General features: G+C 37.1%; 3 protein-coding genes and 1 pseudogene across 7 annotated transcripts; 1 reads left to right on the top strand and 3 right to left on the bottom strand.

The window, feature by feature from the left end:
- Positions 1-26,449: 26,449 nt before the first annotated feature.
- On the bottom strand, positions 26,450-42,856 carry LOC137398477 (asparagine synthetase [glutamine-hydrolyzing]-like). Its single transcript, XM_068084595.1, has 11 exons — positions 42,809-42,856; positions 39,208-39,460; positions 37,768-37,840; positions 35,302-35,419; positions 34,171-34,397; positions 32,800-33,020; positions 32,360-32,486; positions 30,321-30,528; positions 29,856-30,093; positions 27,421-27,530; positions 26,450-26,707 (listed from the first exon to the last, which is right to left on the bottom strand). The coding sequence occupies exons 2-11, from the start codon at positions 39,454-39,456 to the stop codon at positions 26,593-26,595; spliced, it is 1,686 nt and encodes a 561-aa protein (XP_067940696.1). The 5' UTR covers positions 39,457-39,460; positions 42,809-42,856; the 3' UTR covers positions 26,450-26,592.
- Positions 42,857-47,748: 4,892 nt separating this feature from the next.
- LOC137398877 (endoplasmic reticulum chaperone BiP-like) lies at positions 47,749-55,433 on the bottom strand. 3 transcript variants are annotated; one of them, XM_068085049.1, is made up of 11 exons: positions 55,384-55,433; positions 54,800-55,059; positions 54,485-54,716; positions 54,061-54,195; positions 53,727-53,963; positions 52,855-53,073; positions 52,474-52,653; positions 51,651-51,837; positions 51,281-51,495; positions 50,683-50,952; positions 47,749-48,161 (listed from the first exon to the last, which is right to left on the bottom strand). In XM_068085049.1, the coding sequence occupies exons 2-11, from the start codon at positions 54,925-54,927 to the stop codon at positions 47,997-47,999; spliced, it is 1,968 nt and encodes a 655-aa protein (XP_067941150.1). In that variant the 5' UTR covers positions 54,928-55,059; positions 55,384-55,433; the 3' UTR covers positions 47,749-47,996. The 3 variants fall into 3 exon arrangements, with proteins under 3 accessions (XP_067941150.1, XP_067941148.1, XP_067941149.1); XM_068085047.1 differs by lacking the exon at positions 55,384-55,433 and adding an exon at positions 55,302-55,382; XM_068085048.1 differs by lacking the exon at positions 55,384-55,433 and adding an exon at positions 55,306-55,366.
- A 2,218-nt stretch (positions 55,434-57,651) lies between these two features.
- LOC137398871 (uncharacterized) lies at positions 57,652-61,692 on the bottom strand (annotated as a pseudogene).
- A 3,750-nt stretch (positions 61,693-65,442) lies between these two features.
- Positions 65,443-99,041, top strand: LOC137398717 (transmembrane protein 26-like). 3 transcript variants are annotated; one of them, XM_068084901.1, is made up of 9 exons: positions 65,443-65,566; positions 65,950-66,091; positions 68,690-68,831; positions 72,160-72,291; positions 73,671-73,883; positions 79,065-79,140; positions 84,002-84,109; positions 93,201-93,325; positions 98,700-99,041. In XM_068084901.1, the coding sequence occupies exons 1-9, from the start codon at positions 65,479-65,481 to the stop codon at positions 98,856-98,858; spliced, it is 1,185 nt and encodes a 394-aa protein (XP_067941002.1). In that variant the 5' UTR covers positions 65,443-65,478; the 3' UTR covers positions 98,859-99,041. The 3 variants fall into 3 exon arrangements, with proteins under 3 accessions (XP_067941002.1, XP_067941005.1, XP_067941003.1); XM_068084904.1 differs by lacking the exon at positions 73,671-73,883; XM_068084902.1 differs by lacking the exon at positions 84,002-84,109.
- The last annotated feature ends 6,491 nt before the right edge of the window (positions 99,042-105,532 follow it).

Raw genomic sequence — 105,532 nt, 5'->3', positions numbered from 1 at the left:
GTTCTCTTGTAAAAGTAGATAACTCCTAAATTGAATTTGACATCGAAAGGCTGGAAAGCTGGTTCAATTATTTAGAGATGGCATGCTTACCACATACTTACACTGACATACTTATCACTGACTAGTTTTTAGCGTTTCTAGTTAAATATCAACATGTTTTCCATTTTTCCAGCTACTCTATGTTGTTGCGTGATTGGCTGCTTCAAACATGTCATATACCAAGATCTAATGCCAGTAATTGCTGGCAAGCAAGCACAGTTGCCTAGATACTGACATCTAATGCTAGTCGTTGCTGGCAAGCAACACATGCGCCTAGATACTGACATCTAGTGCTAGTCATTGCTGACAAGCAACACACGTGCCTAGATGCTGACACCTAATGCTAGTGGTTGCTGGCAAGCAAACACTAGTACTTGCAGACATAGGTGTCCAAAAAGCAAAAATGATACTTTCTGAATCATTAGAGAAGGTTACTACATGTACACTGTACATTGTACAGTACTACTACCGGCACATTGGAACTCTGTCTCCTAGCAACATGACATGGCTCTTTTGAATTCTCTATGTATGTATAATTGTGTTGCACCGTGTTGCTTAGAAACAGACAAAGAGGAGGCGCTTATGAACTGGCCAATAAGAACCCATATCGAGACAAGTAGGATCGGCGTAGGGATTGCGCAATAGATTTCGTAATCGAAATGATGGCAAGCCAGTCCTTACTAAGTGAGGACTGCTGAAGGCTGCCCCAGCATCACGGTGACAGCTAGAATAATTAAAATGCTATAAAGAGTAAGTGTCGGGTTATGAGTCAGAGTAACCAGCAGATGAGTACATGTAGAACAATAACTTGTCATCTGTCTGTTGTTTGTAGCTGAACTCTAACTCATACCTTGCCTCCCTTATTACTCTGAATCTCAATCACTTTAGACTGTCTTCTTAGTTCTAATCCTCTAGTCTATGACTTGCTGATCCTATACAAAGCAATGCTGGTTCGTGTCTTTTTACTTACCTGTCTCTCTCCTATAATGAATGCCTCTGCCATTGCCTGCCCTGCCTCTCTCACTCGTTCTGCGTCTACCCTACCTTCTTTATCTGCCTCTCGAATGAAACTGATTGGAAGCTGGACGTTTGAGGGTGTCACGTGACGTAACAATGAGTATTGTGCACTTCCAAATCTATCAGTTGCTTTTCATCTTGGAAATTCCAGTTACAACAAATTTGGGAAAACTGTGGTTTTCAAGCATTAGCCATGTATCCTCTAGTGAGCACCTACTAGATTCATATGACTGGCTGCCAAGGAGTGAAAGGTTTATCGTGAAATATTATATCAAGCTTGTTGATTGGGTTTAAAAGAAGCCTCCTCTCCGCTCATTATCAGCCCTTCCAGGTATGAAACCATTTTGTTATAATGTGAACTCTCAGTATTCCTGCAGCCTGTTGAAATCATTTTGGTAAGCTCTATCTGGTAAGCTCTATCTCTATCTCTATTTTGGTAAGCTATCAGTCTTGATACTGTATTCTATTCAGCAAGATAATAAAGTACTGATAAAAATATAATAATACTTGAAATAAGGTGTAATAGAATATTGTATTAACAGTAATTTTAAAATAACTATGGGTTTTAGCTTATGCTAAAGCCTGAGTGTGTTTGCACTTTAGTTGCAGACCAGTGACAATTATAGAAAAATTTTGGTAGTTGAGAGAGTAGATGAGAATACTGTAGAGGTCTTGTTGATGGTGGGTCTGCATAGACTTTTACAAGTCATAATAGAGAAATATAACCTGAGATTTAAATCAATGCTTTATGTTTGCAGGCGATAAGCAACCGCGCGGGCTATAAGTTATAAGGCTATAATAAGTTAGTTTAGTGAATGCTAAAATGATTAAGTAGATCTGTAAGAGGGTCTTCCCCTGCTCAAGATTATTACTGTGTAGACCATGTATCGCTGAAAGTTGCATGGGGAGGACAACTCCAGGTACAAATAGGGGTCCATGACTCATCATGAGCCCGCCATACTTTCAATCAATAACAGACACTTTTCACTAAGAGGATATATGTGGTAATTCAACAGCGCTTTACCAGCTGCGCATAGCCGAGTGACTTACTAGCCACACATAGCCAAGTGTTGGGCTATCTAATAACAGCTCTCTATTCGCACTGTGAAACTCTAAGGCTAGCCGAACTATGCTGATTTAGTAACGCTGATTTAGTAGATGAAAATGGATCTCGCAGGTATAAAACAAATCACTATACAGAGAACAGTAAACATCAAACAATAGTGACATTTAGAAAATTAACATGCAGAACAATAATATTACTATAATAATAATTCTCCATAATGCTGAGTTGTTGGTGACCTTAGCATGTGTACTTGAAAGTCTTCCTTAAAAGGTATTCAATAATTTTTTCTTCTTAACATAATCTCTCTTCAGCTTTTCCTATTTGAGGTCATTTAGGGGTCACCGCCGCAAATGGTATACATGTATCCTGGTATGGAATAGATTGTGACTATTTGATCATCATGAATTTGGCACAGAAGCAACTGTAGCTGGACGCCCTTCCTTACATTACTTGTGTGACTCAATCACTGGTCTATTGATTATAGCTCAATGCCACTGATCATAACCACTAGTGAAATTTATAAACAATAGATTTCGGCATCCAATCACAGGGCGTTGTCAATTTCAATGTCATTTGTCATCCTAACAACAAACGACCCGACCTCATGGGCTGTAGGGCAAAAAGTCTGACATTACCGTTACTAATGATAATCAATAATATGATAATATATAATAATAATAATAATATGTGGATTAATCAGTAAACATGATCAAACATTTAATTTACGATATTGCATTTTAGTATTACTTGATACAAAAATCAACACCGCTTTTCATTATTTCAGTTATATTATCCTTTCTGTCACTTTTCATTTCACAACACCAAAGGAATGAAGAGTAATTAAATCACTTGCCACCAGTAACAAGCTTAAAACATGACTGTTTTGGTTTAACAATAGGTGGTCCAAACGTCATTTATGTCGAAGTCTATTATTTATAAATTTCACCATAATCACTGAGCCATGGTTGCTTTCCTTGTAGTTATGTTAAAGGCACGAGCATCTGAAGCACTCATTGACCTAATAAAGTTGCACTACTAAACAACCTGCATATGGAGAGTTTGAAGGCCCTCAAACTCTCATCAATGCCTAAAGGCTGGTTCACACTATATCACCATATGACGGCGTTTTCCTGTCGGCGTTCATCGTCAAGTATGAGGTTAATTCTGTCCTGATGAAGTTAATTCAGGTTGAAAATACATAAAACAAAGGGAATTGCGAGAAAAGTCAAATTTGATTATGTCACGTGATATTTCAATACTGACTCTGGGCTTAGACCGTTGTCAGTTGCTGAATCAGTGAGGCTGGTAGATTTGGCTTGTTTGAGCCTCGAACGGCTGCGATGTCTCCAGCGGATACAACTTCAAATAAGGACAACATTAACGTTGTCACATTGACACTCTGTATTAACTTTAGCTGTTGCATCAACTCTGTCAGATACCTGCAGCAATTATGACTAAACAAAAGTATTATCTACTATAAGACTTTCATCTTCTGTGATAATAAAACTAATAACACCGTAAAGAACAAGAAAAGTTATTCATAAGTCGCAATCTGCGCTATAATAGAAAATCTTAAGGAGAGAGTACAGACTCACAAATCAACAATTGCAAATTGTAGATTGTTGATGGTGACAGTGTATTTGTCATCAACACTGTCTATAAGATGACTTGTGAGTATTTGTTTCTGCTACAAATCTAGCAAAGTTTCTAAACTGTTCAAATGTTACAATGTTGATTGTGTATGGCAATCAACATACCAGGTAGTTACATTTGCTCATCTCATGGTAGTTGCTAGTTTTGGTGTCAAATCTATATTTCTCAAAGTTTGTCATATGTTTTTGGTATGTCCAGCCATAACTATTATTAGAATCTTGGAATAAAGAAACTGCAGCGAAGAGGATTTTATCTCGGACCCTCCGTTCACCAGTCCAACGCTGCACCAAATAGGCCACAGAGACAGATATGTTTGCTAGCCAATATATGTTGCTATATGGGAGCAAATACCCAATGGCTTAGCAGACTATGCAGTGTGATTGTGTAACATCACTGAGATGAATAGCTCTCATTAGTAAGCTTACTCAAAATTTTTCAACGGCAATGTGCCAGGCTAATAGCACGTGGCAGGCAACTCTCATTATTTCTCATTGTTTCTAAGCTGATTTTTAATACCCGGGCAACACCGCGAAGCGCAGCTAATAATAGTATATAAAGGAGTTCATCAATTGACGTTATTGTAATTGTAATCTGATCACATCTGCTGTTGTAATACTGCTTATTGTATCTTGTCAAATAAAATTGGGCAGGTCTCTCATATCAAGTATAAATATTTATTCTTTTCAGGGTGGTAAACTAGCATCACTATCCCACATACCTATTATCAGCCTTAAGATGCAAGCACACTAGGCGGTATTTAGTACGATATCGCGCTGCATGGCGCTAATCTGCGCTAGAACTCGCTCAGCGAGCGATAACGCTAGACATTCTCTATCACAACTTTATCACCCGCAAGATGCATCTCAATTGGTTGATATTTCCCAGAATGCACTTTTATGGCTGGTAATTTTTTCATATTGATGTTCACCAATATACAACAACATTTTGATAGTTATTTACGATTGAAACGTCATCAAAACGAACACTGAATTGTTTATAGGTTTAATAAAAGCACACCCAATCCTGTATGACACACAAAAATTACAAAAAACCCAGTTGAAAACCGACATTTGGGAGTCAATTCTTGCGCAGGTTGACCATCATGAGAATAATAAATATCTATAATATTAAAAATAAAAAACTGCTATAAAGTAAACTTCTTGTTTTATGTCTTCTTGTAGTGTACAATACAAATACATGAAAGTGAGATAAGCCTAATAACAAAAGCGGAAGTTGTTTACGACGTTGTCTAGACAGCGCCATATTGACTTAAATTTATTAACAACTCCGAAGAAACTAATGCTACGAAATTTTATTGGCAGTTTATGAGCGTGTCCGTGCGTTATCGCTTGCTGGTGAATTGCTCAAGTGTGTTTAGGCACACACCAGCGATATCTTCGCTCTCCTCATTACGCACGTGATGAAATCGCCTAGTGTGTTTGCACCTTGTCATGCCTCATGCTCACTATCTACAATATCGCTACCTAATTAGTGTTTCTGAAACAACAGATGTGTGTTGTAAACTGAAACTGCATTGGTTATACAGTCTTTATGTTTTATAATTCCTACCTCTGTTCTTTTCCCCTACCTCAGTGTTTTCCCTACACAAAAAATCTCCCTTTTTTTCCCACCTTTTACTGTTTTTTTCCTCACCTTCAGCTGTTTTTCCCACCTCTCAATGTTTTTCCCATATATTCTCATCTCTGCTACTTTATTACAGTTGAAAAACTTCCGAGATAAAAAGTTTCCAATTTTGTTAAAAATAATAACTATTCCGTTGACTTCTTTACCGTTCAAATCAGATTTGAGAACTTGCCTAACTTGACACTGTTATATGGAATTTTTTAAGTAGTAGGAAGCAAAAACTTACTATAAATTTGTTACGTATTCTGGAGTTTATGTTATAGGAGGTACACATTATAGGACATCTACTGTATTGATATTTTTCAATTAGTTACCAACAATGACAGCGCAAGATCTCCCCAAGTTCTCAGGATGCCGTGCTTCCTAAAAACTGCTACAAATGGGTTTTCGTATTAATAATATCCATTTTCACACAGTCATGTTCTTTTGTACATATTTTAAATTGGGGAGCATTAAATTAGTGTCCTGTCCACAATATGATGCATTTAATACAGAGTGCTTAGCCTCGGGACCACTCAAAAGCTTCCCTACAGAGTCTTCTTTGATGAAATCACTGATCGATTGATGACTAACGGCTTCTGTTCCTATGAACAAAGAAATTGAGATAGTTGACCTTCTGTTGACCTTCTGTTGACCTTCCCTAGCTGTTAGTAAAAGGTTAATCACAGTATAAACTAAAGGATATCAGAGTCATAAGTAATATTTGTTAGTACAATCTCGTAGAACTCTTTGTGAAAATGCTTTTAGTTTGTGGTAATAGTTAAAAGGAAAGTTTTACTAAAAATGGAAATTTCATTAGACTTTGACTAAAATTGAAAACTGACTAAATTATAAGTTTTTGCTTGAATTAAATTTTCTTCCTTTGGCATCAAATTCGCTGTCTTCGCAAGTTTTTTTTAACTTTGCAAGCAGCAAAGTAAAATACAACTGACATCTAGTTCAGGGGCAAGTTCTATGCATAATTAATATTTACTGGTATTGATAATTACTGGGTTTCCATGCTTTGAATGAAAATCGTTTTAACCGTTTTAGTAATATGAGTTGGAGCCCTGATTATGTGCAAGCAAATTTTTATTGGAAACATTCTATGAATCCAGTATTGGGTTAGCTCTATAAATTATATCTATTACTTTAGAGAGGTAGAAAGTTCAAATGATTTGACAACATTTTTTAAGGAAACATTGAATGTGACTGACAGCTAACAAATTGGCACTGCTGATTGGTATTTTCACTGGTGCTTTTTTCTGGTTTTTTTATGGTGAGAGAAAGGTTTTTCCCTGATGAAGTTCTTTGATTATTAACAATTACTGAGTCTTAACTAATTGAGTAATAAATCAATTAGTTACGCAGATCAATTATTAGATCAATCAATTACTGATCTGTGCTTATTTAATTTATGGGTACATAGTTCATATTTCCTGGAATCTTCCAGAAACTGAAAAGGGATTATCGTCTCATCTAAACTGCTATGAATAATTAGGCAAGGGAAACACAAACCAGTCTTATTTCCTCTTGGAATATACATTAATAAATTCCGGAAACTGCTTAGGTAAGTGGGTTTATTGAACTCAACTCAAAGAAACAATCGTTCTAATATAGTTGATGGGCTTAACTAGCCTTTCATATACTGCAATGTTTGAATATTTAGGGTAACTGTTTGAATAGATTATTATAGAAAGTAGAAAAATTTTAGAACAATACATAACATGGCTATTAAGGCTAAATACAGTAGAATAAGTAATATGATCTTTGGCTATGGTTCGGTCATTGGTTAAAGTCAAGGAGATCTCTTTAGCTGAGGTCCACCACAGTACAACATGCAGAAATAAAGATGCCTGTTGTAATTCACTTTCATTGGTCATTAATCATCGTCAAGGAAATCTCATTGGCAAGCCAAACGCCCCACATATTTCTTTGTTTGTCTTTTCGCGCCAATAAATTTGATTGCTGTGGGAATAGGTATACAGTAGACACCCCTACAGTACAGTACAGTAAACACCTCTACAATGTAAACAATCCTGTCCGAGAGCATCGACATATTAGGCGTTTACATTATATGAACAGCAACATCGCTTAATTTATGCTAAGACATTTTCAAACTCACCCTTTTGGCTCTTCAACTTGGAAAAGCTAAACTAAACCTTTTTAATTTAATGACTACAATAACTGTAGTTTTAATGGTTCAATTTGTAACTTTTCTCTTTTTTCTTATTATTTGCACTTTAGTTTATTTAGCTTAAGTAAGCTTTAGCTCACATGTATTATTTAGTTTAGGGTGCCATGGTTACCGTAATCTTTTGTCAAGTTAATTTGAGCTCACGTCTTCAATGTTAATTTAAATCTAGTTTTTTTTAATTTTTCTCTCCGCAAGGTCAAGGTCTGTGCTACAAATAAAAAGAAAAATACTGCCTAGGCTTATAATAAAGTAAAACAATATCTTTACTATAATAAGCGCGGTGTCTGTCTGTCTGTTCGTCTGTCCGAAACAGGATTTTTAGAGGTTGGTTTAAAAAGTTCGTGTTCTTTCCCAAGCGCAGAGAGAAAGAGAAAAAACGATACTTTTAAGGCTAACTATGGACTGCTTGTTAATCAAAATGAATTTGAATATTTGCCATGAATTGACACTTTGACACTTTCCTTATATGGAGTTTCTGACATAACTTGACGCAAAACCTCATGTAACTATTTTAAACTTGCAAGAATATACTTTAACAGATGTTTCCATCAGAGAGGAGTCGTTTACTGTAGATATCTAGGAGTATTATTTCCATTGGAAGTTTGATATGTTAACAAAATAATGAATACTTGGTTTGATGGAAGCAGACATGCCTGAGCTTGTAACCATACACATTATTCTCTAATAGTCTCCAATAGTCTTGGGTCTTCAGAAGGCGCATAAGGAAAAGAATTTTTCGCTCGATCGATTTCTTATGGTTCGATCAATCAGGCATCAGTCACAAGACCAGACACATTGCCTGGTATCAATGTGACGCCTGAGTTCATATTATAGCAGGGATTACTGAACCCTTGCACAAGTTTTGCTTCATCAAAGGCTTTTACCAAAGCCCATAAACTCCTGAGTTATACATGTAGAATATTCAGTTAATGATCCAAAAAGAAGACGATTCCAAGCGGTGATATCCAGCATAAATCATTTGCTATGGGAATTAGAGATTAAAACAGTGTAGCTAGTATCCACACCCAAGTATTATGTAGTCATAGTTGACTCATCGAACAACTCATTGGAGTGGATGGTATTGGAAGTGTCTCACGTATTCACTATATTTCCATGACACGCATGATGCGCAAATTTGAGCCAATCCGCAAGTTAACCTCATCATGGAATCTCACAAGTTAATTCACTCGCACAAATTCACAAGCTAATTTAAAGTAATTTTAAGGTTAGCGTGACAAGACTGCGTAGCTATTTATAGAGTCTTTAATTATAAATCTTAAACTAGAAATTCAACTGTCATACAGCCCACGACCAAAGAGATGGCCAGAGATATTGGCAAAAAAATAAAGGGTACTAATGGTTGAGAAATGCAATATTAGCAATCAAATGGCTCTGCAGTGCAATAGGATAACTTCAATGGTAGCTGTAATGTACTGGGTGTGGGTGTTATTATATACAACAATAAGCAATAATGAATGGAAAAGATGTTTATATTTTCCCCCTGCAACAGGAGAAATGCAATATTGGCCAATATTAGAAGTAAAATGCACTGATATTCTTAGAATAATCAATTTTATTAATATAGTAATAATAGAAAACCAATACACAATTTTGTTTACATTTCAAAACGTCATAGGTAGCAATATCAAGAAGTTGTGGTATTTATATAGGTTTTTAGAAAATTTATTTAAAAAGTGTTTGGTCATGACAAACAACAACAATGAAAGGAAAATATTACGTTTATATCTCTCTCTTGCAATAGGAGAAATGCAATGTTGGCCAATATTATAAGTAAAATGCACTGATATTATTAAAATAACCAATATTGTTAATATAGTAATACAGCAATAATAGAAAACCTATGAGCGTTAATGCGTCTCGAAGATTTCTGCAAACTGCAGCAAAATAAAAGCTGTTATAAAAGTGTTATAAAGCTGTAGGCCTAATTTACTGTAATGTATGTAATTCAACAACGATAAAGAAACATGTTTATTATAACTCTGAAATGCAAAATTAGAAGTAAAATGGCAAGCTACTGTGTACTATACACAGTTTGAAAATTGGTTGCGTTGAATGGTTTTGAAAAAGCGATCTTTAACAGAAAGCGGGTAGGAGCATTCACTCGTATAAAAATGTAGCAAAATAAAAAATGTTCTCGTCATGAAGGGGCGTTGTAGTTTGGCCCTAGCTTGTACGTAAGTTGTAAAGAATTTCGGCTAACGTTTTAAATAATGAAACCTTCGGTGATTGGACAAAAAACATAGGCTGATAAACTGTGTACCACAATTTCGTACCTGTAAATCGGTCTACGCCTCGAACGGTCTACGTTTATTACAAAAACCTTCGAATAAATTCGATTACAAGTAAACAGTACCATAGACTGATGAAATGAGCACGGTTTTATCGTGAAATGCGCACTGCTAAATAGTTCTACAATCGGTCGCACGGCTTTATTGGCGTTTCAATTTTCGGTCTTAACTTTTATTAAACCGAGCTTTTCAAGCTTTTTGTGGCAATTTACGTTCAAATTAATCTGTCTATTTGTGTATAATCCGATCAGATGGGTAAGTTTTAAGATATTATCGTTGGTTTACAAAGACTTGGTAACATATTTAAATAGGTTTAAATGTGTTTTGTATCGTTATTATACTTTAACGACTTTAAATTCCGATGCTTAAATTTTTTGATGAAATTTCTTGACGAGGGTTCGTCTCATTGTTGATGAATAATTTTCGTAAGTTGTGTGCGCATACATTTATCATAAAACTCCCACACTTCCGCTCCGCTCGTGTGGTCGTGGGACTATATATATGTTTCTCAAAGCATGTCCGTATGTCTGTCTGCATTCCGGCTATAGCTATTATTAGACTAGCCTAGCTGGGCAACAATGCTGATGCAATGTCATTGCCTACCGGCATTTGAAGCTTTACTAACTAGGTTAGTGGAATTTTCCAATAGCAATGTGCCAGGCCACTTGGCAATGGTCTGTAACTTGGTGGAGAGTTGCCTGCCAGCAAGTGGTAAGCAAATCTCATCACTTCTCATTGTTTATAAGCCGATTTTTAATACCCGGACAACGCCGGCAGGCACAGCTAGTACATATATATTTATAGCGCATCGCGCAGATGTTCTGGATTCCAAAATAACTGAACTTGGTCATAGTTCCAAATGCGCATCATGCGAGTCATAAGAACATTGTGATAGTGCGTCCAGGAAGTCCAGGAAGTCCACGGCCAAGCAGTTTTTTCTGACTCACTAGTTGAAGCTTCCAAAAAGTTTCGTTATCGAATGAGTCTTCCATGCAGATTATTTATACATATTTTCCGTTTCTGCGAAACATTTACAAGAAAACTGGAGATTACTATTCTTGTGAAAATTTATCACAGCTATAGCATTCAAACTGTAAGCGTGATGACAAAACCAGGAAGAGATTTAAATTACCTTGTGCCATAAACCGTAACAAACTCAACAGTGACCTACTAAATTTCTTCAACAACCTCTGCATTTGTTTAAAATCTCTTTCTCTGCAATATTTTAAAACAAGACTCAAACTAAACCTACTATCCTTTGACTAATAATACCATTCACCATTCTACCTATTTTAGAATGCCTGTATTATATTTTTGTTTTCATAACTAGAAATCTATGCAGAACTATTATGGAAGAATTATTGTTATTATTATAATTGTATATTATTGTTTTCCGAACTATATAGAAGATATGCAGAATTATTTTCATAGAATTTAGGCTTTACCATTTGTTTAAACCAAACTTATATCTTGCAGTTTACATATTTTGTGCTTTTAATTCTCACATTTTAGTTAGACCAATCATGAGTCTTTAGTACACTGATATTTAGTTTACCTGCTGTGGTACTTCCTGGAAACATGTTGTAAAATATGACTATTGACCACAATAAAGATTGTGGTAATGACCACAATAAAGATTGCTCATATACATGTATGTTAATTTACATTAGTTTCTCTTTTATAGGGCGGAGTTACTGCAAACATCAATATTAGCTGAGATAATCATCTTGTCAGTAATTTCTTTATTCTCTCTCTGAATACCAGCTGGCTAGACAAAGACACAAAGGTTTAAAATGGACAAAGACACACACTAATTACGCATTACATAAAGACACTGGGAGCCACACCCTCATGTATCACTGCAATGCTATCATGGAAACAGTCTTGTCACTCTCACTCTGTTGGGACTCAGTGTCCTTTGATGGAAGTGAAAGACCCGTGCGTTGCGTCATTTTTGTGCTATGTGAACGGCCTTAGCGACCAATGGCGTCGCACTTGTATGCGAGCATAGGTCTCACTCTCCTCTTGCTTCATATGCGAAACATTTTCTCTTCTGATTAGCCAAGGTTTTATTTGTTCTTGACCTCTTAAAGACACAGCTTTGGCATAAGGCGTCGCTCTACTGTAGCACTCTATGGAAATGTGATCTGCTCATCATCCCATCGTAGCGGTTCAGGAGTGGCCCACCCAGATGTTGCTATGCTATCTCTGTTTGAATACTTACCATGTATCATTCAAATCCATCCTGCAATAATATTTCAGTCATACACCCATAGACTCGTCTCCTGATTTCCAAATCAATAATAAAATGAATTGTACTAAACCACTATAAAATGAAAAACACAAGAAAAATGCGATCAAACAAGGAAAAACAGACCTAACCATTGTAAAACAAATTACTATACGGAGACCAGTAAAAGTCATCAGTGATATTCCCAAAATAAAACTGCCATACTCGTCATCCACAATTTTTTTTTGAGATTTCATCAGAGTGTCAGTATTGTTGCGATCATTTGTGATTGTTTTTGATGTTTCAGATGATCAGCTTGCCAGAATGTTTTTAGATTAAAATCGATAAAGCGTGATCGCAATTATAAATAAATATGGATACTTTCTGTTGAAATAATTACACGGATGTTTTGTGTAAGTCCTCTTTAACTCCTACTGTATTTCTACTAAAGCGAAGGGCCCACCAACTTCTGTTCATTGTTACCCCATCAAGTTTTACTCTAGTGGTGTTACTGTCCATCAGTATTGTTACTGTCCGTTAGTAGTGTTACTGTGTTAGTAGTGTTACTGTCTGTTAGTAGTGTTACTGTCCGTTAGTAGTGTTACTGTGCGTTAGTAGTGTTACTGTCTGTTAGCAGTGTTACTGTCCGTTAGTAGTGTTACTGTCCGTTAGTAGTGTTACTGTCCGTTAGTAGTATTACTGTCCGTTAGTAGTGTTACTGTCCGTTAGTAGTGTTACTGTCCGTTAGTAGTGTTACTGTGCGTTAGTAGTGTTACTGTGCATTAGTAGTGTTACTGTCTGTTAGCAGTGTTACTGTCCGTTAGTAGTGTTACTGTCCGTTAGTAGTGTTACTGTCCGTTAGTAGTATTACTGTCCGTTAGTAGTGTTACTGTCCGTTAGTAGTGTTACTGTCCGTTAGTAGTGTTACTGTCCGTTAGTAGTGTTACTGTGCGTTAGTAGTGTTACTGTGCGTTAGTAGTGTTACTGTCCGTTAGTAGTGTTACTGTCCGTTAATAGTGTTACTGTCCGTTAGTAGTGTGACTGTCTGTTAGCAGTGTTACTGTCTGTTAGTAGTGTTACTGTCCGTTAGTAGTGTTACTGTCCGTTAGTAGTGTTACTGTCCGTTAGTAGTGTTATTGTCCGTTAGCAGGGTTACTGTCTGTTAGTAGTGTTACTGTACATTCAGGCCAGTGTTGTTTATTGGTTACACATACGCTATGTTTCCATGACGCGCATGATGCACAGTTTTGAGTCAATCCGCAAGAGATCCAAATCATGGAAACAGCATAAATGCGCAAGTTAAGTGAGTTTTGCTACTTGCAAATCCTTATCGAGTGTTTTATGCTTACAAATGTTAGCCTGTGAATGATGGCATTAAAATATCACACAGGCTATTCCATTCTAAACATCTTCACGTTTCAGTAGTTTTTATTTCGGTTCCAATAGCTAATGTACCGAATCATTAGCCATTAGACGGTCACAAACAGTCTTGTCAGCTAAGCTGACATGACTGTTTGTGACCTGTGGGGGTCAATAAGTAGCAAACCAGTTTAGTCTTGTTACGAAAGCCTGGCTCCCATATCGAATGCGAGACCCCAGGAATATTCTTGCACAGCAAAACGCGATGCTCAGTGGCTTCTGTTCACATAAAGCTGCATCGCTAACAGTTGCAAAAAAAATGGCCGCTAGTCATGCCGTTTTGAAAATGCTGGCTTTCACCTGTGCAGTACATTTTGGGAAGGTTTTGCCTGCGGCTCGTTACAAAAGTGGAACAGCTCTGAAATCTTACATTGACCGCTGGAAACTACCAGCGGTACTCGGTGCGTAGGATCACATTTTACAGCTGATAGCCCTGCTGTGCTTTCGTCGACATCTACAGGCTTTAAGCCTTTAATGCTATAATGAAAACAAGGCGATACCCTAGGACACTTATATTTCGCTAGTATTTAGTTTCGTGAGTAGCACACAGAGTAAAATTTCGCTGCAACTTAATTTCGCAGCTCTGATGAGTGCGAAAATATAGTGATGTAAAAATAAATACAGTGGAACAAACAAATTAGATTCCTCAGGTCCGGTCCTCTAGTAAAAAAAGTTTTTATATTTGCGACTAGTTTGTATTTGTAACCCGCAGGTATAAATGTATGGCAGAAATCGATAATTCAACGTGATCGCTTGCTGCCATTTGTTTCTTGGACTATCAATGACCACTCGGTCCTTTCCGTCGTGACCGATATGGTACCAATATTAGATCTCAAGTATTTATAGCAAGCGATGGCCATGGCACGTTTTGAGTTCACAATATTTCAAATTTAAAAAAATCAAATACAGTACATGTCTCATAAAAAAGAAAATAGATAACAACCAACATCACAACCAGAACTGTATAACATGGTTGGACCTGGTGAGGGTTGTTATCGTTTTTGGTTGGCAGTAAAATTCATCACTACAATAAGTATTATTTAATTGTATGACTTCACCTACCAGACTTTCATCCTCATCAGTTACAAATTCGGTGACTAAACTGATATCATCATCTTCTTCGTTTGTCTTGGCTTTTCCAAAAAAAACTTGTTATCTTAATTTGCTTTGCCATGCTGCTCATTCGGTGTATTAACGAATTTACTAGAAATTTCCCAATGAGCTCAATCACACACAAAATTATCTGCATTTCTAATATCACGATTTTGTTGTGGATATCAATGAACTACAGGGCCGTATTCCCTTGGACAGCTGGCCGGCTAAGACGCCCCAACTTTTTAGGAATTTCATAGTCCAACGGCTATAGAAAGGTTTTTATCGCTGTAGAATATCACTTTATTCGAAGCCATAGATACAAACATCAACTTTTAGTAGTTCTTAGGCGTCATTATTATCTTCATCAGCGGCAAAATATTCTTGTTAACGACTTTTATAAAGGTTTGCAAAATATCAAGTTTTAGCAAACATCTGCTTGCCCATATCCTACTTAATGAACTTGAAATAAAATCGGCAAAAATGATCTTTGTTAAAACGCTTAAAAGAAAAATATGTCTTCTTTCTGAGCTTTTTAACTGCATACAAGTTTTGCCTGTTTTAATTTTAAAACGTTTTGTCAGTCACATCAGCTAAAACAAAGCAAATCTCAAAAAATAGAAAAATGTTGATACTTGCCAATAAAATTTTTTAAAACTTCACGTGAGAGGCCCGGCTGAGGCCCTACATAAGAGAAACCTGTTGGGAGCTTACAGCACCCCCCCCCCCTCCTTCTCCACACCCCAGATGTTCATAACTAGTCGTCTAACATTAGCCCCCCAACTTGCAACCAGTGAATACAGGCCTGTGTAGAACATAGCTATTTAATTTCGAATTTTCGCTAGTTCGTTATGATAGTTTAGTTTCGCGCATGAATTTTTCGCGTGATGATGACTCCGCGAAAACGCGAAAGTTAGATGCTGCGAATACTTAAGTGTCCTAGGGTAAGCCCTATCAGACACTTGCTACGCTGTGTCACCAATCTAAATTTAATTGCTGTGACTTGCATCAACTCTTATGCCATGTATGTCATAAGTACACAGTAGATTAGATAGTATCATTTCTTCACTATATTGCGAGCTTTATTTTACTCCGATAAAACACTTTACTCCTCGGAGTTTCTAGAATGAGCAGCCATTTTTTGCTACCTCGTGACTGTGTTTAATAACCTAGACACAACTCTGATAAGTGCAGCTAGGTAGTTGGATAATAGTGTAAGATGGTTACGCCTGAAACACGGCCCGGCCCATTATTAGATAAAAATTGTTGATGATACTCGGCTTAACATTTTGCGATCAGCTCAATTCAGGTCGAGACTGTAGATATTCGAGACATAGAGACATAAAACGTTTGCTTTATAGCACCAAATTTTATAAACAAACTAGATGAATTTCCGGCATTGCATGAGTATTAAAAATCAGCATATTAACAGTAGCAGTTAATGTAGTTGCCTGCCACTTGCTATTAGCCTGGCCCATTGCCAATGGTTGATTTGAGTAAACTAGTATCCGTATTGGTAAACATACTAATAAAAGCTGTGAGAACAAACTTTAGTGACGTTGCATAACCCAGAGTGCTATGCGTATTTTAATCCAGATATCAACTCATATCGCCTAATAAATCCATTGCATCTCGCGTAGCTTAATCGTTTAGGTTATCGCCTGGTGAACGAGATCAAATCTTCTGCGATACGGATTTGTAATTGCTAGATACTATATGCTATAGCTGGACAGACGAATGATAAACTTTGAGATTTATATGTATAGATTCGGTTTTACATAAAAACGTACATGGTGCTCATTTTGCCATCTGCTCAGCTTTTTCCAACGTACTCACTCTATGCATTAAACATGCATAGAGTTAAACATGCATAGAGTTAAAGATGCATAGAGTTGAACACTCGTACAACATTTAACTATCTTCACTTCAAAATTGGCCAAAAGGTTGGGCTGAATAAGGACGAGGCATGTCAAGTCTGAAAGATAAAAATATATATTCAGACATTGTATATAGCTTGGAGGTGGGATCACAGAGGTTGAAATGGTGTAGTAGATTCGAGTACCCAAGAATCTATACACGAATTTTGAATGCGGAGTTAAAACTTGTCTAGATATGTCAACCTCAAAGATGGTAAGTCAAGGTTCATCAAAGTTGTAGGTTAACTTCGCTTGAATATAGCAGTTTGAGATCTACCGTAAAACCTTTTATAGAACTTTTATGGTGCTCCATAAAACTGTAATTCAAGTAAAGTAGAGATGGCGTTCAATAAAAGATTTTACGGTAAGTTATGTTTTTAGAGTAGTGGCCAAATATGTGTGTAAATTTTAGACAGTAACACAAAAAACATGCGTGTACATTTTAAACAGTAACACAAAAGACTGATTCATCAAATGACGTCAGATTTTGTGGTGATACACAACAGACGCTTCGTCACAACGCAGTGTTAGCTCAACATTACCTGATAGGATCTTCAAAAGTTGCGTCAACTATCTTAAGGTTTCAAGGTGAGGATGTTCAAATATTTCCTTCTAACAAATGCGTTTGTTAGAAGAAAATAAGAAAGAATCTAGGAATCTATAGGAAAGAATCTTGTTGGACTCGCTGATAGAGTAACTACTGTGACGGTCACATGTCTAAAAGGGACCATTAGCAGACAACTCCGAGTTCTTGGGTACTGTAGGACTAAACGAATGACTAGCGCTTGTTCATTATAGTTTATCAGGGGTGCCGTCTAGGGTACTCGTACTGAATTTGAAGACACTCTGAAACACAGCACAATACCTCGTGCTAAATCTTTTTGACTAAAGTTTGCTATTGTAGGATCATTTTGGCAGCAGTGAGGGGTCACACGACTATCATGTTTACAATTAAAATGCTCTCATATCTTTGGTGACACAAAGTCCTACCTTATTCGGTAATTTAATCTGACAAAACTGTTTTTTTCAACTTTGAACAATATCAACTGTAGCCTTAGCGCATGACAAAGGTCAAACATATATGCAAAGGTCAGAGGTCACATACTTTGCCGACAGACAGATCTCAAAGTTCAATGTAGAAGATTTCTAGGAGTAAAGGCTTTGAGAGATGATAGCAAGCAACCGGGTCTTATAAGTACACGATCACAAAGCGGCAGCCCAAATAAATCGACTTTACCAAAAGTGGAGAAGAGGAAGTGAGCTCACTCACAAGGAAGTGTAGCCATTTCCGATCACACCAAGGCTCACAGCTTATCCAATCATGCCGATGCTCACAGCTTGTCCAATCAAGTCGCCCTATTATGCATCTTGGTCAGCGATTCCTTTCTACCTTTACATCTATTAAAATGAGGAAGAAGGAAAATGGTTTGCACATTTATAGAGTAAATTTATATGAGTGGATGACCTTATTGAATGCTGCTGCCTGTCATTAGCTTATAAAAATGTCATCAACAGCGATGTTAAACAGTTCCTCAATTGTCTCACCTGTTTTTCTTACCCAGAAGGAAAAACCGATGAGTCAGCTTTCTCCAGTTATGCTTTATCTATATACACAAATCTCAATGTTTGTCCGTCTGTGCTTCTGTCTGTCTGTCCAACGATAGCGATAAAGTTTTAAGAACGAACAATCCGCTGGGACCTGGATTTGAACTCACAACCTCTAGTACATTAGTAAGATATAATATAGTAATCTTTACTGTAATAAAAGCCGTGTGTGTTATAGGTTATAGCCACACTTATAGGTTAGCAAAAAAGATTGCTTCACCCAGAAATCCAATTCCAACATTCTGATTAGCAGCCAGGGGCACTACCAACTAGCCATATTGTTGAATAATTATACACATGGTTATTACAGCTGATGATGTCTGCCTATACTCTTTGTAAGAGTTGCCTTTGTCTGGCCAAAGCTACGGTAACAACGTTTGCGAAAAAAAGTTGCCTCAAACGATACTTGAGCTCGCACTTCCGCATTACAGACCGGCATGCTAACCACTAGATTACTCGGCAGCTTAGGATAATTATGCACCTACTAATTACTCATGATGATCTCTCACAGTGCGTGGGATTGCCGAGGATACTAGTTATTATATCGCCTGTAGAAGACCAGTTTGTAGTGGTTGTATTCTGGTGTAGCAGTAGCACATAAAGTAACATAAAATACATACCATATATGTATTCATATATGAATTCAGAGTACATACGTATTTCAAACGTCAGAGAAGCAATTCTAGAAATTCCACTGTCATACAGCCCACGACCAAAGTGATATTGGAAAAAAGAAAGGGTACTGATGGTTGAGAAATGCAATATTAGCAGTCAAATAGGATAACTGCAATGGTAGCTGTAATGTACTGGGTGTTATTATATACAACAAATAGCAATAATGAAAGGAAAAGGTAATATGTTTATATCTCTCTACCTGCAAAAAAAGAAATGCAATATTGGCCAATATTAGAAGTAAAATGCACTGATATTATTAGAATAACCAATATTATTTATATAATAATAATAAAAAACCAATGCACAATTTTGTTTACATTTCAAAACGGCATAGCTAACAATATCACGAAGTTGTGATATTTATATAGATTTTTAGAAAATCTGTACTACGTAGTCATTGTCCTGTAGTCATCCAAACTTATAATTAATTATTGCAATAGTCTCATTAGAACCGTTAGAAAAAATATCATCGTCATGCCTTTACTTACACTGCGTTAGATTTTTAGAAAGTCTGTACTACGTAGTCATTGTTCTGTAGTCATCCAAACTTATAATTAATTATTGTAAGAATTTCATAAGAAACGTTAAAAAATATCATCGTCATTTGCTTTACTTATACTGCGTTGGACATCAGTTAGAACCGTTAGAAAAAATATCATCGTCATGCCTTTACTTACACTGCGTTAGATTTTTAGAAAGTCTGTACTACGAAGTCATTGTTCTGTAGTCATCCAAACTTATAATTAATTATTGTAATAATCTCATAAGAAACGTTAAAAAATATCATCGTCATTTGCTTTACTTATACTGCGTTGGACATCAGTTAGAATGGGAAAGTATTCAAATGAGTCGGCAAATGAAAATGAAAAAATTGAAATCGGCAAAAGTGAAACGATTTCTGTACTCCTATGTTAATTGCCAAACCTTCGGCAATTCGACAATGCTATAGACTGGTGAAAAGCGCACGTTATGTTTTCGTAAAATACGCAAGACTTCATCGTTCTATTATCTGTCGCTCGGCGTTTCAATTTCCGGTCTTAACTTTTATTAAACCGAGCTTTTCAAGCTTTTTGTGGCAATTTTCGTTCAAATTAATCTGTCTATTTGTGTAGAATCCGATCAGATGGGTAAGTTTTAAGATATTATCGTAGGTTTACAAAGACTTGGTAACATATTCAAATAGGTTTAAATGTGTTTTGTATCGTTTTTATACTTTAACGACTTTAAATTCCGATGCTTAAATTTTTTGATGAAATTTCTTGACGAGGGTTCGTCTCATTGTTGATGAATAATTTTCGTAAGTTGTGTGCACATGCATTTATCATAAAAACTCCCACACTTCCGCTCCGCTCGTGTGGTCTAGAGAAGCAAAAAAATGCCGTGCAAGCTAGGTATTCCATTTTAAACATTTTCCACACTTCAGTCGATCCTATTCTAATTTGAGCCGTTAGTATGATCTCTGGAGTAGATTTCCTTATATTCTTAACAAAGCACTCGCATGAGCTGCCACATGTGAATGTCGATTGAAACAATTATCACACGGCAACTCAGCGTGCACACAACTCCAAATTTGCATTCGTACAATAGAAACATAGTGACTGTCAGCTTGGGTAACCTTGACATCTTCACCTTCACCCACAATGAACACATATGCTATCATATTAGTATATAAATAGTTTCATTTCAAACAGCTGTTTTTTAAGTTGTATAAGATTTTTTTAAAAAGGCTTATTTAGTCAATCCGTAGTTCTAAAGGCCCGTACACACTATCACTCAAATCAACGATCAGCTGTGCGATGGACCGCAATGATGGGCTGCTATGACACCATTTTGCGGTGAGCGTCCAACGTAATCATTGCTAGCGGCGATACGATGAATTTTCATCGTGTTGAACTTTGAAACCAATGATCGCAATTGTTAGCTTCCTGATTGGTTGTTTGTGGCATCATATCCGGTTTCAACAGTTGTGAAGATCTATGTCAACAACGTTCAGCAAGTAGGCTATTATGTAATCAGATAATTAGAATACTGCACATGTATAACAAAATGATCGGCAATATCAGGAATGCAGCTTCATAAATTCTATTGGCTGATGGCCACCGACAATTTATCACTCATAGGGTGCGCACTAGAGATGCTCCGATTCTAATTTCACCAGCCGATTCAGATACCGATCCGATATACCGATTCTTATTAAAAAATAATCCGATTCAGATATTTTGTGTTGCATAGATAATTAATTGCTCATTTCATTAGAAAAAATACAAACATTATTGTATTTATTTGTTTGTGTTTATTTATGAAAAAAGAGTTATATACGTATACATATTCACATACTGACATACCGTGCATGCAGTAACAAAACGGACCATGTTTCTTTAATAATAGTAATTACTGTTAGTAGTATGGGATATTATGTAAATATTCCAGACTTTCCAGTTATTAGCCTGTAACACTGCTTAGTTGGCTTTTATGAAAAGCCAGGGCTTTGAAAGGCTAGCTCTCACAAGAAAGCTGAGGGACTAACAAGACTCGCTATATAAACAGGCGTGAATCAGATGCTTGAGAGAAGCCTCAATGGGAGAGCAAGTGAGCTGACCCTGTATATTGCCCTGCTTCTGCTGACAAGCAATCTGCAGTGTGGTGGTCGGGCTTGACGGTCGATTGTATAGCTGCAGGCTGCATATTTGTTTGCCTACAGGTTGGCAGTAGGGACTGCCGTGAGATTGGTGACAGCATTCTGCTGTGGACGTGCATCGCCGTGGTGGTGAAGGCTGGTGGCAAAGGGCCGGTTGGTGTGCCATCGCAGCAGCTTTGGTGCTGCTTGGCAACATCCTTGTCTTGCTGACAAATGGTACAGCTCTCTCTGTGACAATGAAGTCTCTCTTCTATTGCTGAATGAACTGCTGCGCCTGTACAAGTTTAGTTCAAATAAATGTTTCTTTCAATTACCGTTTGTGATTCAATTCTCTCAGTGAGAAGTCTTTTTTCTACCACTGTCAATGTAGCCAGTCGTACTGAAGAGGGACTCACTTTCCACAGATGAAGGAGGACAGGCTAAATACCAATAAGCCACTGGGGTTATTTTGTACGATACATTGTATCATCAGGATCAAGAGAGGGATAGATAACTTCATGCAACGTCTGCTCAAATTACTTTTGTAATGCTAGTAAACAGAAATTTTACACCACATTCTTATTTCTCTTTTTTTATCTTGTTCGGAATTTGCTGCAACAAATCTCGTCACTGTAAATGGGAAATATCACACTTTGTAACCCCGTCCTGACTAAAGCTAAAAGGTTCCTCAGCTGTGTTGATTGGGCTGTAAACATGAAATAAATAGCGTCGCAAACTCGGAATTCATTAGGTAAGAGTAAGGAACTGCTGATGATCTTTATTAGTGTAGCAGTCTAAAATACTGTTTTCTGTAAAACAGCTTTTCTGTAGAAAGTATATAAAGTTTTAGATTTTTTAAGAAAAGATCGGCCGATACCAAATCAGATACTCAACACCCATATCAGCACAGATACCGATACCAAAATCGGGGCAACTCTCGTGTACACCATCGTTGGCGATGACGTCAAAACAGCTAATCGTTAAACGTTAATTTTAGTGATAAAGTGCATGAGCCTTTTGTTAGCGATGAACGCACATTTTTGTTATTGAACGTCGCAAGAAAGCATTAGCACTACAATAGTTCATCTTAAGGTCACCGAAGCAGCAGAGTAGTTGATTAACAATTATTCAGGAGATAAATCAAACCGAGTTTGTCAAGGAGTATAAATAAAATCGATAGAAATCTCTGATGTGTGAAGTTGTTTCTCTTTGTCTGCATTACAAATTATGAGCAGCAGATATTGCTAGTGGTAATTGGCACAGGACTAAGCGTTTTAACTGCAATCAAGTTTTATTAATTTTAATCTTGAACCTCCTGGCAGTCAGATCATCTCAAACATCGGAAACAATTGCAAATGATAAAATATACTGATACTTTCTGATAAAATTTATTCCAATTTTGAGTAAGTTCATTTTTAAACTAAAGGTTGCTATATAAAATTGCAAAAACACATGCTTGAGCATTTCCTAGTAGTTCTAATGACTACCAGATAGCAACAGCATCAACTGCAACTGCTTGTCAGGTTTAATTTAAGGACAAAACTTATTAAATTTGCTACACACAGAGTAAAGTTTAAAAAATATTTGATGTTATACCCAAAGCCATTATCGGCGCAGAAAAGCCGTTTTTTGTAAACTGTTGTGCCAGTTACTAATTACTTTTATTAGAGACTATAAATATATTATCACGCATGTGCATGAGAACGGCGTGCAAGGACCGTTTTACAAGGAGAGCAATTAATTAGCAAGCATATCTTTTAGGCCTGGCCAGGCAAACACCTTATAACAATATTCTAAACATACAGCTAGTATTACACTACTTATGAAACCAACATAGCACAGGACTGGTGAGCTGTAAACCAGCAGATATATGCAGTTTTTTTTCACTCAGTGTGACTATGTTATTTGACCAATGTCGAACAGTTTTTCCATATTAGTCTTTAAAATCATGAATCTCAAAGATACTTGTGCAAATAATAATAGGGGTAAATTCGTGGAATTTAAGCCGTAAACTCTAGTGAATGTTTTTATGTTTTGTCCCATAAAAACATATCAAGTGGTTATTGTGGGAATACAAGTACAAATTCTTAAAAGGCAAGTGAAAGGTGTGAGAAGAAAAAAATATACCGTAAAATCTTTATTTGAATGCCATGCCACTCTTCCCCTATAGCGGTGATTCATTACAAGTTACGTTGAAATATAGGATGATGACGTATTTTTCGACTAGCTTGTCAGAATTTTGGGTAAATAAATTTAACTCTTTTATGGACAAAGAGATGCCAGTGTACTCTATATTTTGCACTCTCCTCCGTGTGGAGCAACATTGATGACATCGCCCTCGTGCTGATGACATCGCCCTCGTGCTGATGACATCGCCCTCAGCATTTTCGCTAAACCGCTTTTCACATATGTCAAAGTATCAGACCAAGGAAATACTTCAGGAAAACATATTAGCCGGATATAGCTATTAATTATTTTAATAGTATTGCTTTTAAAGTTTTAAAGAAAAAACTGAAGCTTTGGAGTTAAGAGATGTATTATTCAACCCTCCTATAGTGGCGTTCAAGCAAAGGTGGCGTTCAAATAGAGGTTGTACAGTAAACAATGGGGAGGTCTGTGGAAAAGTAAATTCCTTGGTGGATAATTCTATTTACTGAGAACAATCAATGTTAGTTCAGGTTTCTATTGATTATAATCTTACATAAAGAGTCTATTAGTAGAATGACTTAAGCAAATAGCTTTAGTCTCAGTTGTCACGCAACGTCAATATGTTGTCTCACATTGAATATTCCATGAGTGATGGAAAGTTTGTGCACTTGAATACTGTTCTATGTCTTCACCAAATAAATATGATTAAAATAACCCTTAGAAGTGTCTAGATCTACCGCCCTACATCAATATAAAAGCTGAAAGCCTGTCGTTATCACTACATTGTTATTACTACAATCATTGTTGTCATCTACATGCTTTTAGCAAAACTTGTAATTAGGTGAGACCAAAATTTTTTGGAGGTCGTGGGGGTCACCAGAACATTTTTCATTTTTGTATTTTATTCTTGTACATGTAGCTCTAAGATTTTCTTCAATATCCAAACAATTGCAAGCAGAGATGGATTGTTTCTTGACATTTCATCAGATCATACCGTGTCTCATGTCATGTTACATAATCATGTCACTTATTACGCCATGTCACGTCATCATGACGAGCATCTCATGCCTGAATACATTATCATGCCGCTCATACCATATTACTTGATCGTGTCACTTCTGACATAATGTCACATAATCAGAACACTTCCACACCATACTACATAATCATGATATTTTTCATGCCAGAATTGAGCATTTTACTGTCTTGTCATCCTTGTTAGTCACGGTGCAGGCAGATGCTTTTTATTTCTAATACTAAATTCTTATACATAGTTACTATCATTATTTATATTATTAGAGTTATTATCACTATTATCTTTTTTATATGATGGTGTCTGGCGACAGCACTGCCTTCCCCTCTCCCATCCTGCTCTGTAAGGAGTTTGGAGTTACAGCCCCTCGCAGAAGATGTTACAATTTCCAAGGGTTCTGAAATTAAACACATTCAAGTCTTTCGAGCCAACTGCACAATGACTTGAAAATGCTCCAAGTGCTCCTGCTTCCATACTGCAAGCAAAAACAACAGTTTTACCACTTTTTACATATTCTTAATTTCTATTTTAAGGTCTGAATATTTCATGATCTCTTCTGTCGCTTTGTTGTTGGCATGTATGAGGCAGGCCACATTTACATGGAGACTTATTTCTTCTCTTTTTCTGAATAACTATTCTTTGTTATTTTGTATGAATTTCTTTATCAATTAAGTGTTGAAGATGTATACATGTGCGTGTAGTATCTTGGTACTCAGTGACAAGTGACATGTGGTACTCAGTGACAAGTGACATGTGGTACTCAGTGACAAGTGACATGTGGTACTCAGTGACAAGTGACATGTGGTACTCAGTGACAAGTGACATGTGGTACTCAGTGACAAGTTGGGAACTTCATCTCTGCTTAAGATTTTATTCGTCACTCAAGACCCAATAAATGTACTAGTATATGATTTCTTATGTTTGTTTACTAGCACGTGGCATCCTAATACGGTATAATGTGATTAATAGATTCATCTTTTGCTTTGCGTAGTCAACTCTGAGGATTTTAGTTTTTTATGTCACTCTGGCCAAAAAATACTTGATAGTCTGGCCTCCGGCTGCAGTTATAAGGGCTTCTGTTAGTGCTTTCAGATGTGCTTTCTTAATATGTACAAGTTCTATTTCTGTAATTATTATTGTTATTATTATTACTATTATTATTACTATTATTATTAATATTACTACTATTATTATTAATATAATTATTATTAATTATCATTGCTATTAGGAAGTAAGGCAGAGTTATTCATTTAAGAATTAACCGCAGCCAGTAAGAAGACATAATCTCAGTCTATTCCTTTTAACAGTCTGCTAGTCAGTCTTTTTCCGACAGGGAAAACACAAATTGAGTCGGTTGCGTAGCAACAAACTGTGAGATAAGAACTATAACTTCCATAGTAGACTCACTACCAAACTTATAGCACTAGTTTCTTATTATAGATGGTTCACTTTTTCGGTTTAGCCAAACATGCTAATAAATTTAATTATATCTCACATACACTAAAAAATAATTTTTTTATTTACAGTATACACAAAACATAATTGGAGTTTCCTTCTCTTTACCACCCGAACCTCCAATCGGGTGAATAATAGCTGACAGTGTAAACTAGTCGACTTGACAGCCCTTTTTAGCATCTGTAGGTTGTTCCGAGGTCGACATTTCTAAACCACTACGCTAAAGATACTCCCCCTACTCCAAAGATAGTTAGGAATTGTCTGCTCAAATTGAGGATAACTTGCAAATAGAGTTACTAAGCGAGATCAGCTTTATCACTGTACTTGTGACTTGGTTTCCATAGAGTTTACTTTGTCATTCCTCAACCTGAAGTCTATCATAGCTGAAGACATTTAGTGTGGGACCAGATCATAAGTAGGAAGGACAAGCTGGTTGTGATAATGAATTATAACATCTATTTATTTATTTCATGTTTTATATTGTTTGATACATGTGACTCAGTTGGCGTAGCAGTGTTCTACTTCGGAGTCCTTGTAGTGTTTCAGGGTTCTAGCTGAAGGGTCTGTTGCTCCGATCCACTTGGGCATCCAGATGTACTTAATAAGCTGGGATCTAAAGATATAACAATGTTATACTAAAGAGCACTTCCGGGGTCAAGGTCAAAAAATTTTGTAAAATAGTCTGACAAGAATAATAATATATAGCAGATGCTAATATATGGACATTTCATGTTGAACTTTAAGTTTCAAGGACATTGAAAGACACGCATGTGTTTGCCGCATCATTCGAGTGTTCCGCCCAACTGTTTATTCCCATAGATTACTAAATACATAATGCTGTCGGGTGAAGCGATAGGAAAGCTATTTTTATCTAAAGCCGGTTAGCCTTTGTGCCATAGCAAAGAAATTTAAGTTCTACAGCTAGATGTTAATGAACATTTCACCTGATCTTAACCCAATGTTAATAAAAACCATAGTATGGAGAGGACTAAACCATTCACTTGTGGCATTGTTTGCATAGAGTAATACTATTAATGGCATTGTTTAGTGAAGTGCTTATTTTTGAATACTTCTTTTACCAAATGAAGTTGGAAGTCAAAAATTGTTGAATGTTAGTAAGAGACGAAGAGAAGGGTGGGTGCGTGGTATTAGCATCTCTAGAGAGCTATCAGTTATCTAGCACTCAGTTTATGGTTCTATAAATAAACCAGGGAAACTGTCACATGCCCAACAATGTCACTGACGTCTGGGGCAGTTTTACTGCAATATGAATACTCAAAGCGGACTGAGACAAACCAAATAGATGCTTATTATCTCGATACTCACTGGTTGGGGTAAGACGACTCAAACAGTTTCCTGTAGTAATACCCTTCTTTAGATACCGGGGTGTTGAATGGGTAGAGACTGCTTGCACCTGTCAACTCTTCATCAGACACCTGTAAACACGCCAAAAAGTACCTGTCAGTCTCTATCAACCTGTCATAAGATGTCAATAGCTGGAATATAGCTGGGAATAGTTAGTTGAATATTGTATTTATATCTCACAGTATTTTTAACTCTGTCGTTTGTAGAAAACATAAAAAATTTGCTCTATTGTGAGCACAACTCATTGTTTGGTAGAGTTATATTTTGCTGCAGATCTCAGGCAACTGGTGACATTTGTGAGATTAAATAATATTTTATTATATTTTATTATCTTTATAATATTATTATAAAGATAATAATGTCAACTTTCACCCATGAAATTGCGGTAAAGGTATTGCAGTCAACTCAAGTTTTCTTCAACAACACCAATGTTGTTGTTGAGTCAATGTTGAGTCAATGACTATCACTATGTTGAGTCAATGACTATCACTATGTTGAGTCAATGACTATCACTATGTTGAGTCAATGACTATCACTATGTTGAGTCAATGACTATCACTATGTTGAGTCAATGACTATCACTATGTTGAGTCAATGACTATCACTATGTTGAGTCAATGACTATCACTATGTTGAGTCAATGACTATCACTATGTTGAGTCAATGACTATCACTATGTTGAGTCAATGACTATCACTATGTTGAGTCAATGACTATCACTATGTTGAGTCAATGACTATCACTATGTTGAGTCAATGACTATCACTATGTTGAGTCAATGACTATCACTATGTTGAGTCAATGACTATCACTATGTTGAGTCAATGACTATCACTATGTTGAGTCAATGACTATTGACTCAACATAGTGTATGAAGTAGCAGGCAAGTAGAATCAGTAAAAAGTAGATTTTTCTTGACCTCTAAAAAGAAACCGCGTACAGTTTTGTATAAACTTGGTGTGTTATCTTTGCAATGCTCCTGTGATTAATTACCTAGCCTGTCTTGACAAACTGTTGTTTTTGCGGAGCTGAACGTTTAACCAAAGACCAGTCGTTGTTGTAAACGTTAGTAAAATTTAAGAATAAAATAAATCGAAAATAAAATCCATAAGAACAAATAAAACTGACTGATACAAATCAAAATAAAACTGACTGAGCGCATAAATAATGACATGTTTAGTCACTGTTGTTGCTTAAGTTCTCAAGTTCTACTAAAATTTACTGCAGACTCTGGTTGCTGGTGAAACGTTGTAATGTTCTTTTTTTTCTACATAAACTTTTGCGCAACTTCGTTATGATTACCAATGGAGCGACCGACATAACATCGCAGCCATGCCGCATAGACGGAAGAAAACAACTCCCTTTCAGTGCAGCTGATGCATCAGGTGCAGTACGCCTTGCGACAAGCTGTTGTGTTGCTCGCCCGCTCGACGGGGGACAACTCCGCAAAAACAACAGTTTGTCAAGACAGGCTATTAATTACCCTACAGGATGAAATTATTCGATGGATTTAATAATTCGCGAACTCGTGTACAGTAAATTCCGGGAATTATTAAAATCCGCGAATAATTAGTTTTATTTTAAACACAAGGGAGAATAACTACTACCTCAAATTAAAAACTAGCCGCTAAGCGGAGGTAGTAAACGTAGCTGAGTTCCAAACTCTTTTAAAATCATTGCCAGGCTTTGAGTTAAGCCCATTGCCAATGTATCACACTTCTTTACCAAATTATTCAAGGTTGCCCTAAGTTGTTCAAAATAGCATCATCGTCGCAAAAATCTTTTCTGCAGTTCTTTACTTTGAAAAAACTCATAACTTATTGCAAGTTGTTTGTTCACCAAAGGCCTCCAAATCAATTAATATTCATGAAAACCTCTGGATGCAGCCAGAAATTTATAGCTTGGCATGATCGACATAAATTTTCCAGCTAAATAGAGACCTAGTCATGTGATATAAGCATGTGAAGGTTTTACTCTGTTGCTAGCCGCATTTAAGGGGATCATTTTGTTCGCGAATGTCTTTATCCGCTAATAAATTAGTCCGCGAATATGCATGAAAAGACAATTCTCGCGAAATTTAACTCCGCGACTAATTTCATCCTGTAGGGTACATAAATTTGAAGGTGTGTATAATCTAAACCAGTAGTACCTACCAGGTAGTCTAAGCAAGGCTAAAAATGCCATGAGAAACTAAATAGCCCATCATAGAATTTTGAAAACAAACCTTTTGACATAAAAAAACATGACCAAGGAGTTGCAACTCTATCTCAAGTTCACATTATTCTGGTCGGTCATAGTTTCTAGGATGTTTATGGTTCGGTTTTAGTTTTCTGTTACTTTAAGTAACTTATTGAAACTGCTGAGTGCCCCTTAAAAGGCCCCAAAAGGCAACTGACCTGCTCCTCTATGAAGTCTTGGAGAATTGCAAACCACGACTTTTTTTGCGAAGAGACACCATCACTGAAGGCCTCTTTTGGTCTCCAGAGAATCTCTTCCGGTATGAGATCTTTCCCGGCAAAAGCGGATCGCAGCAAATATTTTTCAACACCATTTCTAGGAACCCTTGATGCGGCTGGCAGTGAGAGGAAATAAGATGTTAATTGGTGGTCGAGAAAAGGGACTCGCAACTCCAAACTGCAACAGAAGACATGAGGATTCTAAGTAGAGCTGTCATTTTTAATACCTCATACAATTTTTTGAAAAGCTTCCTCCTGTATTAACAAAAGATTTTGCAATAATAGTTTTTCGTTTTTAGCCATTGTTCATAATTTGGAGTTGTTTCCTCTCAATGCTGTTTTATCTTCAAATCATAAACTGAGAGGGTGCTAGATGTAACTTAAGGAATGATTGGTCACACTTACCCGTGAGCTGCGGTTGTCCTATCCGCTCTCAAGTTATCATACATGTACAAGTCATGCAGCAATCGTCTACTCTCGGCATCTGCTTCCTCAGCAGACGGTGATTTGTGAAAGTAAATATAGCCTTGGGCCAGTTCATCCGCTCCCTCACCAGAGAATATGATAATGTTGTCAGTCTTTTCACTTATGTACTTGGCTAGCAAATACATGCCTGTTCAAAAAACAAACCGAGTTTAAAATACAACAAAAGTATTTACTTTATATAGCTTTATTATTACAACACGAGTTATGAAATATATTATAATTCTTATACTAATGTTGCAGTACAATTGCATCTAAGTACAGTGATACCTCGACATACGAGAAAATTGAGATACAAGCAAAATTTTGTTTAAGTTTTTATTTGAGACACAAGAAAACTATGAGATACGAGCGTACGAGTTCTTGATGGCCAGGCCTGTATTCCCTTATTATGCCCGTATTATTTGTATTTAGTTGCAAGTTGGGGCAGCAAATGGAAGGTGACTAGTTATGAACATCTGGGAGTTTGGAGGGGCGGTGTAAGCCTCCCAACAGGTTTCTTTCATGTAGGGCTTCAACCGGGCCGCTCATGTAAAGTTTTATCGGAAAGTATAAATATTTTTCTATTATTTGAGATTTGTTTGTTTTAGGTGATGTGACTGCCAGGACGTTTTTAGATTAAAATAGGCAAAACTTGACAGCAGTTAAAACGCTCAGAAAAAAGACATGTTTTTCTTTTGAGCAGTTTAACAAAGATCAATTTTGCCAATTTTATTTTAATAGTCAGTAAGTCACTATCTAAAAAGTTCATCCAACGGTTTCTACACTTTCGATGGGCCATGGCCAAGCAGATGTTTGGTAAATCTTGACCTTTTGCAAACCTTTATAATTGTCGTTAACAAGAATATTTTGCTGATGATGATAATAATGACACCTAAGAACTACTAAAAGTTGATGTTTATCTCTATGGCTTGGAATAAAGTGATATTCTACAGCGATAAAAACCGTCTCCGTAGTCGTTGGGCAAATAACTGTGCGAATAAATGATGTTGAGATCGAGTTATATGAAGCAATTTATCATTGCGTGGGAACTGACCAAAAAAATCCGTTCGAGTTAATCTTGTGTTTGAGATGAAATGTTACATTTTATCCGAGGGCGAGTTATCCGAGTTTGACTGTTCTCAGTCGCCAAAAATTCCTAAAAAGTTGGGGCGGCTCAGCCGGCCAGCCGCCCCAGGGAATACGGGCCTGTTGATGGCTACTAGATGGCCAAGTATGCGAAAGGCCATTTTTGAGTACAGCATTGTTGAGTCTTTTTTGTCAGTTTGAAAAAAGATTTAAAGAGGCTGGCTAATAGATATAGTGAAATAACTTAAGTTATTTCCGGTTAGGCAAAAGACGTCGGAGATAAATAATAAAAACTTAAATAAAGACCGAACTGGAGTTAAGTTCAGTGAAAGATTATAGCTTAGCTTTGAGTGCGTGTTTAGTAAGCTAAATTCATTTAAGTTCAATTTGAATTTTATGTTATGTTACACAGTGTTACAAAAGTCTAGTCTACCAAACACGTTGCTGTCAAGTCTCTCACGCCACCATTAGCCACTGCCTCTGTCTCAAAGCTAAAAACTTCATACAGTTACTACTGGACATAATAATTTTGTTGGAGGTCATAAGCACTAAATTGGCAATGTTACTTTTTGAGCGTAAGTAGGGAATTACAACGATTAAAAACACAGTTTTTCTATCACAATTTACCAAGTTTCAAGGGGGCTTTTTATAGTATTTTTTCATAGTATTTTCATAGTTCTTCATAGTATCATAGCTTTGAGATACGAAAAAATTGACATATGAGCTTAGTCCCAGGATGCATTGAGCTCCTATGTCGAGGCATCACTGTTTGTATAGCAAAAAAGGTTAACCAGTGATAATCAGGAATTCCACTTAATAATTACAATTAATTCAATAGAGTGGTGTGTTGTTTGGCCAATAGCTAATAACATAGCTATGGAAAGACAACTCACCAACAGAGGCTCGAGTAGTGGTGATATCATATGACTCATTGTGATATATGACGTCCTTAACAGCCTGGACTCCTTCTTCTGGTGTGAAGGTAATTTCATGGTGGTCTGTGTCAAGGTGTTTGGCCACCTACAGTAATAGTGGTGACACATTGTACAGGTCTCTGTTGACATCTGACACTAGGTGGCTTATTATTGGCAGTCTGTCAAGGCTATGTACATCAATGAATAAAGATAATTTTTGTAATCAATAATGTAATGTTTTTATCTACTGTTACGGCTCAGCTGTTGTTATAAATAAATAATCAAGATGGCAGTGGTAGTAAAACACTGAGGATAAATTTGAGATTTTAAAGTTGTATTATTCAAATGAGGGGAGTTGTGCTTTCTTCTTCTGTAATACATTTAGTTCTATAGAAGTGCCATTGCTGAGCATGCCATACCTTCCTAGCTGCAAGCACATCTGGGCTCCCATCCATTCCTATAGAGAAGGTCTGTATCTTGTATCCTAGTTCTGTTTCCTTTGCTATTTCTGATACCAAAGAGGCCACAAGACTAGAGTCAAGTCCACCCGACAGCAGGCAGCCAATCCTTCTGGCTCCCATCATTCTCTTCCGAACTGACTCTTTGAGAAGCCGGTAGATTTCCTCTTCAGGTGTGTGTACTGCAGCAGAAGATAACCTCAATTCAATTTTTAAAAATTAGGTTTCTTTTCATAACAGTTACATTTATTAAGTTGTTTTTTTAATTCAATTTAATTAATATTTTTTATTGAATTTAATAGTTTTTTAATATTCTAATTTTATTAGCATTACTAACATAGTAATAAATGTAACTGCATTAAGCCCAAGATTTTTTTAATTTTCAATTAGATAATCAGCAGGTGTCAGCAGGTGTCAGCAGGTGTCAGCAGGTGTCAGCAGGTGTCAGCAGGTGAATGTTGAAGAGGCTAGAACCAGATGTCTGAAAACTAAATATTTTTAGCAACGTAGAGAAATGCATCGAGCATGTGTTTGTGAAAAGTTTTGATAATATCAGTCAAAAATTGTAAAAACGGAAAGCATTTGCATGGCCTGACAGATAGACACAATGAAAAGTCTGTTTTATTGATACAGATATGATCAACAATCAATTGTAGCCACTGGTAAATCAGTAACCATACTACAGTTACAAATACTGATTAACATATCTCCAATGCTATGGTTGGCAGTTGGAGTTGCAAAAGTGTTATTGGCATCATTATTGTCATTTTATTGGTTTGTTTCTTTTACTAAAGTTTAAAGCAGTGTGGGACGTTGAGTGAAAACGTGAAGAGCTACCCTTCACAAATAGATGGTTTTCAATTGACACTAAGGCTACAAATTTGTAGCTGCAAATCTATAATCTAGCAGTTAAGTTGCTCGCAATTTAACTGTCAAGATTTTACTTGGGGTCTAAACTTGCGGTTGAAGACTACTTGCGATTGATTGTAAACAAATTAAAAACTTTGATAGCATTAGTTTCAAGTTAAATAAATCGCATCTAATAGTCTTCAAATAGTTCGGCATTGTTATTTTTTGTAATTTTATTGCCACATCGTAAATAAAGTTTATTAATTTGAACAATCATCTGCTTATCACAGAATAAAAAGCCTGAGGTGCTAGGATTCAATCACAGTCGTTCTTACTAATAACTACACGCTAGTAGCCTAACTCCAACTTACCTACTCGTACTAGCTAACTGCATGGGTGGTTTTCATGTGTCAGTAGGCAATTATATTGCCATAAATCATAATAGAGTTTTTTTCAATTATATAGTTATCACATAATACCAACCTAAGTCTGTGATCCTTGTTGTGTATCGAGGCACTTGTCCGGGCGCGTGGAACCGCTCCTCACTGACACGATGGATTTTGCTGTGCTCATCTAGAGAGTATACGGCCACATGACCTGGTGGAAATGGAGTTATCTTCTCTTCGTATTTTGTGTTTTCACCCTTTGATAGACCAATTAGGCCCTTGACCTCTGATGACAAAGCAAGGAACCCATTTTCAGTCTCCAATCTGTTCATAAAATACTTTCATCGTGTAAAACAGAACGTCCTAGAAATGACCTTAAAATCACATAAGCTAACAGTTCTGATTCAGGCAAAGAGGACTCAAACTAAAACTTTCACAAAAGGCTTTCTAACACGTATTATCTAAATTTTTGTTTACATATTTTTAGTGAAAAGGGTTTCTGTATAAAGAAGTGCATACAGAATTTTAAAAATAATTACATACAGAGAAGATACAAAACTCAAGTAAGGATTTAACTGACAGTTGATTCTGAGTCAATTAAATCAAAAAATATACTTTTAAAATGTAGGAGTTATCTTCCCTACTCCCTTTGCTTAGAGTTATGTAGTGGGGCCCATGCTGATCATTGAACAAATGCTCCATAAAAAGTCTGAAACTTATTCATGTTTATTATAAAATCTGATGCTGCATTGGTTAAAAAATCATTGGTGAAGAATGAGAATATATAAAAGCATAAAATACAGATCTATACACATGATAGATATTCTAAATTATAAAGTTTAATTTTTTAAAATTAAGTTTTATTATTAATTTATTAATCAAAGGTAAGGAATTAAGGCTACAGAACAAAAATGTAACAATAATAAAATTGTAATATTTGCAAACGTCAATACAGCCAATATTAGTTTATTATAATTACAAGGCTTCTAGAATATTCTAAACATGAGTATAGAGAAGACAACTCGGGAGCACTCATGACATCTCAGTTTGCCTACTAGTTTAATTACCTGATTCATAACATCATCTAAGTCTAGCCTTAGAATCCTGTCACTAGCATGAGCCTAAAGTATATAAACTACTGGATAACACTGGTGATTAATTCCAAGGCTAAGCCAATGTATTAGTTGGCTACAGAGATAGATGCAGCTTATTAACATGGTTCACCAACCTGAATGAGGGTCTGACACCGTAAGTGTCTCTGCCAGCTACAACTAGTCTTTTCTCACAGTCTAGGATGGTAAAGGCAAACACTCCATCAAGATGGGCGGCTGCAAACTCCGCCCCTCCTTAAACAAGTAGATTATATGATTGTACTTTTGTGTTTCCATGTCCATGGCTATTTCTATACTACACATCTAGTCTATAGCTGGGCAGGTAAGTAAAATAGCCTGTGAATTGTGTAGGCTTTTAGAGTTTGGGGCTAGTGCATCAGTATTTAGGTAACTTTCACACAATTACGCTGAAATCAAAGCGTTTGGCTAGTTTTTAAAATGATCAGCATAAAAGTGTTAACAAAGGCTAGTGACTTAGCAACCTCGGTAGCTGCAAGTCTTTTATCAAAGTTTTGACAATCAGTTTAACCTTTCATGTAAAACACAGATTATCATGCGTTGCCTTTTATCAAATTACTGTGAAAAAGAGGATGACTCCAACATGTTAACTCAGGTTCTTTTTATTAGGGTTCTATGATAAAATGAATCCAACATAATGTTGAACCACTCTCAGTTATTTCTTAGCATATATTGTTATATAATACTTGTCAGTAATTTTTTATGTGTGGCTTGTCTTGTCAGCATCTCTCAAAGTTTGACAGTGTATAAGGCATCGGTACTAAAAGACACCTTAGCAGAAAGGCTGTAGATAGAGTCAGACACTACTAATTGTAAATTGATAAGGCTCACACTGGACTCTGACTGATTTATTACAGTAGCTGTGTATAAGTGTCCAGCATAGGCTGGTGTTTTAATGGTTTAATGTCTAGTTGATGTTTACACTATTATGTTGAGATCAAAACATTTGGCCAACTTGGAAAATTATTAACAAAACTCAGTCGCTTAGCAACCATTGTGGCTGCACAAGTTTGTTTCTATAGTGTAATTAACCAATCAGCTTGAGGTATGATATGATTAGTTTTATCCTAATGAACTGAGCATTACTGAGGTTAGTACATCGTATTATTACTAGGGAGTTACTTAAAGCGGTTTTATTATAATATTAAAAAAAGGCATCTGTTTCTATAGAAAAATCTTTAACTAAAAGAGGCTTAATTCTCTAATAAAAATGCTTCCATTAAAGTTAAAGTATTTTTACGATGAAAGATTTCTGTATGTTTAAACTCGCATATAGCTTTTCAGAACTGCATTGACCTCATTAAAGTATGCAGCTCAAAACAAACCATTTGTTTTAGCGCAGTATCATTTGGAGTATATAATGGTTGAATAAACTAATAAAACTAAGGCTAAATAATAAATATTTAGTCGTCAATAAGAAAGTTTAAACAACATTGGGAGTTGCACACACAGGGTGAAAACAACTCTTGTATAAAGGCATATCAGTTGATTATAAAAGGCAGTGAGTTTGGTGCGAAGCAGTTTAAAGAGGAAAGCGATCAACATAACAATAGGATTTTGCTCATTAACAGTCAGCACAGCTGGATTATATTTGTATTGGTTCCCAATAACAGCAACAGCAGACAGCACCTTATATATAATCAATACCCTTTAGCTAATGAGCTGCAGAGACTGAAAGAGTTTCAGGCCAGTTAATTGAGAGCTTTGCTTGGCCCACAAAGGCAACCTTTGGCTAATGAAATTTGTTTTACATATGCATATACATGTATTAAGTATTAGCCTGTGTACCAAGCTAATCATTCATGTACGCCAGCCGGTAAGAAAAGAAGCTATGCTTCATTTTGTTTGAAGTAGAAAAGCTGAGTTTAAAACTGACAGTCTGCAAAGTGCTTGCAAATATGCAGTTTTCCAGGGCAGGAATATTGAAGCTGGAGTTGTTCTCTTCTTATGTTTAAGAAGTTTAGAATATCGCTACCATTTTTAGTGCATTAGTGTTTGTTAAACAAGCTGATTTATATATTGAATAAACTGTTTTACTACTTGAGTACTTTGTCGCCTTGCAACAAGACTCTTCGATCTGATGTCATCTAACTTTGAAGAACTAATACCACCGTAAAGCTGACCAACAGCAGTTTAAAAATTTTCCGAGAGTTTTGTTTACCATGATCATCTTTTAAACTAAGTTTTTATATGTTGCAGTTTTTCTTTATTTTGAAATTGATTACTACCGTCACTATCGATTAACCTAGAAATTTATGTGATATGATACCGAGGACGGAGATCACTAGTAACTACATCTACTTCCAGTGGTCACTAGTAACTACTAGCAGTGGTCACTAATAACTTCTAGCAGTGTTCACTAGTAACTTCTAGCAGTGATCACTAGTAACTACTAGCAGTGATCACTAGTAACTACTAGCAGTGATCACTAGTAACTACTAGCAGTGATCACTAGTAACTACTAGCAGTGATCACTAGTAACTACTAGCAGTGATAACTAGTAACTATTAGCAGTGATCACTACTAGCTACTAGCAGTGATTATCGCTATAAGCAATTACCTACCTTTCTTGTAAAGGTGAAGTATGCACTCTCCATCCAGGTCTGTCTCATAGTTGAAACCCATTTGCTCTCCCAGCTACAAAACATCCAATAAAAAGTTCAATCCTCTAGCATTCATTTACACAGTACCAATAAATTAACATTTATCGAGCGTCGGTGATGTGTCGTGATGTGAGGGCAGGTGTTAAGCTTTCAGAAGTTAGAATGATGAGAAGTTAATTAAGATGAATTAAAAGTACAAATTAGAAAGAAATTCTGTTGAGATTTTTTGTAGAAAATATTTTCGTTTTATACTTTTTCCATATTTAGTCTAACATCTTTGACAATAGTCTGAGATTCATCACAACCGTCTGCAATTCATTACAACAGTCTAAGATCCCTGACAACAGTCTGAGATCCCTGACAACAGTCTAAGATCCCTGACAACAGTCTGAGATCTCTGACAACAGTCTGAAATATCTGAAAACAGTCCCAGATCTCTGACAACAGTCTGAGATCCCTGACAACAGTCTGAGATCCCTGACAACAGTCTGAGATCTCTGACAACAGTCTGAGATCTCTGACAACAGTCTGAAATATCTGAAAACAGTCTCAGATCTCCGACAACAGTCTCAGATCTCTGACAACAGTATGAGATCCCTAACAACAGTCTGAGATCCCTGACAACAGTCTGAGATCCCTGACAAAGTCTAAGATCCCTAACAACAGTCTGAGATCTCTGACAACAGTCTGAGATCTCTGACAACAGTCTGAGATCCCTGACAAAGTCTAAGATCCCTAACAACAGTCTGAGATCCCTGACAACAGTCTGAGATCCCTGACAAAGTCTAAGATCCCTAACAACAGTCTGAGATCCCTGACAACAGTCTGAGATCCCTGACAAAGTCTAAGATCCCTAACAACAGTCTGAGATCTCTGACAACAGTCTGAGATCTCTGACAACAGTCTGAGATCCCTGACAAAGTCTAAGATCCCTAACAACAGTCTGAGATCCCTGACAACAGTCTGAGATCCCTGACAAAGTCTAAGATCCCTAACAACAGTCTGAGATCTATGACGACAAAAGCTATTGCCAACACAACTAAATCTATAAAACAGACTTGATGTTAAAGGTTTGTTTATAATGAAAGTTCTTTGAATGTAGTATCGACAGGAAACTAACAGGACTCAAGTGTGAACACTAATGCAATAGACCTGTGCCAGTCGTAAACTACATGTAAGCGTGGCAATGTTCTGCTCAGTCAAACCTCCGCACCCCACTTGTCCAATATCAGCTTTGACGGTTTCAGACTACACCTCTGTAGCTGAAGTTACAAAATATTAGTTAATTTGAAATGAGTTTTAAGCAATCTAAATCGTTTTAATTGATAAAATATTACATTGGAAAGCTACGCGATTAGATTTCTCTTATCGCGTTATCATAAGGAATCGTCTTTTCCTCACCAGTTTTCCATTATAGATCTCTCCATTGTAGACCAGAGCAAGGTGAGGGAAGGCATGAACTCTGAAAGGCTGCATGCCTTTGAGGTCAGCAACGACAGCGAGTCTTTGAAACCCAAGGGCACAGTTCTTGAAATGGTTAATGTTCTCTATTCTAAACGCATCAGGTCCGCGGTGTCGAATTTTCATGCAGGACGAGAGCTTACAAGCTACGTCCTCATCACAGCCAAATATAGCCCAGAATCCACACATAATGCTACAAAACAATAAAGCTTAATAAGTCATTGATGAGTTTGAACAAAGTTACAGAGCCGAAGCTTCTGACCTAATTAATGATGTCACATGACTACCTAATCACACCATTGACCTAATTAATCAACGTCTTATTATGTCACACCATAATGTTTTAATGGTGTGACTTTGCTTGATATTGAACAAATTGCAATGCAATGAGAGCATTAACCATATGGCTTGGTTCCTTATAGCAATCATAAAAACATCGACTGTCTGTGAAGGGATTAGGCAGAAGCAGTGATTGTCAATAGATCAACCATATGACAGCGATTGTGATAACGTGGACATCAATGCATCGCTAAGCCTATTCACTTGGCAGCAGCCTAAAACACTACAATACATAGTATATGAATACGCTCATTAAAAAATTCAAACCAAAAGGTCATAAAATTATTTTTCCTATATTTTCGTATGACAACTACATTTTACCCGAACTTTCTAGTAAACTAAAAAAAGAAATTACCAAATCCATCAAACCACCGCTCCGTAAAAAAAATTAAAATAGCATTTAATTTCGATTAGCTGCATAGTATATACGTGTAGATGATAAATACTGGTGCAAATCGATGTTTGACTGTGTATGTGTCCATGTATTAATCTATGTATGACAACTCCATGTATGACTCTATGGATGACTCCATTTACAACTCTATGAATAAATCTATGTACAACTCTATGTATGACTCCAGTCAATACAGAATCTCAAACTTGTAACGTTTAATCATCAACAATGGCTAGAGAGCTCTCATTGGCTCATTTCTTTCGAGTTGTGAATCTCTCCCTACAAATTGGTATAAGTACCCTAGGACACTTAAGTATTCGCGGCATCTAACTTTCGCGTTTTCGCGGAGTCATCATCACGCGAAAAATTCATGCGCGAAACTAAACTATCATAACGAACTAGCGAAAATTCCAAATTAAATAGCTATGTTCTACGCAGGCCTGTATTCACCGGTTGCGAGTTGGGGGGCTAATGTTAGACGACTAGTTATGAACATCTGGGGTGTGGAGAAGGAGGGGGGGGGGGTGCTGTAAGCTCCCAACAGGTTTCTCTTATGTAGGGCCTCAGCCGGGCCTCTCACGTGAAGTTTTAAAAAATTTTATTGGCAAGTATCAACATTTTTCTATTTTTTGAGATTTGCTTTGTTTTAGCTGATGTGACTGACAAAACGTTTTAAAATTAAAACAGGCAAAACTTGTATGCAGTTAAAAAGCTCAGAAAGAAGACATATTTTTAAGCGTTTTAACAAAGATCATTTTTGCCGATTTTATTTCAAGTTCATTAAGTAGGATATGGGCAAGCAGATGTTTGCTAAAACTTGATATTTTGCAAACCTTTATAAAAGTCGTTAACAAGAATATTTTGCCGCTGATGAAGATAATAATGACGCCTAAGAACTACTAAAAGTTGATGTTTGTATCTATGGCTTCGAATAAAGTAATATTCTACAGCGACAAAAACCTTTCTATAGCCGTTGGACTATGAAATTCCTAAAAAGTTGGGGCGTCTTAGCCGGCCAGCTGTCCAAGGGAATACGGCCCTGTAGTTCATTGATATCCACAACAAAATCGTGATATTAGAAGTGCAGATAATTTTGTGTGTGATTGAGCTCATTGGGAAATTTCTAGTAAATTCGTTAATACACCGAATGAGCAGCATGGCAAAGCAAATTAAGATAACAAGTTTTTTTGGAAAAGCCAAGACAAACGAAGAAGATGATGATATCAGTTTAGTCACCGAATTTGTAACTGATGAGGATGAAAGTCTGGTAGGTGAAGTCATACAATTAAATAATACTTATTGTAGTGATGAATTTTACTGCCAACCAAAAACGATAACAACCCTCACCAGGTCCAACCATGTTATACAGTTCTAGTTGTGATGTTGGTTGTTATCTATTTTCTTTTTTATGAGACATGTACTGTATTTGATTTTTTTTAATTTGAAATATTGTGAACTCAAAACGTGCCATGGCCATCGCTTGCTATAAATACTTGAGATCTAATATTGGTACCATATCGGTCACGACGGAAAGGACCGAGACGTCATTGATAGTCAAAGAAACAAATGGCAGCAAGCGATCACGTTGAATTATCGATTTCTGCCATACATTTATACCTGCGGGTTACAAATACAAACTAGTCGCAAATATAACAACTTTTTTTTACTAGAGGACCGGACCTGAGGAATCTAATTTGTTTGTTCCACTGTATTTATTTTCACATCACTATATTTTCGCACTCATCAGAGCTGCGAAATTAAGTTGCAGCGAAATTTTACTCTGTGTGCTACTCACGAAACTAAATACTAGCGAAATATAAGTGTCCTAGGGTAGTAATATTTTCAATATGTTAAACTCTTGATGAGGTTCATAAAAAAAACTAAAGTATCATCCGTGGACTTGTGCCTATTAGTGTACAATCAGATACTAGTAATAACTACCAGCTATAGTTGTAATGATGGCAACAGAGGCATCAATACAGTCAAACCTCTACATACAGTCAAACCCTCTACATACAGTCAAACCCTCTACATACAGTCAACCCTCTACATCCAGTCAAACCTCTACATACAGTCAACCATTTACATACAGTAAAACCTCTACATACAGTCAACCATCTACATCCAGTCAAACCTCTACATACAGTCAACCCTCTACATACAGTCAAACCTGTACATCCAGTCAAACCTCTACATACAGTCAAACCTCTGCATACAGTCAAACTTCTGCATGCAGTCAAACCTCTACATACAGTCAAACCTCTACATACAGTCAAACCTCTACATACAGTCAACCCTCTACATACAGTCAACCCTCTACATACAGTCAACCCTCTAAATACAGTCAAACCTCTACATTCAGTCAACCCTCTACATACAGTCAAACCTCTACATACAGTCAACCCTCTACATACAGTCAAACCTCTACATCCAGTCAAACCTCTACATACAGTCAAACCTCTGCATACAGTCAAACTTCTGCATGCAGTCAAACCTCTACATACAGTCAAACCTCTACATACAGTCAAACCTCTACATACAGTCAACCCTCTACATACAGTCAAACCTCTACATACAGTCAAACCTCTACATACAGTCAAACCTCTTGACTATTTCTTGCCCTAAGAATTATTGTAAGTCTAATGAATTCTTACACCTCCCCCTCCTTCGTGGTACGTACATGAATATGTGCTTCTGTAAGATCCAGAGAGCTTAAATTACCTTTCACCAAGTCACTATAAACAAATTACAGTGTATGAACTATATTATTTACTATAATATTATAACTATTATTAACTATATACTGACCCGCAGTCTCCGAGGTAGAAGAGCGTCGAGCTGAATGAAGCAAACAAGCGTCTCTGTGCCTGGCAACTCGTTTCTCTTTCTTATATAGAGCCCAAGCACTGGTATTGTTTCCACTTATTGATTAATGAGGCGAGACCTTGCTGATGAAATGCTGCGGCTTTATATCGGTATATGAGAAAAGGAGCATGATGCAATGTATTGGGTTTTTCGATTATAGAATGATGCAATGCAGCTCATCAATTAACTTAGTGGTTTTACTAGTCAATCGCGTGTACTTTTATTATAACTGTTTGTTTGCTAATGGGTTTTCTCAGACTATTGACGCTGAAATGAACCTTTGTCTGAATTCAAATGATTTTATAAAAAATAATTGTTCACCAAAGATGAACATTTGGCAGTCCCTCTGCTTCAGCTACCAAGGTATTGCTGCACACTTATGTGAATCATAAAAACATTCAAAATGTAGTGAAATCTAATGACAAATTTGTTGTTTTCATATTTTGTGGTAACAGTAGCAATGCCTAAAGGATATTAAAAATATGCGTAATAGTTGTTTATGTAAGTAGTTCCTCTCCTGTTGAAAGAGCTTCCAAAATATCTACTTAGAGTTGAGAAAATATGCCTCATTTTGGCACAGCGTAAACCGCTTATAAAGATGAGCATCATTTGTGAGATTTTAAAATGTGAAGATATGCAGCTTTTATAAAAAAGAAAGAAACTGCATAATTTCTAAGTTCTATAAATAGGATTTAATTATTTATTTGAAGAATAACAAGAACATACAACAATTTCTGCTATGCATTGTGATAGAACTGACATAAATGGATTTGCTAAAGATGCAAAGTGCTGACGGGTGCAGAGCACCTATCAGAGTTATTCTCAAAGATATGTCTCTGAATCATTTTCTGCAATCGCTACATTCTGTCACTCTTTTGTTTATGTATTCTTAGTTGACAACTAGTAAAAATATAATTACTTGAATTTATTTCTATGTTCTTTTCGGAGGAAATTCACAGGCGTCTTCACCTGGTGGCTACAATACCTTTTGATAAGTGTCCCAAAAGGGAAAGGGGCTAAAATCTACAAAGTGGAAGTGACCAGCTATTAGTACGAGTGACCAGCTAGTAGTACAAGTGACCAGCTAGTAGTACAAATGACCAGCTAGTAGTACGAGTGACAGGCTAGTAGTACGAGTGACCAGCTAGTAGTACGAGTGACCAGCTAGTAGTACGAGTGACCAGCTAGTAATAAGAGTGACCAGTTAGTAGTATGAGTGACCATCTAGTAGTACAAGTGACCAGCTAGTAGTACAAGTGACCAGCTAGTAGTACGAGTGACCAGCTAGTAGTACAAGTGACCAGCTAGTAGTACGAGTGACCAGCTAGAAGTACAAGTGACCAGCTGGTAGTAGAGGTGACCAGTTAGTAGTATAAGTGACCAGCTAGTAGTACAAGCGACCAGCTAGTAGTACGAGTGACCAGCTAGTAATAAGAGTGACCAGTTAGTAGTATGAGTGACCGTCTAGTAGTACAAGTGACCAGCTAGTAGTACAAGTGACCAGCTAGTAGTACGAGTGACCAGCTAGTAGTACGAGTGACCAGCTAGTAGTACGAGTGACCAGCTAGTAGTACAAGTGACCAGCTGGTAGTGGAGGTGACCAGTTAGTAGTATAAATGACCAGCTAGTAGTACAAACGACCAGCTAGTAGTACAAGTGACCAGCTAGTAGTACGATTGACCAGCTAGTAGTACAAGTGACCAGCTAGTAGTACGAGTGACCAGTTAGTAGTACAAGTGACCAGCTAGTAGTACGAGTGACCAGCTATTAGTACAAGTGACCAGCTAGTAGTACGAGTGACCAGTTAGTAGTACGAGTGACCAGCTAGTAGTACAAGTGACCAGCTAGTAGTACGAGTGACCAGCTAGTAGTACGATTGACCAGCTAGTAGTACGAGTGAACAGCTAGTAGTACGAGTGACCAGCTAGTAGTACAAGTGACCAGCTAGTAGTACGAGTGACCAGGTAGTAGTACGATTGACCAGCTAGTAGTACGAGTGACCAGCTAGAAGTACAAGTGACCAGCTGGTAGTGGAGGTGACCAGTTAGTAGTATAAGTGACCAGCTAGTAGTACAAGCGACCAGCTAGTAGTACGAGTGACCAGCTAGTAATAAGAGTGACCAGTTAGTAGTATGAGTGACTGTCTAGTAGTACAAGTGACCAGCTAGTAGTACAAGTGACCAGCTAGTAGTACGAGTGACCAGCTAGTAGTACGAGTGACCAGCTAGTAGTACGAGTGACCAGCTAGTAGTACGAGTGACCAGCTAGTAGTACAAGTGACCAGCTATTAGTACAAGTGACCAGTTAGTAATACAAGTGACCAGTTAGTCGTACAAGGGACCAGTTAGTAGTGCGAGTGACCATCCAGTAGTGGAAGGTATCAATTATAAGTATAATCGAACAACTGGGAGTAAAATCGAACAACTGGGATTAGAATCCAACAACTGAGACTTGAATTGAAAAATTGTTAGTAAAAGGGGCAAGTTGCAAATTCTATAAAAAAGCAATTGGAAAAGAAAGAACGTTTATTTGTCATAACTGTGATTTATAATATACTTAAAGCATCTTGCATCGGAAAACTTAGTAGGTTAAAGGGTAAAGGTTAAAGGGGGAAAACTTCAAATCTTTAACCAAAGACACTACTATGAAGATTGCATTGATGAATCTGAGAGACAGCATTGCTTCAACCGGTTCAGTCAGCAATGTAAAAAGTCGGCAAAATTCCCTATAGAATCAAGAACCTTAACATTACGCTCTGAGTAAGATTTTAGCTTCTTTTGTCATCTGCCTACAAACATGATGTTCATTACTGAATTCAGGCATAAGCTCTGATGACAGTTCCGTGATTCCTATCAACATCCTGTTTTAGCTGTGGTTATGAACCAGTCAGAGTCAAGTGCGAGCCTTATCAATCTACAATTAGTGGTGCCTGGCTCTATCTACAGCCTTTCCTCTAAGGTGTCTTTTAGTGCCAATGCCTTATACACTGTCAAACTTTGAGGGGTGCTGACAAGACAAGCCACATATGATAAATTACTGATAAATATTATATAACAATATATGGCATATATTGTTATATAATATTTATGCAATTATAGATTACAATATGTGATAGTAAGATTCTTGTAAACTGTTTCAGTATATTTAACAAAAAGAGCCCCTTGCCATTATCTATCTGTTCTCTATTATACATAACATTTGTATCAATAACTATATTTTTTAATAGAATAAACAATAAAAACATCTATCATGAAACTTATATTTCCATCTTTCTTTTTTTTTTTTGGCTTTCTAAAACGAGTCTCTTTGCCGTAACAATATACTGCTGACTAAAGAATGTTTTTTGCACAGGCTACTTTTTGTACAACGATAAAAGTTGTTCGAGACAGTTATGATTTAAACCATTAAACTTTGAGCTGTTTAAAGTTTAAATCATTAAACTTTAAGCCATTTAAAGTTTAAACACACACTGAAAACCATATTCCGAACGACAATATCAAACTTTTTTAGTTGGCAAAGGATACCGAAGATGGTAAATACTGAGGACACCGATAACGGTAAAACCGATAAAAAAGTGCAAGGATATCAAATCCAGCACTAAATCAGATACCGGCCCAACACTAATATATGCTAAGAAATAACTGAGGGTTGCTCAACATTATGTTGGAGTCATTTTATCATTGAACCCTAATAAAAAGTACCTGAGTGAAAATGTTGGAGTCATCCTCCCTTTTACAGCATTTTGATAAAAAGCAATGCATGATAATCTGTTTTACAAAGGAAGAACTGACTGTAAAAAGTTTGAAAAAGACTTACAGCTACCGAGATTGCTAAATCACTGATCTTTGTTAACACTTTAACGTTAACCATTTTAAAAATTAGCCAAATGCTCTTATCTCAGCATAATTGTGTGAATATTACCTAGATACTAAGGCATCAGCCCCAAACTCTAAAAGCTCACACGATTCACAGGCTATTTCATTTACCTACCAAGCTATAAACTAGGTGTGTAGTATAGAAGTAGCAATGGACTTAAAAACGCAAAAAAAATACAACATAATTTTCTTGTTTAAGAAGGGCAGGGGATAGACCAGCCTATCAGAAAGAAAGATATGTTTCGTAAGTGACTATCAGAAAAGTAATGCTAAAAGTATAGGTTGATTTTAGCTCAAAAACTGATGTTGAAAACTTTTATTCAGTTTTTGTCTCTTGTTTTACTGATCAAGTAGGCCTTACTCGCATTAGATGGCAGACACCATTGCAAAACAATTGCTATTACTTGTGCTTTCTAAAAATGATGAAATTCAGCAGTTTGCATTTGATTTAAATTAAGGTTTCAAACAGGCCAAACTGAATAGACCCCTATATTTTTAGTTCTCTCAGGCATTACTAACAAAGATGGCAAACTTTAGAATGTCAGACCAAAATGTAAGCTGCCAGCTTGTCATCACGTTGTGTTTCCGAAATCATTATAAAAAATGAATGTTCTGACGAACACTTGGACTAATTAGGTTTTTTTTAAATAGCTGCATTCAACATGTTGAGGAAACACATTGCAGTTTGCTCTTTTTCCTAGAGAAGCACACTAAAATTTTTGGAGTTGCCCAATTACCAGACTCATAGCACAACTCCTACTCTTAAATACTGCCACTATATTTAATGTACGCTGTATGGCATATATTGAGCCTAAAAATATTTGGGCAGTGCTTCACATTTTAATAGTGTAAATTGCTCAAAAATATCAAGAACTACGGAGTGCTGCTTGTCACTTCAGTGTTTACTGTGATGGTTAGCTGCCAAAGTGAGCATAACCATTCAAATGTTACTTCAATTTTGTATTTTCAATGCCAGTGCTAATTCACATAGATTATTTGTCAACAAAATAACGTCAATAATAAAGCACTTTTATTACTTATTAGTAACTGGAAACTAGGTACCAGCAGTATTTATTTATCACAGAACATATACGTGTAGGCATAAGAATATTGCAAATACTTTATTTTTCGTTTAACATATGCTCAACTATACCATTACACAACTATGCATATAAGATCTGTACATAAACAATAGCATTAAATAATAACAAGGCTAGGTCGGAATGGAGCCCACAGTTCTAGAGATCACTGGCTATCTACAATTCGTCATGCTCATCCTCATCACCCTCTGGTGGAGGACTGCCTGGTTGCCCTTGATATATTTTGCTGATAATGGGTTGTACTTTCTCCTCCAGCTCCTTCTTTTGCTCCTTCAACTCCTCAGTGTCAGCATCAGAATTCGAGTCAAGCCAAGAGATAGCCTGTAATATATCACTCAATACAATACCAAGTAGCTTGCTACCGACTTGAAATTGCATTTCGAATACAATTATAAAAACCACCGGTCTGTTAAATCATTTACATGTTAAACAAAAACGTAAAAAATATTTCACCAGTGTGAAATTTTGAGTGATACTCCCAATCTCCCAAATATGCCGCAAAAGGGATAGCAATATCAGTGCATACCTCGTAGGGACAGCAATATCAACATATATGCCTCACAAGGATTGCAATATCAACGTATATACCTCACCATGATTGCAATATCAACGTATATACCTCACCAGGATTGCAATATCAACGTATATACCTCACCAGGATTGCAATATCAACGTATACCTAGTAGGATAGTGATATCAATGTATACCTCGCAGGAATAGCAATATCGATGTATACCTCGCAGGGATAGGAATATCAGTGTATACCTCATAGGGATAGCAATATCAATGTATACCTAGCAGGAATAGCGATACCAATGTATACCGCGCAGGGATAGCGATACCAATGTATACCTCGCAGGGATAGCGATACCAATGTATACCTCGCAGGGATAGCGATACCAATGTATACCTCGCAGGGATAGCGATACCAATGTATACCTCGCAGGAATAGCGATACCAATGTATACCTAGCAGGAATAGCAATACCAATGTATACCTCGCAGGGATAGCAATATCAGTGTATACCTCGCAGGGATAGCAAAATCAACGTATACCTCGCAGAGAGAGCAAAATCAACGTATACCTCGCAGGGGTAGCAATATCAATGTATACCTCACAGGGATAGCGATATCAATGTATACCTAGCAGGAATAGCGATACCAATGTATACCTCGCAGGGATAGCGATATCAATGTATAACTCGCAGGGATAGCGATATCAATATATACCTCGCAGGGATAGCGATATCAATGTATACCTCGCAGGGATAGCGATACCAATGTATACCTCGCAGGGATAGCGATACCAATGTATACCTCGCAGGGATAGCGATACCAATGTATATCTCGCAGGGATAGCAATACCAATGTATACCTAGCAGGAATAGCAATACCAATGTATACCTCGCAGGGATAGCAATATCAGTGTATACCTCGCAGGGATAGCAAAATCAACGTATACCTCGCAGAGAGAGCAAAATCAACGTATACCTCGCAGGGGTAGCAATATCAATGTATACCTCACAGGGATAGCGATATCAATGTATACCTAGCAGGAATAGCGATACCAATGTATACCTCGCAGGGATAGCGATATCAATGTATAACTCGCAGGGATAGCGATATCAATGTATACCTCGCAGGGATAGCGATATCAATGTATACCTCGCAGGGATAGCGATACCAATGTATACCTCGCAGGGATAGCGATACCAATGTATACCTCGCAGGGATAGCGATACCAATGTATATCTCGCAGGGATAGCAATACCAATGTATACCTAGCAGGAATAGCAATACCAATGTATACCTCGCAGGGATAGCAATATCAGTGTATACCTCGCAGGGATAGCAAAATCAACGTATACCTCGCAGAGAGAGCAAAATCAACGTATACCTCGCAGGGGTAGCAATATCAATGTATACCTCACAGGGATAGCGATATCAATGTATACCTCGCAGGGATAGCGATATCAATGTATACCTCGCAGGGATAGCGATATCAATGTATACCTCGCAGGGATAACAATATCAATGTACAACTCGCAGGGATAGCGATATCAATGTACAACTCGCAGGGATAGCGATATCAATGTATATCTCGCAGGGATAACAATATCGATGTATATCTCGCAGGGATAGCAATATCAACGTATACCTAGCAGGGATAGCAATATCGACGTATACATAGCAGGAATAACAATATCAATGTATACCGCGCAGGGATAGCGATATAAATTAATACCTCGCAGGTATAGCAATATCAATGTATACCGCGCAGGGATAGCGATATCAATGTATACCGCGCAGGGATAGCAATATCAGTGTATACCTCGCAGGGATAGCAAAATCAACGTATACCTCGCAGAGAGAGCAAAATCAACGTATACCTCGCAGGGGTAGCAATATCAATGTATACCTCACAGGGATAGCGATATCAATGTATACCTCGCAGGGATAGCGATATCAATGTATACCTCGCAGGGATAGCGATATCAATGTATACCTCGCAGGGATAACAATATCAATGTACAACTCGCAGGGATAGCGATATCAATGTACAACTCGCAGGGATAGCGATATCAATGTATATCTCGCAGGGATAACAATATCGATGTATATCTCGCAGGGATAGCAATATCAACGTATACCTAGCAGGGATAGCAATATCGACGTATACATAGCAGGAATAACAATATCAATGTATACCGCGCAGGGATAGCGATATAAATTAATACCTCGCAGGTATAGCAATATCAATGTATACCGCGCAGGGATAGCGATATCAATGTATACCGCGCAGGGATAGCGATATCAATTAATACCTTAGCACATATTCTCACCTTTTCAACAGCCTCCTCTACGGTACTCTTGTCATCATCTGAGAGTTTACCTCCAAGCTTTTCCTTGTCTCCGATCTGATTTTTGAGGGAGTACGCATAACTCTCCAACTCATTCCTCGCCTCCACCTTTTCCTTGACCTTTTTATCCTCATCGCTGTATTTTTCCGCATCATTTATCATCTTTTCAATGTCTTCAGGAGAAAGTCGGTTCTGGTCATTGTTGATAGTGATCTGTTCCTTGCTGCCAGTACCCTTATCTTCAGCAGATACCTAGGATAAAATATACAAATTCATCAACTAATAATAAAAATCAACAAGAAGAAATTGATGAAATTTTACAGTGATGAAATGTTATCAGTGTGCCAGCATGTTTGTGAGCTATGCAATGGTATGACAACCTATACAATGGTAATAACATGCTAGCAGAGACAATGTTCTAACAAGTATATCCACTGTTTAAAATTACATCACTCAATTTACAAAAGTTACAAATTCTCCACTGTAACACATCTTCATGTATCATTTTTACCGTGGATTGCATTGGCGAATTTACATAGTTACAAAAAACATTGTTTAGTGGATAATGAAAGTGGCTTACCTTCAAAATGCCATTAACATCAATTTCAAAGGTAACCTCAATCTGAGGCACTCCTCTAGGGGAAGGAGGGATGCCGGTCAAGTCAAACTTTCCAAGCAGATGGTTGTCCTTGGTCATCGGTCGCTCACCCTCAAACACTTGAATGGTCACAGTTGGCTGGTTGTCAGCAGCAGTGGAGAATATCTGAGATTTCTTCGTTGGTATGACAGTGTTTCCTGTGGAAGATCAAAAGATAGCATGATGTTCAGAGGCCGAATCATATCCATATGAGCGCAGAAAGGCTGAAAAGTACTATTTTGTCCATTTTAATATGGCATAAATAAAGAGCCAATAAAAAATAAGATCGTAAAGTATCAAAGAATGTGCTTACTTGGAATAAGTTTAGTCATGACGCCTCCAACAGTCTCTATGCCCATGGTCAAAGGATTCACATCGAGTAGTACAATATCTCCGGTTTCTTCTGCGCCAGATAATACTCCACCCTGCACTGCAGCACCATATGCTACAGCCTCATCTGGGTTGATTCCTCTACTTGGCTCTTTGCCATCAAAAAATTCCTGCAAAAATATGGAGCGGTTAAAACAATCTAGCAATTGGCAAAGCATTCCAGTTATGGTCAGCAGATGTCGGATTGATTGCAGACCATCTAAAGCATAGCAAGTATAAGCAAATCTACTATAAAACCTCAATTTGAACGTCGCCTTAATTTGAACACCAGTTCTATTTGACATTCTTGATCTTTACGAACCCATAATAGAAAGTGATCGGTAGAAAAGTGTCCACAAAATCATACTAATAATTATTCGGTTACATCAATAACAATTCTTTCGCTGTTGCTGTAGTTGCTGTAGTGGTTGCCATGGTTTTAGTGACAGTGTGCCTGAGAAGATCGATTGTCACAATAATCAGAAATACACTCCGATTCGAAGTCACTAAGGTCTAAATCCGATTCATTGTCTTCGGATTCGTTCATAATGCAGTTTGCAATTTTACCTGAAAACTTCAACACGTTTGGATGAACAATGCAAATTCTCTTCAGGAACACCGGAAGAAGTAATGGCAGCCATTGTTATGGCATATCGAAGTCGTGTTTTCTAATTTCAAAGCCTTACAGTTTTTTCTTTAACACTTTTAAAGTGGCGTTCAAATACAGGTTCTACAGTTTAAACAAAAAGAGAAGTACAAGTTGTTACCTTAACAAGTTGCTGAACCTTGGGAATTCTTGTGGAGCCTCCAACAAGCACGATCTCATCAATGTCTTTCTTCGTCAGATCTGCGTCTTCAAGCACTTTCTTTACAGGTTTCAGAGTTGATCTGAACAGGTCCATGTTCAACTCCTCAAATCTTGCTCGAGTTAGGGTCTCAGAGAAATCCTGTAAGGAATATCCTACACATCATGGCCAGCAAGCAAAAAATATTTAAGGTGTTTTGCTCCAAGAGAACACAAGAATCAAAATTACACAAATATATAACCAGAAGTTGGCCAATAATCCCTAACTTGCAAATATATGCTCAAGTTCTTTTGAATTGGCAAAACTTGTCAAGTTAACGCGCAAAGCATGTGGATAACTTACTTCTCCATCAAAGAAGCTCTCAATCTCCACACGGGTTTGATGGGCAGCCGAGAGAGCCCTCTTTGCCTTCTCAACCTCTCTCCTCAACTTCTGTGTGGCTCTGTTGTCAGTTCGTATGTCCTTACCGGTCTTCTTCTTGTACATCTTGATGAAATGCTCCATTACACGCTGATCAAAGTCCTCTCCACCAAGATGTGTGTCACCGTTTGTGGCAACCACCTACAACATTGAGTCCTTGCATTACATCACTGAATATTAGCCTAACCACCACGCAGCACGCAAACCAACAAGTCAGATATTATGATTTAGCTAGGAAGAGAATCTCATGTACGACTCAAGTCAAAAGTTCCACATCCTTCAAGTCTCGGGCATAACATTGCTTGCCAAAAATAGCCTTCTAAAGGCTGGTTCACACTATCGCCATATTTCGGCAAGATGCCACAATACTTCGGTGATCGTTGATGATAACGATGTTCAAATTATCACAAACCCATCCACATTTGCATCAGGAAATACTACGTGTATTCATTTATCTTTTTAAATGTTCGCAAAAAAATCTTTGTTTTCGCGTGCTAAAATCAAAAACTAGTCTCGCAGCTACTATCATAAACGGATATGAATGAATCACTTTATCCGCGACATTTGAAAGGCGGTCGTCGATGCTCGGCAAAAGGTCAGGAAAGTTTGACAGCTGCAAACCTTCCCAAACTTGTCCACAATGTTTCGTCGTTGCCATCAATTCACGGTTCACATAATCGAAGATGGACGCCGAAAGGGAAATGCTGACCATCGGCGATATAGTGTAAACCAGCCTTAACAGAGCTCATAAATGTCTAAGACACAACAATAGAGGCAGTGAGCAAAAACTCTACCTCAAAAACGCCATTGTCGATTGTGAGCAAAGAGACATCGAAAGTACCACCACCAAGATCAAACACCAAGATGTTCTTCTCGCCTTCCTTCTTGTTCAACCCATAAGCAATGGCGGCGGCAGTGGGCTCGTTGATAATTCGCATGACATTCAAACCAGCAATGGTTCCAGCATCCTTGGTGGCTTGTCTCTGCGCATCATTGAAGTAGGCAGGCACTGTTACCACGGCGTGTGTCACCTGTAATGACCAAAACCATCATCACTTTTTTCTATGACAAAACAGCAAAATCAATAACGAATTTTCTTATTGAAGACCAGCTAATGGATGTACTTACAGTTTTACCAAGGTAAGCCTCAGCAACTTCTTTCATTTTGGTCAATACCATAGCAGATATCTCTTCGGGAGCGAACAGGGTATCCTCATTATTTACTTTCACTTCTACGTGAGGTTTAGATGACTTCTCCTTCACCTGAGCAGACGAATGCATTTAGTAGACTTAGTAATACAGTTAGTAATATATTCCATCCAATAGAAACAGCCATTTAATAGCTGTTACTATTGGGTTGAAATAAATATCCTACGCATCACTTCAACTCCTTTTATGTGAGTTCTTTCTCATGGATGAAAGCCTAACAGCAAGCTACAATTAGATGCGCAGATATGCAATTTATCAACCTAACAAAGATTGATGATGCTCCTAGAATTTCGTGAAAATTAGAATGTGAATTAGAAATTAGAATTGGCATGCGAAAAGCTACCTTGAAAGGCCAGTACTTGATATCTTGTTGCACACTCTTGTCATCCCAAGTTCTGCCAATCATTCGTTTCACATCAAAAACAGTGTTTTCAGGATTGGACGTAAGCTGGTTCTTAGCAGAATCTCCGATCAATCGTTCTCCTTCAGCAGTGAATGCAACATAGGATGGTGTGATTCGATTTCCTTGGTCATTCGCTATGATTTCCACTCGTCCATTTTTAAATACGCCAACACTACAAAATTATAAATCATAATTATGAAACTTGTCAAAAACAGGAGTGTGTATATTTGGTATGAATGGAAAAACATCACTCACCATGAGTATGTAGTTCCTAAATCAATTCCAATAACTGTTCCTACTTCACTCTCTTCATCTTCTTCCGATCGCACGGAAGCCAACAAGAGTGTGCCTAAAAAGCAGACGTATAACAACGACCGCTTCATTATATTTATTAACAGTTTTTTGTTGACGATACTGTGTACTTGACACTCTTGGTTGTCTTGTGTCAGATTCTGCTGTACCGTGGAGAAATGAAGGTATGTTGAAGATATATATCTCACTCCAACTGCGATGCCCTGAAATACACAGTATAAATTAAAATAGGAATAGCAAAACAATCACACAAAATAACATAACGAAAAAGCAGACATACTTCCAATTAGGTTTAGCCAAGGTGCTTGAACTGCATAAGGTTATGTGTAACAGGCAACCACGTTTATGAAATAAACGGAAACTGTCACGACATACGTGAACAACTTGGTTTTATTAAAAAACAAGAAAATCATTTTGAATATTACCAAGGTGAAATAAAGCATACCTACAAGGTTGTTACGATATCTTCTACAGAATGTACTATCGGTGGTAAATTGAAAGGAAAACGTTTAGTTTACAAAACTTACCAATGAATGAATGTAATGCTCGCTCTCTATATATCTAATACCGGCGTGGGTTTCGTGTACATTGATGATTGGCCAGCGCAGGTGATTTGGCCGTTTATTATTGGTCGGCTAAAGAAAAATCACACGTGGGCAAGTAATTCGTTTCCGCGATGTCAAGGCCGTTTAGTGGCTATGCTGACAGCGAATAAAAGCTGTTAGATAGCAAGCTACGTATCTGTTAAACCGACTACCCGTTGATGAATTTCCACGCTGTAACGTCACGTAAAGCGATAATAAAATTTAATACATTCACGCAAAAGGCTATGATACGTGTAGATTTGTTAATTGCCACTGCTATCCTCACGTTGATGTTACACATATATGTTAGTGGAACGGCTTCATTTCAAAGAGACCGATTGTCTTGCCTTTAGACATACGCAATAAAAAATTAAGAAATAAGATTGAATTAGAGTGGCTGAAAGGGGCAAACATTCTATTAATCATTGATGTGCTGAGCAAAAATCTCAGTAATGAACATGAAAGCTATTTCCAGCAGACGGAAGTTTTTCAAAATATCACTTCATACTGCAGACTAACCCATCTTCTCTTCACCCCTCCCATCGATGATGATAAACTCTTTATTGATTAAAAATAATGCAAAAACAGAAAAATGCCCCTTTTTGCGAGCCAAGATAAAAGGTTAATATTTGAGAGTGTATAAATACAATCTACAGTGTAATTGTTCCTGTACAGATTTTTACAGTGTTTTAATGATATAAAATTGTAACGATAATATAATAGGGGGTCCTCCCATGTTTTGTGACGATTCTGACGACCCGACGACAGGGATATTTAAGTGACAGACGAGACGACCATTTACCAATGTAGGTGACGAGGATTGCGTAAATAGGATTACTAAAGGTACGGCTGCACGTAACGAATTTTTCGTTGGTTCGGAGTTCTGGCCGAAATCACGAAAAACGCAGAATTAATCGGTCAAAATTCACAGAATTATTTGAGCTGTGCATGCCCACCGAGTTCGTCGACGAAACGCTTTTAACAGATTAAACAAATTATTAGCGAGCACGATTCTAGCAGCTTTAGCAATTAGTATAGTCCAAGACATGTACCGTGACACACAATAAAAATACTGAAGCATTTCAACATAGAACACACGATGTAACTGTCTAAGTCGCGCTATTATTAGTTAGCAAACACGACTTTAGCAAATTTTAAGATATACGTAGTCCGAAAACATAATGCGACACACAAGAAAATTATTACAGAAAGTTATCATAGTAAATACGATGCAACTGACTTGTTTGCGCTAGAGATGTCGACATTCTCTACCACAAAACTTTTGCTGCTAAAAAGGAAATATAATTAAAAAATAAACAAATTGTAGCTATAGCGTCCAAACAATAAATACATTCAATAACGCAATTTAAGCAATTGCATCGTGTGTACTATGTTGATTTGCACTTATACTTTTACTATTGTGTGTCATTATACGTCTCTTTGACTATACTAATTGCAAAAGCTGCTGAGATCGTGCTCGTTAGCACGATTCTAGCAGCGCAAAATAATTCTGTGTGTTTCAATCATTTCGTGATTTTGGTTAGAACCAACGGAAATTTTGTTACGTGTTGCCGTACCGTTACTAACTTATTATTTGTTCATAAATCACCACGGTCAACCGAAACTTCACTAGTTTTGGTTTGAAGCATCTGGCCCAGCATTTATAGACTGCCAAATAATTAAAGCAATGAAATGCCACGACATTGACAGCAAATCCGTTTCCAAGTCTGTGACTGACAGTGATTATTAAAGGCAATCTCGGTCTATTTTCCGTACAAGAAATATAGCTCTAAAAACCTAAGACGGCTGTCACTCTTCGCGGAGTAATCAGCAACGCTCCCAAACATCACTAATATGTTTGTGAAGGTCGCTGGTTGAGCCATGCTTTTGGTTAGCAGAAGTTCAAACCTAGCGAGTTTCAGATTTTTAACGCAACCCAGTGCCACCAGTATAGATATTTGTATTAAAATAACGAATGTGAAGAAAGAGGTTGTTTTGGTTACCAATTTGAAAAAGGTGACAGTGATTTTAAAAGTGACGACAGTGATTTTAAAAGTGACGACAGTGATTTTAAAAGTGACTATTCTGACGACAGCTTTGTGTGGTAGGACCCCCATAATATATTCAGAATGATACTTGAAAATAAAGATTGTATGAGTATTAGATTGGCAATTTTTTAGGTTTATATTCTATAATCTGGATTTAGTATTGTTAGAACATCAGTCTTTTCGTGAGATTAAGGAATGAGATGACTGATTTCCAGTTTTCTATCGAGGGGTTAGTATGGGTTCTGGCGACATCATTGTCTGCACAGAGGTTCATGTAGTGATTCGCTGTTTCTTCTTCTATCAAACAGGTGCATATTGGAGTGTATGTTAGATTTAACCTGTATTGGAAGGAAATGAGCCTGCTATGACCAGACAGTTAGTAGGTCACAAAGTGCCCCAACATCCTTTCTGTCGCCATTAAATGGCAGTGGGTGGTGGTGTTATATTCCTACTGGTCACTTACCAGTAAGATGAAATTTTAATGCTAGCGTTCTCGTCTGCGATCCCAATATATATGTCGTGGAATCTCCCTTTTACGCCACGTGACGTCCTAATCTTGGTTAAGGTTCTAGTGAGTCACTCGTAACCCTGGAACCTATAACATGCATAGACACATATATAACATGCCCCCTTTTTTTCTTTGGGCCCTGAACCTAGACACGGTAACCATGGGGTTCTAACATAGGTCTGGCCACCACCAGGAATCATGTTAAGAAGCAACAAGCTTCAGATGCTGTGTCTGACACGCATGTATACTATCTGCTAGCACACTAGTAAGGCCTGCAGTTATCATAAGCTCGCCAAGTGTTAGTCACAATGGGAGCGGGTTAAGTTAGCAAGCTTACCAAAGGTGTTATATGGAAGCCTGGTAAACACACATGAGCATAGAGCTAGCCTGTGGACCAGATGTCAACCTTGTACTAAAATTGAAATTGGCCTTACCTGTATGGGTTGGGTCTTCCTCTTCCCATACTTACCCTTCGGGTCATTGCAGCTCTCGCTAGCCTAACCTGTTATCTTGGGCTCGAACCTGCGAATTCCAAGTACATACCTGCCAATGTTTTTACCTGCTCCCGTGCCTTGACTAGGCATCCGAGCCATACAGAGGATGGATCCTGAACTCCTCCTCAGAGAGTGGCGTACCTTCTATCCTGGCCTGTGTCTCCATCCCTTCAGCCCAAGAGGTCCTTCCTTGGGCTACCATGTCACCTGTTTCGGCATGGCTAGTACGGGTTGCTGCCTAGACAGCATCTTCTTCACCTCCCTGATTTGAGGTGTCAGGAGCCAAAAAAGCCTCCCCACCGACAGACAGCTGGTTGTCTGTAGGTGACTTTACCTTAGCCTGGATAGCAGGTAGCCTAACATCTTCCAGAACTTTATCTTTCCCATCTCTGGGACCTTTACCCTTTTTTTATCAGATTGATTTGTCAAGTTTTCCAACTTGTAATCATCTGAAAGATGCCAACATAGACCAGCGGTAATAGGTTTAGGAGGCAACGATGTAACTGGCTTAAGACTTTGTACAACTTGAAACCATACACAATGCATTTAAAACAGGTACTAATTTTAGCTACCTAAACTCATATATGCCCAAAAAGTTTTTGCTCAATCCTTTTATAACATGAACCTCAGTGACCATAGACCTGTGTCTACTTCTCAACTGAACCCCCTGCTTTACCCACTACCTTTAACTCGGAACCGTCTATCGCACTCAAAACAGTTGATGGTGCTCTTAACTGTAAATCTTACCTGTTGGCCATTTTTTCGGTAATTCCTGCAACTTCAGCCCCTGTGTCAAGCACAAAATCAACCTCAATATCATTTACCTTCAAAGTTCTTACTATCTTATCATCTAGTCGTTTAGGACCAGATGAAGAAAGCCTTACACTCTTACTAAGATGGCGGGAACATGTGTAGTTTCTGTCTCTTCTACCTGAACCTCTGTCCATATTCCTGTCACTTCCGCTACTGCTACTTCTATCATAGCGATACCTGTTAGGATCTTGTCTCCAAGAGTCCTCAAAACCATTCCTAGCACAGTCAATACTAGTTTGGCCTTGCCTATTGCAAGTAATGCACTTAGCATCAGGACAACCACGAAGCCGGTGCTGCCGACTACCACAGTTGTAACATTTATCACTCTTAGGTGAAAGGTAACCTTTAGATCTAGTACGCCAATTATCTCTATCACCCCTAGAAGACCGACTAGAGTTTCTACGTCGGCTTCTACATTCATGCCTCGTAAACTCATGACCTGAAGATCTAACCTTCGAGTACCTATTCATGGACCTATTATCATAATAGTCCTTACACTCCTTCCTAGAAATTCTATGAACTTTTACACCTTCAATAGTGTAACGACCAGTGCTTCTAGTTTTATTTTTAAATTGCCTAGAAACAATGGCCGCTACTTCTGAAACCTCAGTGCCACTAGCTTTAGCATCTTTTATTACCGCTTCCGAATCTCGAGCAAGTTGTCTAGCTCTGAGAATGTTAGATAACCTTGCCCAATTTAATTCCCTTTCCTGCATCAATTGCCTACGTAGCGTTGACTCTCTAAGTCCATTAATCGCAAGAGCAAGATCTTTCCTGTTATCATCACCACCAAAGTTTAAATTCCTGCTGAGTTTCTCAACCCTTAACATATAATCCCTTTCATTTTCGTCACATGTTTGAGAACAAGTAACAAATTTCATAACCCTAACGTATACTGTTTTCTCTCCACCATAAATAAAGCCTCGCGACCAGCCTTACCTATAGCATTAAATAGCGCGAGCAGTTTAATGCGACTGCAAAAGTTAACCTGACCTCCTTCCGCCTTACCCATTTGCCGAGTGGCAAGTTCTACACGTAAATTAAATTCTGATAGCCAAAATTTATATGAATCGGCTACATCACTAGGGTTAATCACTAACCTACGAAAGTCATTAACATTGAACCTGAATGTAGCCATCGTTAAAATAAATAGAGCGCCTCTACCATGATCACCACACAAAAGTATACAAACACTTACCCTCGCTTTTCCTGAAACGAATAGGTAATTAACTCCTGTAACACAATCACTGAACACTTGTCTTTATACCATTTTTGAATGTCAACACAACTATTCGAATATTAAACACTTAACACTGTCACTTTTCCTTACACCACTTTCGAATGTCCACGTGACGATTCGAGTATTAAACGCTTTCAATCACTATCACTTTGCACTGAATTCGCCGTTCCCGCAAACGAAGTTTGCCTATGATGCCATGTTATATTCCTACTGGCCACTTACCAGTAAGATGAAATTTCAATGCTAGCGTTCTCGTCTGCGATCCCAACATATTTGTTGTGGGATCCACGTGACGTCCTAATCTTGGTTACGGTTCTAGCGAGTCACTCGTAACCCTAGAACCTATATCGTGCATAGACGCATATATAACAGGTGGGACAAATGTTCCAGAGTCAGAGTAGGGAGTAGGCCATATGGGCACATACCATTCGTGAGCTGTGCATTCCATTGCCGTATCCATTCATTGTGAATGTAGTCGTTGATCTTGCTTCTTGAAAGATCTTGTGGTTTCAATTCTGTAAGTTTAGTTGTCCGATGGACCAGATTCCTTATGTCGAACATGAGTTTAAGGGTGAGTGTGCTACAAGGTGTCTCAGAGAGCATGGATAGATTGTTAGTTTTTACCAATCCTCTGGTAAGTTGTAATCGCTCCTCGCTGTATAGAAGGTTTATAGGTGGGATGTTCGCCAGTAAATGTAGTGATTCGCCGGGATGTTTGTAGTGAGCTCCGAGGAGCAATTTAATAGGACTGTGCAAGGAGATCTTAGTCTTGTGATCCTATAGAGAGGCACCATAGAGTGCTTTTGGCATGATAACATGTGCAAGGATTCTTCTTGAGGTTTCTGGGTTAAGCCCAGCGTAGATGAAGGGTTTCAGCATATCCATACGTTGAGTGAGACATTTGGTACTCATGCTGTATTGTTTCTCAAAGGCCTGGTTTTCATCTATGGTTATACCAAGGACCTTAGAGCAGTTAGAAATTTTTATGGTGTTAGTATTTATAATTGGGGATGTGATATTTCCTTTGAATACCACAATCTCAGTTTTCTGATAGTTGATGAGTAGGTTCCAACGATCCATCCAAGTTTGTATCTGTTGGCAGTTGTTCTCAATTTTCGTCTGAAGTTCTGTCGAGTCTCTTCCAGTCATCGTCCAGTCATCTCCTCCCTCCCAATGCGCATTATGTTGATCACTCAACAGCACGTATTGAGTTTGTGATCTGCTCAGTCTACCCCACATAACCATTGATCTGTCTATGGATAAATGCACTAAATGAGTTGAAATTCCAACCATATTTAACATGTGATGTGATACATTAGTCATGTGAAGGCGTGAACAAATACAGATAGGCTAAACGTAAAATGATAGATGAAACACCTCTAACTAAAGTACTAAAAACTAGGTTTTCGTTTTTTTCTGTTACAGCAAAGAATGACCCTGTATACGTTCATTAAAAACTTAATTGAACATGAGGCATATTAGTTTCTACACTACACTGTAAATAGTGGCGATCGAAATGAACACTGACGCAAAAAATGCCCAGCTCACCTAGAACAAACATCAATGATTTTTAAGGATGAATGGGGTCATGCCTAGAAGCAGTATCATTCATTCTAGGCTAAATATAAAAGCCAAGTAAATAATTGTTCCAGGAGTTTTTTGGTATTCTCTCTGGGATGATTGATACTGGGGGTCAATATGATTCACATTGAAGGTTGCCTTCCCCTGTGCACAATAAGGCATGCACTACATGCCTGAAGACTATTACTTACACAGTTTATGTAATTGCTATTTATGTTAGTATTTCTCACACGTCGTTTAAAATTCAGCATACTAACATACGATTTGATGGTTCACCGCTATCTATAAGTATATATGTTGACACATACATTCTAGTTACAAAATAAAGTTATAGCATTATGTCACACTGTTTTGAGATGTCGAAGAGAATAGATCAATATCAATAGATCACATAAAAAATTGCGTATGTCCATACTGAAAGTCTTGGTACAACTTCAATTAGATTCCAATGAGTAAAATGTCTAAAGAGGTTTTTAGCGTATGGAGAGTCACATTTAACCACAATTGAGTCGTTAAGTTTGGTGGCAACATTGGAATATCTGTTAGTCACACAACTCCAAAATTAGATGCCATATCCTCTTTTTTGATAAGAAATATGTTAACATCTCAACTGTTTAAGCCAGACCACAATTACCAGTGCTTTTTATGAAGTAGGTCTGCTTTTCTTGCTACCACTCTCACTGTTTCTCCTTGAATTTTTTCCAACTTGGATAAAAACACCGCGGTTATCACTGGTTTGTCATACAAAGTAGGAATGCTGAAACATGGCATGTTTCAACATCCTGGAAGTTAGATCACCTAAAACAACATACAAAATCTCAAATGATAGAGAAATATCTATACTTTCTGATAAAATAATTTAAAATCTGACAAAATTAACCCTTTAAGCAGTATTTCTTACTGAATATATATTTTTTAAATCCTGAATTTCATTTTTTTTAAACTAATGAAAGTAGTAGTGGTGTAAAAGGTGGAATACTTTTGAAAATAGAATAACTTCCCTTGGTATTGAAACAAGAAATGATTGAAAAGAGCAAAAATTTTTGTGTCGAGTCTTTAGAAAAATATGCGAATTCGTCTAGCAAGAAGGTGCTGAGAAGGAAAAAAAAATTTTTAAAACTTTTTATTGTCAAAAAAAAACTTTTATTCAAAAAAACTTTTATTGCCATAAAAAACTTTTATTCAAAAAAAACTTATATAAAATAGATAATAAAAGAGCAGTGTAAATTTTGATAATAACTGTATAACTTAGAGTTTCAAGCTAAAAAGATGTTAAAATATTTAGCACTCATCAGACACTCTGGGCAACGAGATACAATTCTGATGGTATATACCAATATATGTATATATTAGTGTATACATACAATATATATACATACAAAGTATATAGTATATATACTATATACATATAGTATATACATATAGTATATATATATAGTATATATATATACTATATACCAAAGTATGTAGTATATATACTATATACTTTGGTATGTAGTATATATACTATATACCAAAGTATATAGTATACTGTATACATTGTGGAAGAATTAATCATAAAATGGTGTATGTGAGATTGAGTACTTTCCCACTGTTCAGGGGGTTAATAAATGTCTAAAATCACCCCATTTCACATTATGCTAGTAAATTGCCGGCATTGCACGGGTATTAAAAACAGCTTGTAAACAGTGTGGCAAGTAATGTAGTTGCCTGCCACTTGCCATTGGCCAGGCACATTTGACAATGACACAAGGCAAGACAATGACAAGGCACATTGCACAATGGCTAATTTGAGTAAGCTAGTATATTGCTAAACTTAGAAAGAAGAGCCGTGAGAGCAAGCTTTAGTAATGTTGGGCATAACACAGAGTTGCTGTGTGTATTTTAATCGACATAACGACTCATATCGCCTATTGAATCCATTGCATCTCGCTAGCTCAATTGGTTAGATTATTGCCTGGTGAATGAGAGGTATCAAGATCAAATCCAGCATGAAGCGGATCTTTATTTTCTAGATTATAATAGCTATTAAAATCTAGGAATGAATAGATTTTGTTTGGTATAATCTAGTAATACCGAGCGACGGACATTAAGATTTATATAGATATTAAAATTAAAAATAGGAAAATTAAAAAAATGAAAGTATCACCAAAGCTAAAACTGAGTTTAGTTTGCAATAACTGGAAGACCAGCAGAAAATCGTTTGCTCAATTTTCGGAGGAAGCTACTTATACTGTAGGTTGAATACTAATAAAATACTACTCATGTATTCCCTTTAATTCTACAGTCTGCAAATATCGACAATGGAGGGCTTGTTCAAGGACAGTAGAAAAGATTTTGACATTATGACGAGCGTCGTGACATGTCACAGAGAATGGGGAAGCATTAATGCCAACACTAGTCTCGTCACTTCTCTCCCAACAAGGTTAGTTGACTAATCTCTCCTATTCACTACTTGTTTAGCAACTCCCAAGTTTTACCCTTCCTGCTTTTTTGTAAATAATTCAGCTTGATTACATTCAAAAAAATTATATGACTCTTTTATATAACTTATGTGTGTATTTTATTTCATCAATTAGTAGAAATATATCATTTAACAAAATAAAGATATAGTTATAATATTGATTAAGTTAAACAAAATAAATGAAAGCATAGTTTCTACCCATTAAGGCACGATGAGGTTCCATTGTGATGGTACTCTGTATTCGATTGTTTTTTGACCTGAAGCAGGATAAAATAATGGTAATGGTAGGTTGATTTCTAAAAATCTAGTGTTATAGTGTGAATCTTTCTTTGTTTTATCATTGCTTGAATAAAATTTTGAATTAGATAACAAGAGAATTTTATACTGGTAAAGTTTATCAACAGGCAACACAGACAGCTGAACAAACAGGGACTTGCATATTAGTTTTAAATATTATTTGAATTCTTCATTAAGAAAAAATTCTGTGCCGCATCATTCACTCGTTTCCATGCTTTGATTGGCTGCGGAGTTGCTTCCACCTCAAAACATAAAAACTGTAAAATCTAAACGCATTTGATGCCATTTCGTTTCACTAACTTTGTGCCACTGCGTTTGCTGTGAGAGTACTATGACATCTCTTGGAAATGCCCTCTGTTGTTGGATCTGAATCCATAAAACTTGGCTAAGCTCTCCTCTATGAAAGTTTAAAAAATTTCAGTTCACTTCGGCTTACAACTTCGCAGGTCCATGCTATGAAAACATTCCGCTGCTGGTCATTACTGTTTCTGCTTGACATTCTGAATATTCCGCTGTACTCTATAAGTGCAGTAAGAATGGTGTCTGGTTGTTGTTCTAGGCCTTCATATCTCTGACATAAGCTGATACTGAATATGGACACAGGCATAGACAGCTATGAGTCTCCTATGTGGGCGTACTGCTCCATCTTCAAGGCTCTGCTTACTCGCCTTCTCTTCATGGGTTAGTATCTCTCTCTCTCTTTTTGTGGGTCAGTACATCCTTTTGTGTGTCACTATTTCTTTTCATAAGTTAGTATCTCTTTCTCTTTATGGGTCAGTGCTTCCTATTGAGTGCAACTATTTTTTTCATGGGTTAGTATCTCTCTCTTTGTGGGTCATTGCTTCCTTTTGTGTGCCACTAATTCTTTTCATGGGTCAATATTTCCTTCTCTTTGTGGGTCTGTACTTCCTTTAATATGCATTTTATTGGCATTGATTTCAATATCCTATTTTCCTATACTGTAGTTTATTAAATAGCCTCCAACTTTTTTCATGCTCTGTGTTTTCATAAACTAAATCTGGAACTCTGAGCACCTGTACGAGGTCTATTGTATTTAACTGTAGCTCATGCCGGTGTTGCCGTCTGGAGAGTGACTGTGATATATGAAAATGACATCTACTGGGCCTTGGCCTGTACACTGATCCCTCTGGTGGTCGAGGTCATCTATGTTATGCTGAGGCGGCATGGTGCTGAATGGAAACTATGGTAAACATTCATGTTGTCAGGAAGTAGGAAGGGATAGTATATTGTATCGTAGGGCATCATATATCTATACTCACACTGTATATCTATACTCACACTGTATATCTATACTCACACTGTATATCTATACTCGCGCTGTATATCTATACTCACACTGTATATCTATACTCACACTATATATCTATACTCACACTATATCTATACTCACCCTGTATATCTATACACACACTGTATATCTATACTCACACTGTATATCTATACTCGCGCTGTATATCTATACTCACACTATATATCTATACTCACACTATATCTATACTCACCCTGTATATCTATACACACACTATATATCTATACTCACTCTGTATATCTATACTCACACTGTATATCTATACTCACACTGTATATCTATACTCACGCTGTATATCTATACACACTGTATATCTATACTCGCGCTGTATATCTATACTCACACTGTATATCTATACTCACACTATATATCTATACTCACACTATATCTATACTCACCCTGTATATCTATACACACACTGTATATCTATACTCACACTGTATATCTATACTCGCACTGTATATCTATACTCACACTATATATCTATACTCACACTATATCTATACTCACCCTGTATATCTATACACACACTATATATCTATACTCACCCTGTATATCTATACTCACACTGTATATCTATACTCACACTGTATATCTATACTCGCGCTGTATATCTATACTCACACTGTATATCTATACTCGCGCTGTATATCTATACTCACACTGTATATCTATACTCACACTATATATCTATACTCACACTATATCTATACTCACCCTGTATATCTATACACACACTATATATCTATACTCACCCTGTATATCTATACTCACACTGTATATCTATACTCACACTGTATATCTATACTCGCACTGTATATCTATACTCACGCTATATATCTATACTCACGCTATATATCTATACTCACACTGTATATCTATACTCACACTGTATATCTATACTCACACTGTATATCTATACTCACACTATATATCTATACTCACACTATATATCTATACTCACACTGTATATCTATACTCACCCTGTATATCTATACTCACACTGTATAGCTATACTCACACTGTATATCTATACTCGCCCTGTATATCTATACTCACACTGTATATCTATACTCACATTGTATATCTATACTCACATTGTATATCTATACTCACATTGTATATCTATACTCACACTGTATATCTATACTCACCCTGTATATTTATACTCACACTGTATATCTATACTTACACTGTATATCTATACACTCACACTGTATATCTATACACTCACACTGTATATTTATACTCACGCTGTATATCTATACTCACGCCGTATATCTATACTCACATTGTATATCTATACTCACACTGTATATCTATACTCACACTATATCTATACTCACATTGTATATCTATACTCACCCTGTATATTTATACTCACACTGTATATCTATACTCACATTGTATATCTATACTCACATTGTATATCTATACTCACACTGTATATCTATACTCACACTGTATATCTATACTCACACTGTATATCTATACTCACCCTGTATATCTATATTCACACTGTATATCTATACTTACACTGTATATCTATACACTCACACTGTATATCTATACACTCACACTGTATATTTATACTCCCGCTGTATATCTATACTCACGCCGTATATCTATACTCACATTGTATATCTATACTCACACTGTATATCTATACTCACACTATATCTATACTCACATTGTATATCTATACTCACCCTGTATATTTATACTCACACTGTATATCTATACTCACATTGTATATCTATACTCACATTGTATATCTATACTCACCCTGTATATCTATACTCACATTGTATATCTATACTCACACTGTATATCTATACTCACCCTGTATATCTATACTCACACTATATATCTATACTCACACTGTATATCTATACTCACACTGTATATCTATACTCACACTGTATATCTATACTCACACTAAATATCTATACTCACCCTGTATATCTATACTCACATTGTATATCTATACTCACACTGTATATCTATACTCACACTGTATATCTATACTCACCCTGTATATCTATATTCACACTGTATATCTATACTTACACTGTATATCTATACACTCACACTGTATATCTATACACTCACACTGTATATTTATACTCACGCTGTATATCTATACTCACGCCGTATATCTATACTCACACTGTATATCTATACTCACACTATATATCTTTACTCACACCGTATATCTATACTCACACCGTATATCTATACTCACATTGTATATCTATACTCACACTATATATCTTTACTCACACTATAGTTGTACATATCTACAGTATATATATGTTAGCTGTACATATATATCTACAGTATATATATGATAGTTGTACATATCTATAGTATATATATGATAGTTGTATATATCTATAATATATATATGATAGTTGTACATATCTACAGCATATACATGATAGTTGTATATATCTATATTCTGTTCAACTCAGGTACTGCCCTTCCTTCCTCTTCTACCTGCTGAGTGTTGTGCCTTGCATCTGGTACCTTGAGCTCAACAAGTTAGATATTCTTGCTAAGGAGCAGTCCCAGAATGCAACTAGCACTCTTATCACAAACATAGACATACCAGGGGTGAGTGTGGGTGCTAGGTATGAGCTCTTGGGCCTTGATCGTTAGAGTTTTCATGGCACAATCAAGAATTGTATATCCGCTTCACAAATATTTCAAGTTGCTGCATTACTATGTTATATTCATTATAGTATTTATTCTATTTATTTATTATAGAATATAAGTTGCCAAATTATTTTATTATGTTATGTTCTATTTTTGAAGATCTTTGCTTATGAATCACTACTTTAGATTGGCCCTTTCTTTTGCTCTTTATCCAATGGTGTTGCTTCAAATATTATCAACTACGTATTTTCACTGTTTTCCACGCCATGCTTTAAGCCTCAGGGCCTCTATTCTGCTGGTCTGTTAGCAATTATAGACAACAGAATCACACTTTCGCTCGATCAGAGCATTTTAACTGCGATCAGGTTTCGTTGATTTTAATCTTGAAACATCCTGTCAGTCACATCACCTCAAACGTCGAAAACAATCGCAAATGATAAAAAAATATCGATACTTTCTGATAAAATATACTAAAATTTCATGCAAGCTCACCTTCAAGTGTTTACATAATAAATTCTGTACCTGTGATTGCTTTAAAATTCAGTATGGACTCAACGCCCAAAATAATTTTTATTATGTTTGAAGTTTCTCAGAGAAGCGGAGAGTTCTTTGTAACGATAAAGATACCGAAGATGCAACTCAAAATAATAAAATAGGAAATATGCAATAAACAACTATATAATTTGCTAGCTATAATTATAGCTAAGTTTGGATAAGTGTATCTACCAGCACCGTAACATCCAAGCCGAGGCATCACTGAGGATACATGGCTGTTAGTGTGTCCCTTTACATCAAGCAACACTAAAACCTTTTTATTAGTCATTTACCTTATCTATTTAGTATTTTAAGGTAAGTTAGTTCAAACTTCATTTAGAGTAAGTAATATGTGTATCTACCTCACCACCTCTGCCTCAGACTAGTGCTGGGCACGAGTACTTCTTGGCCAACGCGTTTTTCGGGTATCGGGTTTGTTGATTCGGTTTTTATGTCTAAAATTTCCGAACATCAGAAATATTTAAAAATTTACAATGCAATTATAATTCTATTCCTAATTTATTTATTGTTTTTTATTATTTTCTAATGACCGATATTCGCGCTCGCAGCCTAAACCCTTGGAAGTTTGAACCCCAACTGTCAGTTTTCAGGCATTGCGTAGGGTGTGTCAGAATCTCTATCGTCCGGAATTCCGGCATTCACATGACTTTGTTTACAAAAGCCATTTTTGAGTAATAGCGTAAATCAATCAAATTAATTTTTGCACAAGGTATTAGACCAGAAATTTTACTCCCATTTGTAACAGTTTTCAAATATCTTTACCTACTTCCTTCGTTTTAATAACAAACTTTATTTGAACGATATCGCTAAAAAATTGACACGACTCGTGTGTTGGTAGGTCATGAACGATTGTTATGCAAATAAAGAACTTTATAATACTAATTACAATTTTCAAGTATATTTTGAGTCATAATATACTGATGAACATGTGCTCAATGGATACGATGCTATTGTAAATGTTTTTACGAGTTTTTTAAAATCCTACAAACTTTTATAGTTTTAGCCTGAATAATGATAAAGTACTGCTTTTTATGTTTGATGACATTTGCTGTGGGTTGTCCGACTTTTTTACTCGTGTTTTACCATATATCATTGTATTATGAGCACGTTCAGATACATATAATAAATGTTTAAACATTCGGATCGTTGGACAGAGTTCCCAGAGTTACTGACACGCAATGACAAAAAAGGCCAGAGTTCAAAGGGTTAACAGCCGGGTTATTAAACAGTGTTTAGAGAGTAAGGCGCAATAGACTGAGTTTTTGTCTACTTTACTCGACAGATCCGTGTACCTAAATTCGAACTTAAAAGTCAAATCTCTATTACCCGATACTCGAGAGAAGATAAACCCGCGAGTCCAACGAGTTTTCGTATCCGTGTCCAGCACTACCTCAGACCCTCTCTCCACTTCTCTCTGTCTGTCTTTCTCTAAGATGAAGTGGCAATAAAAACCTTTTTATTCACTATTTGTTCACTAATTTTTAAATGTTTTATATTTTAAATGTTTTACACCACTTTGTCTGTGTGAATATCTGCAGTTTTTATTATCATCGGTTTCACAGCTGTGAAACAAATTAAATGAATTACAGTGTATTATTATGGTAATAGTTGATCCAACATATGATGGTCTTAACATATGAAGCTCATGAAGGTCATGGAACTAATTAAATTTGCTATTCATGCATAAAGGTTTGACCTTTGTACATGAATCGCTGATTATGTACATAATCTAAAATTTTAACATTTTTGTTTCAAAATGTTTGACCTTTATACATGAATTTATGATTAAATATTATGATATTGCAGTTTATCTACCAGGTCATGAAAGAAAATAACTAAAATACTTATCTAAATGTGAAAAATTGTAGCGCTTTGTGATTCCACGCAATCAGACTACGTAGTCACTTACACTGATTAGCATAAAACTAGCGAGATAAAACAACTCCGGAACTTTACTGTAGTCGTAAGAGTTGTTCTCTGTTTGAAAATAACATTGCTATGGTACATTTAATGTTCTGCAAATATGTTATAGCTTGTTTTTTAAAATTCTAACAACTGAAAAACAGTTTTCTTCACTTTGTTTGCTGACTCATTACTTGTTTGCTGCTGCCAGGTATTTTGGATATGGACTGTTTGAATTATGAAAGTGCATGAGCTCCTCTAAGTTCGCTCCTCTCCTCGCTATCTCTTCTTTTTTCTAAACGCAATATGTTACAGCTAACTCAAAAGCCTCAGCAGCAGGTTCAGATTGCAGGCATCAGGTTGTAATTTTATTATTACCGCAGTACGATAATATTATTGAATTATAATAATTAACTATATAATTAATATTATAATTAATTATATAATTAATATATTATTATATATAATATATTATATATAATATATTATATATAATATATTATATATCATAATAATATATTATATATAATATATTATTAAGATAAGATATATGATTATATACATTATAATATTATATTAATATAATTTTATATATATAATGTATAATAATATTATATTGATATTAATATACATAATTTATTATATAAATAATACAATGATAATATACTTATATAATTATTATAATATTACCACAGCATGTTATTGTTATCTATTACCGCAGTTAAAATTTAGGATATGTGATAGAAATTGCGGTGCCTTTATCTGAATTCTAACATTCTTCAGCGGTTACAAGTGGTCGGATCTCATACCAACACTCATGTTCTTGTAGTTGCGAACACAGAAGATAACATATTCGTCAGGTGAGTGGGTGAATGGAGTAGAGCAGTCTCTCATGGTCCTACTTATCCTCGGTCGATGGCTGCTGCCTAAGGGTGACCTTAGTCACGAACAGGTCTCTCAAGTGAGTCGTCTCCCTCTTCTTCACGGCTCTTGCGTGCAACGCGAAAGGTTGTGAGTCTTTTGTTTAATACAAAATCTGAGACATTGTCTCTTATACAGGTTACCGTAAAACCTCTAATTGAATGCCATAGCGCTCTATTTTTCACCCTTTATAGTGGCGGGCAATTGGAGGTGGCGGTCGAATAGAGGTTTTACGGTATCTGTGACAGACAAGGTTGTGATGTCCCGTCATTCACGCATGTTGCACTTCATATCTCTGGAACTAGTGTTTTGAAGGCAGTAAATTTTATATTATCTGAAAGCCAAGAAAATACTGCATCAATTAATTTAAAGAATTTTATAATGAGAGCAAATGCGCATGTTTAGTGGCATGAAATAACTCTAGATGTCAAATTATTATTTATGTACATGCCCATATATTTCTCAAAGTATGTCTGTCACTCCAGCTATAGCTCTAGCGCACGCTGATTATTTTACCGATGCGGCCATGCGTTACGATGCCCCTGTTAAGAAGTATTTATCGTAAGGTTCGATTACTATATCTGGGGTCAAGGCCAATTCTTCTCGCGCAGACATTTATATTTTCTCCGTATTGTCGTATTCAAAGTTTTGATGGATAGCTTCTGGTGGAACAGAAACCTTTTTTGTACACACACTTCTATGCAAAAATTGTTATTATTAGTTCTACATATTCAGGATTTTTATTTTGTTTTCTCAGTTCATATTAATTGTATCATTACCGAATCATATTTTATTGTAATCGTAGCAAAACAGACTTAATTTAGCTATTAGTTGCCAATTATTTCACTTTTACATCTAAACCTTTTTATAGTCATTTTATTTTTTAAAATTTATTTGACTTGCACGAAACATTTTCCTCATGATATGAAGTTTAAAGGTTGTTTAACAAAATTTGAAAACCTTAACAGTTGTTTTTATTTTCTTTTTCAACTTATTTCAATTACACAAAACACTTCTCTCATGATATGTAGTTTGAAAGTTAGAATGGCAAATGCTGTTAAATACAAATCAATTTTCTGACCACAAACCTTTTTATTACCCGGGCAACGCCGGGTAGCACAGCTAGTATTATTCTATTTATTACTCTCTATAATTAGGCAAATTTGATCTCTCAATCACTTCCAAACTACCACTACATGTTGCTGAGCTTCAGTAGCCTTCAACATACAGCATTGAAAGGAGACAAGTTTCAAATAGGACAAGAATATGATATTAGAACAGTAGATGGATCCCTCTTACCTGTTTCAAATAGGACAAGAATATGATATTAGAACAGTAGATGGATCCCTCTTACCTGTTTCAAATAGGACAAGAATATGATATTATAACAGTAGATGGATCCCGCTTACCTGTTTCTAGATCCTATTCGTCTACCTTGCCTATGCCTCTGATATCCTTGAGCTGCTCGAGATATTCAAGGAGAAGGCAATTCTTGAGCAGACGGAGCTCGTTTATGGCACCCTCTTAGCCTACACCATCAGCCTACTTCAGTTCGTCCTCATCTTCACTTCTGTGGGCGTAACTAAGAGAGCCCGCAATGTCAACACATTCATCGCCTTTGTCACGCACAGGGTAGGTAAACGTGGATACAGCTTTGTTCATAGTTTACCACGAGTTAGTCCCTTGAGGTTTCAAATGACGACAGATCTTGGTTCTTTAGGATAGCTATGATATTTGCAAAAGAATACTGTACTAAATACCATCAAAACAATGTGACTAGCAAGTGAACTACTTTCCATAATTTCATGGGCAGATAACTTCAAGGGTGGATAACTCTAATTTATTGCCTCCAATTTTGAAATGCTCATTGACAATTAGGTGCTTACTGTAGTTAAGGCCTTAAGGGGTGTCAAACTTATTTTTACCGAGGGCCACATCAGCGTAATGGCAGTCCTCAAAGAGCCAGATGTAACTTATAATTGTTACAAATTGTAATCGAATTATGTAAAATAACTTAAACTAATCTTTGATATTAAATAACTCTGACTTTATTACTTGAAGTTGTAAACAGAACAGCTGCACAGCAAAACATGCAGAACACTTGTTTTCGAAAAAAATCAGAAAAATTACACAATACCCATTAACATGGGGATACTTTCAGTAAAATCAGAAACTGTGAGCTGCTAAGAACATAAATTTGTTTGCATACACGCATTAAACCTGCAAACACTAAATAATTGCAGCAGTAGCAACACATAATCAATATGTAAGCAGCAAAAAACTAAAAATGATTTGCTATCTGCTGAAACAAAGTTAGACTTGCACCAAAAAATTGCAAAATATACAGTGTTTGACTAAAATTACCTATTTATTACATACAGTACAAAGCTATGAATATTATTTATACATATACAGTTGGTCATGAACATGAAAATGAAAATCACGAAACTCTAATTTCGAACTTTTCCTCGCGAGTATTATCCTTTAAAGCATAGCAAATCTACTTGCCAGCATAACTCAAACTACCATACACATGTTTCAAATAATAAAATATGTTCAGTAACTCTGTTCTTGACTTTTCAGACTTCATAGGCAGCTCTAAGAATCAATATGATCCTATCGAGATTGAATGATAACCTTAGTCTGACTACGGATGACTGCCTAAAAAGTGCATTTTTATTCGAGCATAACAATTCAAATTGACAAAATTAAAAGTTACTAAAAATTTTGAAACATTAAAAATAATGTTTTGATTTATGCAGTCTTTCACTGTCTTACCCCTTCTGAATCTGCATATTTACTTCTAGAGTTGAAAAAAAAATTGATCGCGAACGATAAATTTTAGAGTGACCGCGATGATATTCGGTTTAGGTAGATGTCGATGTGGGTGTAGTATTTTAGTTATAACTTTTGTCAGAGAGATCATTGAGGCATATTTGTACGTGTGTTTGATTAGCCAGAAAATTTTCTTTTTAATTAATCAAAAATCTTCCTATGTAATTTAAAAATAACGATACAAGGAATAGATAAATTTCAGAGGCAAGATAACTCGCGTTGGGGTGCCTAGCAACGTTATAAATACAGGAGTTGACTTCCTCTTGTGCGAATGAGTAATTAAGCTCTCGCGGACTTAGAATCACGTGGCGGGCCATGTGATTGACACCTGTGCTGTAGTGGCGGGCCATGTGATTGACACCTGTGCTGTAGTGGCGGGCCATGTGATTGACACCTGTGCTGTAGTGGCGGGCCATGTGATTGACACCTGTGCTGTAGTGGCGGGCCATGTGATTGACACCTGTGTTGTAGTGGCGGGCCATGTGATTGACACCTGTGCTGTAGTGGCGGGCCATGTGATTGACACCTGTGCTGTAGTGGCGGGCCATGTGATTGACACCTGTGTTGTAGTGGCGGGCCATGTGATTGACACCTGTGTTGTAGTGGCGGGCCATGTGATTGACACCTGTGCTGTAGTGGCGGGCCATGTGATTGACACCTGTGCTGTAGTGTATCAGATTATCACTGTATGTCACCTTGATGGATCAGCTAATAACATTGCATGTGTTCATCTGTATAGTTCAGGATGTTTACATTACTGCTGTTATATTGTGGTACACTATAGAACAGAAAAGCATAAAAATAAAACCTCTATTTGAAAGCCACCTTCAGTATAACGCAGGAGAAGGATTAAAAAATTCAACGACGCAAGTTTGATGATAACAAACCAAGGATTTGAGTGATATGAAATTTTGTTCATAGTTTTTTCAAAATATTGCGATAGAATAATGTAAATAAAGGTAAATTATTGATTGTATTGATTGACAGTGTCATGCCATGAATTTAATTTCTATATACATTTTTCAACAATTAGGTATGATAACAGAACACCCAAAATTCTTTTTGTTATAGGAATGATATTTGTGATAAGTATTAGGCCATGTTACACAAAGTTTGTAAAAATCCTCAGACAAGTAATACATTTCCCAATGCATCATTAGATAGAAGATAGAGAAGTTACTCATTCTTCGTGTTTAATTGAAACCGGCCCCTCGAGAAAAGTGAAAATTTGTGAAATACAGACTCATCTAATAAAGTCACTTTTTCATTAACCATTTTCCCTTTTTTCTTACGTTTATTAGACAATTTAGAGGGTTCAAGAGGCTATAATTTGCTATAATAAGAACTGTTGTAGGCACGGCTTAATATACTAATAGAGTCATATAAATCTTATGCTATTAATAGGGTTTCATAGAAGTTACATGAAAATTGTACTGATTTTAACAGTAATGTTTCATACTTGAATTTGTTTAATCCATTTTCGGATTTGCCTCCTCTTGTCTACCTTTTGAATGATGGTGCATTCAAATGCTGCTGACCAGATATTTTACTGTTGCTTATGCAACATTTCATAATAGAAAATGTAGTGACAATGTTGAGGGCATTTAAGAGGCATGATGAAGGGTGACACGAGCACTTTGCACTTTTATACTTCACAAAACGTAACGAGATAACAAAAAACAGATGACTGCTAGCTATCACAATGATGCTACCTATGGAGGGAGTTCACTGGGCCAGAGTTTGAGAGAAATTCATGTATTTTAATTTTCTTTATTTTTAATTTATAATGAATAATTTTTCCCCCATTTATTTAAATTATAATTATTCAAATTATTTATTTTTGACAATAATTTGATTTGTTTACTGGCTGTTCAAGTGCAAGTATGACGAAAGATTAAGAATTGCTCTTTGAGGAGGTTAATCATAATTAACATAAAACTAGATGAATGCCAGGCGCTGCCCGAGTGATAGAAAAGTCTTTGCACAGAAAATTGATTTGTATTTAACATATAACAACATTTGCCATTCTAACTTTCAAACTACATATCATGAGAAAAGGGTTTTGTGTAGTTGAAATAATTTAAGAGAAAATAAAAACAACTCTAAAGGTTTTCAAACTTTTTCAGGCAACTATAACTTTCAAACTTTATATCGTGAGGAAAATGTTTCATGCAGGTCAAATAAATTACAAAAATAAACGACTATAGAAAGGTCAAGATGTAAATGTGAAATAATTAGCAAGTAATAGCTAAATTAAGTTGGTTTGGCTACTACTACAATAAAAAATGATTTGGTAATGATACAATTAATGCGAATTGAGAAAACAAAATAAAAATCCTGAATACGTTGAATTAATAATAACAATTCTTGCATAGAAGTGCGTGTGTATAACAAAAGGTTACTGTTCCACCAGAAGCTATTAGCTTCTGGTCCACCAGAAGCTATTAGCTTCTGGTCCACCAGAAGCTATTAGCTTCGCCTCTTTAAAACCGCTTTAATTTTTATGTACATGTAATCGAGAGTTGTTATCCCCTTCTTCTAACTTATTTGTAATAAAAACTCAATTTGCAAAAAATAGAACTTTGTCTAAAATACAGCAATAGGTAACCGAGGCAGGGCACTCTCTGCATCGGTGACCTTGATATATGTAGTAATTCTCCAGGCTGATTGTATTTTGGCAAATCTATAGCTACCAACCTTGACCTTACAATAACTACTTGTAATTTTGATGTGCAGTTTTAGATATCTAGTAACTTATTTGTGATGTCTACAGGCAGTTCCTTACAAACATAAACCTAAGCTATTGTCTAGAGTCTAGACACTGATGACATTGTTTGTCTTTCATAGATGTCTAATAGCTCACGAGGTTTTACTGGAAACCTAGCACTAATAGTTCTAATAGTTCACGCAGTGTGCAGTAGTGCATACCTTTATCAGCCTTTAATTAGGTCACTCTATTGTATAGCTCTATGAGTTACTTAAAGGTTGACTTGCAACAAAATTCACATTACAGTTATTTGGTATCAAAAGATTCACCAAGTCTTACTCTGTTGTGTTATAGGTGCCAAATATGTGGAAATGTGATTACAAGCTCTTAAAAGCTCAAAAACTAAAAGCTGCCGTAGATTGGAATCTTTTTATTTCTCTGACGTAGTCATGAAATTTATTTATCGTCTTGTCACGTGATGTTCTCACGTGAATTGAAAGGCCAATAAAAAGCTCAATATAAAACTTATCGTAGCACTAGTTTATGACAAACACTTCGGGTTTCACCGAAGACCCCGTATCAAATATAGATGCTCGCTACTTTACAGTTTTGTTTCGGCTTGATCTAATCGTCAAGTCGTAATCTGATCATGTGACCCAATACTTCGCAAATAATTTTTGCAGCATTTTTCGATTATCACAGGTGACCAACAGGCTCGTCTTGATTATCAGACAATGATATGTACTCCTTCGAGGTAAGGTTAAAAAATTAAATGAATTTTACGTTAAGTTATAAGATATCACTGCTAAAAGTGACTGGATTACGGTGACAATAAAACAGACGCGTAAGAACAATAGACATAGTTTTATTGAATGCGTGAAGTATATTTGTGAAAATGTTTCGACGAATAAAGTTGCATGAAAGTGTAAACAGAAACCATCTACCACAGCAACGTCACATTTGAGCCGTTTTGGAAAGCGAATCCAAACTACGGGCGGTCTCGTGTGGCTGCGATTAATTGTTCGTTTTTGAGCTTTTAAGAGCTTGTAATCACCTTTTCACATATTTAGCACCTACAACACAACAGAGTAAGACATGGTGAATCTTATGATACCAAATAACTGTAATGTGAATTTTCTTACAAGTCAACCTTTAAAAGTGTAACTTTGTAGCTCTATGATTTACTCAAAAGTATAACTGTGTAGCTCTATGATTTACTCGACAGTGTAACTCTATTGGTCTCTCTATAGTGTAATTCTACTCTTTGGCAGGATGTGACAGCAGCTGTTATAGAACTCGGACTACAAGACATTCCATTCATAACTGTCAGAATGATTTCTATTATCGGTGAGTCCTGTCAGCACCCCGTTGTGTACAATATTATTTGCCTTACTTACAAGGTTGTCACATATGGTGGAAATTGCAGCGACATTTTAACTGTCTTTAAGACTCAATTTAACGATGAACAAATTACTTTGTTGATTTTATCAGAAATTATCTGTATTTTTCTATGATTTGTGATTGTTTTTGATGTTTGAGGTGATCTGACTGCCAGGATGTCTCAAGATTAAAATTGACAAAACTTGAACACAATTAAAACGCTCAGAAAACATCAAAAACAATTTTAAATCATAGACAATTATTGGTACTTTCTGATAAAATCTGCTAAATATCTTGTGCAAGTTCATCTTTGAAGCATACCGACCTGCAGCATACCGACCTGCAGCATACCGACCTGCAGCATACCGACCTGCAGCATACAGCATTTAAGATGCCAATGGCCTTATTATTAATTGTGTACACAACTCCCATGCAAGGTTTTACTAATCTTGTGACTCACCTGTGTTCTGGTGTTTCGATTTCACCCTCCTTCCCCACTCCCTTCCCCACTCCCTTCCCCACTCCCTTCCCACTCCCTTCACCCTCCCTCCCCACTCCCTCCCCACTCCCTTCACCCTCCCTCCCCACTCCCTTCCCACTCCCTTCACCCTCCCTCCCCACTCCCTTCCCCACTCCCTTCCCCACTCCCTTCCCCCTCCCTCCCCACTCCCTTCCCCCTGCCTCCCCACTCCCTTCCCCACTCCCTTCCCACTCCCTTCACCCTCCCTTCCCCACTCCCTTCCCCCTCCCTCCCCACTCCCTTCACCCTCCCTTCCCCCTCCCTCCCCACTCCCTTCCCCCTCCCTTCCCACTCCCTTCACCCTCCCTCCCCATTCCCTCCCCTCTCTCCCCACTCTCTCCCCACTCCCTCCCCACTCTCTCCCCGTCCCTCCCCACTCCCTCCCCACTCTCTCCCCACTCTCTCTCCCCTCTCCCAACCATAATAAACAAAGGTCTCCATATATGCTTATCAGTACAACTGAATATGGTAAACGAAACCCTTTTTATTCAACTTACAGCTCAACATAACACTTGGTAAAACAAGACACTTGGTAAATTTACTGAGTTGTTGTGAGCATTGATGTCACAACAATCTCCTTATCACCTGTCAATCGTTGTCACAAATGACAGGTGATAAGAAACAAGCAAATAACATTAAATAAATCTAATAATCTCGGCCAAAATCATATTATATTAAACTGCACAGATAACTTGTCGGAGTTATTCTATCCTAGCACTTTTGATGTAGACACCCATTGAGGTTTCCTCAGTCACTTGATTGGCTGAGAGGCGAGAATAGGAAAATGTCTTTTGTACAGCTAAAGGCTGGTTCACACTATATCTCCGTATGATGGCGTTTTCCTGTCGGCGCCCATTGGCGACTATGTGCAACGGTGACCGATGGGCGTCGACGAAGGAACCAATTCGGCGATAGTGATGTGATAGTGATTCACAGTCGCGGATGGCTTGATTCGTTTATTTCTGTTTATGATAGTCGCTGCGAGACTAGTATTTGATTCAAGCATGCGAAAACAAAGAGGTTCCTTCACGAAAAAATTTAGAAAAAAGAATGAGAACACAACGTCACGGAGTATTTGCTGCTGCAAACACGGATAAGTTTGTGTAGTTTGAACATCGCTATCATCGTCGATCGCCAAAGTATTGTGGCATCAACGTCGAGATACGGTGATATAGTGTGAACCAGCCTTGAGCCTGTGCATGTCTTACCCTGTTCCACACTCTGAAATTCTATAGTAAATCAGTAATAAATCACTGCTGGTAATATTAAAACAAATATATTTACACAAAACTAAATGCTGAAAACTAAATTATTTCAGAAATAATTAATAAAAAGAGATTTTGATAGTTACTATACTGTAGAGACTCATAAATGTAAGTGTAGACTTGAAGGTAGATGTACAGCGTAACTTACTCTAACTTGGTTACGTGCTTTTATGCTTTTTTTACATTGTCTCCATGATTCTCACCAGCATGATTCTTTTCTCGGTGTGAGAAAATTCAAACATCATGTTTGAGAAATTGTTTCTAATATTTGCTAGAGTTCTATATTATACGTTGGAAAATCTCTACGTTACACGACATAAATGCCTGACCGTGATTGTTGGAGATATTGCGTTAGTGATGTTGGAGTTGTCTGGTCCTGAAAGAGGGCACAACTTCTTTCTCATACATATGATAGGCTGTTGATATAAAAGTGCGCGCTAGTAATTGAAAATTAAAATATGCCATCTGCTGCAGATAGCAGTTCTTACTAAAAACTAACCTGATTCAAATCCGCATCTTTTGTGTTGAATAATTGAGTGTTTATTTTATTGCAGGAAATAATATAATATTAATAAAAATGTAATATTAATGTTTAGATTTGTTTGTATTTACAAAAGAGAAAAATATTTTTATATACATGCGTATGCAGTAACTCGCGAGTCCAGATATAGTCGATGTTTCTTTCAATTGCTGTTAGTTTTTCAAATCATTTGAGGAAGTTCCCTCAATCACTAGATACAGTGAAACATGGATAACTCGCCCTCGGATATAGCGAACACATGGTTAACTCGACTGGATTTGCTTGGTTCGTTCCCACGCAATGATAAATGGCTCTATATAACTCGAACTCAACACTGTTATAACGAACTGTTTTTTGCCCAACGGCTACCGAAACAGTTGCTATCGCTTTAGAAAATCACTTTATTCCAAGCCATAGAGGTAAACCTCAACTTTTCGTAATTTATAAGCGTCGTTATTACCTCCATCGGCACAATATTTTGTCAACGACTGTTCTAAAGGTTTGGTGAAATTATATGTGGTGATTTATACTGCTTTACGATGAATAGCACGGGCTAGCCGAGTCACGGGCGCAAGTATTTTCGCCACGCACATACAAAACAAAAACAGCATGTTGTTTTTGTTTTGTATTTGCGTGGCGAAAATCCTTGAGTGCGTGACCCGGCTAGCCCGTGATGAATAGTTTTCCGACGTTGATTCCGTGTTGAATTAACGTCGGAATGTTGAATGTTGAAAAATGTCTTAAAAATTGTAATTAAACGTATACGTTGTCTTAGCTAAAAAAACTATTCATCGTTTGACCTAAACACAAAACACGTGTGTACATTCAATAAGTATCCATTCAAAAGCGTGAGTGATATACAATGTACCGTAAAACTTTTAATTGAACTGCCTCAGAGTGTTGCTCTTAACGAATGCCAGGTAAAGTAAGGTAATCTTTGCATAAACTTCAAGAAAGATCGGCAAAATTGATCGTGGGTAAAACGCTCAAAAGAAAAATATGTCTTTTCTTTGAGCATTTCAGCAACGATCAAGTTTTGCCAATGACAATCTAAAAAACGTCCTGGCAATAACATCACCTCAAACGACAAACCAATCTCAAGTGATAGAAAAATCTCTATAATTTTTGATAAAAACGTTTTAAACTTTACGTTAGAAGCATTTAATTTGAAACAAGCCATTTGTGCTTTTGATTTATATTATAGTTTGTATATGTTCATGTATCTACTAATAAATAAGTAAATACATGGACTTGTGACAGTGCTCTGATAACTTGAACACTCTGATAATTCGAACACTTTTGCTCGGTCCCTTGAAGTTTGAGTTATCCGAGTTTCACTGTATATTATGAGTCGCGCTAAAGTAAAACTCACCAGCTGTTAGTTGCCAGTAAGTGCTTTGGTTCGTTTTTTGCAACCTACTTTGACTTCATAATTCCAGTGTGTGGAAATTTAATTCTGGTACAACAATCAATTGTAGTATGTCTTCATCGACATCATCGTCTTCATCGGACATTTTGTAAAGCTTTTATTTGAATGCCATGACGCTCTATTTTTCAACTCTTCTATAATGGCATTAAAATAGAGGTTTTATGGTATGCACTTCTCTCACGGGCAGCACTATCTGATTCAATGTAGAATTGTAAATTCATAACTGTAAATAAATAGATTTTCTTCACGCCCAAATCACAGGGATTATCACAGGGATTATCTCCTTAATTTCATAATGTTATTAGATAAAAGGGCTACACCGTGCTTCTGGCCTGTGATTGGCTGTAATTATTTTCATCATCGTAAATGGGAATTACGACACGCATTGTTTATGCTTGGATTAAAACACTAGAATCATTGTCTGAATTTCTCAGCTTTATTCCCGCTAGGTATGAGTAGGATAATATGTCAGGATCAGCCTTCACTAATTATTTATGTCCGCGTAATATAACTCGCAGTTTTTTGTATTATTGCGCTGGGTTAAAATACTTGCGCAAGGAACAGTAAGCGGATTTGTAGAAAGTATATGGAGTTACATATTTATTTAAAAAGATCAGGTGATGCAGACCCAGATAATATGTTTTAATCTCCATATTGGTGCTGAAACCAGTATATAAGGATCAGTATAGCATTAAATTACCTTTCCATAAAGCCTTTGTTTGTCTTTGTTTTGTCTACTACGCTTTTATTCCATCGTAACAATGCATTCATACATACGTAGACACGCAAAGATAGTAGCCTTGCAAAGATAGTAGCCATGCAAAGGTAATCCCTAATTAGTCTAAAATAGCTTCTAAACGAATCTCTTGTAGTGAGCTAGTTTTGTCAAAAATAGTTGCAAAGTTGTTTTCGAAAAGTAACCCTTTAGAGATGGCACTCATTGTGTATACGCTCTATTGTATATTCTGAGTTGGAGCGTTACATTTCATTTACGTGTGGTTTGGGAATTCCCGTGTACATCATGTGGATATTCACACACTTGACCATGCTGAGACAACATTTATAATTTTCCATTTGGTTTTTTCCGATTACAGGCTACAATATCATTACCTACACAAATGTCTTCTTCGCCTGCAAGAATGGACTCGTCATTCTTCTGCAAGCTTATCGGCTCTATGTTATCTGGCAGAAGTTCAAACTTGGTAAGCGCTCAGTTTCCTGTTTGGCGATACTCAGAATGTTCACATCTTTTTGTCTCCCGACATGTCTCACAACTTCCTGCAGAGTTGCTCATGCTTAAGCCTGGTTCCCATATCGATGGGAGACCCCGGCGGCAATCTCGCGCAGCAAAATACTTGCGGCGCTAGGCTCGGCGGCTTATGTTTGCATAAAGCTGCGTCGCCTATGATCGCATAAAAATGGCCGCTAGCCATCCCTTTTTAAAGTACCGACCTTCACCTGTACAGTGCATTTTGGGAAGGTTTTGTCTGCGGCTTTTTGCAAAAATTGAACAGCGCTGAACTCTTGCGTTGACTGCCGGCAACTACCAGCGGTACTTGGCGCATAGGTTCACATTTCCCCGCTGATAGCCCTGCGGTGCTGTCGCCGGTGCTTGCGGCATATATGGGAACCAGGCTGTATCTGTCGTCTTAGGTCATGCTGACTAGTCTCTGCTCCTTCATCAATGTAAAGACTTAGGCTATACCTCGCAGTTGGCAGCGTACAAGCGGCAGCGTACAAGCGACAGCGTACAAGCGAAACATTCCATTCCATAATAAGAGTGAGTACTATAGACTTTTGACCCCTCTGACGCAGAGGCACACACACTGGCAGCAGATGATGTCCAGGTTAGGTTATTATTCCCGCTGATATCAGTTGGCATGGCAAGAGTTTAATTTGCCTCGCACTATTGGCTAGGCTAAGTTCATCTCACTTGTCGTAGTTTGGGGAAACAACATACCCCTCCCTTCCTTTTTCACTCTATCATTTCTCCACTGTTGGCTCTTCTCTCCCGGATCTTCATTGCATCATCTCAGTTATATTCCCTCTATGAACTGTGAGTGTTTGTTATTATGTCTGATAGTGGAGAGGCATGAATAACCCACATAGTTGTAAAGTTTATACAAATAACATGAAGGGGCTGATCATGCAGGTACATGCAGGGTATCAGCGTGTTCAACTCGCGTTTTCCACAGCATATACCCCAGGTTCAGAATGTTGGTGTTTTTTGTCTCTTCTCATTGGCTTATTATGTTGGCAACGAGTACATTTTTCGCACTTGTTACTAGAAACAGAAAGCTCATCATTGTTATAATTCGTTATATGACTAATAATAATATAATGGATTAATTGGAAATAGTTTTGGACTCGGACAGTATACCAACAAGGAGATATTATTAAAACTAACAGCACTCATGAAATGAGGGGGGAAAACCCTTAGTTTCTATGATTAGCATAATGTTTTTTGCTTGACACCAGTTTACGGAAACATTAGTATGGGAAGCAAATCCTCAATTTACTCTACAAGCGCATTTCAGCTTTGTTAAAGGCAATTTTATTAACTTTCCTCGCCATTACTATTTGTGACACTCGAATTGCATGGGTCATGCGAGTAAGATGGTTTTCATACAACTTTGAGTTTTTGGATCAAAGTACAGTCAAACATGGATAACTCGAACTTCACGGGACCGAGCGAAAGTGTTCGAATTATCAGAGCGTTCAACTTATCAGAGCACTGTCACAAGTCCATGCATTTACTTATTTATTAGTAGATACATGTACATATACAAACTATAATATAAATCAAAAGCACAAATGGCTTGTTTCAAATTAAATGCTTCTAATGTAAAGTTTAAAACGTTTTTATCACAAAGTATAGATATTTTTCTATCACTTGAGATTGGTTTGTTGTTTGAGGTGATGTTATTGCCAGGACGTTTTTTAGATTGACATTGGCAAAGCGTGATCGTTGTTGAAATGCTCAGAAGAAAAGACATCTTTTTCTTTTGAGCGTTTTACCCACGATCAATTTTGCCGATTTTTCTTGAAGTTTATGCAAAGATTACCTCACTTTACCTCGCTTCCGAAGGGCGATCGCTAAGCGGATGTTTGGTATAAATCAAATTTCACCAAACTTTTAGAAAAGTCGTTGACAAAAATATTTTGCCGATGGTGGTAATAACGACGCTTATGAATTACGAAAAGTTGAGGTTTACCTCTATGGCTTGGAATAAAGTGATTTTCTGAAGCGATAACAACCGTTTCGGTAGCCGTTGGGTAAAAAACAGTTCGAGTTAACAGTGTTGAGTTTGAGTTATCTATAGCAATTTATCATTTCGTGGGAACGGACCAAAGAAACCGTTTGAGTTAACCATGTGTTCGAGCTATCCGTGGGCCAGTTATCCATGTTTGACTGTAGTAAACAAATGGAATCTGTAAAGCAGTTTAATTTGCTGTCTTTAAAAATACAGAGCTATATGTGATCAGTGCGTCTGTTTATGAATTGCCGACTCCAATCTGTTTGTCATTTATTCAATTATCTTTGACTATGTTTCACACGCATGAAGCGCATCATGTGAATTTGGAGTTGCATTACCGTGCGAATTGTGTGTTTCTATGGACATTCGCATGATGCGGATTCTCTTCGGTGCTTTGTTGAAAAAAGGTAAAGAATTGTACACTATAAATTAATAATTAGCAACACTTTTGTTAGCAACGCAAACGCGTAAAACTCGATCAAGAAAGGATGATGGAAGTATTGAAAATTGAATAGTTGCTACGGTATTTTAATGCATATTATTCGCAAGTGCTGTTTCTATTATTCCCAAGCAAGATGGATTTGATAAGCGAGTTTTGGTGAATCACAAAACTCGCTTATCTTGCGGATTAGGGCCATTTCCATGATGCAGTTAACGTGCGGATTAGCTCAAATTTACGCCTCATGGAAACACAGTGCAGGAGACGTATGCTATGAGTGCTGTGCAAACATTTTTGCGGAGGTGAGAGTTTGCTCGAGTGCGGAAAGACCTGATATTGAAACCTCATTTCCTGTTATTTCCATAGAGATTCTCCTTTTGAATGACTAGTTGTCCCTGTATGGGTGTTTACTCCACCCTCCCATATCATGACCTGGTAGTCACGGCAGCTTCATAAACACCCTCTTCTCCTTACATAACTGAAAACAAGTTGTTTTGTAGTGAGGAGGAAGTAGGATTCAGTTCATTGGCTCGGTGCCAACGCTTGATTACGCCTATCCTGTTTATGAATGCTTGCTGGGAGAGAATATGATTAGTAGCTAGTTCATAGAGTTATTCACCTGTAGACTCACTCTATGGCATGCCTTCTCAATTATTCTTTGTCAAACTCCAAACCCCTCGGAGGGAGAAAGCATAAACAGTATAATTTCTATATAATCGTTATAAATACACCTCTGCATGACACTACTCTTAACGGTGTTAAAGAGAAGTCAAAAAGAAATATTAGATCAACTTACAACAGAGAATAACTTTATTAACTGTATCAGAGAAAGATTTAATACTTCATATCGCTGCTGTGTGTAGTACGCATGTTCAGTGTAAAGAAAATCTCTATACCACAGAGGGAATGCTCCCTGCACCCTGTGAGAGAGCCATCACTTCCTAATGCAGTGAGGTTGGAATTGTACTTCATTCCAGGACAGTAAAAAGTCTAAGAAAAACATTAAAAATCATGTTTCCCAAGGTCAAGCGCACCCTCGGGGCGTATGCACAATTATTTAAGAAGCATTGATCTATGGACTTCAGATACTGAAACATTTCATTCTATGGAATTCAGATACTGAAATATTTAGTTAGTACTAGGTTAACAATCTGAATTTCCTTTAACAGTGGTATCAAAAGGGTTGCCTTCCTTAAATGTAATAATATGTAAACTTTGTGTACTGTTCATTGTTAGCCACTTAGACTTCTACTCAGCGGCCTGAGCTGTTCACACCTAGTTTAACTAATGACAGAAAGCAGATCTCTCATTTTGTCAGTTTCATCGTAGTCTGGCAGGTTAGGCTATTGTCTGTATAACCACGAAGAGCAATTGTTAGCATTCCCAAATAATTTATGACAATTGGCACTAAACGATGTTGGCATGTGGCAACTTCCCAATATTTGAATTCTACTCGTCCCTTTCCCTTATTGACGAGGAAGTGGCCTGTCATTGAAGCCCTCCTCATGATTATTCAAGCAACAAATTGATTTTCTCTGAATAGATGGCAGGTGCTTGCAGGTGGTGTTGCAATGTTTACACGCTGAGAGACATGCCTCACTTGTGTCACGTGTCGTGCCGCCGTGCTGATTCACTGGCTCAACTCATGTGCTTGTCAGTCAACATTAGCAGTCACTGCCTGCAGCAGGATCCTGATTGGAAAGCCTCGGGCTGAATCACTTGTTCAACTTGCTGGTTACTAGTAATAAACCGGTTTAGTCAAGGTCCTGATGCCCATCACAGCCCATGCCTGTCAGCTTGTTTGTAGTAATTGCACAGCTTGGAATCGCCAAAAATATTCATGGTAGGAAGAAATGGAAGAAATTAAAATTAGGGCAAAGGTTACTGGTTGTCTTTTAGTTTAACCCCTTTACTAGTTTATTGTTCAGGGAAGTGTTGGTTAGCATTTTGTCTGAGGTGATTCATAGCTGACAATTTTGTGTGCTCACAAATCGTCTCAGCTCTATATACCTTTTTGCATGAACCAAACGGGGGGGGGGGGAATAGTAGTATGGCACCCCATGCGAGAATTCGGGCTACCTACTAGATCACCCTCGAATGATTGGTTCCCATGTAGAAAAAGAAGAAATATGGAAGCATCCGACTGCTCTTTAGTAGATGAGGTAGTTTTTGCTGTTAGCGAGCGTACAGTGGAAAATTTCCATTTCCAATTCCACGTTTTACCTTAGTAACAATAATTGTAAAAGTCTGTTGCATCTGCAGTAGTTTTACTATTATATGGTTGTAATATAAACTATTATACAACTTTAACAATGTATCTCTTTCAATGATACTTAGGCAGCAGTCAGCATCGAAAAACTCAGGCACATTTTTTATCAGTTTAAAGGTCAAATAAATGAATAATTATGTAGTAATAAAACAATTAAATAATACACTGTCTTATTTTATTAATAATCCCATTTTGTCTGTCTGTTAGTCTGCATAAAAGTTTTCACGTTTTCGCGCTGATTTCATGCAAACTTTACGTGCATATGATCTGTACCTTCCACCAGGTCACTAAAATATTTGGTCTCAAAACTCCATCAGGTTCCTGAGAACCTGCCACTTAGACACCCACCTGTGAGCTACCAGATTGCGAATGAAAAAATTTCCGGGCTCCACCAGTCTTTCCACCAGTGTTACTGTTGCCTTAATTTTCTATTTTTGGAATATCAGAATAGCATTCACTACCAGGATCAGCTCAAAGTGTTAACAATTTCTATTAATTTGAGAGACTTCACGACTGCATCCTGAATATTTTTGTGCAGTCTGAATTTTCGTTGAACTTCATGCATACTTCACATGCATATTCTCCTTACGTTCTACCAGGTAACTAAAATTATCCAGTTTCAAAACTCTATCTGGGCCCTGAAAAGCCCGAGTTCATGATTGTTCAGTGTGTAACAAACAGTAAAAATAGCAATGCCACCCATCCTATCAATATGTACAGAAATCACTCTAGGATGTACTGACCTGCTATACATAACGGCTATCGTGTGAATGATTTTAGTATTAATTATATAGATCACAACTGTATTTCACATTAGATGTTACTAATTTGGTAGATCCTGGAGATCTGGTACTCCTACTCATTATAATTTTCATGAACAACCGTCATATTGCTCAGATTCCATAGGGCCCAGTTGTAGTAACTAGTGTTGGCCCACAATCGTGGGCAGCGGTTAATTACTTATAGGCCACTAATCAATGTCTGTTTTGACCGGCTATTAACCTAAAAACATCCGGTAACTGCGGCAGCTAGACGCAGACTGTAATTGCTGACTCTCCGTAACACACGCATTCCTTTGATAACTATCATCTAGTGTTCCGTCTCATCTTCAGTGGACTGTAATTATAGTTTATAGACAGGAATGTCATGTTCATTGGTAGAGCTAGTCATAGGGTCAGGACTGTTAGTCATTTATAACTCTATTTATAGTCGAAATTTGATCAACCTAAAATGTGGATCATCACTATGTTTCACATGCATGAAGCGCATTGCGGGTTTGGAGTTGTGTGTAAGTTGTGTTACCGTGTGGATTAAGTGTTTCTATGGACATGCGCATAATATGGATTGACTCCAGCGCCTTGTTAAAAAAAGGTAAAGAGTTGTACGCTATAAGTTGATAATTAGCGACACAAACGCTTGAAAATCGATCGAGAAAGGAGGATGACAGTATTAAAAATGTTTAAAATTGAATAGCTGGCGCGGTATTTAATGCGCATCATTCACAAGTGCTGTTTTCATTATTCCCAAGCATGATGGATTCGATAAAGTTTTGCGAAACACAAAACTCAACACAAAACTCACGTAGCTCGCGGGTTTATGCTGTTTCCATGATGCGGTTAGTTTGCGGATTGGCGTCATGGAAACATAGTGCGTGTTAAAATTTAAAGCTGCAGTATTTATTAGTTGGTATATTATACTTGGCAAAGTTTATTGTTTTGGTCTCATCCATGAAGTGTCATTCCAAATGTGATGTAATAACTATAGCAGTCTTACAGAACATGTGTCTGTGGCAACAATAGATGACTCTGCTTTGTGTATCCACAAGTTGTCAGCCATATTTGTCGCTTTGCAACATTGGTGCCCCTCTTTTGTCACAATCGGGTCAATTTTTCAGGACTTGTGTTCTGTCATGAGCAATGTCTCCTTAACAGAGTTGATGTTTTATTATAAGTAATTTTTGTAGGACTGATTGCATGATGTTGGTCCATGGCTATGTTCTATCGATTTTCCAATATATCAACCATTTTTGACCTAATTTGAGTCATGCACAGTAGCTTTATCACTCAACTGTGTATGACCAATCCTTATCATTTATGTCCCGATTCATACTGTACTTATAATCATGGATGTCTAACCATACCGTAGTGTATTAATAGTGTCATGTTTTCCTTCCGCACACAATATAAACTAATTGTGCGCATAAATATATAGAGTAATTCTCTTGAGTGACTCATACAGCAGCGTGATAGCATGACTCATATAGCTACATGATAGAACGAGTAATCAAGTCACGCGGAATGACTCAGAGCTGCGTGATAGTGACTTGATGGAGATTCATAAAGTTTAGTACTACTGCATATCGTGACAGATGAACTTACAAGGACAAACAATGGCAGCCGTGTCTAGACAATTGCTTAATATATGTTTATATTACTCACAAGGAACTGTATGTAGACATAACACTACTAGCTTTTTAAAATAATCCTGACCAATCTGTATAGAGAAAAAGGTTACATAACCTTTTAGAGCCCAATCAACTTCTTACTACCAGCAGTTTCTTTCTTTCCGTGCTTTTAATTCCTCTAGTAGGAACTGCAGAAGACCAGTTTACACTTACCCTAAACAGTATGATCGGGTTAAATACCTCCAGCCTTGAGGTCTGGCGTGTTGGGCCAATTTACAAGAGTTGATACAACAGTATAGAATCCGCTTATATTCAACATGCCTGGCATATTATATACCGCTTATCAGGCCTGTCAGGCTTGCCATGATTGTCAACAATTTAATTATAACACGAAACTTGACTTGCATAAGAAATAACAGTATTTAAAATATCATTTTCCAAGTAAATCGCATGAAAGGAGTGTTAAATCTGTGTAGTCTGTATCATCAATAAATTTTTGGTAATCAATTTCTCCCTCATTCCTCTATACTTTGATGCCAATAATGTAGATGCCATTTAATATGTTTAGAAATATCATAAACGAAATGCCCCGTCTTCCAGGTGTTCGCAAGTAGACTGAGTTTGGCGAGGTCTTCAATTGCACCTCGTGTCCAAGCTATTTCTGGCTCCCATTTATTCTCCCCTCAAAAGTATTCATGTCTCGCTAAAGCTATAGATTTTGGCAGATATTAATCATGACATCAAAAGAAAGGAATTTTGACCGATATGGCCTGTTTTGAATTCCATAAAGTTCTGCAGCCGGAAGTCCTATACTGCAAGCATGCCATCACAAGTTTGTATGGACAGGAAACCAAAGCAGACACTAATCCTTATGACACAGTCAGTGTGTTGATACAGTAACACTTTGAAGGGATAACAAACAAATATTATGGAGGAAGGAGTTAATGAATTATTATCTATAGGAAGTAAACAATAAATGGAATATTTGAGAGGTTTGAGTTAAATAGGTTAAATGGCTACATAAGCAGTCACTCTTGTACAGGCAGGATTACTACTCCAGGCATAATATCTGACCCTTCTAGAGAGGTCATCTTTATTTAGCAAGGGCAGTGTTCTGCACTCCTCTTCCTCTGATGATTTATAAACTAAGCTAAATGGAATTGTTTTAGCGCTCTGCGTAATGTAAAGATATACATTTACCAGTTGTGGGCCTGTTCAAGGTATATTTGGAGTGTCACAATTCTCTACACTGTCAGCTGAGAAACTTGGGAAGGATCCCTGTGGGCGTATGTACTAGTTGTGGTGTCACTGGTAGTATATACTACTAGTGCATACTACTAGTATGCACTACTATCCAGCACTAGTACTAGCACTATACTACTATAGTGCTGCATACTATCCAGCAATAGTATGCAGCACTATAGTAGTATATACTACCAGTAGTATCAGATACTACTGGTAGTATATACTACTAGTGCATACTACTAGTGCGCTGCTAGTAGGAAGAAGCAGTACATGCTGCTGCTCTCTAGTTTGTTATACGGCTATGTTGGTGATCAAATATCATTAGTGTTCGAAAGATAGCATTAGCAGTAGTCGAAAGTGGTAAAAATATATACGCAACTTTAATACGTTTCAAAACAGGGTGAGGGGTGTCAGCAAGCGATTCCTAACATTTACAAACAGAATAGCTCCATGTCTTTTAAGTAAAAATAATTTGCTAGCTCCGGCTTTGAAAGATTTTCATAAATCGGGACTTGTCCAGAGATCTGCTAGTTAGCTTGGGGGTAGGTACTTCCTACTACTTTTGCATTAGGTTATTGCATAGACCCATTAACTATACTGTCTAGTTAATAGGTCTATGGGTCATTGATACATTTGACTAGTTGTTTCCATATCTGTTTATTCTTGTCACCTTTTGCAGACGACTACCGACCTGACATTCCTCAGCCGCTGCCAGAATATGAAGACGTATTTAAGACGTCGAGAGTGAATGAAGGGGAGCCTGAACCGAGCCCCCATGGCCAGGCAGGAGCTATCTCTAATGTGGTGAGTTGAACAGCCTGGCCCAGCTGTCATTATTATATCAATAACAGATCATTATTTATATTAATTATTTATTGTAACCATTTTTATTTTTTGGTCATAGTTCAACTTTTGTTTGGTTACATAAACTTATATAAGCTAACAACTTTTATACAAGTTAGTTATATAAAACTATCTTGAAGTTGCAAGTTATTTTTATATAATGCATTTGATATAACTCTGTGTTGATAAATCTATGTGTTGATACCTCTATGTGGTAAGTTGAACAGCCTGGCCCAGCTGTTGATATAGAATATCCAAACAGGTTCTGACAAGGCAATTAAGCCTCTACATATGTTCAGATAACTTACAAATTTTCCAACATATGATGGAAAGTTTCAGCAACCATTGCTATAATCAATGAGTTTGTTTTGCCTTGACCAGCTTGCGCAAGTAGGTGCAGGGCGCTGCAACGTGTATTGCGTCAGCCTTGCGTAAAGAGTGATGATAAGCTTTGCTTCGTCAGGTTTCCAGAACATTTACTGATTTACAATGCGTCGCACGGAATTTCCCCCTTCACAATGGAATTTTCCCCAAGTAGTCAACTAGCTCTGTTACTAAATGCTTATTGGCCTAGCCCCTGGACGGCAGTACTGCGCAATAGCGTGTAAAATAATTCCATCGCGGTCGGACTCTGGGTTTTCCAATTCATTTATGCGATATCTGTTTTTGTTTATATTCTAATCAGGCTTAAAATTTATAACTCCGCATTGAATAAGCTGTTCAATGTATTATTTTATTTCATGTTATTGAAGGGTCTGAAAGCTTGCTCTAATGTAATAAGGTTTCACATACTCAAACTTAGCAAAAGTACTCAGCATTGATTTAATCTGCCAGGTTGAATAAGTTGTAAAAGTGTATCGCTAATTTGCTCTGCAGATAACTTGCCTAGCTCTATAGAGTACAACCTACTGTCACCGTAGCAGCTGTGGTTAGAATTACATTGCATATGCAACAGTGACAAGCAATTCAAGCGTATAGCTCTTCAACGTTACATGTATGTTCAACAGCTTTTTGCCATGGAACTATATATGAAATTGTGAAAAGCAAGTGTTTAGTTAAATCTACTTTCGCTTCTAAAATAATTTCCTTACCTGGACAAAATTACACATTTGGTAAAACCTAATATTTGACTAGCAGACTATAAATTCCCATAACTTTTGCAACGTGGTTTATAAACACTATTTTTATACCAAATTAATCAGCATAAATTTTTACATCAGCTGATGTCATAAAAATGCGCCAAGTTTGTTGCAGAAGTAGATCGGACACTTTTTTGGTCATTTTTTGTCACGACCGTATGTCCAAATTGTACGATTTATCAATATTGTAACAGCCTACGGCATTATTATCACTTCTAAAAATACAATAATTGCTTTCAGTAGTCCTACTTTTCAAAATCACCCAAAGTCCTTTTATCTACGATTAGCAAAATCTTAGCTATAATGCGTTTGACATGACTGGTCATTGCTAAAAAGAAATTGTGATAAAAATTAAGTTTTTGCAAAGCAAAACTTCGCTCTGGAAGGGCCGTGAATATATTTCTGATTGGCTCAACTCATGCAAATAATTGTTTCCATTAGTTCAAGTATAGATATGATTGGCTAATTAATTAACTGCTTACTAGTCAGAAACGTTTTGTACAAAGTCTACTAACGCTGCACTGCGGTGTTCTTGGTCATACAGGAAACGCTTCGTGGTAGCAGAGTTAATTCTATTGCTGCTGGAATTTTCGTTTTAACACTTAAATGATGCACCATTTAGTTGAGTAGCGAATTTAGTTAATACCTAACATACTACTTCTTCATCTAGGGAACAGGAACCATCTAAAAGTACCCTGTAGATACCGGTGTTATATTGAAGGTACCCTGTAGGTGTCAGTGTTATTTAGAAGGGACCCTGTAGATGTCAGTGTTATATAGAAGGTACCCTGTAGATACCAGTGTTATATAGAAGGTACCCTGTAGGTGTCAGTGTTATTTAGAAGGTACCCTGTAGATGTCAGTGTTATATAGAAGGTACCCTGTAGGTGTCAGTGTTATATAGAAGGTACTCTGTAGATGTCAGTGTTATTTAGAAGGGACCCTGTAGATGTCAGTGTTATATAGAAGGTACCCTGTAGGTGTCAGTGTTATTTAGAAGGTACCCTGTAGATGTCAGTGTTATATAGAAGGTACCCTGTAGATGTCAGTGTTATATAGAAGGTACCCTGTATATTTCAGTGTTATTTAGAAGGTACCCTGTAGATGCCAGTGTTATATAGAAGGTACCCTGTAGGTGTCAGTGTTATATAGAAGGTACTCTGTAGATGTCAGTGTTATTTAGAAGGGACCCTGTAGATGTCAGTGTTATATAGAAGGTAGCCTGTAGGTGTCAGTGTTATATAGAAGGTACCCTGTAGATGTCAGTGTTATTTAGAAGGGACCCTGTAGATGTCAGTGTTATATAGAAGGTGCCCTGTAGATACCAGTGTTTTATAGAAGGTACCCTGTAGATGTCAGTGTTATATAGAAGGTAGCCTGTAGGTGTCAGTGTTATATAGAAGGTACCCTGTAGATGTCAGTGTTATTTAGAAGGGACCCTGTAGGTGTCAGTGTTATATAGAAGGTACCCTGTAGATGTCAGTGTTATTTAGAAGGGACCCTGTAGATGTCAGTGTTATATAGAAGGTACCCTGTAGATACCAGTGTTATATAGAAGGTACCCTGTAGATACCAGTGTTATATAGAAGGTTGCCTGTAGATGTCAGTGTTATATAGAAGGTACCCTGTAGATGTCAGTGTTATTTAGAAGGGACCCTGTAGATGTCAGTGTTATATAGAAGGTACCCTGTAGATGTCAGTGTTATATAGAAGGTACCCTGTAGGTGTCAGTGTTATATAGAAGGTACCCTGTAGATACCAATGTTATATAGAAGGGCCCCTGTAGATGTCAGTGTTATATAGAAGGTACCCTGTAGATACCAGTGTTATATAGAAGGTACCCTGTAGGTGTCAGTGTTATATAGAAGGTAACCTGTAGATACCAATGTTATATAGAAGGGACCCTGTAGATGTCAGTGTTATATAGAAGGTACCCTGTAGATGTCAGTGTTATTTAGAAGGGACCCTGTAGATGTCAGTGTTATATAGAAGGTACCCTGTAGATGTCAGTGTTATTTAGAAGGGACCCTATAAATGTCAGTGTTATATAGAAGGTACCCTGTAGATACCAGTGTTATATAGAAGGTACCCTGTAGATACCAGTGTTATATAGAAGGTACCTTGTAGATGTCAGTGTTATATAGAAGGGACCCTGTAGATGTCAGTGTTTTATAGAAGGTACCTTGTAGATATCAGTGTTAAATAGAAGGTACCCTGTAGGTGTCAGTGTTATATAGAAGGTACCTTGTAGATGTCAGTGTTATATAGAAGGGACCCTGTAGATGTCAGTGTTATATAGAAGGTGCCTTGTAGATGTCAGTGTTATATAGAAGGGACCCTGTAGATGTCAGTGTTTTATAGAAGGTACCTTGTAGATATCAGTGTTAAATAGAAGGTTCCCTGTATATTTCAGTGTTATACAGAAGGTATCTTGTAGATATCAGTGGGGGTCCTCCCATGTTTTGTGACGATTCTGACGACCCGACGACAGGGATATTTAAAAAGTGACAGACGAGACGACCATTTACCAATGTAGGTGACGAGGATTGCGTAAATAGGATTACTAAAGGTACGGCTGCACGTAACGAATTTTTCGTTGGTTCGGAGTTCTGGCCGAAATCACGAAAAACGCAGAATTAATCGGTCAAAATTCACAGAATTATTTGAGCTGTGCATGCCCACCGAGTTCGTCGACGAACGCTTTTAACAGATTAAACAAATTATTAGCGAGCACGATTCTAGCAGCTTTAACAATTAGTATAGTCCAAGACATGTACCGTGACACACAATAAAAATACGAAAGCATTTCAACATAGAACACACGATGTAACTGTCTAAGTCGCGCTATTATTAGTTAGCGAACACGACTTTAGCAAATTTTAAGATATATGTAGTCCGAAAACATAATGCAACACACAAGAAAATTATTACAGAAAGTTATCATAGTAAATACGATGCAACTGACTTGTTTGCGCTAGAGATGTCGACAATCTTTACCGCAAAACTTTTGCTGCTAAAAAGGAAATATAATTAAAAAATAAACAAATTGTAGCTATAGCGTCCAAACAATAAATGCATTCAATAACGCAATCTAAGCAGTTGCATCGTGTGTACTATGTTGATTTGCACTTATACTTTTACTATTGTGTGTCATTATACGTCTCTTGGACTATACTAATTGCAAAAGCTGCTGAGATCGTGCCCGCTAGCACGATTCTAGCAGCGCAGAATAATTCTGTGTGTTTCAATCATTTCGTGATTTTGGTTAGAACCAACGGAAATTTTGTTACGTGTTGCCGTACCGTTACTAACTTATTATTTGTTCATAAATCGCCACGGTCAACCGAAACTTCACTAGTTTTGGTTTGAAGCATCTGGCCCAGCATTTACAGACTGCCAAATAATTAAAGCAATGAAATGCCACGACATTGACAGCAAATCCGTTTCCAAGTCTGTGACTGACAGTGATTATTAAAGGCAATCTCGGTCTATTTTCAGTACAAGAAATATAGCTCTAAAAACCTAAGACGGCTGTCACTCTTCGCGGAGTAATCAGCAACACTCCCAAACATCACTAATATGCTTATGAAGGTCGCTGGTTGAGCCATGCTTTTGGTTAGCAGAATTTTAAACCTAGCGAGTTTCAGATTTTTAACGCAACCCAGTGCCAACAGTATAGATATTTGTATTAAAATAACGAATGTGAAGAAAGAGGTTGTTTTGGTTACCAATTTGAAAAAGGTGACAGTGATTTTAAAAGTGACGACAGTGATTTTAAAAGTGACGACAGTGATTTTAAAAGTGACTATTCTGACGACAGCTTTGTGTGGTAGGACCCCCATCAGTGTTAAATAGAAGGTACCCTGTTGGTGTCAGTGTTATATAGAATTTGTGTATATAACCCTGTATATTTCAGTGTTATACAGAAGGTATCCTGTAGATGTCAGTGTTTTATAGAAGGGACCCTCTAGATGTCAGTGTTTTATAGAAGGGACCCTTTAGATGTCAGTGTTTTATAGAAGGGACCCTTTAGAGGAAGTAGACCATCCACACAATGTAAAACCTTATCTAAAGCTGTAGGCTATTGCTCTAATTTTGTTGCAAGTCAACCTTTAGTTAAAGTTGTTCACCATTGCTCTGCTGTGTTATGTTGCCGAAAGCTACATATCATACTTGAACTAGAGTTTCCCTTTTAGACATCAGACGTGAGACGTAATGAAGGGGGGGCCATTGCCGTCGTCTCCCAATCAATTCACAAAAGAAAATCGGCTCTAAATTCAAAACAGTCAGTTCCAAAGGCCCCGAAAACCTCCAAGCCTAAAGTTGCGTCCCTCAAACGTCAGAAGATGACCTAGCTGACATAAAGGGAGGCCGGCACCCAGTACCACCTCCTCACCATAAGTGGCCTGTTGTCTATTTACTGTCAGAATCTATCTATAAATATATGACTACTTCCTGTGATGTAGCAAGGCATTTAATCATGTTATCTGTATCATCAATAAATGGCTTGGTAGTCAATTTCTCTCTCATTTCTCTATAATTTGATGCCAATAAAGGATTCTTCCACTAACAACTGAGTCTGTTGATTCATACTGCACTGCGACTAACAAAGTCGGTGTGCATTTCGCCTCCTATGCCCTTGCACTCATCTGGCCGGGCGCCAAGTTTGACTTCTTTGTTAAGGGGATTTAGTGATTGCATAGCGCCTTTCCTTGAGTCATGCAGCCACCCAAATCGTTTAGATAGCCCTAGATTCTTTACTTATATTTTGAAGGGGTGTCTGGTGAAGCGCCCGCGAAAAATATCTGTACTTAGCTAATCAGATTATGAAAATCATTTCTCACAAAGGCTTGATAGGCCATTCGCATTCTGCATAATAGTCATTCATCATACTCAGGGGTGCGTGACCAATCCTGGAGAGGGGACTTAGGGGTGTGCAAGCAATCCTGGGGTGGGGGGGCAGAGGTTGGATTTTTATTGTCATAAGCCACTGTTCTATGAATTGTATATCTTATTCATGTGCATAAAAAACTACAGTTTAATTTTTTATGAAGGTTTAGCCCACATCAATTGATGGTCATTTTAGAATAATGATGGTATTTCATATTTTTGTAAGTTCAATGCAAAAGCTGAATCACTAGAGAATTCAGGTATTAGTTGACGTTCTGTCGCTGTGGCATGCGGCCTTGTAGCGTCACACCTAGCTGCAATAAATAAATACTCTTCAACAACGCTGGCAACGCAAAATTCAAGTCAGTGTGGAATATTTAACCCATCCTTCTGCTCAACTAAGAGCAGAAGTATTTACAGGTATTTAGAGATGTTATCATTGGCATATTTAGTAAACCCTTTAGCATCTCCAAGGTGCCGAAGAATAGTGGGTGGTTAACGAGCTCCACCCCTTTCAGGATATGATTGCCTGGTAGCTCAATAGCCGAGCACAATCGAGGGTGTGGAGCACCGATTAGTTTGCAAAGTGCGTAGGCTCTCTGAGTGCATTTCGTATCCTTGTTAGGGCCTAGGCAGAAAATTTCACCTTTAATTAGGTAATCCCTTCCGTTAGTGAGCTGAGTTTACATCCTTCAGACGACTCCGACCCTGTGGTAGTTTGAGAGTTGTGGAATTCAGTTCACCTGCATAAAATAAACTATCAGTTGATCATGAGATGACATGTATCACTGATCCTAGGCTTTATCTACAAGAACTATACATTGAAGTCAGCACAACTGACTGCCCTGAAGATGAGAAGAACCTCTCAGGCACTCGTAACCTTGGAATGCTCTAGGTATACAAACTTTGTGCTCCACTGACCATGCCATATAAGAAGAGTGGTTTTCACGCTTGCCAGAACGGATGAGCAACAAGTGATTTTCTCCAATGAGAGAAAGAGGGATAATGCGTGACTCAACTTTCTAGATCGTGAAATACATTTGTTGGAGAAGGCATTTTTTGTTCATAACAATTGTAAGACCGGATTTCCAATCACCAAAAGAACAAGCTAACATAGTACTACAGTGAATCCCGCTATACGATATTAATCATTCTAGTGTTGGCATCGTAAGGTGGAATGTAGTATAGAAACTTATAATAATTATTTAATGTAAACACCCTCTGGTAAAAAGCATCAAAGTGTCATATACGTACTGTACATATTAAAAATCAGTAGCAAAGTAGTATATTAACCTTAGTAACTATAATTACCTACAGTAATTTGGTGTATTTACTCGTTACGATCTGAAATAAAAAATTTTTTACAATAAAATCATTATCTTACTTCTTCCTTTAACGTCATTATCAATCTTAAGACTCATAATTAACCAATTAAAGTTATATAGATATAATAATATAGATATATACGTATAATGAAGTTTATAGTGAATATTACATTAAATGCTAAAATGTAGGAGAGAGGGACGGAGAGAAGGAGCGAGAGGGAGAGAGAGAAAGCGTTGTACCTCCTTCAGACATTGTGAGAAGGATTTTGGCGAATAGCATCTCGGCATCTTCTTGAATCCAATTTATTCTGCATACCGGCTGACAATTTTGAATTCCAAGAGACATTTTTGTTGATGTCGTAGACCTATAGCAAAAAAAATGGCGCAACGAAGAGATGAAAATACATTGTTCCGCATTGTAAGGTGAAAAAAACTGTAAAACAGGAATGACGTAACCCGAGGGTGCACTGTACTACTTTATTGTAGCAAATACAGAAGTACCGTAAAACCTCTAATTGAACGTCACCTCTATTTAATCATCACCTCTATTTAATCACTACCTCTATTTGACCGTCATTAGAGGTTCAATTAGAAGTTTTACAGTATATCAACTTGTAGGGTCTGAGATTCTTGATAGAAATGGCTCTGTGTTACTCAATTCTTTGGCTCAAAATTTAAGACTGCCTTGTGCCATGTAAGGTGTGACCATAGAACTATTAACTATACTTAATAAGTTAATATAGTTAATAGATCTGTGGGTATGACAGACAGTTCAGTGTAGCATATATACATTTGAACTGTCATCCCTGTCCAACTACTAACACCCTACTAGTATAGTAGAATTCTAGTCTGTTTCATCATCGGATATAAAAACAGGATCTCTTGTGGGACTTTGTCCCGTTTTTGTCTGGTTCACCATGAAGTAAAATCAAGCAAAAAATGATGAGCTGATTGGATGAAACGACCATTCAATGACAGGTTCCGGAATGTACCGAAGATTGATGATAGCGAATTGTGAGGATACGCCAGGGGCTAATAGGATGCTGGTTGGATTTGGCATGACAGAATGACTATGTAATCTTTGCTTGCACAAGTTTTAACCTCTGTGGGCTCCCTCAGTTATCTACAGACCAACACTTCCCTGTGTATGCTCATTTGAGGTGACATTATCCGGTTAGCTAGCAGCGACGGATGCCTAGTGAGCCAAAGAGCCGTTATCTCTGATATCCGATATCCCTATAACAACGAGATTAGCTTGTACGTGACACGCATGTAGAAACAATTTTCTGCGCTTTTATGTTACCTGAGGAAATAAAACCTATTACAGTTATTTTTAACCCTCAGGTCACAGTACTTCCTTGTAGTCAGTGAAGCTCCTGGGAACATGGAGTCGTTAGCTCGTAGCACTTCCCTATTGTGTAGCTTTAGTTTTAGCAAAGATCTAATTTTAGAAAAGGATGGAGAACCTTTCACTGGCGCACTCTAGTATGTCAACCTCATACTGACTGGCTATGGGATGCTTTAAAAATCTAGCTGCCTGATAAGTATTTTAACGAAATTATCACTCAACATTCATATAGTAGATAAACGTTACAAAGAAATAAATAAATATATATCTATATAAACCTCAAAGTTTGTCTTTTGTCTGTCCAGCTATAGCCATTAATATCTAGCAATGAAAAGTCCGTATCGCATGAGATTTGATCTCGGAACCTCCCATTCACCAGGTGACAAACTTCTCGTAATGATGCAATGAATTCAGATACAATTCGTTGCATCTGATTCATCATCATCAAATTCAATTCTAGATGCAATGAATTCATTGGACAATATGAACCCATATCTGGGTAAAAATATGCACAGCGACTCTGCGTTACGCGCAACGTCAATAAAGCTTGTTCTCACGGTTCTTATTCGTAAATTTAGCAATACAGATACTAGCTTGCTCAAATTAACCAATAGCAACTACATTACCTGCCACTGCTTATAAGCTGTTTTAATACCCATGCAACGCTGGGTATTCAGCTAGTATATCTATATATATAAATCTTAGAGTCTATCGTTGTTTGTCTGTCCAATTTTAGCGAAAAGTTATTGCAACAACAAATCACTCTCGTACTGGATTAGAACTCGCAACATTCAAATCAAAAATCTACTAACAAGGGCACATAACTACAAGGCTTAGCTATTCTTATCATTTCCATCGCTCTTGTCATATACTGTATATCCATTTTGCGATTGCCCACGCTAAATGTGCACTTTTTATTATTAATTAATATTACCTTTTAAGTTTATTTTTTTGAAAAAAAATCTTTTTACCATTTTTTAATTCTAAATTGTGCCGTTTCAATATTATATGTGCCGTTACACTCATATTTTCAGTTTTAATAAATCTGTAAAAGCTAACCTCTTTTCACATGGACAATTGTATTATTTGGAGTAGAAATTGAAATCTATATCTAAATTCTCTCCGTTCGGTCAGACAAAGTATCAGACAAAGAAAATATGGTATCTCATTTTTCTGTTTATACCCGTATCAAGAGGTACCAGTTTCGTCCGTCAACACTTCGAATATAACGAGCTTCTGCTGCAACTGTAAACTTTTTATATTTTAAACTAACTGTGCCACCCGGTGTTTATATATATATACGTATATAAACATATATATATATATATACTTGCTGTGCCATCCGGCGTTTCCCGTGTAATAGAAGAGTCTTTGGACAGAAAATTGATTTGTATTTAACATATAACAACATTTGCCATTCTAACTTTCAAAGTACATATCATGAGAGAAGTGTGTCGTGTAGTTGAAATAAATTAAGAGAAAAATAAAAACAACTGTAAAGGTTTTAAAACTTTGTCAAACAACTGTACTTTTCAAGCTAGTAGCCTGGCATATTGCCAATAGAAAAAACTCCACTAAGCTAGTTAACAAGGTTAGGCTTCCAATGACGGTAAGCCATGACTTTGAGTCTGTATTGTTGTCCAGCTCAGCTGTTCTAATAATAGGTATAGCCGGATTTCCAGCAGACGGACTTTCAGATGGACTTTGAGAAATATATATATATATAGATGTTTTATACACTTCCATGTACTCATTGTTTATTTTTTTCTTAATTTATTTGAACTGCACAAAAACACTTTTCTCATGATATAAACTTTAAAAGTTAGAATGGTAAATGTTGTACAGTCAAACATGGATAATTCGCTCTCAGATAGCTCGAATACATGGTTAACTCGAACGGATATGTTTGGTCCGTTCCCACGCAATGATAAATTGTTTTAGATAACTCGACCTTAACTTCGTTAACTCGAACAGTTTTTTGCCCAACGGCTACCGAGACGGTTTTTATCGCTTTAGAATATTACTTTATTCCAAGCCATAAAGATACACATCAACTTTTAGTAGTTTAGTAGAAATGCGGAAGGAAGAAAACAGGATGGGTGTATTGTTGTCCTTCAGCAGAAACCTTAAAATATTACTCGGCCACTTTCCTTCTTAGGTCGACCTCATGTTGATACAACCCGAGTCATAGAGCATATTGCTGATCATTTATTACCAACTTTATATTAGTCTGTATTTATCAGAAACTCTGTTAAATATGAGAATGATTTCCTGTCAAAATGTCACTTTAAAAATAAAACCACCTTGACACTGTTCATTTGTATATCAGTGTCATGTCAAGGTCAAATTGGCAGCAACAACACAAATAATTGTTGCTGCAAAAAATGTTGTTTCTGCTCTGTCAAATCCTAGTTAAGAATTTTGTGGTTATTACACTGCCTTGCATATCCACTAGATTTTTATGACGCATTTCTCTACAAGTTCACATCCTCTACAAGTTTACATCATCCACAAGATTGAAACGACAAACCCCCCCCCCCCCCCCCCCCCCCCCGCAAGTCAAGTGAGTTTGTTTGCTCACAAAATTACATAAAATGTTTCCGGCTTGCGAAAGATGAAAATGGCACTCGCGAATGATGCTTAAAAAAGTGCTGGGCTAGCTATTCCATTTTACACATTTCAACACTTCAGTCATTCCTACTTTGAAATCATGCACTAAGGGAGACAGAAGTGCTCCGTTGTGACAGAAGTGCTCCGAATTTCTTAACACTTTTTCACAAAGCGACAGCGCAAATTCGCAACATGTGACTGTCCATTAATGTGCACGCAACTTCAAATTCGCATCAACTGCTCTATGGAAATATAGTGATAGTCGAAAACGTCCTTGACCTGTATATATAGGTGTGACACAGACCAACAGAGTTCTGTATAACTTCTCCAGCGGATGGATTATCCTGACATCTCTACTCAAACACAAACATTTACCTTCATCGCCTTGGGAACCTTCTTCTTACACGCTGAGATTATGTCACTAACTCTTTCTGTTTGAAATACTTTACGGGAGTCTTCGCAAGGGTTTGTGACGCTCAGTTCAACAGTAGAAGATTAACTGTTTGTTGGTTCCCGTGGTAACACATCGTACCACCAATCACAGGAATTATAAACTGAAGTCTGCATGTCTAAACATGAGCAGTGTTAGACACGTAGAGCAGGTGCCCTACTCTACATGGCATGCTATAGGGTGCCACTGAGCATCCTCGCAGGAGAGAAATGTTCTGGCTTGCTAGAACAGGTGACCAGATAATCACAGGTTTGCTCATTTCCCAAGCTATTTGCATTGTCCCAGAATAGACAACAACTGCTCTTTGTGTCTGCATTTCGTTTCACAATCACGACTGAACACCCATGGTAATCAGATGAAATTATAAAAATAATAATGCTAGCTATTGGTGATAGAAAATAAACT

The sequence above is a fragment of the Watersipora subatra genome, chromosome 6, assembly GCF_963576615.1.
Source record: "Watersipora subatra chromosome 6, tzWatSuba1.1, whole genome shotgun sequence".
Classification (NCBI taxonomy): domain Eukaryota; kingdom Metazoa; phylum Bryozoa; class Gymnolaemata; order Cheilostomatida; family Watersiporidae; genus Watersipora; species Watersipora subatra.
The sequence above is the reverse complement of the archived record's forward strand: the minus strand, read 5'-3'. Positions and strand labels throughout refer to the sequence as shown.

What these genes read in the sequence shown, in the direction of transcription:
- LOC137398477 (XM_068084595.1), bottom strand. Translation starts at nt 39,456, where the DNA reads ATGTGTGGATTCTGGGCTATATTTGGCTGTGATGAGGACGTAGCTTGT. An exon ending in AACAAGGATCACAGACTTAG is followed by an intron (nt 33,021 to 34,170) that starts GTTGGTATTATG and finishes CTTCTGCTGCAG; the next exon opens with TACACACACCTGAAGAGGAA. An exon ending in AAGACTTCATAGAGGAGCAG is followed by an intron (nt 27,531 to 29,855) that starts GTCAGTTGCCTT and finishes GCGTGTTTACAG; the next exon opens with GTGTCTGATGAAGAGTTGAC.
- LOC137398877 (XM_068085049.1), bottom strand. Translation starts at nt 54,927, where the DNA reads ATGAAGCGGTCGTTGTTATACGTCTGCTTTTTAGGCACACTCTTGTTG. An exon ending in AGGCTTACCTTGGTAAAACT is followed by an intron (nt 53,964 to 54,060) that starts GTAAGTACATCC and finishes TGGTCATTACAG; the next exon opens with GTGACACACGCCGTGGTAAC. An exon ending in TCGACAATGGCGTTTTTGAG is followed by an intron (nt 53,074 to 53,726) that starts GTAGAGTTTTTG and finishes TCAATGTTGTAG; the next exon opens with GTGGTTGCCACAAACGGTGA.
- LOC137398717 (XM_068084901.1), top strand. Translation starts at nt 65,479, where the DNA reads ATGGACACAGGCATAGACAGCTATGAGTCTCCTATGTGGGCGTACTGC. An exon ending in GGTGCTGAATGGAAACTATG is followed by an intron (nt 66,092 to 68,689) that starts GTAAACATTCAT and finishes TGTTCAACTCAG; the next exon opens with GTACTGCCCTTCCTTCCTCT. An exon ending in TCGCCTTTGTCACGCACAGG is followed by an intron (nt 73,884 to 79,064) that starts GTAGGTAAACGT and finishes ACTCTTTGGCAG; the next exon opens with GATGTGACAGCAGCTGTTAT.